Here is a 107,240-nt window from a genome sequence, read left to right on the forward strand (position 1 = left end):
AAAAATGTTTAAGGGTACTCTCATTTTCCTACTCATATTGAAATACTGCCCCTCAATGAGGCCAGATTCACAAAATGTTTAGGGGTATGCATACCCCCAGAAAAAAAGCACGGGGTACCTCACAATTGCACTCATTTCACACGCTAGCAAGGTTATGCTCAAAATTCTACAAGGCAGGATTAAGCAGTATGTGGACCGAGAACTCCCAGAAGTGCAAGCTGGATTTCGAAGGGGCAGAGGAACCAGAGACCAAATTGGAAACATGCGCTGGATTGTGGAGAAAGCCAGAGAATTCCAGAAAAACACCTACTTCTGCTTCATTGACTGTGCAAAACTATGGCAAGTTCTTAAAGAAATGGGAGTGCCTGATCGCCTCATCTGTCTCCTGAGAAATCTCTATGTTGGACAAGAAGCTACAGTTTGAACTGGATATGGAGCAACTGATTGGTTCAAAATTGTGAAAGGAATACGACAAGGCTGTATATTGTCTCCCTGTTTATTTAACTTATATGTAGAATTACTCATGCGAAAGGCTGGGCTGTATGAATCCCTAGCCAGAATTAAGATTGCCGGAATAAATATCAACAACCTCAGATATGCAGATGACACAACCTTGATGGCAGAAAGTGAAGAAGAATTAAAGAACCTTTTAATGAGGGTGAAAGAGGAGAGTGCAAAATATGGTCTGAAGCTCAACATCAAAAAAACGAAGATCATGGCCACTGGGCCCATCACCTCCTGGCAAATAGAAGGGGAAGAAATGGAGGCAGTGAGAGATTTTACTTTCTTGGGCTCCATGATCACTGCAGATGGTGACAGCAGTCACGAAATTAAAAGACGCCTGCTCCTTGGGAGAAAGGCGATGGCAAACCTAGACAGCATCTTAAAAAGCAGAGACATCACCTTGCCAACAAAGATCCGTATAGTTAAAGCCATGGTTTTCCCAGTAGTGATGTATGGAAGTGAGAGCTGGACTATAAAGAAGGCTGATCGCTGAAGAATTGATGCTTTTAAATTATGGTGCTGGAGGAGACTCTTGAAAGTCCCATGGACTGCAAGAAGATCAAACCTCTCCATTCTTAAGGAAATCAGCCCTGAGTGCTCACTGGAAGGACAGATCCTGAAGCTGAGACTCCAATACTTTGGCCACCTCATGAGAAGAGAAGACTCCCTGGAAAAGACCCTGATGTTGGGAAAGATGGAGGGCAGAAGGAGAAGGGGACGACAGAGGGCGAGATGGTTGGACAGTGTTCTCGAAACTACCAACATGAAGTTGACGAAACTGCGGGAGGCAGTGGAAGACAGGAGTGCCTGGCGTGCTCTGGTCCATGGGGTCACGAAGAGTCGGACACAACTAAACGATTAAACAACAACATGTTACTGGCTGTGATAACTAAATTTATGGATTTGTTGAAAGCTGCTTTGAGGAGCATGGTGGGAAAGTGGCAAAAAAATCTAATTAATCCATTCATTAGGTATAATGATTTGTGCCCAAACAGAGAGAGAGGAGATCCCATGGGAGCTTATAGAATGAAGAAATACAATAGAAAACATAAACCAACGGGAAACCAAATCATTCACCAACACCCAAAAACAGCATCATCTAAAAATGGCATAGTGTGCTTTCAGTAGAGTTATATAAGATTATAAAAGGCCTGGTGGGGAAGAGAGGGATTTTCTTAAGCTTTTGCCTAGCAATGAAAGGAGAAGTGTGTAGGTGCTTTCCCCACCAGGGTAGTAAAAAAACTGGGGCATCACCACTGAAAAGACCCTCCAGTAGCCGCCTAGTAGGGATTATCTTAATGGAATTAAATTTGTGAATTTAAATTTTTTAAAAAATAATTACAATACAGAACAACTTAGAAGAATTGAAAAGTAGAACAGAAAATGAAAGGTGTTCCTGAAGTGTAACTGTCAGGGGCTCAGGAGCAGAAGCACAGGGGAGAGAGGAAAGGGAGAGCGAAGGGGAGGAATCCGAGGGCAGCGTAGGGGAGTATGACGGTGACCCGAGAGATTCCATGAGCTTCTCCAGCGAATCAGAAGATTCCCAGAAGGGGGCGCCGATGGTCAGGGCAAGGGGGGTCCCAGGGGGGACGCACCAGAAACAAGGGGCCAGCGGGGACTCCCAAAGCAGCAGCAGGGGATCGGGACCAGCTTCCCCACCAGAGCGTAGTGGGGGGGAAGAGTCACATGTGTCAGGACCAGCGTCTCCTCCAGCGGGGAGAGAAGATGAGTCAGGGCTGACCACGCCTCCATCGGAAAGTGGGGAAACGGAGGGGAAGTCAGTTCCAGCTAGCCTCCCCGAAGGGGGGAGCAGTGACAGCAGCAGTGCAACGGTTAGGAGGAAGGTTGCAGGTTGGGCGTGCGCGCCAAGTTCAAATGTACAGGCGCGCAGGACAGCAGGAAACCCGGATTGGGAACCAGGTCCTAAAGCCCGCCGGAGGGAGGGGGAAGATTCAGGGGACTCAGCGTCAGAAGAGTCTAGGAAGGGCGAGACCCCGACGGACAGGCGGAACCAGAGGAGGAAAGAGCAGAGGAAGAGGTGGAGCAAGGCTAGAGTCTTAAACTGGTGTCTGGGGGGAGGAGATTCAGACGGAGCTTCAGCGGTCTAGAGTTTGAGATGTAGGGCTGCACGCTGCGGCTGTGAAAGTGAAACTGAACTTCAATAAAGACTTTTATACTTAACAACGAAGCGGCGTTGGTCCTTTGTGAGCTGGGACCTCGGGCAGCTCTGACAGTAACAAAGGCTTATTACAAAACTGAATTTCATACCCCAGCTAGAAGCAAAATAATATGGGGTGGCGCTGTGGGTTAAGCCACGGAGCCTGGGACTTGCCGATCAGAAGGTCGGCAGTTCAAATCCCCGTGACGGGGTGAGCTCCCATTGTTCAGTCCCTGCTCCTGCCAACCTAGCAGTTCGAAAGCATGTCAAAGTGCAAGTAGATAAATGGGTACCTCTCTGGGGGGAAGGTAAACGGCGTTTCCGTGTGCTGCTCTGGTTCACCAGAAGCAGCCTAGTCATGCTGGCCACATGGGCTGTACGCCGGCTCCCTCGGCCAATAAAGCGAGATGAGCGCTGGAACCCCAGAGTCAGCCACGACTGGACCTAATGGTCAGGGGTCCCTTTACCTTTACCTAGGAGGGTCTTTGGCCTTATATAGCAGGACTATTATAGCTATACCTACTGATCCAGTCCAGTATTAATGTAAAGCGAAAGGTGTTCTCAATGTACACCTTTCTTGTCCGCTATGCTTGGCTGTGTGTGTTTTCATCTCAGATGCTTCTGCTATTAGAAAGGTGACATGGGGTGAGGGTTGTACTGTTCATATTGTTCATTTTTTGTGACTGTTTTGAGTACCTGAATCCCTTTCATAAGCCTAGAAGGAAATTTTGTTCTAGAAAGAGAAACTGTTATGCACATATAGATCAAGAAAATGTTCAGTCAATAAATAATACAAACACCGAGATAATCCTTACTCCTTGGTTTGGTTTTTTAAAAAATAAATATATAATGATTGTGTTTTGTGTGATGAAGGGAATGTGTTTCACTTCTGGCAGTTTTCCTCGAGGAAAGTACCCCTAGCCAGGTGTGCATCTGGGCTTATTTTGATGCAATAATTATTGTGGAGTGAAGAACTATTTTGCATAGGTTTGTAGCTTTACATATTCATGTATTTTATGTAAATTGAAGCATGAACAATCAAACACATCTTGCATCCAAAATATCCAATGCAAAAAACATTCAACCAAACAAATGAAATTACAAATGTAAGATAAACTGTTTTAAATCTAGTTTTGTTTTGTTTTTGTTGTTAACATGCTGTGCAACCTTGTGCACATTTACTCAGAAGCACATCCCACTGTGTTCAATGGAGCTTCTTTCCAGGTAAGTGTGCATAGGATTGCATACCAACAGTGGAATCTTTAAACATGCCTGCTCAAATGTTAGATTGACTTCAGTGGGACTTATTCCAGGAAAATGTATACAAGACTGCTGCCTGAGTTGCTTATCTGCCAGATACTTGGAACAATCCACAACCAAACACATACAAAATGCAAAATAATAATACGTGGGAGTCTCTGTTTTTCCTTAGGTCACATATTTTACAAGCAACATTAATTGAGTTTTGTGTGAGCCCCATCTTCCATTGGCTTGCCTGCATCCAGTCCTCTTCCAAGACTGCTGGAATTCAGTTGGATGAAAAGTGGAGGTGTAGAGCCATATATCATCAGTGACAAAATGTGATATTGCATATCACATTGAACAGGAATGGGGGCAAATGATGAATGGCTACTTATTACTACCGCCCACGTCCTTTATCTCCCCAAAATGAACAGGTCCATTCCAGACCGATTCCACAAGCCCTTGCCAAAGTTTCACAGACTTGGTATCAAAGGTTGCAGAAGGATCTAAGGTGCTCAGTAGAGTGCAGTTACTTCTCAGTCTCTAAGCCAGTATTATAGACTAAAACCAGAAGGACAGTCCCAGTTCCTTGTTCAGAAGAGAAGCCAAACCAACAATAAAGAAAACCATTGTTTCCTCTTGTGTCAATAAAGGCCAATAAAGGGGGAAGGTTGGAATCAAGCTAGTAACTGACTTAGAAGTAGGGTATCCAGATTCAATTACAGTATTTCTTTTAAATATATGTGTGTGTGTGTGTGTGTGTGTGTGTATAGATAGATAGATAGATAGATAGATAGATATAGATATAGATATAGATATAGATATAGATAGATATAGATATATATATATTAAACAACCACAGATGCTGCTTTATTTTAAGGTGGCAGTGACTCCAACCAGTGCCGGAAGAAAATTCCCCTGGTTGGAGGATGGATGGTGGCTAACAGATTGAGGTTGAATCCTGACAAGACAGAAGTACTGTTTTGGGGGGAGAGGAGACAGGCGGCTGTGGAGGACTCCCTGGTCCTGAATGGGGTAACTGTGCCCCTGAAGGACCAGGTGCGCAGCCTGGGAGTCATTCTGGACTCACTGCTGTCCATGGAGGCGCAGGTCAATTCTGTGTCCAGGGCAGCTGTTTAGCAGCTCCATCTGGTACACAAGCTGAGACCCTACCTACCCGCAGATTGTCTCACCAGAGTGGTGCATGCTCTAGTTATCTCTTGCTTGGACTACTGCAATGTGCTCTATGTGGGGCTACCTTTGAAGGTGACCCAGAAACTACAACTAATCCAGAACGCGGCAGCTAGACCGGTGACTGGGAGCGGCCGCCGAGACCATATAACACCTGTCTTGAAAGACCTACACTGGCTCTCAGTATGTTTCCGAGCACAATTCAAAGTGTTGGTGCTGACCTTTAAAGCCCTAAACGGCCTCGGTCCAGTATACCTGAAGGAGCGTCTCCACCTCCATTGTTCTGCCCGTACACTGAGGTCTAGCACCGAGGGCCTTCTGGTGGTTCCCTCATTGCGAGAAGCCAAGTTACAGGGAACCAGGCAGAGGGTCTTCTCGGTAGTGGCGCCCACCCTGTGGAATGCCCTCCCACCAGATGTCAAAGAGAAAAATAACTACCAAACTTTTAGAAGACATCTGAAGGCAGCCCTGTTTAGGGAAGCTTTTAATGTTTAATAGGTTATTGTATTTTAGTGTTTTGTTGGAAGCTGCCCAGAGTGGCTAGGGAAAATAATATATATAAATAATATATTATTATTATTACTATTATTATTATTATTATTATTATTATTATTATTTTACTATATTGCTATATTATTATTATTATTATTATTATTATTATTATTATGGCTAGCTTTTATACAAACCACAGGTAACATATTTCTGGACATTTATTTTCCTTCCTGATGCCGACTATGAGGAGTGTGGCTAGGGCTAATAGATGCTCCATTTTAAATTTTAGCCATTAGAAAGCCGTTTCATGTATTACAGTAGCTACATTTGTTTCCTGCCCTTCCATCATAGAGCTCATTGCAGCATTTCATTCCCAGGGCAGCCCTGCAAGGCAGATCCAGCTGAGAGAGATTGGCTTGCTGAGGACCACCCCAGTGAGTCTCATATCTGAACAAAGATTTGTTTCCCAAAAATAAACCATTTCATGCTGGTTTCACTGAGAGCTGCACACATTCTCCAGGGACTTAAACATTAGTTAAGGGGTATGAGTATGAGGGGTATGGGACGCGGGTGGCGCTGTGGGTTAAACCACAGAGCCTAGGACTTGCCGATCAGAAGGTCAACGGTTCGAAGCCCCGCGACAGGGTGAGCTCCAGTTGCTCGGTCCCTGCTCCTGCCAACCTAGCAGTTCGAAAGCACGTCAAAGTGCAAGTAGATAAATAGGTACCGCTCTGGCAGGAAGGTAAACGGCGTTTCCGTGCGCTGCTCTGGTTCGCCAGAAGCGGCTTAGTCATGCTGGCCACATGACCCGGAAGCTGTACGCCGGCTCCCTCGGCCAATAAAGCGAGATGTGCGCCACAACCCCAGAGTCAGCCACGACTGGACCTAATGGTCAGGGGTCCCCTTTACCTTTATGAGACAACCAGTCTCATATACTGTAACCAACATGCTTAAGTCTAATTAATGCATGAAGAGGTTAATACAATAGAGTAAGCTGTCCTGCCAGGCCACTTTCCTCACCTTCGGAAGAACTAGGTAAGCCTTTGTTCTCCTCCAGTCTACGTGTGGATCTGGCATGTGAGGAGTTCTGAGCTGCTGCCTCAGACCACATGGCTCTCACAAGCCACTCTCGATTTTCTATTTATCAAAAATTTAGGGACTTTCACCACTTTGTAACTAAGCCAAGTTTTACTGCCTGTGCACATAAATTCTGAAGCACACAAATCTGACTTTGAGAGTTTATAAGTAAACCATTTTAAACTTACAAAACATGCTGTTTTTCCTATGCTGGAGGAAGAGGGAGACTCTGCAAAGAAACTTTTAAAGAAACATTTTTGGGATTCACTTTAAAGGGCTAACAGACTATATTTCCACATTTTATTTTGCTGCATGTTTCTTTTGGTTTTGGTTTCTTCTTTGGTTTTAAATGTCTGCTGGGGGGGTTTCACTAAAGAGTACTTGCTCCAAAACAGGATCTTTGCATCCAGGAATTTTATTCCCTTTCTCTCTCTCTCTCTCTCTCTCTCTATATATATATATATGCAACCAACAATGGGAACATCTTTTAATCTCCCAGGAGTTACTTTTCTCTGCTAAGGAGCTGCGGTTAGAAAAATAACTGATGTCCAAATTCATGCATAAGAGATCAGTAGAAGGAACAGATAACTTGCAAATATGTTTTAAGTTTAATTAAGCCTTAAGGCTGTTAAACTTGCACCAGTCAAAGAGCCCTGCTCATTAGCATCGAGCTAATGCTTTGTTAGTTATTTCAGCATCAGCTTTAGGTTATGTTAGTTATTTTAAAGCTTATCTTCTTGGATGTTGTCATAGCAAAGAAGAGAGTGTCGTATCCTTGTCTGCTTTCTTTTTTCCTTTTTCCCTAAGTGCAGGCTGGTGTATGTAGAAATTTCTATTTTGGTAGTTTCCTGTCTGCAAGATTTTCTTTCACATTTCTGACCCCATCTATCCATACTGTGGAAACCAGATTGCAAATCTTCAGTCTAACCCTCCTATTTCAGCCCTTTAAACCTGTTTTTGTTAAAAAATCTTTTTTTAAAAATCCAATTCATCTTAGCGAGGATTATTATTATTAGCCCCCATCATCCAGCAGATGGCTGTAACGAGTTTTCTTTCTGCCAGCATAAGCCTGGGTTTTGCATTTGTGACCCAGGCTCTCATTTCAGGGATCTGCAGTGATGAAATGAAGCAGCAATAGATGCAGACATTCGAAGACACCGTTTGAATTCTTGAAAAAACATGCAATCCGTTTTTACCGTCATGGATCAAGAGTATAGGTCAGTGGTGGGTTTATACAGGACCATCCATGCGTCATTCTGTGTAACTATGGCAAGGATCAAGCTGTATGTGTAAAGGCAGGCTGGCACATTGGCAGTCCGTATCAGAGCATGGTATCAAGGGCTAAACTCGATGTAATAAGAGCAAGCCAGTATGTTACTTTACTCACATGTAACTTCTGCACTCAAGGTGGGAGGAGTTCTGATTTTACAACAAAATATGAGTAAATGAAGGGGGAAAGCGTGAAGCTGATCCGAACACCAGAGCCGCTTCCCGCTGCTATCCCGGATTGTTAGATATCCCATAGACTGCCCCTGGGACAGGTGAGGCTGCTGATCCCTTATTTTCGAGGCTGCTGATCCCTTATTTTCAAATCTGAAAGTTGACAGCTATGGATCCGAACCTGAGCAGTTTGTGTCACAAGAGTGAGGTTGTCTGCCCCCTTGTATGCATCCCCATACAGTGGTACCTCGGGTTAAGTACTTAATTCGTTCTGGAAGTCCGTTTTTAACCTGAAACTGTTCTTAACCTGAAGCACCACTTTAGCTAATGGGGCCTCCTGCTGCCACCGCACCACCGGAGCACGATTTCTGTTCTCATCCTGAAGCAAAGTTCTTAACCTGAGGTACTATTTCTGGGTTAGCGGAGTCTGTAACCTGAAGCGTCTGTAACCTCAAGTGTATGTAACCCGAGGTACCACTGTAGTTGGAACTGAGTTTAGTGTAGTTTCACAGTTTGGAGAGTGCAGGTGTTTGCCTTTGACACAGCTAGAGGAATAACTCATCCTTGCCATTCCCTGAATTTTCCCATGAGGGCTGTATAAATGAACTTCTTCTTTTTTAATGAACTGCATTATTAATCAGATGTCTGCTGGGTTATACGATAAAGCAGACCCCAAACACCCTTCCCAAGCCAGACCAAATGTAAGATGCCTGGGAGAATACTGTACCTATTTCAGGAAGTGCGGTCCACACAAACCCCCACATGGTCGCCTTGTGCACAAACTTCCCTGGGTTTGAAGAAAGTCTCCATCAAGACTAAGTCCTTAAGCCATTTGAGCTACAGATCACATTTACTTGCTGTCCAAGTTTACTTCTCGTGTGCGCACAGGGTATTGCTGAATATGCATATCAGGCTATTATGCAGGCATGAAGCTTAAATAATTCATGGCCATAAAATATTCTTCATTTTCCTTGAACAAGGTTGAGAAAGAGGTCTGGATAAACTTAAGACTAAAGTCAGGATTGCAGGAGGTGGGGGAGTCTCTTAGGCTGTCCACATTAACAGTGTGAAAGCAGGAGCCAGGTTGCCAGAGACCCCTGTTGCTACAGAGCTGGCAGACTGGCAAAGGTGCCTGGAAATAACCAAGCTGAGCAATATATGAGAAATGTATGTATGAAGAGGGCCAATGGCAGCCCTCAGCACCCTTGGGCACCCTTGGACAGCCACTGGGGCCCAAGAACCCCAGCAAGGTCTCCCGGTGCCGATGTTCTGACCTATCTGGTTCCCCCAGGTCCCGGTTTCTGTGGTGTTGGTGGCAACAGAAAGGAAGCTGCCCACCATTTAAAACTTCTGCCGTTGTCCCAGAGAGACCTACCGTATTTTTCGATCCATAAGGGGCATCGGACCATAAGGCGGACCTACTTTTTAGAGCGGGAAATCAAGAAGCTTCTCCCAGAGCTTCTGGGGCTGCCAGGGGAAGCCCGGGTTCCCCCCCCCCCCAGCCCCAAAGAGCAAAGAAGCTAAGACGGAAGATTCATCCCGCTCGCTGTCTCGGCTTCTCCTATAGCCGCACGCAGCCTCTCCCGGCCGGAGGGGCTGCGCACAGCTATGGCAATACCCCCGCAAAAGCCCACAGGAGCCACGCACCCTTTAAGGAGCGCGCGGCTCCTGCGGGCTTTTCTACAAGGAGGGAGAAAGGACTGACTGGCCACATTAGTCCTTTCTCCCTCCTGGGGAAAAGCCCGCAAGAGCCGCGCGGAGCTTGTGTGCGGCTCTTGGGGGCTTTTCCTGCCTGCCCCCCTGCATTCGCTCCATAAGACGCACACACATTTCCCCTTACTTTTTAGGAGGGAAAACGTGCATCTTATGGAGCAAAAAATATGGTATATAGCATTGCTCCAGACACAATGGGAGCATAATGTTAAGTTGTGGGTGAACATCTCAGACAACACAGCGATTCTTCAGACAGCTCTTGTTTATTCACAGGCCAGAACAGAACTGAACTGAAGGGTTCAGCCAACCTGCTTATATAGAGCTCAACTACAAAGCAACAGTAACAACTTTCTGTAACTATCCTATCACTGAACGTCACTTTCAATTCCTAATTTGCATATGCGGACCTGAGTGAAAACTATCTACAGTGTCCCCCTGCTGGTCCAGGGTGAGAACTTCAGTACATAACACATAAGATAGGAGGTGGTGTCATGGACTGGCTGGACACAGAGAAGCGGTGAGAGCACCAGCTGGGGAACCACCAAGGAAAGAAGCTCCAAGCCCAGGGAGCGGTGGTGGGACAAGAACTGAGTGGTCAGAAGGAAAAGAGGGAGAAGATTGGGAAGATGAGGTGTCACAAACTGAAGAGGTGACAGGGTTTAGTGAGCAGGGAGAGTCTGTGGCAGAGAGCAGTCCAGAAGCAGGAGCTGGAGAGGAGGGAGGCCAAGGGAGAGAGATGAGTCAGGCTGGTGAAGAAGCAATCCTATTGCGATAAGCTCCCCTCCTCACTGGTCTCCCAGGACCAGGAGAGGTATGAAGTGGGAGAAGCAAAGGCAAGCAGGCCAATGTAGTCTCAGATTGCTTGGGAAAGACCTGGGAGAGGAGTAGACTTAGGCAGCTTTGGGAAGGTGGGGACCTTCAGTCTCCACAACTGCCTCATAAGGACAAGACCTACTGATGAAGAGTTGCTGTGCTCATTAGGCCTGGCACTCCTGAGCAGATCCTGCTTCCTCTAATAAAGAGTTAACTTCATTTACTCCATGTGATTTATTGCTGGCTCACTGCTGAGAGGTGTCTACCCGCACCCAAGCCACTGTAGCCAGGTAAACACATGGGAAAATGGGGAGGAGGGACACAGGAAGTTGCTTACACCGAGTCAGACCATTGGTCCATCCAGCTCAGGATTGTCTCTACAACAGCGTTCTTCAACTATAGGTTCCCAGATGATCTTAGATTACAACTCCCATCTTCCCCAACCAGTTTAGCCAATGGTCTGGAATGGTGGGAGTTGTAGTTCACCAACACCTGGGGACCCAAGACTGAAGAACAGTGGTCTACACAGGCAGTAGCTCTCCGAGATTTCAGATGGGGCTCTCTCCTAGGTGTACCTGAGAATGCCAGAGCTGAACCTGGGACGTTCTGCATGCAAAGCAGATGTCCCACCAGTGAGCTATGGCCCTTCCCTGGGCACACAGGTGGTGGAAGGTGAGGATCCCAGTGCCGGAGACTTCATTAGAGGGCCCTGTAACTTGGAGATGGCCCTCACACAAAACATACCCTGAGGTATCTTAACAATGTCATCCTTTTCTGAAGCAACACCCCTTCTGCACGCTCCGAAGTTTTGGTTATTTGACAACGCAGCTTCACCCAAGCGAAGGGGTGCCTGTGAAGTCTACCCTTTCTTTCAGAGAAACCCAGAGCCACTTAAATAAGTAAAGAGTAAATAAGTAAAGTGGGTGGCGCTGTGGTCTAAACCACTGAGCCTCTTGGGCTTGCTGATCAAAAGGTCAGTGGTTCGAATCCCCACAGTGGGGTGAGCTCCTGTTGCTCGGTCCCTGCTCCTGCCAACCTAGCAGTTTGAAGCCGGGGGGGGGGGGTTGTGTGGGAGGGTGGGGGGGAGAGAGGAAAAATGGGGAGGGGGAATAAGGATGTTATGTTTCTGGATAATATGTTTTGTTTTAATTTTGAATAAAAAAAGTAAAAAAAAAGAAGTTTCCTCAGGGAAGGGAAGTATCAGCTGCAGCTTATCAAATGACTGTCAGCTTAGAGATCCTCCTTTTTATTACTTATTACTTATTATTATTACTATATTATTTTTATTTCCATTAACAGCCCAACCTTCCTCCCAAAGCAGCCCAGGGCAGCAGAAACAGAAATGATAAAACTTTTTCTTTCTTTTTTAATGACAGATAAAAACAGTTTTAAACGATTCTTAAGAAACAGCTAAAACGTTGTAGAAACAGCTAAAAACATTACAGTATCAGCCAGCAATCTCAGGGTTGTCAGGGTCAGTGTTTTCCATTCCTGGGTAAACAGGAATGTTTTATTTTATTTTTTCCTGAAAGTCAGTAGTGAGGGGTCACAAATGCATCTCACTAGACAGGGCATTCCACAAACAGGGAGCCACCACTGAAAAGGCCCTGTTATGGGATCAAAGCAATCCTTTTCTTTCTTTCTTTTCATTCCCTTGCTTCTATTATGGACAAGGGCTGGGAGTTTCATGCTCTGGATGCTTGTGAGAAACCATTCATGCTGCTCAAGGTGAAAGCTTGAATGGATTGGAGACAGGGGCGGGGGGAAATTGACAGCAAGTAAATTGACTTTTCAAAACCCAGGAAAGCTGTACAATCCTTCTGTCCTTTCTGAGAGGTTTTGGCATGCAAAGCGACATATTGGGCAGGTGAGCCTATCTCTACAGTATCTTCAAACCTGCAATACTACTTTTCCAGTTTACCCATGAATTTAAATTTTTTAAAACCTGTTTTTTTATGTGTGCTTTTCTACACAAAATTATTAAAATTTTTGTGTAATAGTGCTTAAATGAAAATGTGTCTTAATGCAAATTGAGTTATGATCATAGAGGTTAGTGTGCATTTGCATGATGTGTGCGTTGATAATCGCATTAGGATGTTTTTAAAATGGGTGTTTGTACAGTATTATGTTTGAAAAACCGCTCCTGTAAAGAATGACATTTACAGCAGATAATGAAACAAATGTGGCTTTAACCCAGAGAAGGGAAATTAATTTCATGTGTGGAAAACAAAGAAGAAAGAGGAAATTTAAAAGTTGGAATATAGAGTAATCAACAACGGAATAATGAGGCACACAGAGGATTTATACAGAAAGTATCTGATAGCAATCACGTGGGGGGAGCTTCATTTCTTTCAGCTATTAATTTTAGTATAATTCCCCCCGCTTTCCCACCCCCTGAGCTATTTGCTAAGGAAGAAAAATTGAGTGGTGGCTGAAAAAGGAATTCTGCTGGTCTCTGAGATGAGTTAAAAATTAATGTGCTCTGTTTTCCTGAATCTATTATAATAATGGTATGCCAATGTATGTAAATGAGTCTGAAATCCAACAAGATGGAAGTATTTAAATATTCATAATCATCATATAGCATTAGCACATGCAAACTAGGTTCTCGGCCGAACAGCAATACGATGTCTCAGAAAACCAGCTGTACAAGTGCAAAGATATTTTATCATAATGGATGCAGTTGTTAATTAAAACGTTGACAGTGTTGACTCCAGTATTCTTCTTCTTCTTTAGCGATCACTCGTAGCCAAGAAAGATTGTCTTCCATAAACATGGTTTTAACAGTGAGTCCGTAAGTGACTGTGGAGGCCAATTCTGAATCCACAAGTCTTTCCACAGTGGGGACATTGGTTTCCAGGTGGGAGTTGATCACAGTGTAGATTTGCCAAGTGTGCCTTCCTCTTAGCACGTTTCCCCCTTGCGTCCTGAGTTCGAGTGACTTCAAAGCCCATGGCACCTTTGGTAAAGGCTGTTTTCCAACTGGAGCGCTCGCAGGCCAGTGTTTCCCAGTTGTCAGTGTTTATACTACATTTTTTTAGATTTGCCTTGAGACAGTCTTTAAACCTCTTTTGTTGACCACCAGCATTACGCTTTCCATTTTAAAGTTCTGAATAGAATAGTTCCTTTGGAAGACGATCATCAGGCATCCGCACAACATGACCAGTCCAACGAAGCTGATGTTGAAGAATCATTGACTCCAGTATATGCTAGCCTGCATCCATACAGTAAGACTACTTGCTTCTTGAAACCTGATTCAGACAAGAATTAACCAAGCAGGCATTGAAGCAGATGCTTAGGTGGGGAGCGTAAGTTCATCAGTTTCACACTTAAAACTACTAGTAGATATGCGTGGGGAGCCTGACTGCATTTCTGAAGGCCGTGGATTAAAATGTTTCACGCAATGACCATCCGGAGTGTCTCCATTCATGTACCTGGAGAAGCGCTTTGTGTTCTTCTCTAAATGTGACACAGGTTAATTGGGTTGAAGAAGTGGATGGTAATTGGCAATTCATTACATCCAAAAGTGTGCTATGAGTTATAGAGGTTGGGAAGGTGAATGTACATTGCGGATGTCGTTTGTGAAATATGACATGGAACGTGGGTGGTAGCTTGGGACGAAGCACATGTTTTGCATATACAAGGTTGCTGGTTCAATGGCTGCCATTTCCAGGCAGGCCTGGTGAAACCCCATCTGAAACCATGGAGAGCTGTTGCCAGTCAGGGCAGGGTATTTAGGTGATGCTGAGCTAGATGGCATTATGCTCAGTCAGACCACTAGCCTATTCCTTTTATATTCGGCTAGACCTCATGGAAATGGGACGCGGGTGGCGCTGTGGTCTAAACCACTGAGCCTAGGGCTTGCCGATCAGAAGGTCGGCGGTTCGAATCCCCGCGACGGGGTGAGCTCCCGTTGTTCGGTCCCTGCTCCTGCCACCCTAGCAGTTCGAAAGCACATCAAAGTGCAAGTAGAAAAATAGGTACCGCTCCGGCGGGAAGGTAAACAGCATTTCCGTGCGCTGCTCTGGTTCACCAGAAGTGGCTTAGTCATGCTGGCCACATGACCCGGAAGCTGTACGCCGGCTCCCTCGGCCAATAAAGCGAGATGAGCGCCACAACCCCAGAGTCGTCCGTGACTGGACCTAACAGTCACTGGACCTTTACCTTTACCTTTAGACCTCATGGGAAATGGCTCACTGGTCAAGCTTGCTTTCTATCTGTTATGTACTGAGTTGAATAGGATCCAAAATACAGCAGTCTGATTGGTCCTAGAACAATAGGATCCAGAATGCAGCAATGTGATTGGTCCACAAGAGCCACCCAATCCAGCTCCAGGTGGAAGTGAATCCGCAACCTGATTGGCCTACAGGTGAATCCCGGAATTAGCCAAACACGAGGGGCCCATTGTGTAAATAATGTATATAAAGCAGACATTCTGGGGGAACTTCAATTCCTCCTCACCACGGAGCTGAATAAAGAGCATGAAATCCACTCTCGGCTCCAAGTATATTTCACTATTGTACTGGGAATGGCTCGCTTAGGCAACACAAAGCACAACATCAAATACAAAATGAAAAGCACTCCCTCCTGTGGAGGTGCAGGGCCTTCCTTGCCATACTCCCAGGAACTCTTCCTCCTTGCAGTTTCCAGAAACTGGCATTCAGAAGCATCCTGCCTCTACCAAGGTCAGTACTTTATCCTCCAGAGCAAATTCTATAGCTTAACTATGTGCTGTGTGAAGAAGTATTTTAGTTTTTCTGTCCTGAAACTTCCAAACACTCAGCTTCATTGGATGGCACCAATCTAGTAGAGTGGTACCTCAGGTTACATACACTTCAGGTTGCATATGCTTCAGGTGACAGACTCTGCTAACCCAGAAATATTACCTCAGGTTAAGAACTTTGCTTCAGTACAAGAACAGAAATCGTGCTCTGGTGATGCGACGGTAGCAGGAGGCCCCATTAGCTAAAGTGGTGAACAGTTTCAGGTTAAGAACGGACCTCCAGAACGAATTAAGTACTTAACCCGAGGTACCACTGTATTATGAAAAGGGGGAGGGTGGGGAAACGCCTCCCTATGCACTTTCTCTAAACCAGGCAGATATTTTTACAACATTCTAAACCAGCCATCCCCAAACTCGGCCCTCCAGATGTTTTGGGACTACAGCTCCCATCATCCCTAGCTAACAGGACCAGTGGTCAGGGATAATGGGAGTTGTAGTCCCAAAACATCTGGAGGGCCGAGTTTGCCCATGTCTGCTCTAAACCATGCATAATCTTATACACCTTTGTGTTGTCCTCACTTACTTTCCTTTTTATGAAATCCGAATGTTGTAACCTATCCTCACAGGGAAGTTGCTCCAGCCCTTTGATATGTTTGGTTGCCCTTTCCTGAGCCTTTGTGTGCTCCACATTATATCATTTTTGAGTTGTGATGACCAGAACTGTAGACTGTATACCAAGTATGGTCACGCCATAAATTTGTATAGCAGCATTGTGATATTGGCAGTTTTATTTTCAGACCCCTTCCTACTGATCCCTAATGTGTTGTTTTAAAAAAATTGGTAGACCGTATTGATAAATATTTTGGAACCAATGAAAGATTGGAGAATTCCGCCCCCCACCAAAAAGCTGACATCCCAAGAATAAACACCCCAAGAGTAGAGTAGGCTGGCAATTTGTAGGGTTGGTTTGTTGTTGTTTTAAAAAAGTTAATCTGTTTCTTTGCTGACATTTGTTAAATTTTTATTTATGTATGAAGCACATCGTTCCACTGACCTTTCTGCTGAAGGAGCCACAAGTGCAGACTTTTGTTGCCCAGCTCCTCTCGGTGTCACAATCAAAATCTAGAGTGAAACTGCTGCAGTGAAATAAATACTTTCCTCCTTTCACAAGAGGAAACACAATTCTATGCATATCATAGGAGCCAACTCCTAGGGCCCATGGGGGCTTTCGGCCCCCACAATAAAACATTTGAGGGGGCCAAGCCACCCCCAGGTTGATAGGCATTCCCATTCAACTAGTATGTGCACTGCATCATCTGATCAATTATGAAGGGTGGGGCTTACCTGGGACCCCACAATATTTTATTCAAGTATATCTACTCAGAAGGAAGTCCTGTTTGTGCAATGGGGAGCACTTACTCCTAAGTCAATGTGTGCAGAATTCCCAGGCAATCACAGGCTGCCAAACTGCACTTCTCTCTCTCCCACCATCTGCTGGAATGCATTCGAACTTTTTTTAAAATAATAAAAATCCCCCAGACGTTTCTCCAGAACATAGCTGTCAACCGTCCCTTATTTGGCGGGAAACTCCCTTATCCTAGCGCCGTGTCCTGCTGCTGTCCCTTATTGATGATGTCCATTAAATTTCCCGGGTTTCATGCTCGCCCGGCTCGGGAGGGAAGCAGTGGCTTGGGGTCCTCTGCCGTGAGAGAGAGCACGCGCACAAGCTGCCACGTCTCCGTCTCTCCCTTTTCCCCCTCAGGGGCGCGTTGTGAGGAGACGGGTGGCGGCGGGCCGGCAGGCAGGCAGCCCCTCTCTTGTGAGACTTCCGCCACGCTGCCAGGGGAAGCTGGAGGCGGCGGCGGCTGAGGAGGCAGCCTGAGGGAGGAGGAAGAGGAGGAGATGGGGAGGGACGCAGAAGGGCGGCACTTCAGGGCTGCTGCAGCACCGCAACTGCCTCATGCCAGGCTCTCGGGCGGCGTGGGCAAGAGTCTCCCTCCCTCCCTCTCTCTCGGGCAGGAAAGGGCCTATGGAACTCCTCATGCCAGGACGATGGCAGCCCCAACATGCTGCTTAGCATACCCTCTAACCAGTGCAGCATCTTAATGTAGTGATTTCCCCCTCTGCATCCCTTTCATAACTCTATTTTTATAAATCATTTGTCCACCCATAGTTCAAATTTTTACTACAAGCTTTCTGTCAGTCCTACCAATGTATGTAACTCTTGACAACAGCTTTTCAAATAAATTATAAACTTTCCCCATTCTTTATTAAAGAGGTCCTCTTCCTGGTTTCTAATTCTGCCTGTGAGCTTTGCCATCTGGACGTCGTTCATCAGTTTTGTCTGCCCCTCTTCTTTGGTGGGAGTTGTAGACCCTTAGAATCATCTAGTCCAACCCCCTGCAAAACACAGTGGCAGCAAAAGCAGCATGGATCCATCAGTGCGGGATTTCTGCATAAGCTAAGCAAAATCCCTTATTTTGGCTGCTGATCCCTTATTTTCGAGGCTGCTGGTCCCTTATTTTCAAATCTGTAAATTGACAGCTATGCTCCAGAAGCATTTTGCAGGTCATGGGGAACTAAACCCGGCTGCGAAGGATGCTTCGACCCCGGCAAAGGAGTCGCTTCCCCACAGCTTGGGGCATTCCTCAGTTTCATCCCCTCCCACCGGTGCACGCACCTCCTCGTTTTTGCAACGAGAAAGCACTTCGGACCTTGTTGCAGGGGGGGGGGAACGGGGCGGGGCCTCGGGGAGGGGGCGGGCTCCCCTGCTCCCCCTAGCGTCCTCCCGCGGGCTGTGCAGGATGCGGCAAAGGCCTTTGCATAAATTATGTTCATGACGCAGCAGCTATAAAACCCCCATCTGCCCCCTGGTTCTCCCCCCAGGCGGGGCAGGGGCTCCGGCGGCTGCGGCGGGGGGGCCGGCCCGGTGCAAAACCTCGGGGGCTGCGCTTGCAGGAGGGCTTGAGCCCGGCTGGGCCCTGGGGGTGGGGGGCGCTGCCTCCCCCCTCCTCTTTTTGTGCGTGCGCGAGCAGCGCCTTTCGCTCCCGCTGCTGTGCGATGAATTTTTAATTATTCCCCGGGAAAAAAAGAAAGAGAGAGAGAGAGAGAGAAAAGAAGACGAGGAGGGGAAAAGATCGGCTCGGAGGAGCCCCGGCCCGGGCAGGGGGCGAGCGGGTCCCTCCCGGCTGCGCAGCGGTGAGTGGGGTGGGGGGCGGCGGCGGCGGCGGGGCCGGTGCTGGGGGTGGGGGGCGGGGGGGACCCGGTTCGGTGAATATGCAATGGTCTTAATTAGCATAATTTATATATTTATGATAAAGAGAGAGGAAAACAGGGGCCGGAGCGCGGGGGAGACGCCGGGGACGGCGAGGCAGCCCTGGGCGCGCAGAGGGCGGGGGGGGGGCGCAGGCAGGGCAGCCCCCCCAGTCTGCTTTGGGGGGGCCCTCCATCGAAAAGGATGTAGAGGGGTCGGTTTTTTGCGGCGGGGGGGGTGTCGGGGGTGGGGTGGGGGAGGATCCGGACCCCACGAGGAAGGCGAAAGGCTGGCTAGGAAACGGGCAGGGTGGCAGGGGGAATTGGTAGGGAAGAAAAAGCGGGGGGGGGGGAATAATAATAATAACAATAATAATAATAAGGCGGCTCTCCTGGAGGATTGGAGCCCGGCTCAGCAGAAGCCGGCGGCGAGGAGCGAAGGGGCCATTGCCGAGAAATGGGTTAGAGAGGGAGGCCGAGGGCAAAGGGGGTCTATTTGGAATTTGCGTGCTACGAAGCGCCCTGCTCGGGCGAAGGGCGGCATGCAAACTTAATGAACGGACAGCATCCTAAGTGAATGAGAGGCGGGCGCGAAGGGGGGCGAGGCCCCGCGGGGAAAGAGGGGGCCTGGGTTCGGGGGGCAGTGGGGTGCTGGGTCCCCACGCGGAGTGGGGGGAACACCCCTTGCTGTGTGGGGTGCGCGGTGAGTGGAGGGGAAGGGGGACTCGCGGAGGGTGCCGAGGGCGCCCCCTCTGAAGCTGGGGCTGGGCACGAGGAAAGGGGGTCCCGGGGGCGTGTGGGGCGGCCCGCGAGGAAGAGGCTCCAGGTGCGGGGCTGAACCCGGCACCCCGGGGAGACTTCGGAGGCCGTTGGGCGCCAGCGGGAAACGGAACAGAGAGCCCCCCGAGCGGCGGAAAGAGGGAGCCGGGCAGGGTTTGGCGTGAGCCCCGGAGCCTCTCGGCCCCGCCGGAGCTCGGCCCCCGATGCCCGAGGAATGCGAGGGCGCCGGGGGGAGCGGCTGGCGTCGAGTCCGGGGCGTCGCGAAGCCGGGCGGCACTTTCGGAGCTTCCTCAGGACTTCACGAAATGTCGCCCTCCGACGCGGCAGGTATCTAGGTGGGTCTTTCTAAGCAGGAAGGCGCACCTGGCGGGTGGCGGAGTTTGTCAACAGGGCGGCCAAAATAGGGTGAGGTGGGAAGGGCAGCGCATTTTTCTATGCAATGTCGGGCATGGCTTCCTTGCTACCTCAGGCCAAGCGGGTCTCTCCGTTGTTTTGTTGGGCTTCAAAAGAAGTGGATATTTCCCCTTTTAATCTGACCACTGGAAATGCAGAATTTGGCAGGCCAGGTGGCAGACAGTTTGAGCATATAATGCCCATCCCGCACCAACTGCCCTGGCTGCCAGTTTTGCGTCCCAATTCAAAGTACTGGTCCCAATTCAAAAAAAAAAAAAGTACTGGTCTTGACCTATAAAGACTCAAATGGCTGAGAATTGGAATACCTCACAGACCGCCAAATAAACCGACCTGCGGTCATCACCTGAGGCCCTTCTCCGTGTGCCTCCTCCATGAGAGGTCCGGAGGGTGGCAACACGAGAAGGGGCCTTTTCTGTGGTGGCTCCCCATTTGTGGGGTGCTCTCCCTTTGTTACATATCTGTAGGCGCCAGGCAAAAACATTTCTCTATAACCAGGCCTTTGGCTGATTAACATGCTATGGCTTTTTAAATGTGTGGAAGGGGAGTTATTGGTTTGGGTTTTTTTTTTTAATGTATTTTGTGTTCTCATTCTGTATTTTTCTGATGTAAACCACCCCGTGATGTTCCACTGAAAGGTAGTGTACAAATAATAATAATAATAATAATCATCATCATCATCATCTCCCCAACTTCCTCTCCCAGTTGAACGGCTAATAGCTGAATAGCTTCAGTGTAACTTGTTGAAACTGGAGAAATGAAGGCTTAGATCTCAACCCTCTCCCAACACGGGATTCCTTTCAATTTGGCCCCTTCCTCCATGGCTGCTTTTAAGTCTCTCTCACTCTTTTAAGTACAACAAGATCTGATCATGGATCTCTAACACACACCACATCTCTCTCACACACCCCTCATTTCAAGGAATAAGGGCTGGAGAGTGAAGGTCAGAGGACATTAAGGACAGCTTGACCTTTGGTACTTCCTCTCTCCTCCTCTTTCTCCACTTTTACAAATTTTACAAATTGAACATAAGAACAGCAGAAGAGCTCTGATGGGTCAGACCCAAAGGCTTATCTAGTCCAGCATCCTGTTCCCACGGTGGCTAACCAAAATCTCACAAGCAGGACTGGCCAAACCAAGGACTAGTTCACACTGAGGTTGCAAAGCTGTCTCTGAGCTGTACCATTTCAAACCACACAAGTGTGGGCCGTCTTTAATTAATGTTCCTTTGTACTTAAAAAGAGAAATAATCTCCGCATCGAAAACTAAATGCCAGAGGTGAGAATTATGACGGTGTTTTCAGACATGTCAGCCTCTGCTTGCAATGTGAAATGGGACACAGCTCTACCAACTGAGGTCTCAACACTGAGAGGAAGCGAGGGGGCCTTGTAAAAAGAAAGAAATAATTCCTATCTTTGCTGCGCAATGGGGCTGAATATGCCTCGAGGCTAATAAAACAGTTGGCTATGGCAACCGCTGCTTGTGTGTCTTTTTGTATAAAGGTTGATTCAACTGTGGCTCAAATATAACCTCCATGTAGGCAAAGATGTGTGCACTGTTAAAGTGTGCAGGCCACCGGTTGTATTTGACCTAGTGTTTGGTGGTTGTGGTTATTTTGGTCACGTGTACATGGATTTGGAAGTGACTACCAGATGAGCATATGCTTTACATGTAAGTATTATGACTGAAGTCACTGCTGGGGTTTAGCTCAAGACACTGCATAGATGGGAAAAGCTTTAAAAGGATGTTAGGTAATACAGCCGCAAGGGTCTGCTCTGTGAGACTTGGATAATCATTGCCCAGTGTATTCCTAAATAACATTTTCATCCTGCAGTTCCAAGGAGCTCAGGGAGGCACACATGTTCCTCTTGCCTAAAGCCAAAAGTTTAGGTTAAAAACTTAGGCTAGGAACTTCGACTGACTCAGGGTGTTTCATGACTGAGTAGCATCATTCCAATTATCTACAGACTTTACTGAGCTAAATGGATCAGTGTAAGGCAAAACCTCTAAACTGCCCACAGTTTGGTTTGTGCATGTAACAAATACTGAGAGGTGAGCAAAAACTTCTGCTTTTGGTGGGTAGGCAGTGCTGCAGCTTCCCTCAAGCCTATGTGCACAACCGTAGGTGTGGCTGTGTGTGTCTATGTCGCCTTTTAATTGCCCCATTTGCTGTGCAGGTGGCGCTGTGGTCTAAACCACTGAGCCTAGGGCTTGCCGATCAGAAGGTTGGTGGTTCAAATCCCCGCGACGGGGTGAGCTCCCGTTGCTCTGTCCCAGCTCCTGTCAACCTAGCAGTTCGAAAACACATCAAAGTGCAAGTAGATAAATAGGTTCCACTCCGGTGGGACGGTAAACGGTGTTTCCGTGTGCTACTCTGATTTCGCCAGAAGCGGCTTAGTCATGCTGGCCACATGACCCAGAAAAATTGCGGACAAACATCGGCTCCCTCGGCCAGTAAAGCGAGATGAGTGCCGCAACCCCAGAGTCGTTCGCGACTGGGCTTAACTCTTAGGGGTCCTTTACCTTTACAAGCCTCATTTGGCACCTTTGTGATGGTGTAGTGAAGGACTAAGTTTTGTGAGGTGCGTACTTTACTGCATGCCCAGCTCTTCCAGCAGCTATTCAGACTACATTCCATTACAATACTGTTGCTTGTCTGAATATAACTCTTTTAATGGAAGTGTTTGTGCCATGCAAACACATCACAGGGTGATGGAAGATGATTGTGCCCATCCCTGCCCAGGACACTTGGTGTTGTGATGCTGATGGCAGTGGAGACCTCAGTTCAGATCCCCAGAACAATGAAACTCACTGGTGACCTTAGGCCAGTCATTAGCCTACTTCACAGGATTGTTGTACGGATAAAATGGGGGGGGGGGGCGCGCGCGCTAGTATGTTAATTGACTTGAGCTCTGTGGAGAAAAGGCAGGATTCAAATGAAATAAATAAACATCCACTTCCAGTTTGGGGAGGTTCTGTGGATAATACGTAAAGACGTCTGGATTCATTTTTGAACTAACTGATCCAGCTGTCTCCCTTTCCACTAGTAGCAGCAGAAGCTCAAAAATAAACTCTTGCATCCTTTAAAATACGTTATTAGTGAGGCAAAGGGAGGAGTTGGGAGGGAAGAGGTCAGCTTTGAAGGGTGGGAAATGGCCCTTCTGCCTTGGGCTCTGGCACTGTAACTGTCTTTGGTGCCTTCTTCACAATGGGATGTTTATTCTCTGTTGGACAGGATCACACCCCTTTTATATTCTGCTCACTCCCGTGGGGCAAGATTGCTATCTAAAATCAACTGTGTCAGCAGGGTTAACTTTTAAAAGCTAGTTGTACAGAAAACTTAAGACTTAGCGTAGTTATTCTCTGATCTATATGCCTTTGTAAAGGAGAAGGGGTCCTGTGAGCCTTGTGTTTGTATGCCTTTGGAAAAATGCATATTCAAAACACCATTAAATGGAACAAGATTTCACTTCAGAAACATTTCGATCATTTACATGGGAGGAAATGAAAGTTGCAGCACATTTGCATACTGACATTCAAAACCTTTTAATCATTGATGGCACACTAAGCTCCACCTTCTCCCTCCTGTAGCCTGGAAAGTGAATATATTACCCTCATTTAATTTTATGATATATTAACATGTTGTCTTCCATTCTGTGCTGGGAGCATTATCTCTCTCCCCCACTCCACCCCCTCTGTTTCCCCTTGCCTCCAGAGATCAAGAAATAGCTTTTATCTCAACACTACTTTTTCACGTTTTGCTGCAAAAGTGAACTAACATTGTTGCGCCTGAAATAATCAGAACGAAACAGGTGCCTTTTCATAAAATTACCATTGCAAATGTGTCCCATTCCACTCTTTTAACCACTCTTGTGCAGTAGGCATCTGCTGAGAAGTGAAAAATAAATCTGTAAAGACACTTGAAATTTTATGCCAGTGCTTTCTGCCTTGCTGAAAGACAGAAGACGGGTAAATGACTACACTTTGCTCCCCCCCCCCCTTTTACATTATTTTACAATAGGAATAATGGAATTCTGCTTTTTTATTAAACAATACTACGCAAGAATCACAACAGGGAGGAGCGACTTGTGGCTCTCCGGGTGTTGTTTGATTTCAACCAGGGATCATGGGAGTTGTATTCCAACAACATCTGATTCCCAACCCCTATGTTACAGAATTATTTTAAGCTGGTTTGTATTCTTCCTCTGCCACCAGTTTCAGGGCGGTTAAGAACCGCATAGGACAGCTGTAATTCCCAGTTCATTGGAACCTATTTCCATATAATGTGTTCCAGTTTGGATTCATTATGTGCTGAGCACCATTAATTCATAGTCCAATTCTGAAGTTCATATGGCCCAAATAGGCACATCAACTCCACCGACTTTCTGAGAAAATGGCAATCTTTTGACAATCTCCATTGCATTGAGACCACCCTTTACACCAGAATCCTCCACAAAGATGGAACTACATGGCTACCAAAGTTGGCCGCTTTCTACTTACCCATAATTACTTCCGCTTTGAGGAGAACATGTGTATTCAGATTGATGGTGCTGGCATGAGTACCTGCTTGGCTCCACAGTGTGCTAGCATCTTGATGGCTCACTTAAAACAATGCTTTCTCAACTCCTATTCCCAGAAGCCTCTCTTCTACATGAAATACGCTGATGGCATCTTTGTCATACAGACTCATGGACAGTACGTACTTGTACTTCAGTGGGTTGTTCCAGTGTTCATTATCCTCAGAGTAGGCCTATTGAAATGAATGGACATAGAATAATAGAATTGTGTAACTTAGGTCCATTAATTTCCATGGGTTTGAGTAGAACTTAGTTGGATGCAGCCCAGTAACTTGCCAGCCCACTATCAACGTTAGCCTACAATCTATGCAAGAGGTATACTTTTGTATACTACTGTACAACTGCACAGTGGACACATTAGAACCATGCTTCATAGGAAGTGTTGGTTGCTAAATGTGCTTTCCTGCTTCCAGCTTCCACCCAGGATATACCATGAGTCCATTGTCTACAGTTAAGCCCTATGATACAACCATATCTGTTCAGGGTCATCAGACAGACTACTTAAGAATTTCATCAGACATTTGAGACTACGATACCTACACAATGAAGTAAAATAATGCATCAACAAGGCCAGAATGGTACCCAGGAACAATCTACAGGGCAGGCTTAGAAGAGAAAATGACAGGCCACCACTTTCTGCCACTTATTTCTCAGCTGAAACCACTCAGATATATCATCAGGATTCTAGAGTCCTGGACAATGGCACTTCCCTGTCACAGGCCTTGGAAGTCACTGGCTTGTAGTTGCTTCCAGACAGCACCCAACCTAAAACTCTGCATCAGCAACAACCAGCTAACAAAATTTTGGGCACAGGAAACAGATCCTGTGACAGAGCCAGGTACCTAATCTGCCCCACCCCATGTCCATTCTGGCATGCTTTTTACAAGACTTGATAATGTGATCCAAAGTATCATGGGTTCATTCATCTTCTATTCCAATGTGATTTATGCTATCATCTGTTAACAATGCCCTACTGCATTCTGCTTAGTGTTGTAAATTTTCCAGCATAAAATACCTTATGAGAATTAGGGGGAATTTTCAGTTTGCTTAGAGAAATTTGCTGATGACCTGGAGAGTGGCTTAATTATGCGTGTTTTAGTTGTATTTAGTAAGCAAAGTGAAAACTTTGAAAATGCCAAGCTTGCATAATATTTGTTTGCCATTGGCATCCATTCATTTTTCCTAACAAACTTATGAAACACACAAAAAAATCCATGGAAAATTAAAGCACTGGAGAGTTTCCTGCCCCATATTACTAACAGGTCTGAGAGATCAGTCTCTATTCTAGGCGAAATAATAGATAGGCACAAATCTGACATCAGAAAGTGACAATACCAATAAACCAGTGAGGATATTTCAGCCTCCCAGAACACACTGTTACTGACCTAAAGGTGGCCATTCTGAAACACAGGGATGTCAAAGGAAGAAACAGCTGAATCACAATTCAGCAGGAAGTTCAGTTCTATACCGTGTGGGCTAAATGAAGACAAAGGATGTTCATTAGCCCAGCCAGGGTACCTGTGCTGTCTGTGGCTGTTTCTGTCTCTACCTCTCTATAGGTGTTAATATAATTTCAGCAATTCCTACCAATCTGCTGATGCAAAAAGCGAAAGTTGTGCCTCTTTAGAATATATTCTGAAGCACTTAACTGACACCTTTGCATTTCATTGCCATTCAATCCCCACCTTATAATTGTCTCCTTTTTGGACCTGCCAGCTAAGATTTCAGTTCACGCATCTGATGCAGTGAACTTAAATCCACAAAAACCCACACCATAATAAATTTGTTAGTCTTTAAGCTGCCTCAAGACTCTCTGGTTGTTTTTGCTTCAAGAGGCAAATATGGCTCTCCCTCTGTCATTTTTCATTAATGGAGTGGTTTTCAACCAGTATGCTGTGGCACCCTGGGGTGCCTTGAATGATGGCCAGGGATGCTGCAGGCAATACTGGCCTCTCTCCCTCTTTCCTTCCCTCCCTCCTCTGATGCCCTCTCAGGTCTCTGCATCCCAAAAGGTTGCACAGCTGTTTGATGTTTTAATTTATTGGTACTAACTTGGACGCGGGTGGCGCTGTGGGTTAAACCACTGAGCCTAGGACTTGCTGATCAGAAGGTCGGTGGTTCGAATCCCTGCAACGGGGTGAGCTCCCGTTGCTTGGTCCCTGCTCCTGCCAACCTAGCAGTTCGAAAGCACGTCAAAGTGCAAGTAGATAAATAGGAACCGCTCTGGCGGGAAGGTAAACGGTGTTTCCGTGCGCTGCTCTGGTTCGCCAGAAGCGGCTTAGTCATGCTGGCCACATGACCCGGAAGCTCCCTCGGCCAATAAAGCGAGATGAGCACCGCAACCCCAGAGTCAGCCACGACTGGACCTAATGGTCAGGGTTCCCTTTACCTTTACCTTTACTAACTTGAGATGATGGTAAGCAAAACCAAAAAAGTCTTATGCCACCTTTAAAATTGCCATACCATTAGTTTTCATGTGCTCCAGGCAGGTTTACCAAATGCATGATGTACAGTTCTGCAAACCTATACTGTATACGCAAGACAGGAATGTCCAGGAGAATTTCAGAAGGAAATGAATAAAGCAACATAGTGCAGAAAAGAATCACAGTGTTGGTAGTAACACAAACATATCTTCATTGGTTAGCTAATTAATGGATGTAGCATTTTTTTTAAAAAAAACACAAAAACACCTGATGGCTAATTTGTTGAGAAATATTGGCCACCCTTGGACAATTAAAACTCAGCTTAATAAGCCAAGATATAAATGAGCCTTGTGGTTGCTCACTAGCGGAAAGGGGCTGTGTTTGCAAATGAAGACAGGAAGTCTTCAGTTAAGTGTATCTTCCTGTTTTGTCTAAACCAAGAAACTGTTTAATGGCATTGGAGCAAGACAGTATTAAGCCAACTTCAAAATGTGGCTTCATTAAATATAGTTTCCTAGTTTGGGACGCTAGAGTTAACTGACTTGTTTGTTAGCTTACATGAAGGGGCACTACACACCCACAGAGTTTGGTTTCCAGTGTGGAATCTGGAATGCTAAGAGCTTCAGCATGGATTGTTTTTTAAAACATCTGTAGTCCTCATCTTTATAGGAAGAAAAACTTGAGTGAGCGTGATATGTTTCTGCTATAAGCTTGGAACCCACTGAGGGTCAGAAGACAGTGCTGGAACAGGATCTTGGGAGATCCACGTTCAGATAGGATGGTCAAGTTGACTTTGTTAATTTTCTCATGGCCTTGTTGATTGTGCTTATTGCATATAGCAGGGAGCAAGAACCATGCTAAAATACGGGCTACTCTGGGAGGAAGGGCAGGATAGAAATGTAGTTAAATGACCACAGTTTTATGGATTGCTGGGTTTGGCATGGTGTAAGGGAAGGGACAAACCTAGACAGCATCTTAAAAAGCAGGGACATCACCTTGCTGACAAAGGTCCGTATAGTTAAAGCTGTGGTTTTCCCAGTAGTGATGTATGGAAGTGAGAGCTGGACCATAAAGAAGGCTGATCGCCGAAGAATTGATGCTTTTGAATTATGGTGCTGGAAGAGACTCTTGAGAGTCCCATGGACTGCAAGAAGATCAAACCTATCCATTCTGAAGGAAGTCAGCCCTGAGTGCTCACTGGAAGGACAGATCGTGAAGCTGAGGCTGCAATACTTTGGCCACCTCATGAGAAGAGAAGACTCCCTGGAAAAGACCCTGATGTTGGGAAAGATGGAGGGCACAAGGAGAAGGGGACGACAGAGGACGAGATGGTTGGACAGTGTTCTGGAAGCAACGAACATGAGTTTGACCAAACTGCGGGAGGCAGTGGAAGACAGGAGTGCCTTGCGTGCTCTGGTCCATGGGGTCACGAAGAGTTGGATACGACTAAACGACAACAACAAAGGGAAGGGTTCGAGCATCCGAAAGCCTAGCTGCTGATCGATGGATCCGTGCAGCCCACATGATGGACAACATTTGGGGGAGAAAGGCCCCATATGGTGTGGGTTGGCATCATGGGCAACTGTGAGGTGACATTCCATGGGCATTTTAGGGGTCCATACTGCGGAGTGAGGAGTCCCCTCCCCACCCACCCTGGCTATGGATCCTGCTCATTGTCCCCAGTACCATCCAGAATGGAGTGATGGCATCGTGAGACATAATTGATCCCCCTTCCAAAAGACCTCTGGGTTGTATCCAACTAAGCTCTCTTCAGCATAGACCCATTGAAATGAATGGACCTAAGTGAGTTGTGTCCATAAACTTCAATAGGTTTACTCTGAGTAGAAGTAACATTAGCTACAATGACCCGTTATGAGGAAGGCCAACATCCCATGATACTAAAGCCAGTTGTGAGTTGTAGGTAAGATTCCTTCCCAGCCCCAGTTGCAAGCTGCTAATTTCAATTTGGGACAGGGTGATAAATGCTGTGAAATAAGGGCAGGTGGGAGACATTAAGGGAATGGCTGTGCTGAAACCTGAGCTAGAACCTCTACTGATGGTGACAGGTCGACTGGAGGGGGAAAGTTCTCCCTCCCCCACAACCTACCAGCTCAGTTAATTGGCTCCTGGGAATGGCACTCAGGCCATAGCATGGGCAGGTAGTAGACCCACCAGACTGCCACCTGGCCAGTGCTAAGAAACATATTGTCCTCCTTCTCCCCACCCTCCACCCCCAAAAACACATACATGCTGAATGCAACTGGGGCTCCCTGGTAATCTGGGAACCGGTGATTAGTCAATAGCAGCTCTGTTTTCATTTCACGATTGTACCACCACCACCAGAAAAAATTAAATTCTGCAAAATGTATTTAAATGAATGGTGTGTGCAATCTTTTAAAGCTCTAATGAAAGAATGTGCGGCTGCAAAATCGAACATATTTAGGCCCAGGTTCCAAGCTCCTTAAAATGGGTAGGGTTCCTGAGTCCCAAGTATTATTCTCCAGGGTTGTCTCTCTAGGTGTGCTCATCTCATTCAAAGTTCAGCTCAGACCTGAACTTGTTTCCTCAGCAGCCATAAGTCGCTGAGTTATTTGGGTTGCTTCTCCCGTTCACATGATAAAGAGATGGAAAAATCATGCCTATAATGGAAAACAATGCCATTGAATAGATGTGGGATTTATTTATTTTTAATTACAACTCAAGGCCAGGAAGTAATGAGCAAGCTATGTTCCAGCACCATCATATAGCTCTGCAAGTAGAAATATATCAACTACTACCGTATTTTTCGCTCTATAAGACGCACCAGACCACAAGACACACCTAGTTTTGGGAGGAGGAAAACAAGAAAAAAAATATTCTGAATCTCAGAAGCCAGAACAGCAAGAGGGATCGCTGCGCAGTGAAAGCAGCAATCCCTCTTGCTGTTCTGGCTTCTGGGATAGCTACGCAGCCTGCATTCACTCCATAAGACGCACACACATTTCCCCTTACTTTTTAGGAGGGGAAAAGTGAGTCTTATAGAGCAAAAAATAAGGAACCTTTTCCTGGCAAAGCTTGCATTTATTTTTTTGCAAATACCTGTATGGACTATTGCTCCCGTAACTAATGCTCAGCTACAAGTCAAGCACCCTTCTGCCCGCAGCTTTCCTTCCTTCTACAGTATATATGTCGGGGTTCAGAGCAAGGCTATTATCAGCCACTCTGCTTTGTTTTAGGAACAGCCGGATAGTCAGCCAAACAGCCAGATCTGATGACAGATTACTTTATAGCTTTGGGCTGCAATTCCTTCCCCACTCCACTCCAACAGCTTTTAACAAATGCAGTGGTATCTGCCCTTATGTTTTGTCAATGTGTTTTAAGAAAATCAGCCAACAAAGGCCTTTGTTAGCTGGCCCATCCTGGCGCAGACTTTCCAGGAATGAGGATGAGTCATCTTGAATGAGATTAGAAATGGAAAATATTGGGGCCAGTAGCCAGATAGGATCGAAAGACTGCAGTCGGAGAACTCGCCAGGTTTCCAATCTGTTCTGATGGTTTTTACAGCCAGCCATAACATAGTTCTACCTTGAGCTTCCCCGCCCACCCTGCAAGCTGCGTTCTGGACTCCAATCATGTTAGTTTGCCAGGGTGTATAGTATACTTCTGCATTCTTTACCTCCCTCCAAGCCTACTCACAAGTAGCTGACAATGTTTGATAATTTGGAATTTGGGGCACTTGTAGATAGAGAGTTCCAGAAACTGACAAGTGCTCTCTTTTTTTGTCTCAGTCTCTCTGATTGAAAGGTTAACCCATAGCTGTCAACTGTCTCTTATTTGATGGGAAAGTCCCTTATCCCAGCACCGCGTCCCGCTGCTGTCCCTTATTGATGATGTCCCTTAAATTTCCCGGGTTTCAAAGGAAGCAGCTCCTCTCCCTCCCTCCCTGCCGGCCAGGGAGGAGGGAGGCTCCAACTGTGTTGCTTGGCTGCATTGCTCACCCAATAAGGAGTTTAAGAATGACTGGGGGGTGGAGCTTGCATGCCTTGTGCCAATCAAATTGGCTGCTTTGCCTGGGGACTCACCTTTGCTCAGCGCTTCCCAGCGGAGAAGTGACGGTGATTTTCCTTGCTGCATCCCCTTTGTCGGATTGCTGCGCTGTGGGAACCACCGCTTGAGGCTTCATTTGGCTGCTGGCTGGGCTTTCTGCCTTTGGCTTGGAGGGGCTCAGAAGTTGAACATACCTGTGCTTGGAAAATCCCTAATTTAGGCTGCTGATCCCTTATTTTTGTGGCTGCTGGTCGTTTATTTTCAAATCTGTAAGTTGACAGCTATGGGTTAACCCAATAGTTAATCAGCTGAAACCAACCTAAAATTTTGAGACAGCAATGCCCAGCCCATGTCAGCCGTAAATCAAAGTCCTGAAGTCACCTGCCATTGTAAGCAAAGGCTAGAAAGGGCAAGAATTCGGGAAAAAGAAAGAGACAAGATGAGTCTACTTGTTGCTTAAATCAAAGTGAGCATGCTCAGGGAACTTGTATTTATTATTATTATTTTATCATTATATATTTATTTATACCCCAGCTTTTTCCCTAATGAGACTCAAGGTACGTTACAAGAACCACTAAAATCATAGAAAAATCCATCGTTAGAATACAATGAAACATGGATAGAATTAAAACGATATACATATATAAAATCTGTTGATGGTGCCTTATCACATGAACCAGATTGACTTATTCCTGGCTAGTGATCTTTTTTTATAATTTTATTTATGCATTTTTACAACTTATATATACTTCATACAATATTCATCATTATCGCTTATCCTTAGACTTCCCAGTTCATCTCTCCATGGCATTCTAGGTAATCTTTCGCTGGCTGCATATTCTATTATTCCAATCCATTTTTATCTCAAATCTTCCTTTATTTAATGTTATCTGCTGCTCATATGTTCATTCCTACTTGTAGGTTAAATGGAGTATTATACCCTCTAAGATACTCTTCAAAGCACTTCCATGTCGGTTTGCATTTCTTGGTACAGAAAGTATTGATTTGGTGTGTAATTAATTCAAGAGGGTTCTGGAAGCTCTGTGTGAAAGACACAAGCAGAAGGTCCATGATGTTTGGGTTATACCTTCAGAGAAGCTGGGTACAGCTGACTTAAACTGGTTCTCTTATCTCTTCAGTCAAGGTCATGCTGACTATAAAAGTAAGGCCAGAAGTAGCCTGGGTTTCACTTTCTCTGTCTCTTTTCCTTCTGGTGTGATGTTTTCTACCTAGTATACTTAGTGTTAAAGTTTAGACTTATTATAAGTTATTGTAAGTTTAAACTTGCTGCAACTGGATTTCTTATGGACAGTGCCAATCCTGAATGTATTGGATTTGTGACCATTATGCTCATTTGCTTTCAGTAGCAGAAAAACTCTGCTGAATGAAATAGGCCTCTGGTCTATTTTTTGGGAATCCTGCAACGTGTTTAAGTTTTTACTCTGCTAGCTATACATTGGAATCTGCTCTGGATCAATACTGAGTAGAATTTCATGACATTCCACTCATTCCTGGCTAGTGATCTTGTATTGGCCAGAGCAGCGTAGTGGCGAATGCGTTGAATCCCACCTGATACCAATGAGTTAAAGACTTCTGGCATGCTTGAACCCCAATAATCAGTTGCTGTGGGGGACTCTGCTTCTACATGCTGTCAACTAAGAATGGCTTCAGGTGTTACGCAGAAAACACAAGAAAGGAGGGGCAAGGGACATCCTTGCAGTGCATTCCTGTGTATTGTGCAAAGAGAAAACTTTTTCACTCCTTCGTGGGGAGCACCTAGAGTTCTTATTTTCACACATCAGTGTCATACGTTGTCATACGTTTGGAGGAAAACCTTAAACACATTGCAGAGTTCCCAAAAATAGACAAGAGGCAATAGTACAGTGGTACCTCGGGTTAAGTACTTAATTCGTTCCAGAGGTCTGTTCTTAACCTGAAGCACCACTTTAGCTCATGGGGCCTCCTGCTGCTGCCGCACCACCACCGCACGATTTCTGTTCTCATCCTGAAGCAAAGTTCTTAACCCGAGGTACTATTTCTAGGTTAGTGGAGTCTGTAACCTGAAACGTCTGTAACCTGAAGCGTATGTAACCCAAGGTACCACTGTACTTCATTCAGCAGAGCTATACTTGTGCTGAAGGCAAATGTTGCGTAATGGTTATCAAATCCAATACAATCAGGATTGGCTCAGTCCATACAAAATCCAGTTGCAGCATTTATAAACTTAACTCGTAATAAGACTAAACCTTAGCACTAAGAAACACCACACCAGAAGGAAGACAGAGAAAGAAAAAAGTAAGACCCAGGCTCCTTTTGGCCTATATTTCTAGTCAGCATGACTGCAGAATAGAGATAAGAGAACTAGTTCAAAGCAGCTTCCCAGAAGGTATAACCCAAACAATCATTAACACTGCTGCCTCTGCTTCTCTCACACAGAGATGCTTCTAGTAGTTTCTAGAATTAATCAGAATAGGAAAGATCTTTACACAAGAGATCAATACTTTCTGCACTAAGAAATGCAAACTGACAACCAGAACTTCAGAAGCACAAGCTTATTTGCACTTCCAACTTTTATCACCCGCTCTTCTACCCCCGCCCCCAACTCCCAGCTAGGTACACGATTTGCAATAATGTGACCCATCAGCTGGAGAGTGTGTTCGAGGTGGCCTGAAAGAGAGAACTGTGTTTGTTTCATGTGTAGTCATTCTGTAGTAGTCAACTCTGCTAGACAGGCGTTGTGGGTTTTTGCATTGCTTCCATGAACAAAAGGAGAGGGGGAGGCAATGATAGGGAGCTATGCTTTTGTCAAACCACTTTCATCTGCCTCTTGTCTTAAGAAACATCCCTACACAGCAGCAGACGCAGGCCTACAGTCTGCCTACAGAAGTTGGCCAGTTCTCTTGGGATTTAAATGAGAGATCTAGGGCGCTGGTTAAATCCTGACAGTTTTCTGATGGTAAGTGAGGGCATCTCTGCAGGCTCTGTGCTTCTTACCTGTGGTGTGTTCAGGATAAGATTCCCTCTGGAATAGTATCTGGGACAGTTATATTTCTGACTCATCGGCATTTGTAATTAAACATGGTAATTCTATTCACTGTGGGGCTCGGGGTGTTGCAAATCGCCCTCTTCCCTCCCCCCCCCCATTTTTGCGCATTTCATTTCTTTGTCACCATCTGCTGCGAAATGGCTGTTTCTCTTTCGGTGTGCACTTTGCATTGCCATCTGGGCAAAATTATTTGTCCCATTAATTGCGAAAATGTGTGAAGAAGCAAAACAAAAATGCTACTACAAGCCAGCGGAATGTGTGCTAAATGAGATCCAGCCCACTCGCGAGAACATGCACACAGAGCTTGACATTATGAAATGCCTATTTTAATAGCCTCTCTTGCTAATTGGTCTTTGCACAGTGTCGAAAAATAGCTCTCCACTTGACTCTGTCCCACGGGGAGGGCCTGAAAAGATCTGAGACTTTTTTACAAGATTATAAATATCTTAGCATGAGCGCTGTCGTACTGTGGCTATCTTCAGGCTCCCACAATCGCTTTCATGATCAGGAATCTGAGGTTCTAAAAGTGGCTCTCTGAAGGCCTTTGTTACCAAAGCTCCGTGTAGAGAAAAGCTTCCCCAAGGGGGAACAGGTGTATCTTTTTATATCCGCACACCTCCCCCAGGCATATATACATCATTAGACCATTTAAGTCTAAACCTGGGAGCTGTAGTTTGTGCAGGGCTATGGGTTGCTTCTCAAATTATCAGCACCAAACTACAGTTCCCAGTGTTCCATCTTGTCCATTTGAAGGCATAGAGTGGTTAGTAAGTACAGAGGTCTGTGCTAGAGTTGGCAGAGGCAGCAAGCAGCAGAGAAAAGGAAGACCTGGCAGTCAGACAAGGCCTGCAGGACTTGGACAGCTCCCAGGACTTGGACAACTTGCTCCAACCACCTTGTAGAACAAAAACCAGAAACACTATAACCAGACACTGGAGAGACCTGTCAGGAGTAAGCATGGACCAATGGTACCAAATAGTATGGGAAACAGCCCTACTAGAAAAATTAACCAATAAACTGAGACTGACACGGGGACAAACAGAAGAAGACGCCTTTACCCCGGTATGGCTCCCCTTTATCACATACACAGCCCAACAAGACAACGACAATAATCCACCAACAGCATACAAATCAATATGGCTAACCTGATCCAAAACACCCACCCACCCCACTCACATACGAAAACAAAGATCACCACAGCCAATCACAAGCAAACAACCACACCCTAGGCCAACCCCAACCTCTCTCACCACCAAAGGAACACAAGTGAACAGCACAAGCAACGCTGACACCAAACCCTACATACATTAAGCATAACAGAAACATTGCCACCCGACCCCACCTCCACCCCTTCTTTTTTCTCTCTCCCCCTAATGTTTCAACAAATGAAACGGATTTGTAAAAATGTTACATGGAAAAAATATGAGAGACATTACACTTACTTCTGTAAAACAAGAACATTTTAATTAAAAAAACCAACAACAAAATGATCCTTATGTCATGGTTAAGGCCTTGAAGATTGTCTCCAGCCCTACCTTCTCAGTGAGTTTCTTTTAAAATACAGCCTTCTGAAACCTGGTGCTCTGCAGATGTTCTAGACGAGTCCCATCATCCCCGGCCTGGGATGGAGAGCTGTAGTTCCAAACATCTGGAGAGCACAAGGTTGGAAAAGACTGCTTTAGGAGATTGCAGTGTGGCACTCCTCTGACACCATGTTCTCTTTGTGGACTGGTTATCCTCCCAGTTTGATCCCCCACAACAACCTTGTGAGGTAGATTAGGCTGAGAAGCAGTGACTGGCCCTAGGGCACCCAGTGAGCTTCACGGCTGATTGGGGATTTGAACCCTTGTCTCCCAAGTCCTCGTCTGTAACGGCTACACTACACTGTGTGCTTTGCAACAGCATGCACATGCAGGCATAAATGCATAATGGAAGAGTTATGCAAACGATTCTCTAATTAATTAAAACAGAATAATGATGTATTGTCCTGAGCTAACTAAGATTGACACGGGACACGGGTGGCGCTGTGGGTAAAAGCCTCAGCGCCTAGGGCTTGCCGATCAAAAGGTCGGCGGTTCGAATCCCCGCGGCGGGGTGCGCTCCCGCTGCTCGGTCCCAGCGCCTGCCAACCTAGCAGTTCGAAAGCACCCCCGGGTGCAAGTAGATAAATAGGGACCGCTTACTAGCGGGAAGGTAAACGGCGTTCCATGTGCTGCGCTGGCTCGCCAGATGCAGCTTGTCACGCTGGCCACGTGACCCGGAAGTGTCTGCGGACAGCGCTGGCCCCCGGCCTCTTGAGTGAGATGGGCGCACAACCCCAGAGTCTGTCAAGACTGGCCCGTACGGGCAGGGGTACCTTTACCTTTTTAATATACTACTCCCTTCAGTCCAAAGGGAAAGAGCAGTGAAGTCTTTCAGGAAATGCAATTAAAGCACATTTTCCTGCTTTCGCATTCCAGCTTGGTTGGATATACACTTTATGCAAACACACACACACACACACACACACACACACACACACACACGTAGAGAGCACATTGTTAACAGTTCATCTCAAGTGGTTGAAGGGTGAACCTTGAGGGGCACTGAAGTTTTATAGATGTATGTTAAGTTGCATGTTTGGATTGTGGTTCCTGCAAATTAGCAGATGAGGGGGGAGATGGGTTTCTTCATTAGATCACTTCCAACTGCAGCTGCAGTTCTTGTACATAGAAAAGCAAGCATGCCTGGGAAACAACTAGATTAGAGGAACCTTGTCCCTGGCATCTCATTTAAGAAGCATCATTATGTAGTTTGTGCCCCACGGTCTGAAATTTAACAGCCCAGATAATGTTTCATTTATCTCCTCATTTGCTTTGTGTGAGAATGAGGTTTAGGAAGAAAGAATTTTAGCTATGTGCATAACAGGAAATTGTATACTGAGAGCATCATAGTTGACAAAGGCTATCTGACCTTGAGATGCCAGAGAAGGAATGGACAATGTGAGCAGAGAACAGAGTAGCCATGTGGAGAACGATAACAAACGACTTTGGAAAAACTTGGAGAAAAGGCTCTCAAACCCATTCTGGTTTGGAAGACAGGAAAAACTCAGACCTTAGTGACTGCTAGCTCTGCCCATGGGAACCCCTAAGTAAAACCAGGCAGAGGTTCTGCTAGCAACCAAGCGGCATATAAATTTTGTTAAATAAAGAATAATAAAATAATTGTTGTGACTCCCACTCAAGAACAACAGCAAGAGGTGTGCTTCCTTGGGGGTTAAGAAGCTATTCTTTATTCTGACAGTATAAACTCAGGAACGGGAGAAGAGCATAAATTAATCAAGATGGCCCTGGGTACCAGTGGTAAGGCAAACCAACTCAAGCTTCATAGTCCGCTAAAGGCAGTTCATGATTCCAGGATCAGGAGTTGCAGTCTGTGACTGCACAGGTTACACAACACTGTCAAACCGATAGTTACGTAAATTGAACTAACAAATATACCCACAATGTAACTGGCTGTGTTTAACTGTATAAATTCTTTATACATCATATAAACATAACTCTTTTCACATGATCTAATTGAGTAGAAGCAATTAAGGACCAACATTTAGAACAGGAAATACAAATAGATCAGTTCTTCTATACGTAATGTCCAAATAGAAGCTTTTGTGTTCCACATATGTACAAAAGAATCAGTTTTTTAAACGTAATGTCCAAATAAAAGCTTTTTGTGTTCCACGTATGTCTTAGCGAATACAAGTGTCAAACGTAACAACTTCAAGGAGCAGTACTTGCAAAAGATTTACTTTTGTTTGTAATGTTCCACATCTGCGTTTGCAAAGTATGATTGTTGTATGCAGGTATCAGATGAAGAATACGAAAGATCTTAACATGTGCCTTTGCAAAATATAAGTAGTTGTTGTATGCCGGTGTCAGACGAAAGAACTTAAACGTGACAAGGATTCCCAGAATAATACCTTGTTTCGCCCTGCTGGGCTTTGTCGGCCAAGCATACTCATATTTTGTGTATCAGAGACACGGAACAAGTGACATGGCGGTGCTTCAGAGGCAACACCTGACTTTCCTCTTCCCGACTGCTGAGTCTCCCTCCCTCTGTCTGGCATTGAAGGGGGCCTCCCTGGCATTGCCTTGGCCTGCCTCCTACCCCGGAGCCAAGAAGGAGAGGGCCTGTGAGTCTTCCAGAAGGAGAATCTGAACGGAAAGATCTGGCTCTGAGCGGGAGGACTCTGAGTCACGACCTCTCTCCCCCCACTCGTTGCCCTCACCAGTCCTTGGCTATGGCCATGGCAGAAGGGTCTTTAGGTTTTTTCAGGTGCACACCATTTCTGGCCAGTTCAGTGGTTGTAATTTGTGGGCTCCTGCATGTGTCTGCATAAGTAAAGAACTCCTTCCTGCATGCATCAAGTAGATTTGAATGTCACCCAGGAAAGCCAAGTGCGTCACAGAGACACTCCTTATAAAAAATGCACGAGACTCTTATAAAGGCAATTACCTTTCCGCAAGGCAGTGGAGGGACAATACGTGACCCAACGAAGTAATGAAAAACGTGTAAGAGTGGAACACTGTTTTGTCCTGTCAACAAGTGAGGCTACCACCGCCACACACACACACACGCAAATCCAGTAATTGAGCATGGCAAGGAAAAATAATCCAAAATAGGAAATATAAGACGAAATGTGGATGATTTCTTCTTCCTCTTCTTCTTCTTCTTCTTCTTCTTCTTCTTCTTCTTCTTCTTCTTCTTTAGATAAGTTCACATGATCTGTTTTGCCTGCTTTGGCCCCTATGGGGTAATGAGCCGTTGTCACAGGATCACCTTCCCTTTCATGACAAAACCCGTAAGGTGTTCGACAAACACAGCTTGGGAACATGCAGCTCAAGGGTTTTTTGCTCCCAGTTCCTGCAAAGATGCCCATGGGAGCAAACCCCCCTTCAGCTGCCCTCCAAGGACTCAACCAGAAATAGCAGGGTTGGGTTAGGGTCGGGTAGAGTCAAAGGAAGAATTGGTGAAAGTGAGATTTGGGTGGGTGAAGCAAGGCTTCTATAGTGCCTTGAAGAAAATAGGCTAAACTAGATACTGCTGTGCAAAGGGCTGTAGCTCAGTGCAAAGGGCTGTAGCTCATCTGTTTGGCATTCACAAGGTCCCAGGTTCAATCCCAGTAGGGCTGGGAGAGGCCTCTGACCCTGGAGAGATGTTGTTCATCAGGTGAATCAATGGCCTGAGTCATTCAAAGGCGGCATGCTGTGTGGCTCCCAGGCTTGGACCAATGAATGCTCCCATAACCTTTGTGTCTTCCTTTTGCAGTATGTGACCCGCCGAAGGCTGCCACCAGCTCTTCCAGCGTCCAATCATGGACACCGACACCGTGCCCCCACATGAAGCCTCGTTGACAGTGAATGAGCAGGTATGTGCCTCTCGCAGACCCCTTATAATAATAATAAAAAATTTTATTTATATCCCGCCCTCCCCAGCCGAAGCCGGGCTCAGGGCGGCTAACAACAATAAAATAATACAACATTCTAAAATAATTTCATTATAAAATTAATTCAAATCAAATTGATGGCAACCATTGGGCTAGAGTTCTGTGAAGAATTACCAAAGGAGGGGGTCAGGCTGTGCCCTGACCAAAGGCCTGGCGGAACAGCTCTGTCTTGCAGGCCCTGCGGAAAGATGTCAAGTCCCGCAGGGCCCTAGTCTCTTGTGACAGAGCGTTCCACCAGGTTGGAGCCACAGCTGAAAAAGCCCTGGTTCTAGTTGAGGCCAGCCTAACCTCTCTGTGGCCTGGGACCTTCAAGATGTTTTTATTCGAAGACCGTAATTTCCTCTGTGGGACATACCAGGAGAGGCGGTCCCGTAGGTACCACTTTGTCAAAGGGGTGCTGGAGTGGCGGGGGAGAGGAGCTGCCGCTGCCCCAGCGGAGCCTTAGACAAGGTTATCCTTTGTTGTCTCTTTTCTTTTCTTTTTTTAAAGAATATTTATTAAATTTTCCAATTTTTTAAACAACAAACAAAAACAGAACAAACAGAAACATTAAACAAAAGCATAAAATTCATAAACCATACTTTTAAATAACAAATTTCTCAGACCTCCTCATACTTCTCCTTCTTGTATCCCAATTAAAGTTATTTGTTCAGCAAATCCTTCATTTAAAGCATTACAGCTTGTACCATTACCTTATTTTTCAAACCCTTTTTCCCCCATCTATGTTCTTTTATATCATTACAGCTAGAAACCTCTCAATTTCAATCCAGCACCATCTAACTTTCTTTAATTTTACAATATTTCTGTAAATAGTCCTTAAATTTTTTCCAATCTTCTTCAGCCGACTCTTCTCCCTTGTCACGGATTCTGCTCGTCAATTCTGCCAGTCCCATACAGTCAATCAGTTTCATCTGCCATTCTTCCAGAGTGGGTAGATCTTGCGTCTTCCAATACTTTGCGATGAGTATTCTTGCTGCTGTTGTAGCATACATAAAAAAAGTTCTGTCCTTCTTTGGCACCACTTGGCCAACCATGCCCAAGAGAAAGGCCTCTGGTTTCTTCAAGAAGGTATATTTAAATACCTTTTTCAATTCGTTATATATCATTTCCCAGAAAGCCTTAATCCTGGGACACGTCCACCAAAGGTGAAAGAATGTACCTTCATTTTCCTTACATTTCCAACATTTGTTGTCGGGCAAATGATAGATTTTTGCAAGCTTGACTGGGGTCCCTTTGTTGTCTCTTTTCAGGTGATTGTGATGTCGGGTCATGAGACCATTCGGGTGCTGGAGGTGGGCGTGGATGCTCCAATACCTGTGGAGAACGAAGGGAAAACTCTGAAAACTGCAGCAGCAACCAGAGAAGAGGCTCCTGTGAGCTGCCCTCCAGAGCCCAGTGAAATGGGAAGGGAAGGGGCAGAGCAAAACCCAGCAAAGGAATCGGGAGAGTCAGGTGGTAAGAGGCACTTTGTTCGTTCATTCTTTCCGTCCGCCCTGCTGCCCAAGAGGCCGCGCCGTAAAATAAATTGTAGGTTAAATGGGTCAACAAGGGAGCAACCTACAGACCTCTTAGTCTTCTTTTTGTGGTATATTCTGCATTAGGAAAAAGTCCAACTTTATAAAAAGTTAAGGACCCTACAATCTTCATCAGAGGCCCTTCTCTGTGTGCCTCAATCAAGGGCCCAAGTGAATCGATCTTCTTGGTGGTGACTCTCCATCTGTGGAATGTTTTCCCCAGGGAAACACGTCTGGCACACATCTTGTCAGTTTTTATGAGGCACAATAACACATTTTTTTTAATTTGTCAAGGCCTTTGGTACTTAAGTTTGTATCTACTTCATCTTTTAGTGAGGTGGGGTAGGACTTGTCCTTATTATGTTTCTGGGTGAGCATTTTAGGAATTTTGTATTGTAAAGGTAAAGGGACCCCTGACCATTAGGTCCAGTCGTGGCCGACTCTGGGGTTGCGGCACTCATCTCGCTTCACTGGCCAAGGGAGCCGGCGTATAGCTTCCAGGTCATGTGGCCAGCATGACTAAGCCACTTCTGGTGAACCAGAGCAGCGCACGGAAACGCCGTTTACCTTCCCGCCGGAGCGGTCCCTATTTATCTACTTGCACTTTGACGTGCTTTCGAACTGCTAGGTTGGCAGGAGCAGGGACTGAGCAACGGGAGCTCACCCTATTGCGGGGATTCAAACCGCCGACCTTCTGATCGGCAAGCCCTAGGCTCTGTGGTTTAACCCACAGCGCCACCCGCGTCCCTACAATTTTGCATTGTACTCTGTTTTAAATGATCTGCTTTTTCATCCTGCCAGTTTGTATTCTGTCATGTTAAGTCACTTGGAGACTTTTTAATGTAAAATGACTCAAATGTAAGTAATCATTATAAGCAATGCTTCCCTAGCTGGTGAGGAAACATGGATCACGTGAAAACATGAGGGACATTCTGCCAGCAAGGAGCACTTGAGAGGAGTGGAAACCCAGCTATTAACTCCCAGCTTCCAGAGGTTAGGCCAAAGGATGAGTAGTTTCTCCAGCCGAAATCTCTTGCCAGTGAGCTTTCACACTGCCTGTTGCCAGTTGGTCCATCTCTCGGCCTTGGCCCACCATGTGGGAGTGGAGGGTTCAGGCAGCAGAGATGGATAGAAGCAAGCGGTTGCAAAGTGTGTGGGCTGGGCAAGATGCCAAAGCCAGGAACAGAGAAGTGGGCAAATGCAGAAGGCATCTGGGTAATAGGGATAGTCTGGAAGACATGGAGGACCAAGTGCTTTCTCTAGGCAGTGCATTGTTCAGACTGGAGAACAGCAGTGGAGCCCTGCAGGTTATCTAGGCAAAAGTGGAAGGTAATTTGTTTCCTCCTGAGTTTCTTGCTAGAACAATTCTACCAAGATTCTTCACCTAAGAGGCCTAAGGTGCCTGCTGTTCCTTTCTTGGGGGCCTGATTTAAATGGGTGGACCTATCCACACGCTGTTCCCACTGGGCTTCCTGGTTAAATGGGGCCCTCACCTGGTATGTTGGCAGTGTTAGCATGGGTCTTCTGATGGATACCACAATCACCGTACAGTTAGCACAGGTTTGACTCAAATAACTATCATTAAGAAAAATGAGTCACTTTGCAAATTCTCTAATCATTTGTCCTTTGCATGTAAAGCAGGTGCCCCCAAATTAAAGAAGAAGAAGAAGAAGTACAGAACATTTTAAATAGGATCCCTTACAACGAGGCCCAAAAAAATCTATGGTCCTCCAAACATTTTTAATCAACTTATGGTTTACTTTTTTAATTGACTGCCCCATTGATACCCCACTGTGATGCCAAAAGGTTTATGTGGCTTCTGCTCAAGCCCTCCCCCTCCCAAATTTGTCAATTTTAAAAAAAAATATTAAATGTGTTTTTTCTTTTTCTTTTAACTGAGAGACCTGCAGGTCCCATGCTATAGTTTTCCACTTCCAGATTGGGTCCTTTTTTTAAAAAACGACAACACCCATTTTTATGCTTTGGTGATGCCCAAGTTTACATTTTGGCCGCATGCACTTTAAAGGACAATTGGAATTGGAGGCACATGGGCTACACCCCCCCTTCTCTGCCTGCCATTATCCTGTTTCCAAGTCCCTTCCCTGAATGGCTCTTCCTTTACGGTTTCATGCCATGCTCACGAGTGCTACCTCCCTCTCCACTTGGCCCAGCATTCTGTGGGCATCACCCGAACGGGTAAACAAAATGAACTGTTTCCTCTTTTCTCCAGGTGAAGTAAAGGCATTACCTGAAATAACCCCTGCACCTATCCCAGGAATCGTCCCCTTCAGCCAAGTGACAAGCCAGCAAACACAAACTCTAACGCCCGTCACACTGCAAGCTGCACCGCAGGTAACTTACCTTACAGTTCTTTTGTCGGGCACGCGGGAGGAAGAAGTCTATTGGCCACTGAACAGAGGAAATGGTGCATTTCAATTTCTGCAACAGTGTGGGAGTTTCCACCTGTGCCTTGGAAGAGCCAGGTGTGGACACATCCTACTTATGTAGAAGCTGAGTTGCCAGAAGTCCCTTGGCTTGGGGGGTTGGAGAGCAGACTTCCAAAACTGTCTGTGAAGTTGGCATTTGGTGTGCACTGAGCACTCTGGGGCCCAGGTGTTCTGGGATCAAGAATGCCACATTCTGTTCTATGGGGCTTTGATGCTCTCAAATGGGTTCCTGTTTTCAAAGTGTTCCATCTGGCCAGACTTTGTAGAAATCAAATGCACTCTTCCAGTGTTTACTGGCAGGGATCTGTTTCTTAGCTTGTGCGAAGCGTTGTGGGGCATATGCAATGCAGCTCTGGGTCATGGGTCTGTTCAGGGTCTCACACAGTAAAGAACTTATCGCTGTTAAGGGGGATCTCCTCCTTGTCCTGGAAAACCTGGGTTCCAAAGCACATAGGCATTTTGTTCACTGCAAGCTTATATGGAGCAACAATTTTTGTGAATAAATTGTTCTCTCCCCCAGCCCCCCCCCACCATAATCAAAGGGGGCTTACCATCTCCAAGCCGGAGAAAACTAAAGGCATATACTGAGGGCCATTCCACACAATCAGCTTTTTTTGCTGAATAAATGAGCATTTGTTACCGAATTTGATGCACACAGTCCTCCTCCAAGGTTGCATTTTTTGTTGTGGGCATATCACATTTTCCCAGCATTTAATCTGCAGTATTACCAGGGGGTGGGGTGGGGGAATGGGGTTGTGCAAGAGTCAGCTGTTAGGCGTTCTGTGCTATTATTAGTGACGCAATTCCCTCCAGCACAAGAACCACCGCTCTGGCTCACATCATTTTGTAAATGTCTATTTATTTTAGAAAAATCTAATTCCTCCTGGTAGTTGTCCGCTCCTTCATTATTCAATGCAAAACATGCCCTCAAGCCTACAAGCCGCTTTTCCCTGGGCCATTTTTTGAAATTTAAATTGTTGGTTTTAAATTATCTATATTGTTGTTGTTATTATATTTCAAACAGGTCCCTATGGGTCTTGGGTTCTTATGCACCTCACAGTTTGCAAACAAGAGTTTGTAGCAAACCAGAATTTATTTATTTGTTTTTTAAAAATAAAATACTATAATACTAGTTTTATTCTCAATAGTCATATGCATTTAAAGTTTTAAACATTCTTTTTCTGGTGAAAGTAGATTTCCTTTTCCCCACTTATTACGGCCTCTTGAAGGAAAAGAAAAATATCCTTGAAAAAGGATTTAAAAATTCAAAATACCTTGGGCCATTTATAAAAGCATAAAACTGATCTTCTGCGTTTTTTTAATCTTTTCCTGTGTTTTTGTCCTCCATCGCACACACATGCAGCAAGACAAGGCAATGCAGTCCTTCCATCTACTATATTGGAATGAGATATCATACTTATTTGCATTGGGACTTGGGGAGCTATCACCTACTTCATAAAATGCAATTGAATCGTGCTTCATTTGATTGTGTGGAAAGGCCTTTAGTGCTGATGTCAGCAGGAGAGATTCAATGCTCAATCATCTTCTTCCCTGCTCTGGGCATTAGCCACTTAGAGCAAGAGTTCCCAGCCGCTGCACATTTTGTGCATGCTGTAATGTCCACAGAGAGGCAAAAGACTGAGGCAGAGGTACCTGAGACTGAGATGCTTTTCTAGGCAGGAGGCTTTGTATTCAGGTGTGCTCACACCACCCAGCTCTTTTCTAAGATGAGTACAGAGGAGCTCTCCTTCCTTGCTCCTCTTCTCTTCTGAACCCTCTACAGTGCTGTTTGCAGCGGGTGGCGCTGTGGGTTAAACCACAGAGCCTAGGACTTGCCGATCAGAAGGTCGGCGGTTGAATCCCAGCGACGGGGTGAGCTCCCGTTGCTCGGTCCCTGCTCCTGCCAACCTAGCAGTTCAAAAGCATGTCAAAGTGCAAGTAGATAAATAGGTACCGCTCCTGCAGGAAGGTAAACGGCGTTTCCGTGTGCTGCTCTGGTTCGCCAGAAGCGGCTTAGTCATGCTGGCCACACGACCTGGAAGCTGTACGCCGGCTCCCTCGGCCAATAAAGCAAGATGAGCGCCGCAACCCCAGAGTCGGTCACAACTGGACCTAATGGTCAGGGGTCCCTTTACCTTAAAGCAGCAAGCCGGAGTACTTAAAGCGATTAGATTTAATTATTTATCTTTATTAATTTTTTATATTGCCATTCATCCAAGGATCACAGGGCAGTTTACAATATAAAATCACAAAAATACATACCACAGTAACAAACAGTAAACCCCACCCACCCCGTTTAAAAGGCCGTAGATTGTTTAATTCGCCAAAGGCCTGGGAGAAGAGGAATGTCTTTGCCTGGAGCCCAAAGATATCTAGCAAAGGTGCTAGGCAATCCTCCCTGGAGAGAGCATTCCACAAGCAGGGAGCCACCACAGAAAAGGCCCGTTCTTGTATGTCTGCCCTCCAGACCTCTTGCGGAGGATGCACACAAAGAAGGACTTCAGATTATGATCGCTGGGCCTGGGGCGGCTTGTATGCAGAGAGATGTTCCTTGAGGTGTTGTGATCCTGAGCCCTTCAGGGCTTTATAGGTCAAAACCAGCATACTGAATTGGGCCTGCAAACTAACTGGCAACCAGTGCAGTCAGGCCAGGATTTGCATTATATGCTTAAACTGTTTTGCCCCTGTGAGCAACCTGGCCGCTGAATTCTGCACCCGCTGAAGTTCCCGAACTTTCTTCAAAGGCAGACCCACATAAAACATACTGCAGTAATCTAACCTAGAGGTTACCAGAGCATAGACGACAGTAGTTAGGCTACCCCTGTCCAAATAAGAGCACAGATGGGCCACCAGCCGAAGTTGATAGATGACACTCCACGCCACTGAGGCCGCCTGAGCCTCAAGCAACAGCCATGGCTCCAGAAGTACCCCCAAGGTATATCTTTATCAAGAGCAGGCGATTTTCCAGCCGGCCGGTCTAGGGAACCACTCGCTAACAGTGCCTCAGTCTGCAGCTAAGTAGATCTGTAGATAGCGGATCCCAAGATCTGCTACAGAGCTTCATGGGGAGCAAATCCAATATTGCTTGCAGTGAATATTTCCTTGTGGAACATTGCAGGGAGTGTTCTCTTAAGGAAGAACTGTCACACCTACAGGTGGAGCAGCATTCAGTGACTCCGCCGAGGATGTGGTACAACCGTGGCAACTTTCCCCAGGACATATCCCGGGAGAAATAATTGGCGCCAACGCATCCTTAAAATGGCTGCACTTTACTGTGATTGCTACAAGGCATTGTGCTTTGGGTGGGTGGGGGAGGGCAGGGGAGCCGATAAAAGATGCAGCCTAGAGCAATTTGTCAGGGCTGTGAAAATGTCCCCATCTCGCTTGAACGTTGACTTTGCAACCAGCCCCCACCTGAGTGCCACAGAGCTGGGTCTGCCCAGCTGCTGGCACGGGGCAGAAAGCCGCACACAGCACAACTCAGGCAGGCGTCTCCTGGCTGGGCTGGGCCTCCTGTGGGCTTGCTAACGTGGCTGCTGCTGCGCTGATGCTGTCTGCAGTGGCGTTGATTTCTTTTTTCCCTTTTCTTTTTTAAATCTTGTTTACTTTTGCAGGTCTTGACTCAGGAAAACTTAGCAACAGTTGTGACAGGCGTTATGGTTCCAGCAGGGGCAGTTACTCAACCTCTTCTTATCCCCATCAGTATTGCAGGTCAAGTGGCAAGTCAGCAGGGGCTGGCTGTGTGGACATTTCCTGCAGCAACGGTTGCTGCCCTCCCAGGACTGACGGCTGCCTCTACTACTGGGGGAATTTTCAAATCACCTATAGCCAATTTGCAAGGTAACAACAGCTTCTTAGAGGTCTCTCCTTGTGACAGTGACCATTCAGTGCTTGTGCAGAACCAGAAGCCCCCTTGCTCTGCGGAGGCCCAGAAATACTTCGCGTTCTTTAAGGAACGCAGTATTGCTCTAGGAGTAAACAGAAGGTGGAGGAGCAGGGGGTTAGTTTAAAATAACACAATGTGGAAGGGGGGTAGTTTAAAAAGCAATATTTCCATTTCCATTATCTTAGAAGGAAGGGTGTGAAGCATGTTTTTCATCAGGGGCAACCAAAGTCATGCCCTTCCAGATGTTGTTTGACTACTGCTCCCATCATCCTTTCTCATTAGCTATACTGGTAGGGGCTGATGGGAGTTGTAGTCTATGGGCTAGTGCTTTTTTTACTGTATATTAGTGACCATTGCTCTGATCCATGTTCTGGAGCATCCTGTTGAGTTCATCTGCTAGTTTTAGTTGAGCAAACTAGATAACATTTTCATATCTGTTACCTCTTCTGAAATGAATGAGGGATCCCCTGGGAGCTGAGGGCTTCCATCAAAGCGGCCCCCAGCCAGGTACGCAGCAAATTCAGTAGCAGTCCCTGAGCATGTTCAGTAGATTACAGTGCAGTGTGTCTAGTCAGTTTCAGAGCAGCCGATTCCATGCTTGTCTCCCAACCCCCAATGTCATTTAAGAGAGGCTGTTGTTACAGTCAGTGGTTTTGTCTATTTATTTAACCAATTTACAGACTGCTTCATAGCTTAAAGCCATCAAAATGGGCAGAATGAAAAGAAATGATCAAACCTGTAATTCTAGCACATGGGGGGGGGCACCAAAATTATACATTTGGAAAGTTGATGAATTGATATCTGATTTGGTATTGTGATTTGATACGGATAAAATGAGGCTTATTTTGGTTTCTTGTAATTGAAAGCTAATAAAAATTATTATTTTTGAAAAGCCATCAGAATGGCGTACAAGGTAAAAATGGGATAAAACACACAAACATGGGTTCTAAAAACAATAAAACTGTTTTAGAAAATTATAAGGTCAATAACGCAATTTATTCCGAAAGCCTTCTTAAACAAAAACCTCTTCACTGAGCACCTAAACATCATGATGCTGGGTCCCTGTCTCATTTTGATTCCAGAGTAATTGATTCCAGAGAGCTGAAGCTGCAACACTAAAAGCCTGGTTTCTAGTACAGGCTAGGTGTACCTCTGGGCACATGGTGCTCTCAGCAGTCCCCCTTCTGATGAGTGCAATTGCCTGCGCAGATAAATGGCCAAGGTGGTCTCTTAGATACCCTGGTCCCAAGTTGTATGTATGAGACTAACAATTAATGAGAAGAGGGTACTTAAGGCAGGGACGCTTAATGAAGAAAATATGGTCACGGCAGTATTACTTCTGCAGGCACATCTTGTCACCGGTGGCCTGTTCACACAGGAGCCTGTGATCTGAAGCCTCCTGGTGGCTGTAGAAGCTATCGATTGTGACAGCTGCTACAGCAACTGTGGGACTTCCAGAAAGCCCTGGCTTTATCTTGCAGTAGGGGAGATCAAGGAAGATGCAGTGATACAGATTTCTGTGTAACACACAAACTTTCATGTCCTTAATTTGGATATGATAAAAGATGCTACCTCATCTTTTATCTCAATCCTGTGCAGCTGCAGCAACAACAACAGTCTGGATATAAAACACCTGCTCTTTCCTTGAGCTTTACCGCTTGCTTGCCTGCTTTACAGCACAATCCTATACGTGCGTACTCAAAAGTAAGCCCCACTGTGTTCAATGGGACTTACTTCCAGGTAAGTGTGTATAGGACCGTGGCCTTAGATGTAGAGATGTAACTTCACAGATTGAAGCAACCAGCAATGTGACCATTTGGATTTACAGGGCAGGAGAAAGAATGGCAAAGCATAGCGGCGATATTGAGTGTTCTTGTCTTGCTCCCACAGCTGCCGCAGTGCTGAACACGGCAATACAAGCCCCTTTGCAGCCAGCCCAGCCTCTCCAGGCGCAGCAAACAGTCCAGCCGCGGCCACCAGCCCAAACACAGACTGTGTTCCAGCCTCAGGCTCAGCCAGCCATTTTGCCGCAGCCGGCCGCAGCATCCACACCACCTGTCGCCAAGCCCTTGGAAACGCCAACCCAGATCACAGTTCAGCCAGCAGGATTTGCCTTTAACCCTGGAATAGTAAGGAGCTGGAAGCATCGCGGAAGAGCTAGCTCAGAAGATTGGGGATGGGGGCAGGAGGGACAAGTTGTCAGTGGGTCCACAGATCCTTCTGATCTCCCCTGAGGTCTGCAAGGAGCGGGGAGAGGTCAAGTGTAGTTTGGCGCTAAGGCTACCTGTCTTCTGATGTTTACAGAGAGGAAGTTCTTTCATTATATGCTTCCGTTATAAATGTGAGCAGCAACTTTTGGGGGGGTTCCTTTACATACTGAACAAATACCATGGGATTGTATCTAATGGTTTTTTATATTATGATTCTATGTTGTGAACCACCCTGAGATCTACGGGTATAGGGTGGTATACAATCAATCAATCAAGGCTTTGTGTTAGCAGAAAACACTCTTGTGCAAGTTGCTGCAGCATCCACAGTTGCTTCTGGGTCTTGGGGGAGCCACTGGAGCAGTGTGAGATGTAGCACAGAGGGCTTCAGTGGAGGAGGGTGGGGGTTGGTGAAAACTGGTTGCACTACTGTGCCGGGACAGGCACTTTCCACTAGTGCAGGGGTCAGCAACCTAAGGCCCATGGGCCGGAAGCGGCCCGCGGAGGTCCTTTGACCGGCCCACAAGCCGCCACCGAACCGAGCCGCCCGCTCACGCACTGTGCTTAACCAGCACAGGGACTTGCTTCCGTGGTGCCGGAAATCACATCAACACAGATGCCAGAAAATCGCATCTGCGCACGTGCAGACGCTGAAAATCGTGGGTGCACACACACACAACTTGACCCATGGAGAGAACTCCATGGGACTGATCTGGCCCAGGCAAGATAAACCTTGCCGACCCCTGCACTAGCACAAAGCCATCCTTGGAATCAACCCATGAATCCATGTTGATAATAAAGACTGACCCACCTAGACCAGCGTCCTGGTCTCACAGTGGCCAGCCAGCTGCCTGTCAGCATCTCTGACATAAACTGCCCATCACAACCCGTCTTTGGTCTTAATTCAGAGTGGGTGACTTAATGCATGACTAGCTGCTTCAGCACCCAGAAAACATCTTTGCCCTTGAACAAAGCACATTGGAAATAGTGGTGTGGCAACACTTTAAAGTTGTTTTGTTCTTTCAGTGCGGTAGTACTACTAATGCTACTAATGGATAGAGCAGCTACTCTGGTCAGCCAGCAGGCTAGGGGCTGATTGCAATACAAACAGACCTCTTCATGAATGCGCAGTGTTCTTGATAAGGGCTTCATAATAATGGATTGTTTAGACTGGGGCATCACATGCACAATACTGAAAAAGGAGGGGAGGCAGCTGAGGCAGAGAGATAAGTCTCACTGTTAATGAGAATGCAGAGAAATTCAATCCTTGGCTTCTGTTTTCTCCTGCAGATCAGTGCGGCTTCTCTGGGAGCCCAAACTCAGCTCCTCAGCTCCCTGGCTGCTACACCAGTAATTGCAAACACCATTCCTAGTGTGCAAGGGATAACTGGACAAATCCTGACCAATGCTCAGGGACAAGTAAGTGCCATTTGACTCCGGAACCCAATCAAAGCCACAGGAGACCTGCACCTCTTGCACTACTAAGCGGCACAGGAATGGGTGTTAAGTGAACTCCTATTTAAAGAAAATACGGTGTTTTCTTAAATGTTTTATTTGTTTATGTAACTTTTAGTTTCACTATTCTTTGATCAAGGCAGCTTACAAGCAGTGAAAAACTGGCAGAAGTGAAAAGGCTGCTGGGGTGCAGTTTTAATTGTTGGTATTCTCTGCTTTTTGGGAGGGGTGGCGCTGTGGTCTAAACCACTGAGCCTCCTGGGCTTGCCGATCGGAAGGTCGGCGGTTCGAATCCCTGCAACGGGGTGAGCTCCCATTTCTCGGTCCCAGCTCCTGCCAACCTAGCAGTTCAAAAGCACGCCCCCCCAAGTGCAAGTAGATAAATAGGTACCACTCCGGGGGAAGGTAAATGGCGTTTCCGTGCGCTGCTCTGGTTCGCCGGAAGCAGCTTAATCATGCTGGCCACATGACCCAGAAAAACTGTCTGCGGACAAACGCCGGCTCCCTCGGCCTATAGAGTGGGATGAGCACCGCAACCCCAGAGTCATTCGCGACTGGACTTAACTGTCAGGGGTCCTTTACCTTTACCTTTTTATTCTCTGTTTTAAACCACGCTGAACTATTTTTGGCTGTTAACACACATTTAAAGCATCACAATAAGGGGGGAAATATGATGTGTAAATATGCACAAGTTTGACTCAGCCCACGAGTAGTTGAAAGTCTCCCTATTCTGCAAACTCTTCCCCCCCTCCTTTTGTTTCTCATAGCACTGTCACTTTTGTCCTGCCGTCCTCCAACCCTGCAAAGGCGAGGGGGAGAGATTTGAGAACCTTTGCACTGCATCCCTGATGCATCTTTCCTTCTCCTCTCTTCCAGGTCATTGGGACTCTTCCGTGGGTGGTGAACCCAGCTGGAATTGCCACAGCCAACGCCGCCCCTGCTACATTGCCGGCACAGAACCTACAGCTGCAGGCAGTGACGCCGCAGCTGCTTTTGAATGCCCAAGGCCAGGTCATTGCCACCTTGGCTAGCAGCACCATCCAGACAGCGACAGCGGCAGCTGTTAGAAAACCTAGCACGCCAGAAACTCCAGCAAAGAGTGAGGTGAGCTTCAGTTAGCAAGGACAGCTGATTCTTAGGGAAACCACTGGCGGACTCTGCAGCAGAAGGATAGCAAGCCGGCATGCATGGGGCACCCATATAAAGGGGGGAGGAAATGAAAGTGGTCCTAAAAACCACTTACAGGAGTTAAAAAGCCTTTCAGGAGGTTAGAGGACCCTCCTGAGTGAAGCGGGTTATGGTGTGGATAATTAAATAATGACGCATGAGATTCTGGTGACCTGTACCCTTGTGGGCTTGGCGGTTGAAATGTATGAAACGACTCCATTGTAAAGTGTCATCTGAGGCAGTACAAATTTCAAGGCACTACAAATAAATGTTTGTGTCAATCTGTGACGACTCATATGTACACGTCAGTCAATGGTGTTAGCCATCACTGGGTGTTGCAGTTATTCATTGATGTAACGTGTGAGCATGAGGCAGGTTCACATAACCTCATCCTGAGCGAGGGTGAAGACAGACATGTCATTTTTTTAGAACCAGTGGGTCACTTTAGCAACACCCTCACTGCATTCAAACTGAGTGTGCCTTTTCTTCGCAAAACCAAGCACTGGAAAACAGACTCTACTAGTTTTGCAGCTGAAGGCAGATGTGCATGGCACTGATTGGCTGCTGCCTGTGATGTCACTAAAAAGCACATATCCACCGCCACCCCAAGGTCCCTTGAACAGATTTTCAGTTTCTAAATAATGTTTCTTTTTTAATAATAATAAAAAAAAACACTGCTAGGACAGAACAGTAAAAGAAAGATGGTTATCCATATATATATATAGCTTTTGCTCAAGCAGTATGCATTGGGCAAAATTAGCAACCGACAGGCATATTAGTTTGCATGATTCCAATTGTGTGTTTGATCTTCCTTGAGTCACCAGGACTGCACACAGTCCTTGCTAACTACCATATTTTTCGCTCTATAAGACGCACCAGACCACAAGACGCACCTAGTTTTTGGAGGAGGAAAACAAGAAAAAAAATATTCTGAATCTCAGAAGCCAGAACAGCAAGAGGGATCGCTGCGCAGTGAAAGCAGCGATCCCTCTTGCTGTTCTGGCTTCTGTGATAGCTGCGCAGCCTGCATTCGCTCCATAAGACGCACACACATTTTCCCTTACTTTTTAGGAGGGAAAAAGTGAGTCTTATAGAGCAAAAAATACGGTAGGTTTGTTCATCAAGCCATGCCCCACAGTTCATGAAAACCCCCAGTCTCTGATAAAAAAACAAAAACCACTTTCTTAACGTCACTCTCTTTTGCTGCCTTGCCAGGTCCAGCCAATTCAACCCGCCCCAACTCTGCCACAGCCAACCATAGTCATTGCAAGCCCACCCCCTGCATCCAAGCTAGCTTCTGCTCCTGTCCCCATCACCTGCTCAGAGACTCCGACTGTCAGCCAGCTGGTTTCCAGTAAGCATCTCTGCGATCCCTTTGGCTTTGGAGGCAGGTGGAGGGGTGGCTGGTACTGGGAAGTGGTTCACGGTCCAGTGCCCAATTTGTGTGGCGAGAAAGCATTGCAACCCATGATGCTGAAGCTAGGCCAGTCTGCGTCTGGTCAGTGTCCACCTGGGGACCACAGGGACGTTGCCTTGGGTTCCATGATGCAAGAAAGGTGGGATAGGAATGTAATAAAAATTAAGACACCTGCACAACTCTCTTAGCCTGAAGAAGAGGCTGCTTAGCCTGAAGAGGCCTGTTGTCAGCATTAGCCTTTAGGTGCTGCAACACAGCAGCACCAGCACCATTCTCAGGCTCTTCTCCTGGGTTCCTGCTTTGTGGTGTAAGGTGTCCAAGTGTTTGTGTTCCACTCCTCCGCCAACAGCAGTGGACAGCATTTGTCGTGTGCTTGGCTGCAGGAGCCGCAACTGCATAGGGTTAGGATTTCCCCATGCACCGTGACAAGGGCATAAATTGCATCTCCTTACTGGTCCTTTTTTTTCTTTTTTACTTCTTCACTCCCTTTAGAGCCTCAGCCTCCAAACAGCGGAAGCGACGAAGACGGGATCAACCTGGAGGAGATTAGAGAGTTTGCCAAGAACTTCAAGATCCGACGCCTATCTCTGGGTCTAACGCAGACGCAGGTGGGGCAGGCGTTGACTGCTACCGAAGGACCCGCGTACAGCCAGTCAGCTATATGCAGGTGAGATGGATGTTGCTGTTCCCCAGGGCTCCTTCATCCATTACATCTCCACTGAGTCTGTGTGGTTGCCGCACAGTTATGGGATCCAGTATTGGGCATTTGAAATAAATGCTGTGCCTGCCTATTTCCCAGTCCCTTTGAATCCACCCTTAAAATATAACAGTGGGATCTCCAGGTAATCTGCTTGCAACCCATCAAATAATGGCCAGTCATCAGATGGCCATGTATCTCCACGAACACTGAGAATGCTGAATCATCCTCTGTCTCCAGCCTCATTGGCTTCCACCAGCCTTAAAAGTACAGTAGTACCTTGGTTCTCAAACTTAATCCGTTCCAAAACCAAAGCGTTCCAAAACCAAGGCGCGCTTTCCCATAGAGAGTAATGCAAAATGGATTAATCCGTTCCAGACTTTTAAAAACAACCCCTGAAACAGCAATTTAAATTGAATTTTACTATCTAACAAGACCACTGATCCTTAAAATGAAAGCAATAAACCATGAGCTACAGTCACACAATCAATCAATCAATCAATCAGTAGCTGAACTATTGTAGGTTCCACCCAGGCACAAAAACCAAACAAAAAAGCTGCAAAAACAAAAACGCAAAATAAATAGCAAAAACAGACCTCAGCGTAACAATCAAATCGGAAGTGTAACACTCAAAGCGGAGCACACACAGCTTCCGGAAAAACTTCACACACTTACTTCCGGGTTTGCAGTGTTTGGGTTCCAAGTTGTTTAATTACCAAGGCGTTTGAGAACCAAGGTACCACTGTATTTGAAAGTATTTAAGAAAATATATATAGAGAGAAAGAGTTTTCATTTATACGTTATTTATACTGGTTTATTGAATATTTACAGATAAATTGCAAACAGATAAAATCATTAGCAGGATTATTGTAGTAACCTGCAGTTTCATAAGAGTATATATTTAAAGTAGATGAGCAAATTAAATTAATTTGGGTATGCAGAAGATATTTAAAAAATTAAGGAACTGCAGAAAGGGAGGAAAGGAAGTCTAACTTTGAAAAGTTAAATTGATTGTAAAACTAATGAAATGTATAAACCTGAAAAGTATTTAAGAATATTTTAAAGGATTTGGGGAGTTGAAAGGTTAAAATTTATAAAGATTGAATAGGTTAAGAAATATTAAAAAGTCCTTAAAATGAGTTTTATAAGCCTGTAGGTAACTACCAAGGATGCCGCGGTGGGGGTTGCTGCAAGGCTCCCTTAAAACTGATTTACAGTGCTGGCTCCTGGGGGTTGAGGGGGCACATAAAAGGGCCTTACCCCTAATAAAAGAGAAACCAAGAAACCAAACAGTCCCAGTCAAACCACTAAAAAAAGCCTGTAGAACTCAGCTGAGCACACCCTACCTTGCCACCATCTTGATGGGAAGTCCTCGAATGGTACTGGCAAGACCATCAGATGACCATAACGTTCCCCCCTCCCCACTTTAACAAAATATTCCCATTTTGAGTTTTGCTCTGGGCTAAAGGGTTGGTGCCCCATAATGGAGGGGAAGAGCAGTCTAGCCAGTTGCATAGGAAGCTGCCTTCTACTGAGTCAGACCATTTGGCCCACCAAACTCAGTACTGTCTACACGGACTGGCAGCAGCCCTGCAGGATTTCAGGCAGGGGACATTCCCAGCCCTATTTCTGAGACGCCAGGGGGACTCGAAAGTTGGGACCTTTAGCATGGAAAGCGCATGTGCTGTGCCGTTCAGGTTTCAGTGGGAACTCTCAGTGCTCCTCAATGGTCGTTTGCTGGCTTTTCAGGTTCGAAAAGTTGGACATCACTCCCAAGAGCGCCCAGAAGCTGAAGCCTGTGCTGGAGAAGTGGCTGAGCGAGGCCGAGCTGCGGAACCAGGAGGGCCAGCAGAACCTGATGGAGTTTGTGGGCGGCGAGCCGTCCAAGAAGCGCAAGCGCCGCACATCTTTCACACCGCAGGCCATCGAGGCCCTCAACGCCTACTTTGAGAAGAACGCTCTGCCCACGGGCCAGGAGATCACGGAGATCGCCAAGGAGCTCAACTACGACCGGGAGGTGGTCCGGGTCTGGTTCTGCAACCGGCGACAGACTCTCAAAAACACCAGCAAACTCAACGTCTTCCAGATCCCTTGAAGGCCGGGGCTGGCGTCAAGCCTCTTGCGTACCCTGTGTGTTGCTGCTGTGAGCACTTTGTGGTGAATATTTCCCTGCACCTCCTGACCCTTTTGACAGTAAGGACTGGAGCGGAAGGAGTGAGATACGGGGTTTCCTCTGGTTTCAATGTGTCCCGGCCTTTCCCCACCCCTCACATGACCCAAATCGTGTAAATGTCAGCCATGTCCTTCCTTCCTGAGTGTTGTACTGGAGCTGTGAAGGGTTTTAGGAATACATACGCATTTAGCTTCTTTCTGTGTCAGACAAAACATTATCAGGGTTTTGGTTTTCTGAAGGACTTCCTGTGTTTTTTGTTTTTTTTTAAAGATAGCGTTAGGGATGGCAGCAGAATAGCACCCACCAGAAATTCCTGTTTCATTTCAAGGAGAATGTGTGAAACCCTATTTCACTTCAACCTATTTTCATGGACACTTTTATCTCTTCATATCTGGTAACAGGCCCAGTTTAACAACATCTACGCAGAATAGTGGCATAATTTATATCTCCTTTTTCTTGTGAATATTATTATTATTATTATACAGAGCACTATTAAACTAAAAGACTTTTTATTCACTGAAGAAAAATATTATTATTATTATTAGTCCTCTTTAAGACCCCTAGGTCTGCTGCTGTTGTTGCTAACGTTGTTTTAAAAAGTGACAGTTTTGGCGATTGCAGACGTGATTTGCTGAACGGGTTCATATCAGCTCCTCCAAAGTCATGCTGGGAAGGGAGAGGGGGGCAGGGTTCAGGGACCTTTCTCCTGCCCTTGTGTTCTGTGGGAACCACACTTCAGCACTGGGGTGGTGACAAATGCCAGTAGCATCAAACACAGGTGCCTTTTGGAATTTCAAGGAGACTCTAGGCGAGGAAAGGCAGACCTTTGTAGAGCATGACTTCCCAAACTGGGACACTTCTAGGCTGTCTAACTTCCTGGGCAGATGATCTTGGTTCTAAATCCTTGTCAAGTGGGATCTGGGACTGGCTGAGGCTGCCTTGTCTTCCTCTAGCACTGCAAGCCCAGCAGCAGAGAGGACGCATAAACCAAGGGATGTGCATGAGGGCTTGTTTGGCATACACAGTGCGCTGCAAAGTATGGTGTCAAATGCCATCTTCCACACAGAAGTGATCATGGCTGTTGGGGTAAGGCTGAATCCCTGATTTGGAATGTGGCTCATACACAAATGATAATACAGTGGTACCTCGGGTTAAGTACTTAATTCGTTCCGGAGGTCCGTTCTTAACCTGAAACTGTTCTTAACCTGAAGCACCACTTTAGCTAATGGGGCCTCCTGCTGCCGCTGCACCGCCGGAGCACGCTTTCTGTTCTTTTTTTTTTTTTAATAAATGTTTATTAAAGTTTTACAAAACATAAAAACATAAAACACCGAAAATCACACCACATATAACAAAACAATAACAACAGACAAAAAATACACACTTAACAAGAATGAAAGAAAAAAGAAAATAAAGTTCCACTTTAAAGTTTCAACATTCCATATCCCTCTTTCCTGACCTCCTCTCATCTCCCTTTTTTGTGTTCCTCTTTATTCCGTCAAATTCAGCAAAATCTAACCCTTTTTCCAACCTCATTTATAATTATATATTTCAACTTATTATGTCTCTAATTTCCCTTATCTTGATCCTTTACTCCACCTTATATACTTTGACATAATATTATTCTAGTCATACCCCCCTTCTCTTTTTTTAAAATTCTTCTTTTCATAGCTCTTTTAACCATATCCCAAATGCCATGTTACCTTCACATCCCACATCATTTTAACACTCAAACATTTTACAATATTTTTGTAGATAGTTCTTGAACTTTTTCCAATTCTCTTCCATCAATTCTTCTCCCTGGTCACGGATTCTGCCAGTCATTTCCGCCATCTCCATGTAGTCAATCACTTGCATCTGCCACTCTTCCACGGTGGGTAGATCTTGTGTCTTCCCACGCTTTCTGTTCTTATCCTGAAGCAAAGTTCTTAACCTGAAGCACTATTTCTGGCTTAGCGGCGTGTGTAACCTGAAGCGTATGTAACCCGAGGTACCACTGTAATCAAAACTTTGAAGCAAAGTTAATCTTCACATGTTGGATCACTAATCCCTTTTTTTCTTCCCACCTCCCCCTGAACCAGGAGTTTTCAAGATGGTCCTCCTTCGCTCACCTTCTGCTTTTAAAAGTAAAGGGTGGCTTCAATTGCTCAGTATAAGAAGGGGCTTGTGGGCTGGCTGCACGGGTTTCTCTTAGATGAGAGGCTGAATCAGCAATCAGGAAACCACTGAGGGCCATCTCCCAGGATGAGGCCCTGCTCAATGCCAGCAGGTTGCATGCTGCGGCACTGCCAGTGCCGACATTTGTGTTTTGACCATTTGCCAACGTGTGTAGCATTCAGTCTGCATGTGGCAGCTGCGCATGGTTGGCAGGGAATTGATATATGCAGGCATGTCATCAATCAAGATTTGACCCTGGACCCAGCGCTCATTGACACAGACGCTGAGTTAGAGAATATGATTTCAAGCATGCCTCGGTCATTCTTCATCCCTTCTCAAATGGAAGCAAGCCATTATTCAGTTGTGTCTCCTGGAACTGAACCCGAAACCTGTAGAGTGGGCAAACTGGGAAGATGAATGGGTTGGAGCTAGAGAAGGTGGATTCATTCAGGAATGGTGCCCACGGTGTGCACCTTTCCCAAGAACTGGCCCTGCCTCTGAACACCTGGAGGCATGAAGAGCGGTCATAAATATTCCATGCTTGTAAGTTTCCCAGAGACTTGAATGCTGACATTTTGGCCTGATCTTATGCTGTATGTTCTGCTTTTCCATTGCCAGGACTGTATTCAGTCCTGTACACGCAGGGGCTGCTTGTGGCGAATAGCTGTGCTTTACATGAGTCAAGGTTTTATATGCCTGTTGTCTTTGTCCATGGAGTTTTCTTGGCAGGGATATTGGAGTGGCTTGCTGGTTCCTGCTCCAGAGGGATCACGTTTCGTCAAAACTCTCCACTATGACTTGTCCATCTTGGGTGGCCCTGCACGGCATAGCTCATAGCTTCTCTGAGTTATTCAAGTCCCTTCGCCACGACAAGGCAGTGATCCATGAAGGGGAAAAAACCTTGACCCATGTAAAGCACAGCTATTCGCAGTCCCATGGACTGCAAGAAGATAAAACCTATCAATTCTGAAGGAAATCTGCCCTGAGTGCTCACTGGAAGGACAGATCCTGAAGCTGAGGCTCCAATACTTTGGCCACCTCTTGAGAAGAGAAGACTCCCTGGAAAAGACCTTGATGTTGGGAAAGATGGAGGGCACAAGGAGAAGGGGATGACAGAGGACGAGATAGTTGAACAGTGTTCTCGAAGCTACCAGCATGAGTTTGACCAAACTGCGGGAGGCAGTGGAAGACAGGAGTGCCTGGCGTGCTCTGGTCCAGGGGGTCACGAAGAGTCGGGACACCACTAAACGACTAAACAACAACATGAGTTGAGGTTGGTAGGATGTGAGAGCCTGTCTTCAAAGCACATTGTGTCCTTGTAACTGAAGAAGAGCTGAAGAACACAACTGCTACATCCATAGCACACTCTTGAAACTGTGTTTTTGGAAGCTTTCTGTGAATCTCAGTATTTAATGCATTTGTTCTTCATAACAAACTAGTTCTCTCCCTGCCGCTGCTGCCTTTTCTTCCCTGTGGGAAGTGGAGACAAGGCAGCTACAATCAGTAGGTGGCAGCATCAGGCAGTAATAGATAACAAGCTGACAAGATCTACACTTATTCAATGAGGTGCCCAATCATTAAAATACTTTCAAGGGAGCAGAGAAACAGGCTAAATTAGCTAGTCCTCTATGGTGGGGACGTTCCTGTGTGCCAATAAAAGGCTTTTCTCTTACTTCCCTGGCAGAGGCTCTCTTGAGGCTGTTCCTCTGAAGTCCATTAGTGTGGGGCCAAAGGGAACAGCCAAGTCTACTCAGCCCCCTTACTCCACAGGAAGACATAGGAGTCCTGGACTTAAACCTGCTGAGATCAATAGCACAGAAGGCATCCTAGGAGACGAGGCCTACAGAAGGAAGGTTCATATAGTTGAGAGTAATGTAGGACATAGTAGGAGGAGGCCTGCGAAGGAACAGGCCTGAAATAAAGCAATCCTCTCGCCAGACCAGATGCCTTCTTTGATCCCTTAGTTAGGTGTGGGAAGATACTTTTGTTTTGCATGCCACCCCAACCTGCAAGCAGTGTGAGATTCCAGGGGTTCCAGGCACTCACCCAGGGTTCATGTTTCCTTTTGCAGAGGAGGCACAGCAGAGACTGGTGTCTTTATTAAATATGGTTTATTTACATATATGTATGCCTAGAACGGACGCGGGTGGCGCTGTGGGTTAAAGCCTCAGCGCCTAGGACTTGCCGATCGAAAGGTCGGCGGTTCGAATCCCCGCGGCGGGGTGCGCTCCCGTCGTTCGGTCCCAGCGCCTGCCAACCTAGCAGTTCGAAAGCACCCTAGGGTGCAAGTAGATAAATAGGGACCGCTTACTGGCGGGAAGGTAAACGGCATTCCGTGTGCTGCACTGGTTCGCCAGATGCAGCTTGTCACGCTGGCCACGTGACCCGGAAGTGTCTGCGGACAGCGCTGGCTCCCGGCCTATAGAGTGATATGAGTGCACAACCCTAGAGTCTGGCAAGACTGGCCCGAACGGGCGGGGTACCTTTACCTTTATGCCTAGAACTGAGCTTCCGTGAGCTCTGGTTGGAAAAAAAGCCTGATAATAACTAAACTGCTGAATTTGGATGGTGCACGTTCCCAGCTAAGTGGGGTCAAGGTTGCGGATTTAGGTGTACCTTGGGAAGTAATTAGTGGTGCAGCAATAAAACTGCTAGTGCATTTGCAAAGCTAAGCAGGGTCTGATATGGTTTCAACTTGGATGAGAGATCCATGTATTCCTGCACTGCAGGGGGTTGGCCCAGGTGACTTCCGGGATCCCTTCCAACTTTACAATTCTGTTATTCTAATTTAAAAAAAAACAAAAACCCCGCAACGCACACCATGGGGCTGTCTTCCGAGTAAGTGCGCAAGCAGGTTCAGGCCCTGCGCATCCCGGACTCGGGACAGCACAACCGCGCCGCACCTCGGCCGCCCCAGCATTTAAAGGGTGCCACGAGGGGGGAGCGGGAACCCAACGCGCACGCGCGCACCTAGGCCCCCTCTCTCACTCCCAACGCACGCAAGCGCGGACTAAGCCCCGCTCCTCTCACCCACGCTTCTGCGCCGGGCACCCAAATAACCACCTTCGAGGCCCCGCCCCTTTCTGCGACTCGGCCTATGGGTCGAGAGAGGCCTCCTCGCTCCCGCCCTGCGATTGGCTGAGTGGAGGAGTGGGCGGGGAGGAGGGCCGTGGTTGGCTGCGGGGCGGGGCGCTCGCCCGGCCGGGCTTCTGCGTGTGTAGCGGAGTTGTCTGCCTTTCTCTCTCTCTCTGTCTGTCTCTTTATCTCCCTCCTGCCGCCTCCATGTTGGAGGAGGCCTCGGGGCTGGCGGCGGCGGCGGCGGGAGCGAGCGCGGCTCGGCTGGGCAGCTTCCTCGCGCGCGCGGGTTAGGCGGCGGGGGCGGAGAGGGCGGCGGCGAGCGAGCGAGCGAGGGCGGCGTGTGGGGCTAAGGGGGCGCTTGCCTGACGGGAAAGCGCCGGCTGAGGGAGCCGCTTGGGCTTCTCCCGCGTCCTCGGGCGGCGGGAGCCGGAGGGCGTGTTTGGCTCCACGTGGTGGCGGCGGCGGTGGGGAGAGAGACCCTCTTCTGGAAGGGGGTCGTGAGGCGACACGGAGCAGGTGCCCACAGTTTAGGTCGCTGAGGGGGGTCGAGTTTGGGGGGCCCAAGACTTCTCCCTCACTCGCGCTCCCTGAAAGCTGCTTGCCTGCCTCTGTCCTTCCCACGTGAGGAAACGTAGCTGGGGGGGGTCCCTAGCAGCCCAAAGGGGTGCAGGCTTGGGGGTTGTTTTGCAAAGGCGGCGGCGGGGGGGTGCTAAGCGGGGCTGCCCCCCACCCCTCAAGAAGATGGGCGTTTGGCCGTTGGGGTTCCCCTTCACGTGGCCGGTGTCCGTCTGAAGGGGAGGCTCTCTGGGATAGGTAATGGTGCCTGGAAAGCTGCCCGGGGCCATCCTGGCGTGCATGTGAGTCTTCCTGGAGCAGCCCCCCCGCCCCCCCACTTTCTCTCTCTGCCCGAGGCTAGTCAGCCCCCCCAGGTGCTGTGCAAAGATGGCTTGGGCTCTGAAGCTGCCCCTCGCGGACGAAGTTATCGAGTCCGGCCTCGTTCAGGACTTCGATGCCAGCCTCTCCGGAATCGGCCAGGAGCTGGGCGCTGGTGCCTACAGCATGAGGTAAGGAAGGGAAATTGCTCTGACTTTTTGGAAGGATATCCATCTGACTGATGGAGCTCCTCGAAGGGCTGAGTTCTGAAATATTTATTTGGGAAGGCTGAACTGGCATGTGTCACTTTTCGTCTCTGTGTCTGGTGCACAGAGTATAATTGAACCAAATGGCATCTCATGTTACTTTTGGTCCAGTATCCTATGAACCGCTGCTTCCTGCTTGCACCATGTGATGTCCTTTTGTAAGGAGGGTGTATTATAAAAATGCTGTATGTTGTCATGTCTTCCTCTAAAATTGTGGGGGGACATTAATCTGTCACGCAAGCTACACATCCCCTTAACTTGCTGTAGCTTGCTGAATGAAACTGGGGTGTGCAGACTTCCGGGTTAGCGCCATCGGCTAATGGCGGATTCCCTCCGAGCTCCGGAGGGAATCGGCTCCGCAGGATTGGGTCTTGCCGCTGCGGCAACACGGGGACCCTCAAAAATCACAGGCGGTGAAGCCTGTGAACCTGGTGACTCGGCGGGCACCATTTGCGCCCCCCCCCCGATCTGCGAAGGAGCCTTTTTAAAGGCTTCGGAACGGGGGACGGGGTGAGCGGCGCGGTGCGGAGAGTCAACTGCTTCTCCTGCGGAGTGAAGCCACATTGCCATGGTCGGAGAGCGCTGACTTCTTCTTGTGAACAATTGGACTTTAAAGCAACAACCCGCGAGTAGTACGGAAATTGGAATTGTAAAGAAAAATTTTTTTTTGAATTAGGCACGATCGGGGAAGGCGCAAACAGGAAGTCCGTCTCCCCGTCTTGTAAATAATCTAAAGCAAGGACCTGCTAACTAAGGTCGAGAGAACCCCTTCTTTTTTTACTTGGTAAAAGACATTAATTTCACGATTTGGCAGTATAAGAAATCTTACTGGAGGATAAAGAGCTAATCTTGGGAGCTGAAGTGCCACCCCCCCCCCGGACCCGGGAGTGCTCCGCGAGAGAGCCTGTTGATGAGGTATTGAAGAGTTTGACAGCTGTCAAATTAGCTGTCAAGATGGGAAAAGAGAACTTTGTTTCTGTTGCTTCTGCTGGTTATATTTGTTACAATTTGGTTACAATTTGTTGAAAACCAGGAAGAACTGATACAAACTAACTTGATTTTTGGATTTGAACTGGAAGGAATATTAAGTTACCAAAATCCCTCTAGAGGGGGATTTGGGACATTACAAGAATGGCTGGAGGAGGGAAAATTCAAGCTGAATTGGACAGAGTTTTTGTTCTCTTGGGAAAGTTACAAGGCCAAATTGATGTTTTGGCTACAAATGTTGCAACTCTGAACTTAACAGTAAACAACATCACTGAATTTGATAAGGATTTGATTCAGGAAGTCCATGCAGCTGGACAAAAAGAGAAAATTGAGAGCTTTGAGAGTGTGGAGAAGGAGATATATGTTGTTCTTGAGGAAAAGGAAGGAGGAGCTGTAATTTTGCAGATGACAAAGGAGAGCCAGAGGCCTGACATGATGGCTACAAAGGAAAATAAGAACTTGATGTCGAAAATCTGGTCCAAATTGGAGATTGAAGAATGGAGAGATCTCCTTATGTGGAGATCTGAAGACCCAAGGATTACAAATTTGTTTAAGGTGGAAGTTGGAGCTTTGGGGACATTTGGACTTGAAAGGAGTAAGAAACAAGATTCGGGCTCCACTTTTAAGTCTGGAGGTCTGGCTGGAAGAAACATGGATCCCGTTGGGCCAGAGCTTCTCCGAGATCTGGTGTTTAATATTAAGGACTATCAAAAAAACCGGCAGAGAGGAATTGAGAGAGAATTAAGAGCCTCGGACGTGAGATCTCCAGGCTGATAGTAGACTAAGACTGATGGACATTTGTTGGGGATTGAAACCGGGAGGGGGGGTGGAGTTTGGGAATCCAAAGGGTGCATAATTACAATCTGTTTTGTTTTTACTTTGCTTTGTTATTTGTATGAAAATTGGGGAATTCGTGGAAGGGAATTTGGGTCGACTTTAGAAAAATGTTTTAAGAATGAGTACTGATGTATAAGTATTGATGTTTAAGTTTGGATAAGGTAAAATTGATCATACTTTTATCCTGAATAGTTTGATTCCTAACATGTTGCTCTTGCATTAATCAGTACTGTAAGAATTAAAACTTGGTAATGAACATCAAATTTGCACCTTATTTAGAGTGATTATCTAGTACAGCTTTGCCCAGGATTTTTCTTCATAGCAATAGGATTGTTTAAAACAAATGCTTTTTAGGAAGCGGTAAAGTAGAGCCTACTATTACTTCCCGAAGTAACTGTTCACATTCACGTCATCAAAATGTAACTTTCTTGCTTTCACTGCATAACTTGTTGGACACCTAGTTGGATTTCAGAATGCATCTAACCATACTGTATTGATGGCCAACTTTCTGAATCTAACTTCCACAATTTTTTTTTCTTGCAAGTAAGATGCAGCCATTCAGGCTGCCGTCTTGGATAGACTCCTTCATAAAAGGAAGGATAGGGCAGATCACATGTTTTTGTGTTGGTCACCTGCTGCTATTTGATAATGGATGGAGGAAGCAGACATAGACATCATAGGAACATTGCTGGATCAGATGAAAGGCCTATCTAGTTGAACATGGTGTCATCACAGCGGCCAGCCAGATGCCTCTGGGAAACCCATGAGCAGCACCTGAGGGAAATGGTAATCTGTTTGAGATCGGCAGCTGCTGGTACTGGAGGCAAACCTCTTAATACTGGAGCTAAATAACCATAATGACTATAATAATAATAATAAAAATTATTTATACCCCGCCCTCCCCAGCCAAGACCGGGCTCAGGGCGGCTAACACCAAATATAAAAACAATTGATTAGAATACAGCTTAAAAAACAAAATTAAAATAAAACATTAAAATGCAGCCTCATTTCAGTGGAACGCAATCAAAAACTTTTGGGGGGATAAAAGCATCAAGTCTTCACCAAGGCTAACTATCCAGAATGGTCCTACATGGGCCAGAAAAAAGCCAGGGAAGTCCCCAAATAGGAGTTCCATCACAGAAGGAGAAAGGAAAAAAGAAAGAGAGGGAAGGAATCAAATTGATTCCAAGCCAAAGGCCAGGCGGAACAACTCTGTCTTACAGGCCCTGCGGAAAGAAATCAGATCCTGCAGGGCCCTGGTCTCATGAGACAGAGTGTTCCACCAGGCTGGAGCCAGTGTTGAAAAGACCCTGGCTCTGGTTGAGGCTAATTGACTTCCTTAGGGCCCGGGACCTCTAGGCTGTTGCTATTTATGGACCTTGAGGTCCTCCGTGGGGCATACCGGGAGATATGACTAGTAGACATTGATAGACTTATCCTTCGTGATCTCCTTTTAAAGCTATCCAGTGTAGTCGCCACCACTGTATTTTATGATAGCAAATGCCACAGTTTAGCTAGTTTCCACGTGAATAAATCTGTCCTCGCATCTGTCTTGAAACCAAGTGTCCCCAACTTGTATTATTATGAGAGAAGTCCTGCCTATCCACTTTCCTTATGCCATGCATAATTTTAAACACTCCTCTAATGTTCTTGATACCCTCCCACTTGCTTTTTTTCTGAACTAAAAATTAGCTCCAAACATTAGAACCTTCCTTCCCCGGGATAGTCCCTCCATCCCTTGGGTTGCTTTTTTTGCATTTTTTGAGTTCTGTACACTAGTGCCCTGGATCTGCTGTTCACTGAGAATGAATCCAATGCCACTTTTATGTGGTGTACAGACCAAGGATTATTGAAGCTTTAAGCTTGTTTTCAATAACTACCTCTGTGTGGGTGGGAAGAAGTAGTCAGGTGTAGCTATTAGATGTAAGGGCAGCTGGCCTCATTCTAACTGAGCACATTTGGGACTTTCCTGAAGTGCTTTTTTTACCTTTTTTTACTGGGGCCCATTAGTGTACCAAGAGAATTGAGTCCCCAAAGCCCACACATGGTGAAGGCTGCTTTTTAGATTCCCCGGAAGCTAAGTACCGTATTTTTCGCTCCATAAGATGCACCTAGTTTTTGGAGGAGGAAAACAAGGGGAAAAAATATTCTGAATCTCAGAAGCCAGAACAACAAGAGGGATCGCTGCGCAGCAAAAGCAGCGATCCCTCTTGCTGTTCTGGGATAGCTGCGCAGCCTGCATTCGCTCCATAAGACGCACACACATTTCCCCTTACTTTTTAGGAGGGAAAAAGTGAGTCTATAAAGTGAGCAAAAAATACGGTAATTCATGTCCTGTGTCTGCCTTATGCGATTCCTCTTATTCAGTCACTCTAGATGCAGAACTACCTCCCCTCAGTGGAGTATGTTCTGATAGTTAGCTACATAGAAACAGGGGGTGATCTTCACAATCTGCATCTGATTGATTGATTGATGTCAGCAATTTTAGAATGGTTACATGTATGCTGGCTTAACTTCATAAATAAAGCTGCCTCATAGGTTGGGTAGGTATCCTTTTACAGCTCTTTCCTGACTGCTGCTTACTGAAGGAGGCAGAATACGGAAACTGCTTTACTGAAAATGTCTTTAAAAACGCCTTCTGATACTAAGCCTGTTCAAACATAATGGGCCAGATTCAGCTAATTAGTCCCACTAGCGGAAGCCTGCACAACAACTTCTGCTAGTGCAACGGGGCTTCCCCCCCTCCGCTTGCTCCCTGAAGTTGGCTCAGAGGGGGAGAAGAGAACCCCTAGAGCAGTCTTTCTCAACCTTGGGTTCCCAGATGCGGTTGGACTACCACTCCCATCATTCCTGATTGCTGCCCCTGCTGGCTATGAATGATGAGCGTTGTAGTTCATCAACATCTGGGAACCCAAGGTTGAGAAAGGCTGCTCTAGAGCATCACATGGGGTGAGAAGGGAGAATGTTTCAGTGCAATTGATTGCACTGACAGAACATCTGCCTCAGTGTGGTGTTGAATTCCTCCCATTTTGGTCCTGGGTTCCAAGAAGGAGCCCTGAGGAGTCCTTAACTCAGACACTGTCTCTTCCCCATTGAGCAGTGGTTCCAGACTTCCAATCATGATTTAGTGTCAAACCACAATTTGCCTCTTTGAATGAACAGCCAGGCTGAGGTCCGTGCCTGCTACAAGCCCGGATCCCAGAACATAGTCAAATTCTAGCTTCCAGAAAGTTGCTGCTAAGCCATATTTTGAAGTCCAAGACTGGAGAGTGTAGGGGTAGATGAGGCAGTGTGTGAGCCTGAGGCTTATCAGGGATTGCTTCCATGAAAGTAAACCTTGGTTTGGCATTATTTGACTCGGGGTCTTTCGACACATTGATTACAGTGTGCTGTCACATTGTAAGGGTGGTGTTGTGATGAATCCTTAATGTGAACTGGGCAAGCCAAATCTTTCTGAAAGTTACTGCTCTGGTTTAGTTTCAGCAGAAAGCTAAGTAAGTGTTCAGATTCTCTTCCATCTTGGTTGGGGATGGGGAGCAATCAACTTTTCAGCTGATTGTTTTGGCGAGGGTTAATTTTTTGCATTCCCTTGAAATTGCAGAGATCAGTTGGCTGATGGGTAGACAATTCTATCCCATAACATGGGGTTACACTAGACAGCTTTTAGGTTCTTTCCAGTGCTGATCTTCAGTGACATAGGCACTTTTATTTAGATTTGCCCGAAGGAGAAAGAAACATTGTAGAAAGGAAATTAAAAATAACAACACTGTGAGCACTAATTTCCCGATGTGACATTTCCTCTTGGTGATGCTGATGCAATCATATAATCCAGCGGTACAACGCAATTAATTGTGTTGCTTTACCTGCTGACACACTCAGGAGGGACTGAGCCTTCAAGAACCTGGAATTTCACTTACAGCACAGTTACCGTTTCTAAAGGTACATTGGCAGGTTGTGGTGCATGCCATCTGCCACTTGGTAATTATTCCTTAAAATCAGGCATTTTGGAGTTTGCTTTTATTAACTGAGTAATAAAAGAGGTGAAAGCCCAGGGACTAGCTTTCAGTAACTTAGCACTTAATGAATTCTGGAAATCTGCTTGTGACTCTTGAGTTGTTGTTAAAAGTGATGCTTGAGGTAGTAAAATTAGAATTTGTGTGGATGTAGGAGTACTGTACATATGTGGAGGTGGCTGAAACTTCTCCAGCTGCCTTCAAAAGTCTGCACTGTATCATTACTGCTTTTCTTTTTCTGGCATGGGTGGCAGGGAAGCATTTCTGTTTGCTCCCCCCCCCCAAAAAAAAAACAACTTGCAAAATGACCTTGTGAAATGACTTTCTCCTTGTACCTATGACAGCCCAACTATGCAGTCAATGAAAGTAGACAAATTGGTGTGTGTGTGAATATTGGATGGGTTGAATGACATTCCCCCGTAGAAACATTTAGATATACAACACTTTGGTTTTCTGCACTCTCGGAACAGTGAAAAACAGAACTATTTCTCAAATACTGCCTGTATTCCTTTTGCAAATGATGTATGCTATTTATCAGTTGCTTGTGCAATCTGCTGTGCTTCTTAAGTAAAATGTTCTATATTCTGAGGGTTGTTCCCAGTTTTGCACAACACTTGTGCAAGCTGCTTTTTAACAGCAATTCATTCTGCGTGCTGTGATGAGAGCTGAGGAGCTTGACACAAAGTGAATTTTGTTGTTGTCTGTAGGATGAGTCATGTGTTGGGTTTTCTTAAGGGCACAAATGCCTGACAGGTTTGCATTTGGGGCAGGTAAACCTGTGTTTGCAAGGCTTTGTTTTGCTGGAAGAAAGCAATACATTTCTCTGATGTACAATCTGTTAATCTAGCTGGTTTTGAGTCTTAAAAGGGGCAATAGGTGACATTGAACATATAAATACTAGCATCTTCATGGTAGTTATCTACACTCTCTCCCCTTTATCTGCATTTTACTTCATGTTCTGGGATTACATTGTGCCCCATTTAATGCCAATCTCCTTGTGTAAGAACATAAAAGCCCTTCTAGATACATTTATCTTTCAACACACCCTGGTTATGAAACACTGCCTGGGAGATTTGTCTGGCACCCTCTTCAATGATCTTTCATTGTCTCTTTACTCATCTTTTTCTGCAGGCATTTGTTAATCTGGCTGGCTAGTGTTCTTGTGCTTAACTACTGCTGCTCTCTACTCTTGGAAGTTTTAATTTTCTTCCTTTCCTTAGACTTTGGGTACTGCAATGAAGCGTTGCAGTTTGAAATGATTCTGTTGAGTGTTCTACCCACTTAATTCCACACCCACTTGTCATTTCCCTCCCCCACTCACTCAGCACTGAGTTGTTGCACCATTTTGGATTTTTCAAATCCAAATCATTATTAGAATAAAATATATCTGCCTAAGTGGGGATATAAAGTCTGTGTAATCCTGCATACCATTTTCCTCAGACACCATCCAGTTGCTTCATGCCCTTTTTGTGGGTTTCCCAGATGTAACAGCCATTCCCTTCTCTTCCTCCCCGCTCCCCTCTTCAGCTCTGCTACAGTGGCTCCCATGCAAGCAATCATAACAAGAGAAATTGAGAAATCAGGGGTGTGGAAGGGGATATGACAAGTACACCAGAGGTCATTCTATGGCAAATGTCTTGCAGCATGGACAGGACTTCAAATTAAGAGCATCAGGTTGAAGCTTTATTGATTAAACAAATACCTAAACCATTTCACAGCATAAAGGCATTGAGGCAGCCTGTGTGCACATTAAAAACAGACTAAAACACAAGCTTTATAAACGACAAAATGATACATACAAACAACATCAGATACAAAATTGATATTCTATAGATGACTGGGTTACACTCAGTGAAAGCCTTCCTAATCAAAAATGTCTTCAGGTAGGCACCTAAACAGGATTGCGCCAGGCACCTATCTGATTTCAGCTGTTAATTGATTCCACAGAGCTAGAGCTCTATGTCTAACATTGCTCCATGTGCTCCTGATGTAGTTTGAATTGATTGTTCTGTGTAATTGAGCGTTTTGCTCTGGGGCTCATTGCCCTGTGGATATGGCATGTTGTGAGTCTGTCCTATATATATTTATCTCTAGGGCAGGGGTTGCCAGACTCTGGGCTCGGGGCCAGAATGTGTTTCTTCAGACCTTTTAGTTCAATCTGTGGGACTTTTCCCCAGGCCACACTACTCACTAGTCCTGCTCTGCACCTTCTTTCAAGTGATTTTTCCTAACTGGAATGCCTCATTGAACTGTGATAATGCATTTTGCTTGCCTAGGTAGAGGGGTGAAATGTCTGACTTTTCATTTGCTGAAATGTAGCCTATTGTATAAAGGTGAGTCACTTTCAAAACGCTACCTACTGCCTGCTTCTGACCCTGCCCACCATTGGTATTCATCCTCTCCCCCCCTCCCCCCCCCCACAAAGAATTTGTGACCCTCAGGTTGAAAATGTTTCCCTTCTCTTTTACTAGGGGACAGACGTGTGGATGGTCCTGTTTCGCCTCTTGTTCCCTTCTTATTCTGGCTTTAAATTTTGTGTATTGGGGACAGGCAGTTATATGATGGTGGAAGATCAGATAAGTTTGTGGTGATAGCAAGCAGAAAAAAAAGGTGACTGGATACTGTGAAGAACAGGCAGGCTATTATAAAAAGTGTACAAGCGCCTTCCTCTGAAAAACTATCTGCCTTGTGCTGGTGTTTGAAAAACGAGGAATTATGAGAGGTTAAAACATGGTGCTTTCTTTAAAAAATCAAAGCTGAGAATCTTGATTCCTGCATTTGATATCTGAACCTGAGCAAACAAACCCCTCTGTGCAGAATCTCTGTAAAAGATTCAGAAAAGTATGGGAGTACTGAAGGTCTTCTAACTTCTTCTGGTCACAAACCGGATATGGTGACAGGCAGAATTCCAGTGTGAAGAAATGGGTAGTTCAATGCTCTAGCCTCAATGAGGCTAGAGTTAACTGTGTTAGGGTCAAAGGGCCTTCTTTAATAAGTAATTTCCACTGAGAGTGCTAATTCTGGGTGGTGGATTGTAGGGGTGTGTGTTTTGAGCTGCTTAACTTGGTTTCCTTTATCATCTTCCCTACAAATGGTTAACCTTTTTATTACACATGGGTGACATGGGAAGCTGACCTTATGGGAATTGTATAGAACTGAACCACAGTAGTACTGATAACTTAAAACTGCTTTATTTCCTAGCTTAGGTGCTCTTATCACAGTTCTGTTTTTAAAAAGACTATTCCTACTTAACATGGTTGTTAAGAGTCTCTTTGTTGAGTTGTCATCTCTGTGTGGATTTACTGGTATCCTTAATCTAGTACCAAGGTCATTTTCGTAACTTGAAGTTAGGCTTACACATGAACATATGAAAGCTAGTAGCACACCTAAGAGGAGAGAAAAACACCCAGCTAGTTCTTTTTCAACGTAAAGGAACATCCTCGTTTGCTTCCCTGGAGCCATATTTACTATAGACAACCAATCTAGTGACTGAGGTTGTTTTGTATGTGTGTGTGCAACCAGAGACTGCTGAACAGTCACGGTGCTAGATCAGGCTTCTGAGTCATGTCCATTGGGTGCACGACTGCCTGATGGTGCTTCTAACAGGAATCAGGTCTGCACTTACCTCCGCTTTCAGGCCGAGGGAGCCAATGTTTGACCACAGAGAGCTTTTCTGGGTCATGTGGCCAGCATGACTAAACCGCTTCTGGTGTAACGGATCTGGGTCGAAAATAACAGGTCACCAGTCATTTTTTTGTGACTCAGGAGCACCACCCAGTGACACAAGTTGAGATTTCCAGTTGCTTTGTGACTCCTGTCACACCCTAATACAGTGGTACCTCGGGTTACATACGCTTCAGGTTACAGACTCCGCTAACCCAGAAATAGTACCTCGGGTTAAGAACTTTGCTTCAGGATGAGAACAGAAATTGTGCTCCAGTGGCGCGGCGGCAGCAGGAGGCCCCATTAGCTAAAGTGGTGCTTCAGGTTAAGAACGGACCTCCAGAACGAATTAAGTACTTAACCCGAGGTACCACTGTAAAGGTGAAATAGCAACTGTTTCTGTACTCTCCAAAGCTGATAGAATTTGAAGGTAGCTGTGTTTATTGTTTCTATATGGATAACTGAAGTACATTGGTACTTCGCAAGACGAAATTAATTCGTTCCGCGAGTTTTTTCTTCTTGCGAGTTTTTTGTCTTGCGAAGCACGGTTTCCCATAGGAATGCATTGAAAATCAATCAATGCGTTCCTATGGAAACCGCCTTCAGACCAGGTCCGGGGACAGTCTGTCCCCCAACCTCTTCTGAAGGCTGGGGGGGGGGACAAGGGCTTTTCTTCCCACCGCCAGCCTTCAGAAGGCTGGCGGTGGGAAGAAAAGCCCTTCTCCCCACCTCCCGCCCCGCAAGCTCCCCGCCTGCCTTCAAAAGCCGTCCGGGATAGCGGAGAAACGCGCTGCGCTTCTCCGCTATCCCGGGAAGGCAGGCGGTCGGGAGCAAAGACTTTTGCCCCCCGCCGGCCTTCAGAAGAGGTCCAGGACCTCTTCTGAAGGCCGGTGGTGGGCGAAAGTCTTTGCTCCCGACCGCCGGCATTTTAAAAGAGGTCCCCGGAGATTTCCCTATGGGCTTTCTTCTTGCGAAGCAAGCCCATAGGGAAATTTGTCTGGCGAAGCACCTCGAAAAACGGAAAACTCTTTCTTCTTGCGAGTTTTCCGTCTTGCGAGGCATTCGTCTTGCGAGGTACCACTGTAATCCCACATTTGCCTTCAAATTAAGCATTGTGGTATGCTGTGTTGGAACTGGCTGTTTTGTGACTTCATTTAGGAAACACAGTTGGAACTAAGTATTCACCAGCTGAATTTGCAAACCTCTGATATCATAGCATTGCCCACTTCCAATTACGATCTGCGGCTAATAGACACGCTAATCTTCTGGAACAGAGCATTTTAACCAGATGCTGAATTTGAATATTTATGTAAGCCCCAGACAAGATTGCTGTTGGTTCTGTATTCATTGTTCGTGTATTGGAGTTGACTTCCTCAAAATAATGTTATTGAGGCACAGAAAAAATGAGCTATAAGGAAAAGGGGGGTATTGCTGTATTAAATGGAAAGTTTTAATCTAATGTAAAACCAGTGTTCCTTCTCCAGTGTCTCGCAGGTTGTTTCGCTGAATTACATACTTTTGTGGTCTGTTCTGTGCTTTGATGCAGAGATGTTCTGTTTCTGACATTTGGGCAACTGATCACACATGGGAGCTCTCCCTTTTGATAACTGCTGAGGTGGTAAAACACCGTGGATCAAAAATAATTTTTTGTTCCTCTGTATTTCATTGGCTTGTAGAAACCTTAAACAGTATATCCTGCTTGCAAATTGTGGGCAAAATTTGGTGTGGCAAGCAAAACTGGCAGCCTGATATACCAATGTTTGTTGTTTACTCACCAACTCAGAACATAATATCCCACCATAAACTGCCAAAATCATTGGGCATAAATTAAAATAACTTCCCCTGGGGTTAATACATTCTGGTAGTTGGTGCTAGCCCAGGCTTGAGGGGGTTATTGAACCACCACCCCAAATTTCTCCTGTCGTGTCCTCAGCACTAGACAGGGATGTCTCAAGGCTATATTTTGGCCCATGCTGCTCAGATTCCTATGGAAAATCTCAGAAGTGGCTTGGAGCTGAAATGATATGGACATTTTCGTATCCCTTGGGCGGTATGCTTAGATGAGTGGGACCTACTGATGGACTAGAAGCAAGGGTCTTGAACTGCTTGTGAGTTGACTCAAGGCAACATTTTTTTCAATGACTGCCTTATTTATTAAAAAATTGTCCAGGAGCACCTTAGAGACCAACTAAGTTTGTTCTGGGTATAAGCTTTCGTGTGCACGAAAGCTTATACCCAGAACAAACTTAGTTGGTCTCTAAGGTGCTACTGCACATTTATTATTATTATTATTCATTTCGACTATGTCAAGCCAACACTGCTACCTACCTAAATCTGCCTTTTTTATGTTCCTGAATTCTTTCCCTACCAGCCCATGGACTAATTGTACTAGATGTACCTTGGTTGTTCTGACGTCTGCATTTGTGCAAGCATATTTTTAAAGCTAACATTCATGTCATATTTTGGATGTGCTGTAGGTAGAGATAGAGGCAAGTTGTTTATGAATGGAGCCCATCCCTCTCCTGCCTTGAAAACAATTCTGTACCAGCTTCTTGTCCTCACCTGTAGTCTCCCTGCTGCCCTTATTGACCCACTTTTTTGGTGAACCATGGGAGAGTGCTGGAGAAACACCAACACACCACCTTGATGACTACCTGCACATGTTCTCTGTTGGCCTTGAATGGCATGGAAGGGAAAGCAATTCAGTGCTCTGGTTATGGCACATGCTATTTGTCCTGCAGTAAGGCGATACATATCCATTACTTCTGGTGGAAGCGGGAGCGTTTGTGTGTCAAGCTCCCCAGAGTCCAGTATTTTTCTCAAGCCTCCTGACTGCAAGACCATTTTATTTAGTCTGTGTTTTGGCAACTGAGCTTATTCATAGGAATGTTGGTTTCTTAGCCTGTTTGTGGCAGTAGGTATACAGGATTTCAGTGGGTAGCAGAAATACTAAAGTTGCAGCATAGGGCATTTGGATTTGAATGTCTTTAAAACCAACACGTTTGCAGGTACATAATCAGAACATGATAAATAAACATGAGGAACTAGGAAAGAGGAATTTTTTAAAAGAAAGGGACCATGACCCAATATACCATTATAGGTAAAGGTAAAGGTATCCCTGACTGTTAGGTCCAGTTGTGGACGACTCTGGGGTTGCGGCGCTCATCTCGCTTTATTGGCCGAGGGAGCCGACATACAGCTTCCGGGTCATGTGGCCAGCATGACTGAGCTGCTTCTGGCGAACCAGAGCAGCACACGGAAACGTCATTTACCTTCCCGCCGGAGTGGTACCTATTTATCTACTTGCACTTTGGCGTGCTTTTGAACTGCTAGGTTGGCAGGAGCAGGGACCGAGCAATGGGAGCTCACCCCGTCGCGGGGATTCGAACCGCCAACCGTCTGATCGGCAAGCCCTAGGCTCTGTGATTTAACCCACAGCACCACCCGCATCCCTCTATTTCATTGTAAGCTTGCATAAATAAATCAGCCTAAGAATGTACCGTATTTTTCCATGTATAAGACAATGCTTTTTGCTAAAAAAAAGAATTAGGCAAAAATTGGGTGTCGTCTTACACATGGATAGTGAATGCAGAGCAGGGATATGTGATTAATGGCAGCAGCAAACAGGAGATTGGCAGCGGCGATTGGGTGGGTGATTGGTGGCTGCGGCAAGGCCTGCTGGCGATTGGCTGTGGCTGCAGCAATTGGTCAGGCGATTGGCAGCTGTGGCAAGGCGGGCAGGTGATTGGTGGCTGTGGCAAGTGAGTGGGTGGGGTGTTGGTGGCAGCAAGCAGGCAGGCAATTGGTGCCTGCAGCGAGGTGTGTGATCGGCAGTGGTGGGCAGGCGGGTGAGCGATTGGCAGAAGTGACTCCCCCCCCCAAAAGCTGAACAACTTACTGTATTTTTTGCTCTATAAGACTCACTTTTTCCCTCCTAAAAAGTAAGGGGAAATGTGTATGCGTCTTATGGAGCAAATGCAGGCTGCGCAGCTATCCCAGAAGCCAGAACAGCAAGAGGAATTGCTGCTTTCACTGTGCAGCGATCCCTCTTGCTGTTCTGGCTTCTGAGATTCAGAATATTTTTTTTGTTGTTTTCCTCCTCCAAAAACTAGGTGTGTCTTGTGGTCTGGTGCGTCTTATAGAGCGAAAAATACGGTAATTTCTTAATTTGGGATTTAAAAAAATAGGGGTCGTCTTATATATGGGGGGCTCACTTACACGGAAAAATACGGTAATTCTACACACACTTACTCTAGGAGTAAGTACAGTGGTACCTCGTGTTACATACTTAATCTGTTCTGGAGGTCCGTTCATAACAGGAAACTGCTTGTAACATGAGGTGTGCTTTCGCTAATGGCGCTGCCCACTGCTGCCGCGCCGCCGGAACGCAACTTCCGCACGCATCCTGGGGCAAAGTTCGCAACAAGGGGCATCTGCTTCCGGGTTAGCGGAGCACATAACCCGAAGCATTCATAAGGGGGATAGTACGTAACGCGAGGTACCACTGCACCTCTGAACTTCATGTATAGAACGGTTGCCTGATGAACAGCTAATTGGGGTAATAGACTTTGGTTTTGATGACATGGGACCTGATAGAGTAGGGATTGGGAAGCTTTTTGGCTCCGGGGGCCAGGTCCCTATTGGGGTTGGTCTTGCAGGCCCAATTTCACAGGTGGGAGGGCAGGCAGCTACTTGTCAATTGCATGACATCATTTTGATGGCATACGATTGGTAGGTGAGCAGGGCTGCCCACCTTACAAAATATCTCACGTGACGTTGAAAGTCTTCCCACACTTCCCCTTAAAACTTAAATGTTGGAGGAACATGGGAGACCTGCAAAAGTAAGTGCTTTAACAGTGTGTCTTAAAGCTGCAAATCACCTTTTGAAGTAGTCTCTACCCCAGTGTTTGTTTGAGAGACGCCTTTTCATGATGCTGATTTAGGGTGTTGGTGTGCATCACCTCCAACTTGTGTTTGGCAGTGAATCCAAAATGTGTGTCAAAGGTAGCTGTTATGTGGCATATAAATGTATTTCTCTTGTCCTCTGCTAACTCCATTATTCACAAAGATCTGTAAGGTAAAAATTACAGTTCTGCTATGTTTTGGTTCATGCTGTCCAATATAAATTCAGCTACATCCAATAATAAGCATCTTGCTTCATGACTTGAAGACTCTCAGATTATGTGTGTGTTGGATTTGTCAATTCATTCTTTTAAGAGTCAATATTCCATTTCAAAATAGCATTCCTCCTACGTTTGTAAGAGCTGATGGATCTCTTTCTCACTGCTTTATGGGAGTTTGGGGTGGGGTACAGATGGCAGCCAGGGTTCAATCCACCAAGACCTGCATGAGTAGTGCATCGTCAACTGTGGGATGTCAGAGATCCTTGAAAAAAGGTTTCAGGGACCCATTCATTAGAAATTGGGGCGGGGTGTCTGTCTGCTAGTCTAGTTCTTTCCTGTAGGATGGCAAGGGGGTATGTGAGAGATTCAGAGACAGTGCATCTTGGGCGTGGTGTGCTCAAAGTCTTTTAAACCAGGACCCAGATACTGGAAACAGTGGCCTGCACTGGGTCTTAATACAAAAAACCCTTAATTCCTACAAGAAGCAATTGAAATATTAGGTCTTTCTAATGCTATTAGGACGCGGGTGGCGCTGTGGGTTAAAGCCTCAGCGCCTAGGACTTGCCGATCGAAAGGTCGGCGGTTCGAATCCCCGCGGCGGGGTGCGCTCCTGTCGCTCGGTCCCAGCGCCTGCCAACCTAGCAGTTCGAAAGCACCCTCGGGTGCAAGTAGATAAATAGGGACCGCTTACTAGCGGGAAGGTAAACGGTGTTCCGTGTGCTGCGCTGGCTCGCCAGATGCAGCTTGTCACGCTGGCCACGTGACCCGGAAGTGTCTCCGGACAGCGCTGGCTCCCGGCCTCTTGAGTGAGATGAGCGCACAACCCTAGAGTCTGGCAAGACTGGCCCGTACGGGCAGGGGTACCTTTACCTTTACCTTTACTAATGCTATTAGGTCTTTCTAATGATAAACTTAAAGCAACCTTTCTCATTTTTCATCATTCACCTCATCAAACATATGTTGTCTGGGTCAATAAAATAGTGAATGTGAAGGTCACCAATGAGGGGTGTATCCCACAGCTGTGTGTGTACTTTAGTCTCACATGGCTATTGGGAGAGGCAGGTCCTGAATTCTAACCCATTTGACTTTTTTCTCACCATCCTGCCCTCTCAAAACCTCTCAGTGGTGTGAAGAGTCCGAGTAGTGCAACTTGGGTTTGGATGCTGGTCGCAGGCTTGTGAGAGAAATGGGAATATTACTTCATCACTGTTTCCCTAGAAGTCTTTGCACTAAGCTAAACCCAATCTGCACTTAATCTTTTACCAGTTTACTGTATATGTAATTCATGGGCGTACTTGCCCATGCAACTTCTCCTGAGTACAAATTCTATACATATACAAAATGGAATGGAGGAGGGGCAGTGCTTTCTTAAGCTTCCCTTTTTAGAGCTGGGGTGGGGGTGGAATTGTTGCTAGTCCCTCTGAATGGAACAGTTTTCCAATTTCCTTTGGTTGAATAAACTGATGTTTTGCTAGTATTCTGGGTCAGCTCCTCAACACGACAAATTCTGGAAAATGTGGCAAGATATTTTTTGTACCACTATAGATCGTGTGGCAGGAGTGTTCCAAAGTATGTTCTGAACATTGATGTAAAAAAACATAGTTACCATGGTGTAGAAATCTGCTGTGTTAATGAATTCCTAGTAATCTTAACTAATCTTCCTGATGGAAGGAAGGATTTAAATCCCTACTTCCTAGTAGCATAAGCATTGTAGCACCAATCTTTAAATAACAGAAGCTGCTATGGGTTTTGTAGGGCAAGAGGCTGAACTGTGCCTTGCTTTTACATAAAAGATCGTTTGGGCATCAGTTTTTATGTGTCACTGGTAAACAATAGCTGGTGATATTGGCTTGGATGTACACTCCTGTGCAATTGTGACAAGCATGTTTCACTATACACAGGAAGGATTGTGTGCTTGTTAATGGTTGTGATTTACTAGACAAATCCTGGCTGAGATATTTTATGTTTTTATGGTTTTTATGTTTTTAGTCAGCAGAATGAGTGCTTAAGCATAAAGGGTTCTATGTCAGATGTAAAGAAAGCTGAGGGTTACAGCTTATAGCTAAATTTTGTAAATGTGCTTCTTCTATCCTCCTATCTATCATCTATCTTACCTATCTATCTATCTATCTATCTATCATGCTAAAGCTGATTGCACTTCATACAACCCAAATTCTAAAATGTTAAGTTTTGGAGTGTGGACAGAAACTTTAGTGAGCCCTTTATGCAAAAACAATACAAGAGCTAGAAACTTTCCCCCCAGTAAAATACAGGATTCTCAATATTGTAACAGGAACCTGAAGGCCATACCAGTATTTTAGGGACCTCTTCTTTCAGGTATTGTTGTATCTGCATTCAGTCCCGTGAATTGTTATTTCCATTTTACATACAATAGAAGGAGCTTCTTGCCAGAGATCATCCTCTCCAGGAAATGGTAACTTAGTGAAGCTGTTGCAAATATCTAGCCCCTCACTCCAGAAATGCATTCTCCAGAGAAGCAAATAAAAAAAAAGACTATACAGTCATACCTCATGTTCCGGACACTTCAGGTTACGGACCACGGGAAACCTGGAAGTACCAGAATGGGTTACTTCTGGGTTTCTACACAGAAGCTCCAAATCGCGCCAGCTCCTGTGCAGATGTGGCGCTTCAGGATGCGAACCCTGCGGGTTGCGGATGTGCCTCCATCACAGATTACATCCGCAACCTGAGGTTCCACTGTACCCTTAAACTGGTTTTATCATGTATGTACCCAGAGACTCCCTTGTGGAGTTAATATTTCTTTCTAGATCTAGTTCAAAGCCTAAACTTCATAGTAGGAATAGACAAATCATTCTGTTTCCAGTCCAGGTCACTTTCACCTCTATAAATCTGCACCTGGACGTGCACATATTACACCTCTGCTGGGGGAACTGCACTGGCTGCCAAACAGCTACCAGACCATAGTCAAGGTTTTGTTGTTAGCCCTGAACAATTTGGAACCAGGTTACCTGAAAGACTGTACAGTGTATGCCCCTGTGTAGACATGTAAGATCATGTGGATCATCTGGGGAAATTCTACTTGTGGCACTGCACCCTACAGAGTATCGTAGGACAATGACCCCCAAAATGCTTTTCTGCTGTTGCACCTGTTCTGTCAAATGCCTTTTCCTCTGCTGTAAATGAAACTGTAAACCTCACTTGCCTCAGAAACCTTTTAAAGGCTTATATTTTTGCCCATGCTGTCCTTGGCCCATAAGATTAGATCCTGATTTTTGTGCATGAATCACCTGGATTTCTGATTTACTTTTTTATGTTTTGTATTGTTTTATTGCTATTGGGGGTGTATTTTTGTTGAAATGGATAAAGTTTTTATATTGTGCATAGTGTAGACTACTTAAAATTTGTAAAGATATTAATCTATTAATGCTTCAAAAAAATACATATTTTTGAGTACATATTTTTAAACTTTTTCTTTCAAAATACACATTTCTACAAGCTTTTAGAAATACACCCACACATATATATAGCACTGAAAGATTCAGAGACATGCAAAATCCAAGTGATAGCTATGTCCTCAATCACGCATTAGTCTAGAACAGAGGTTGGCAACCTAAGGCCCATGGACTGGAAGCGACCCATGAAGGTCACTTAACTGGCCCACGAGCCATCACCGAGCCACCCGCTCGGCAAGCCCCCTCCCGCTGTGCTAAACCGGCGCGGGGACTCTCTTCCGCAGTTCCGGAAATTGCTTCTGCACAGGTGTAATTTTCAGCGTCTGGGCATGCACAGAAGCAATTTCCAGCGCTGCGGACATGCGCAGACGCGATTTCCAGCATTGCACTGCACCAGTCCGGCCTGATCCAGCCCATCCCCAGTAAGCCATGCTGACCCTTGGTCTAGGAAGTGTGGATTGGGTCTGTTTGTATTGGAATTCTCAACTGCTGAATTCTTCAAGCATCCTGGCTTCACAGGCTCCAGGATTTAAGGCCTTATTTTTACAAGACTTTATCCAAACTTATTCAAAGGTAGACCCTTGCTGTAAACATTTAGTTTGGAATACAACTGACCACTCCGTCTTGCTGCTGGCTCCCTTTTTCTTTTATTAAACTCATCATTGCTGAATCTTGATTTGAAGGGGATCAGTATCACAGAGTTTCCAGAAAAGGCCAGTTGCAGTCTGGGAATAAGCCATACAGACTCTTCAGTCAGCTCTCTTCATTTGATATCACGAGGCAGTCTAAATTTCTGTGTCACTTTTTGAGGGGCTTCAAAGGGTAGTTCCCCAAGCACACGTAACTGAGGAGAACATATCCAGAATAAGATCATGGTTGTTTGATGTTGGATATGGTCCCTACAGAATTTAAATGGATTAGTTGTGGACCTCTGGCTGATAAGACTTCTCAGAGGATTTTGGTGCCGAACTAATTGTGAATCTGAAGTGGAATCTCAGCAGACCCATTGTTTTTAAAAGGCAAATCCTGGAGAGGGAGAGTGGGTTTTCCCCTAGTTATCTTCTCCCCATCTACAGTTTTAGGTCTTACACTTCAGTGAGTTGAAGCTGTTTCAGACTCTTGTTAGTAAAGTTAGCCTTCATTGGGTAGGGAGAGGCTTACAGCTTATGTAAAGGATATTGTGATGACTCAGACCCCTCTCCTAGAGTGGCGTTTCTGTGAGGCATGTGATCCTGTGCAGATTCCCACCCCCACCCCCCAGAAAAGGACTACCCAGTCTGAGCTATAACCAATGATGTAGTATTGCTTCAGATCAGTAGCTGTTTGAGGACAGGAGCATAGTTCTCTTTCGATTTGTGAAAGTCCTTATCTAAACTTTAGAGGCAGGTGGCATTCACTCTCTGGGGTCAAAAGCAACAGGCTGGCTGACCTGCTGTTAGGACAACAGCTAGTTTGCCTCTTCAGACCTAGAGAGATGTTGTTCAGTGATTATAATTGTTTACACTTCCTTTAAATCCAAATTGTTGTTACTGCAAGAGCTGTGGGTGGAAGTAGAACAATTCTTAATATAAACCTAAATGCCAGACTTCTCCAAACTGGTACCCTGTTGGACTCGGGAACACCCATCAGCCACAATCAGCATGGCCAATGGTTATAGATGATGCATTAGTGAAGTCTGCCATACGGCCTGATCAAATACCTCTTATAAGGATCGCTGGCTAGACTGAGGATTATACATGAAGAGTAGGTACACACACACGCACTCTTTCTCATATTTTGTCTCTCTCAGTTAAGATCCTGGAAATAATTTTTGGTTTTAATGTCCTGATATGCTCTATGGATTTGTTCAGTCGCCAAATACGGATAATCATAACAACTCTTGACGAAAACCATTTTCTTGTAGTGATGTCCTTGCCCTGCCCATCTTTAAGCAAGAAGAATCCAGCTTGCCTCCTGACAATGAGAACAAAATCCTACCTTTTCAGTATGTCTTATGTGCTGCCACTTCCCCTGCTGTGAAACTCCATGATGAAACTCTCACTTATCTCAATCAAGGTAAGCCACATTTCTGTTGCCAGAACATCAGGTGGGGAGTAGGTGCTTTCCCAGTCGTGGCATTTATGTTGCTTCCTTGCTGCGTGCCTCTTTTAGCTCACTTTCCAGAGTGCACACTCAAGGCCGCAGCACAAATTATTTTAGACTTTCTTGTCTTTTAACCTATCTGCTGTGTGCTCTCTGTGGGGGCCGTGAATAGCTTTCTTCTGAACTCTTGGTTGGAAATTAGTGTTCTAGTTTTTGCTTAGTGATTGAAAGTCTGAAACCAAAGCTGGAAAAGATGCAGACAGAAGTCCAAATTATTTATCTAATTAAAATACTTGTATGCCACGCTTCAGTAAACCTATAATCCATGGACCAGGATTCGTATCATGGGAATAAACTATGTAGGTTTTGTCAATTTAGCACATTTGAATTTTTGGGCTGTGTTAGCACAAATTAAGACCCTGAATGGAAACAGCTGAAATGTTGTGGAAGATGAAATGCTACCTGCCTAGCAAGTCCTTGTTTCTTTCAGCAGAGATTAAGTTCTTAAAAAAAATAAATAATACGCTTTAGGTTACAGACTCCGCTAACCCAGAAATATTACCTCGGGTTAAGAACTTTGCTTCAGGATGAGAACAGAAATCGTGCAGCAGCAGGAAGCCCCATTAGCTAAAGTGGTGCTTCAGGTTAAGAACGGACCTCCAGAACAAATTTAAGTTCTTAACACGAGGTACCACTGTAAATAGTGTTCCTAACAGAAGCCAGGGCAACAGGGTTTCCCTGTGAGAACCTTCCTGTCCTTGTTGCACCACGGCGGAAAGGTTTATGGTGAAGGGATGAAGGGGGAGCGATACAACTCTTTGCCTAGGGCGTAAGGGTCCCTAAGTCTGGGGCTACATGAAAGTGGACTTTGACAAGCACACATCCTTTCACCCAAAATCCCTCCCCTCACACTGGATAGGGGTGTGTGTAAGTTACCACGTTGCTTTCTTTTCAGTCAAACGTGTTATACTATGACCTCAAGAAAAGTAGATTTTTTTTTGTAGCAACTTCAGAGATCCTTTCTTCCTCAGGTCAGTCCTATGAAATCAGAATGCTGGACAACAGGAAAATGGGGGAATTGCCTGAGTTAAATGGAAAACTTGTAAAGGTGAGTGCCCATAAGAATCCATCCTCTCCTAAAAGCTCTGGGTTGGTGACAAGGTTAAACATGCTTATCAGGTAACTAGTGACACCTATGAACGTAATTCAATCAATCTCTGGTGTCAGCAGTTGGGTAGAGCCACTGTCTATCCAAGCAGGCTCCAGTAGTGTTGGGTTCATGCCCCTCTAGCTGTGAAATGAACCTTGAATGTAAACTGCCTACACATGTAAATGCCAACCTGTGTGTGCTCCATTCGCACCATCCATCAGTTTCATGGTGGAGAGATGGTGAAAGGTTACACTTTAGGAAAGCTAAAATCTTCCAGCTGGCCACACCAGTTTGCCTAAGCTCGTCTAAACGTTCCAAGTTCCAGCAAACACTGTTTACTCAATGAGAAAATCTCCTTATTAACCTAGAGTATATTCAGAGTGGTGTTCCATGATCGGCGACTTCAGTATACAGAGCATCAGCAGCTGGAAGGCTGGCGGTGGAACAGGCCAGGTGATAGGATACTGGATATTGGTGAGTGACTTCTGCAAACGTGGACTAATTTGGCATTGTAGCTTTTTGTAGCATGGACCTTGGAAGGCATTGGAAACTGCCACCACTAGAGGTATAGAGCTCTTGGTTGATTCTGAGAGTGGTTTCAATCTCTGCTCAGAGCGTAATCGTTTGCCATAGTTTGACTTAGGTGGCTCCGATTTTTTTTAAATGTTGCCTTCCGATGTGAACATAGCTCAGTTCACTTGCTTATACCACCTTGCGCCTATTTCTCTGTAAGCACTTTCCTGCAGTACACCTGCACGCTGCTTGGGATACATGATAAGGATTATGTAGTTAAAAGCCCCCACATTTGGGTAGGCGGTTTTCTGGTCCCTTCTGGCTTCCTACACCTATGTCAAATGACTTAGCACTTCTGTTCTTGCCAGGAGAGAATGAGCCTCTTACTGTTGGTACAGTGGTACCTCGGGTTACATACGCTTCAGGTTGCATATGCTTCAGGTTACAGACTCCACTAACCCAGGAATATTACCTCGGGTTAAGAACTTTGCTTCAGGATAAGAACAGAAATCGTGCTCTGGCAGCGCGGCAGTAGCAGGAGGCCCCATTAGCTAAAGTGGTCTTCAGGTTAAGAACAGTATCAGGTTAAGAACGGACCTCCGGAACGAATTAAGTACGTAACCAGAGGTACCACTGTACATTCACTTACTGCCATAAATTCAGTAGATTATTGTAGTTGACTCAGAGGTGAAACTTTTGTCCCTTTAGAGGTAAAAGTAAAGGACCCCTGACAGTTAAGTCCACTCACAAACGACTCTGGGGTTGCGGTGCTCATCTCGCTTTACAGGCCAAGGGAGGCAACGTTTGTCCACAGACAGTTTTACCGGGTCATGTGGCCAGCATGACTAAGCCGCTTCTGGCGAACCAGAGCAGTGCACGGAAACGCCGTTTACCTTCCCGCCAGAGTGGTACCTATTTATCTACTTGCACTTTGATGTGCTTTTGAACTGCTAGGTTGGCAGGAGCAGGGACCAAGCAACGGGAGCTCACCCCCTCACGGGGATTCGAACTGTCGACCTTCTGATCGGCAAGCCCTAGGCTCAGTGGTTTAGACACAGCACCACCCGCTTCCGTAAATTCCAAGTATGACTGCTATTGTGTTGACGTTTGCTGTCTTTTTTACTATGTTTTTACTATGTTCTATTTTTTTTCATATGGGCACATGATGTATAATTTTATTATTATTCAGGTAACTTTTTTCTGAGCCACTCGAGAGAAGCTCCCTTAATAAAAGTATCCGGAGCAACATCTTTTTCTTGTCAATTCATGCAGATTATGAGGTTTTTTCTAATCCCTGCAAGTGTGGAATTGGGTATGCAGAGCCTGAGCTAGCTCTCTCTTTTGACAGAAAGAAATTGTTGTTCTTTATAGCTGGAAACATAGGTTTGAAAGTATGTGGATCTCAAAAGCAGGCAGATATTAGGTGGCACTTCCAGTGCTCAATACAAGAGGTTTTAATACCCTGAATCTCCTCGCAACTAAACAAAGTGAATAACAAAAATTTGCATAATTTATAGGTTTCAGAATTCTGCTTTTCTTGGTATATAATATTGGTTTCTGCTTAGAATCAAAGAATTTTAGAGTTGGTAGGTTCCTAGAGGGTCTTCTAATCCAACCCTTATACAATGCAGGAATATGCTTCATCAGTTCATAAGTTTATTGTTCTAGCCGAAGGCCATGACAAACATGTAGCAATAATATTCAAAAAATAATACAGATCATACATCCTTAATATAAACCAGCATCCATGATGCGTGAGAGAGAAGATACCAGCAAAGTATGCATAAGCCTGTCGTTCTGAATTCCTAAATTTTCCTTAGCAGGGCAGTCCAGAAGCAGCTTACATACCGTATTTTTTGCTCTATAAGACTCACTTTTTCCCTCCTAAAAAGTAAGGGGAAATGTGTGTGCGTCTTACGGAGCGAATGCAGGGTGCGCAGCTATCACAGAAGCCAGAACAGCAAGAGGGATTGCTGCTTTCACTGCTGAGATTAAGAATATTTTTTTTCTTGTTTTCCTCCTCCAAAAACTAGGTGCGTCTTGTGGTCTGGTGCGTCTTATAGGGCGAAAAATACGGTAGATAGTGCCTCAGTTTTATACTGTAACAGGCATGCTGGTACCTAGATTTTTGCCTTAATTAATTAATTAACATCCTGTCTTCCATCCTGGAACTCAAGGTAGAATACATGGGATTCACAGTTGGTCTCCCACATAGGGACTGACCGGACCAAAGCTTGCTTAGATTCAGTGATGTCGGTGCATCGTGTGCCTTCAGACTGTACCCTAAATTACCCAGTCTTCTAAGCTCTTGGTGCATTATTTACTACATAAGTCCCTTAAAATTTTGGTGGACTTGCCATGCCTCTCCTAGCCTCATTCTAAAGGGTTGGGCTTTTGTCTTCTGCAGATATTCCAATGTCCGTGGGTATAATCGATCCCAGGGCAAACCCCACGCAATTGAATACTGTAGAGTTTCTGTGGGATCCTTCAAAGAGGACTTCTGTATTTATTCAGGTAAATCAATACTACATGGGAGGTGTTTCTTAACTGTTCTCTCTGGTTAGGACTGTAGCAAGCAAGATAGCTTTGAGATTTGCTGCCATCAGTTTTGATGGATCTCTACCGTCATATACCTGATACAATCACCCTGTCACTCTTCCAAATTCATATATTAGAGGAATAAAAGAGCGGTCCTATTCTTCTGCAGGGTCTAGCTCTGAAGAGTACTTGGGTCTCCTTCTGCCTTTCTTACTTGGATCTGCTTCAATTGACATTGTTTTAAGTGTCAGCACTGTGCAGCAGAGACAGTGGAAAAAAGTCAGTTCATGGGTACCTGGAGATTCTTTCAGCTCTGGTGAATGCTGATGAGAAGCTGTCTGTCTTAGTTACAACTGAGATGGCTCAACAAATTGTAATCTCTACTTGGGAGGCTCACTATAATGAACTTTGAGAACCCTTGAACTAAAGAGTAATGCTAATTGCCCTTGACAAGAACAAAGTGGAATTCTGGCTGGCAAAACCGACGGGGAAAGCTACCATTCATTTCACTGCTGTGAGGGTGTTGAACGCTGAGGTGCCGGGGAAGGATTCTGATTACTCGCTTTAATTTGGTTTCTGTTCCCGTCAACTGTGGTGGGGGCAGGACAAATGCTGGCAAAGGGAGCAGACCCCTTCAGAAGCCCTCCCATCTAGGACGATGACTCAACCAGAATGAGGCCACACTTTCAAGATTTATTTCTAGGGATTTTTTAAATTTGATCTCCTATCTGCCTGCTGGAGGATTAGGTCAATATTACGATTTCACTAATCCTTGTGGCTTGTTGAGGTAGGTCACTTTTAGAGGCATGGTGCCAAACCTGTGAAGTGCTGAAGGTCACCTGCAAAGTCCATGAGGAATAAATGGTGTGTATTCAGTCCATTCTGGACAGCGCTGCCTGGTTTTGATTTTGAAAAATAATGTTTGCTGGTAATCCAGGGGTGCACAGTGTAATGTCCTCTGGATGTTGTTGGGACTACAGCTCCCTTGACCATTGGCCATTCTGGCTGGGACTGATGGCAGTTGGAGTTCAACAGCATAATGGAGTGTATTGGCTACCTCTTACGTTAAGCCATATTTTCTCCCTTCAGAATAAGACTTTCAGTTGTACTGAGTGGAAGCATTAGCCTATTCAGGTATTAAGGGCATCTAGGAAAAGGAAAATAACCCAGGCTGTTTTCCTTGGACCCCACAACATGCCTTTTCAGCTCTGTGGGCTTGGTGCAGGTTTAACTATGATTACAAGATCAAAAAACATTATGATACTGGGAGAATATCCTTCCTCCTTGGGCTTGCTGCTCTTCACTTCTGATCAAATTTTCTTCCCTTTTCACTGTAAGCTGCGGTTAGCAGGTAGCTTCTCACTGCAGTTAGTTCAACTTGAGAGCCAGTGTGGTGTAGTGGTTAAGAGCGGTAGTCACGTAATCTGGGTAACCGGGTTCGCGTCTCCGCTCCTCCACATGCAGCTACTGGGTGACCTTGGGCCAGTCACACTTCTCTGAAGTCTCTCAGCCCCACTCACCTCACAGAGTGTTTGTTGTGGGGGAGGAAGGGAAAGGGGAATGTTAGCCGCTTTGAGACTCCTTAAAGGGAGTGAAAGGCGGGATATCAAATCCAAACTCTTCTTCTTCTTCTTCTTGGTGCTCAGAAGAGGAGAGCATACACCCAAGGGGGGGAGAGGGAGGGGCTCTGCCATGTGCTCCCCTTCTAAGAGATCAGCCCTGAGTAGGAAATGCCTGCTGGGTGTGATTGCAGTTTACAGATCTTGCTGAGAGATAACTTGGGAGCAAACAGAAACCTTGGAATATAATTTGAAAAGCCATCAGTAACTTTGGTTTTCTCCATATTCTAGGGTCCCACAGACCAATCCATAATCCCTATTCTCCTCTGCTAGCATTTTCCATTGACAAGTTACCTCTTTCTTGCATGCATACTTCTGTAGAGAAATTATAGATTTCAATTGCGCTGAACTGCAGAACACAATATCGTTTTGTTGCTTCTTCTGGCCTGGCTGCTGATGCCCCCTGCCCCCGGTTTGATTAAAAGCCAGAGAGCAGGATGTACTCCTTCCTGTGCTCAAGAGGAAATGGAATTGCTATTGGAAATGGAGCCCCCAGACTAGCTGGTATCCTACGCTATCACTTTCCTGGAGTAATGGTTAAACTATTCATGTGCACCTTTGTTGTACAAGCAGCAAGCCTGCAGCCTGGAGCATCTGTGTCTGTTTTTCTTCACAGGTGCACTGCATCAGTACAGAGTTCACTATGAGGAAGCATGGCGGCGAGAAGGGTGTGCCATTCCGAGTCCAGATTGACACTTTTAAGGAGAATGAGAATGGGGAATACACTGAGCACTTGCATTCTGCCAGCTGCCAGATCAAAGTCTTCAAGGTATGTGTGTCTTTTAATCCATCCAGTGCATACCACCCACCGTTTTTACTCAATTTGAACTAAAACCTGACTTTCTTAGAAGAACCTTAATGTTGGTGAATGTATTAGTATCCTTACCACCTGCAGCCCTTCACTAGCTGGTCCCAGGCAGGTTATAACCATTTAAAATTCAGTATTAAACACAGTTAAGACACATTATAATTGACACATGTAACATTATGATGAGACATCTCCATTTGGTTGCCTGTACTGGAATATCTTAATACTACAACCATCAGCTGATATTTTCCTTTCCTTTCTGAACAGCTACTAAGCTCTGTATTTCCTTCATGGGTATGTTTTGTTACTTGATTTTAAAAAACCAAAAACCAATAAAAATATTGATTTGAAAGACAAAGTATAGTCCCCAGAATAGGGTGGGTCCTGAAAACCGATCAGAATTAAGAGGTGCCTTTATAGCATTCACCGAAAGTTGTATCATGAAGCTGCCAGATACACCTCTGTGGGAGGGAAACCCACAACCTAGGGGCTGCCACAGAGAATGTACTCTCTAAGTAGGACTCTGGGGAGGACATAGTCTTGTCTTCATAGGCAACAAGCATATCCTCCTTTTTTGTTCAATGGGCCCATTGTGAAACCTAGCATTAAGCTATGGGTGATATACACCAGTTATATTATTGTGCTTACCCGAGGCAAAATAGCACTGGATCTTTCTGAAGGGAGCTATTCAGGAATAAACAGGCCTTGATGAGGACTTAGTAGTAGAGGAATGTTTGGGGAAACTAAAACCGCAGTTTATGCCTGCATATGCACAGTGCACAGTATTAGGAGTAGCTGCACTTAAAAACTGTTTAGTACACTGCTTTTCCTTAAAGCATGTGAAACTGCATTGGAGCCAATATTAATGTGTTGGATTGGAGCCGTTGCTTATGTGGATGTTTTAGGGCCTAGCTGATTGGCCAGGTCATCCTGTAGAAAACTTATTTACTCCAGGAAAAGCTGAGCCAAAAATCACTGTAGAGGCAGGAGAACTCTTGCCAACATCAACCTTTTATCTCCTCTCCCTCAAAAGTTCCCATTGGCATGAGATACAAGAGCTCTAACTTACAGATAATAAATGTGTGGAATGAGCCTAAAACGTGTGCAGTATGTGATTATTTCCTACAAGAGAAGTTGCCATGCTTCCTTGTTTGAGAAACTCTGGAAAGGGCTTCAGTCCATTTTGAAATTCCAATCTTCTGAACATGATTTCTGAGAGCCAAACGAGACATGAAAGTGGCAAATGCATTTTCCTTTAAATCCAAGTCTGTCTCTCATTCAGTCACACAGAAACAATTTTTGTGGGGGCAGGGGGACATGTTGTTTCAGAGCAAAAGCTTTATGTGCATATTAGGGGAGGTGAACTCCACACCGTGTCAACTATTTTTTGTAGCCTCTTCCCCCACTCCCCTCACCAAAGCTTCTCTCTGTCCATTCACTTCTAATATTGGAGCTTAGGTGAAGATACAATTTCTTGAAGGTGGGCTGCCCTTCATTTTCTTACATGTTTTTATACGTAACTGAACAGAGGCCACAATGAGACTACAGCCATAACATCTAGTTTGGCCCAGAGTCCCTCAGTACAGCACAAGTAACTTTGAGGATACAGGAAAGTGAGGCTTTTGTATATAATCCCTGCCCAAAGTGAGCACTTCTGATTACTGCTACCTATAGGTATTCAGGCAGATTTATAGGTGTTTTAGCTAGATAAAAATCTGCAGGGCTTCAGCAAGAGAATTCAAAGTGCAAGAGGAGCAGCAGAACAGGTTTTTCATGTTTGCATGAATTTCCAGAATGAACTTTTAAGCTCTTGTAGGGGAAATGAGTCTCTCCCATCCACCAGCTCACTTTTCTCTTTAGGGGTCTGTTGCCAGTCTAGTTCCCTTGCCAGGATCACTGAGAAACATTTGTATACATAAATGTATTACTATGTGTGCATGTATGTATTGCACACTCACACATCAACCTAGTGCTGTCCTTATCAGCTGAGAAGAACTTTGGCTTAGTGCTTCCTTTCCCTATATCCCATGTTCTGGTTTCACTAACATGTTGGTTTCCAGCCCAAAGGAGCTGACAGAAAGCAAAAGACAGACAGAGAGAAAATGGAGAAGCGAACACCTCATGAGAAGGAAAAGTATCAGCCTTCATATGAGACTACAATACTTACAGAGGTAAGGCATGCAATGTGAGTCGTAGTATCTAGAACCTCTGTTTTTGAACAAAGCCATTTAAAAGGCTGGTGCGGGTGGGTGGGTGGGCTGGCTTGCTTACAGGTAATATGCTTGCAAAAGTTCACTCGGAAACCCAAGTGTTAGAATGTTTGCACCAAGGTACAAGACATGGCAAAGGTGTGATTGAATGGCGTTGTCTGGCCAAAGTAATGGACACTTGCTCAGAGCCATTGTTGTCCAGCAAGTGCCAAACGACGCAAGAGTACGCTCTAATACCTTGGAATAGTTTCTATTCCTGGTCCTGTGGCCTCTGGCACATGATTCTTGGGCACGTTTGTTTAAACAGCAACGAAACCAAAGCTGCAGCTCTATGGGTTTCTGTGTGGTCGATGTCACAAATAAGTAAAAGTGGGTGGCAGCTGTGCATGTAGTGTTGACGCTGCTACAACATGCTCCAGGCCATCAATCCCTGATGTGCAGGTGTTACATGTATAAATACCAGCAATTCACCTTTAACCTGGCAAGTACCGTATTTTTCGCTCTATAAGACACACTTTTTCCCTCCTAAAAAGTAAGGGGAAATGTGTGTGCGTCTTATGGAGCGAATGCAGGCTGCATGGCTAAGCCAGAAACTAGAACAGCTAGAGGGAGAGCTGCGCAGCGCTCCCTGTAGCTGTTCTAGTTTCTGGCTTAGCCGCGCGAAGCCTCTGCAGGGCACAGGGAGCCTTCATTCTCCCTGCGGGGCTATCCCAAAGCCAGAACAGCTAGAGGGAGCGCTCCTTCTAGCTGTTCTAGCTTCGCGCGAAGCCTCCGCAGGGAGAAAAGCCTGCAGGAGCCGCGCGCCCTTTAAAGAGCGCGCAGCTCTTGGGGGCTTTTGTGGGAGGTGGGGGAAGGGACAGAGGGCAGCCCCTCAGTCCTTTCCCCCACCTCCTGGAAAAGCCCCAAAGAGCCACACTCCCTTTCACTAGCCGCGTGGAGCATGTGTGCGGCTCTTGGGGGCTTTTCCCCCGAGGAGAGAGAAGCCTGCAAGCGCCGCACACATGCTCCACACGGCTCGTGAAAGGGAGCGCTGAGCAGAGCCTGGGATGCATACAGGCTCTGCTCAGCGCTCCCTTTAAAAAAAAAGTTTTTTCTTGCATTCCCCTTCTAAAAACTAGGTGCATCTAATGGAGGGGAAAATATGGTATATGAAGCACCACATGAGTAAGGTTTTTATTACACACCTGACCTCATGGCTCCAAGTCACTAATGGATATGAATCCACGCACCATGAGTAAGGATGAGTTGAAAGTGTGTTGGGAAAATACCACTTTTAAATTATCCCAACTCATACAGTATGTGACTCTAGCTGCAAAGGTTGTTCTTCCAAATACAGCAGCTTCAAATGTATGATCTTCATACAAACAAAACAAATTCAGTTGGGTTCTTCTTAATCCCTCACAAATGGCTAGGATTATAGAGGAGCAGTGAGTTTTAACATTTGACTAATTTTCTGAATAAACATTGTCTCCTGTAGCATTCAAGAAACGATCATTTTAGTCAGGGCTGTGTGTGTGTTGTGGCTTCAACCTAGAATAAACAACTATACTATGTAAACACAGGTGCTCAAAGAAACAAGGTGTGCTTTTTTTTTTGCTTATCAAGGACTGCAGCAGTAAAGGAAATGGAGGTTTTACTTTATTTGACACATGGAGAAAGAAAGAAGGATGGATTTCTTGTGTCCTACCCACTCACTACTGAAAGATTTGCACTAGTGTATTTTAGCTGCCTGAGACATCTCTTCCACATGTTCTTACATGTTTCCAGGTGATTGTCCACACGCACAGAGGCTAAAATCCTTGACATGCTACAGGAAATACATGGCATGCATGCTTTCTTCCACAGGAAGCAGTTTTGAGGTTCAGGACCACAATGCTTGTGAATATCTCACCATTGGATTTTCTCTTCCAGTGTTCTCCATGGCCTGAGATCACATATGTCAATAATGTGCCATCCCCAGGCTTCAGCAGCTCGCACAGCAGTTTCTCCATTAGCGAAGGGTAAGTCTGGGCATTGAATTTTTTTCTGGCTTTTGCCCATTTACCTTTCCTAATACATTTTTGGTCACTTACCTGCATCAGTAGCCTGTAGGATTGCAAGCTGACAGAGCAAATTAATGACATGTTTTCATCTTGTGCCTTTTCATGTTAAAATAGGGGGAAAGTGGCTTCTGACAAAACTGTGACGAGAAAGGGAGGTTGCTAATTCTCTCTCTCTCCTGCTGTACTGCTTTGTAGAAAGGCAAAGAGCTTCAACCCCTCTGCTGAACCCCTTCTTCCTCTTGAGTATTCCCTTTCTCCATTCGCTGGCCAGCAAAGGCTGAGCATGCTATAGCTATAGATCAGCTTTGGGAAACCCTTGGCCCTCTAGATGCTGCAAATGTTTGATGTTTTATTATGTTTTATATATGCTGTAAGCTGCCTGGAGTGGCTGGGGAAACCCAACCAGTGGGCAGAGTATAAATAAAATCATCATCATCATCTCGCATCGGCCCCAGTAAGCATGGCCAGTGGCAACATCTGGAGGGCCAAAGGTTCCCAATTGCATGCTGTAGCTATTATGAACTAAGCAGGGGGTTGGATTACATTACCTACAAGGTCTCTTTCCAAATCTATGAAAAACCAAAGCAAACCACCCTGATTTAAGGGTTGCAGCTCCATCACCTTCAACTATTTACAACCCTAATATGGCTTCCATCTTAAAAGTGGATCCAAAGTTAATTTAGTGTTGCTCTAACACTGTTCAAGCCAGTGGAAAACTTTGGGCTCAAGGGAAGAAATGGAGGAGAACTGCAGGGTCCCTTGGCCTGTCTCTGCTCCCCTTCACCATGGTTAAAAGAGAGGCTTTGCCGAGTCCGCAAAAGCCCTTTGATGAAATATGCGAGAGCCGGGGTGGCCAGCTCCCAAGAGACTGCGATCTACTCACAGAGTTAAAAACTGGCAGTGATCTACCCCCTTTTTTGGGGTTGAGCTTTTTTTTAGGAAGGAGGGGGGCCCATTTTGGGGGGTTCGGGTCAAAGTTGTTGAGTTTTTTCAGGGAGGAGGTAAAGTTGGCTTTTTTTAGGGGAGCCACAGTTGTTCAGCTTCTTTGGGGGGAGCCAGTGATCTACCGCAGACGTCCAGTGATCTGCCGGTAGATCACGATCTACCTGTTGGACACACCTGTGCTAGAGGAACAATTCAAATCACAGCTGATTTGAAGACAAGCAGAGGAAAGCAAATACCAACTTCCTTCTTCATTTCTTATTTTAAAAATAGAAATGGGTCTCCAAATCACCAGCCTGAACCTCCTGCTCCCATTACAGATGTAAGTCTCATTCGTATTTTGTGTTTCATTCCTCTAATGTCAGGCGGTGGGGCTGTCTCTGAGTTACCGTAGCTGGCTAACACTTCAGGGGACTGAATGTGTGGCTAGCTTTGAGAAGGTAGTTCTTTCAGTCTGTTGTATTAGGTCATCTTGTATATTTGCATTGTGTTACTTTTTATTTTATTCTGTTTGTCTTACACTGTTGACCTGATATCGTAAGGTGCCTTAGGATCAGGAAACTGATGAGGGCTGGGCCAGAAACTGAATTAATAAGGAGTAACGAATGACCTACTGTGGGTGCAAAAGACTGTAGGTCACACTCTGCAAGTCGTGTAAGTTATCTGTGCTGCTCTTGCAAGGGTGCATCAGGTTTCCCTCCCTCTATCATAGAACCTCCTGCAGACATCCACACCTCAGGAAGCTCAGCAGTGGCTGATCCGGAACCGCTTCTCAACTTTCACACGGCTTTTCACCAACTTCTCAGGTACTGGCAAAAACCTCTCCCTGCTCTGCGATGATCACAAGGGGGCTTCAGCATTTGGAATCCATCAACATGTTGATTCCTCAGACAATTTATTCTGCTCTCAAGCAAGCTTCTTAGAAGCATCTTCTGGGGGTTGTGAGCTCTTTGACCTGTGGATCTTCAATTCTGTCCATTTCCCCCTGCCACCGTGACCATAGGAACACCTCTTTGCAGTTTGCCACTGCTAATTGAAGCCAAAACCATCTCTAGCCTCTTTGAACGGACTAAAGTGTCCATTTAAGTTGTGTGTGTGTGTTGCCTTAATGAAATCCACCACCATGTAAACCTCACTAGATTTATCTAAATCATGCACCTCCTTTATCCTTTAAAAAACAATGTGGGCTGTCTAGGGCCTCTTTCCTTCCTCAGTGATGAGAGCCCTGCTTAAAAGCAGCAGCAGACACTCTAGATATGTGTTCACTGAATTTGAAACTCAGACGTCTCTTTCATTAGGTGGTATTATGTAGAAGGATTTGTGTGGAAATAGGAAGTCTTCTATGTTGAAATATATATTTACTACCTCCCAACTGTCTTTCTTTTTTTCAATCCTAGGGGCAGATTTATTGAAATTAACCAGGGAAGATGTCATCCAGATATGTGGCCCTGCAGATGGCATCAGACTTTTCAATGCTTTGAAGGGACGGTATGTATCATCTAGACTTCCTTTTAAATGGTTTGGGCTTTTAATGTGCTGTACAGCGGAATTTCTGCTTTTCCAGTTTAGGATTTCCATATTTTGTATTTTGTTTTGGCACTTGAAAACCAGGTGGCATGTAGTGCTTCCTTTGGTCTGCCCTGAATATCCCACTTTTCAGCTTTATTAAATGATCCTGGGTTCTAGTACTACAAGACAGAGAAAGGCTTCTCTGTATACATACAGTGCAGTTTTAGACATTTAAATCATGTTCCCTCCTTACTCACCTTTTTTCTAAACCAAAAAAGCCCCCTACGTTTCCTGTTAGGAGAACTGCTCTGGTCACCTGACCATATTAGTTGCTCTTATCTGTACATTCCCTTCCCTGGCAGTCCCGTTTGTTCTTCTTAGACGTGGGACAGGCACCGTGCTGTATCCCTCCTCTCAACCCACCCCCTTTCATGCTTGCAATTTCTTGCTGCCTATGGCTACCAGGCCCATCCTTAATATACAGCTTATGCCTCAGTAAGACAGATGGGAACTTCGGACACTGTAGGGGTATCCTGTAATAAGATCAGATGCCTTAAGGACAGACTGACACAAAGCAGATACCTGGTTTCTTGGGCACCTAGGAATATGAAGTATATATTGCACATAGTACAAGACTGGAACTCTACTAGAAACATCTTTGCTTCCTTTTAAGGTGGTTTGGATATGGATGGTTGAGAGCACTTCTGTGGCTCCTTCATTAAATAAGTCTCGCTTCATTATTTCCTTTGTGAAATAGATATGCAATTGTTTGATTCTGATCTTTCCTCCTGCCCCCTTTGAGCTGGAGAGGGCTTAATATGCTCTGCTGTTTCCTGAGTGATTGTTAGCTGGTCCCTCAAGTTAAGAAAGCAAATGTTGGCCAGTTCCCAAATCCACAAGAGTTAGGCTCCTGGCAAAGGTCAGCAAAAGGTGCTGTGCTAATAGCAAATCATACCACGGAGTTAATGGACCAATTCTGATTGTTCAGATAGTAGTGTTTGGGGGTGGGATGCAGTGGGTGAGATGTAGAGTTGCCCTGCTAAGGCAAAAGCTCCCCTTTCTGCAAACATTTTGTATATTTTTAAGGTGTTCTCTGGCTCCCTTTTCTTTCTGTACCATGTAGCCTGTGTGGAACCTTCTTTCCCCTTTTCTGTCCTCTCTTAGTGCACATGCTCTTTCCTGTTCGCCAGCACCCCATCTCTTTTTACTTCTCCACCTCCACTCTTTCTTTCTACCCAATTGAAGAGAATGCTATCTGCACTGCAACAGGCCTCTCTGCACGACAGCTCAGTGCCTATCCGTCCTCAGCCACCCTTCTGCAGCAGCATACATGGGTTTCACTTCCCTAAGCAAAGTCCCTCTGGATTGGGCAGTCTGGCTGGTTGCAACAGACTGGAAAAAATGGTGCCATCTCCACTGCACATCTCCAATTCCAGTGAGGAGCAGTGCAGAATATAGATGAAATTGTCTTCTTCCTCCCTGCCCGCTTTTGTGGGTTTTTGTACGGTCCTATGCTTTTTGATGGGACGCAGGTGGCGCTGTGGGTTAAACCACAGAGCCTAGGACTTGCTGATCAGAAGGTCAGTGGTTCGAATCCCCACAATGGGGTGAGCTCCCGTTGCTTGGTCCCAGCTCCTACCAACCTAGCAGTTCGCCAGAAGCGGCTTTGTCATGCTGTCCACATGACCCGGAAGCTGTACGCCGGCTCCCTCGGCCAATAAAGCGAGATGAGCGCCGCTACCCCAGAGTCGGTCACGACCGGACCTAATGGTCAGGGGTCCTTTATGCTTTTTGATGGGAGTGGAGCAGGCATGCATTCTCCACCAGTGGGAAGTTGGAACAGACCTAGAAGGTCTGTAACATGGCCTTTCCCCCACTGCATGTCCAAATTGGCCAGGCACAGTTGTGAAATGTTTTACCAACTTCTGCAGACTGTTGAAGTGCTTCTTAATCAAATTATTCCTCTCTTTCCTTTACTATTTGTGGCCCTGTCCTTAAAACATTCCCTGTTAACTCTGGAGTGCTCATGTCTTATTTTCTCCCAAGGATGGTACGGCCAAGACTGACCATCTACGTCTGCCAGGAGTCGCAGCAACTGAGGGAGCAGCAGAAGCATGAAGATGGGGATGCAGCCAATAATACTTTCTATGGTGAGAACTTCAGGAAAGAAGCCTAAGTGCCTCTTTTGACTAATGGACCCACAGGCTCTTGCAATGGCAGTACTTACTTCCGTTCCAGGAAATGCTGCAGTAGCTCCAAATAAGTAGGGGTACAATCTTCAGTCCAGCCTTCCCCATTCTGGTGCCCTCCTGATGATGATAAACTTGTAGGCCTCGTGGAAATGTCCATGACGTGTTTCTTAGACGGCAGATTCTGCTGGAAGAAGTGGATTATGAGACTTGCTCAAGCAAGCTTTAGTGGCCAGAAAAGAGTGTAGATTTATTTTTAATCTTACCGAGAATACTGTATAGCTGAATATGTTGTTGATTGCCTCAGAGTCTTAGGAGGATGAGGTAGGTTAATATAAATATATAAAGGGAAAACAGCACTACTCTAAATATAGGTTACTCTACGGCTAATTCCTGCTGAACTTGTTGCCTGACAGAATGTGCTCCTTGCCAACAACTGTTCTTACTTCTTCAGTGTACCATGCCATCTACTTGGAAGAACTGACAGCTGTGGAACTGACAGAGAAAATTGCCCAGCTCTTCAGCATTTCCTCTCAACAGATCAGCCAGATCTACAAGCAGGGTCCCACAGGGATACACGTGCTCATCAGTGATGAGGTAAGAGGGACCCAGTAGTCTGCTGAAACACTGGGAACGGATTTGGGAGTTTAAGGTATCATTGCAGGCTCAGCTCAGCTTCCAAAAGTGTCTCCACTTTTGATGTCTTTTCTCATCACCATACAGTGTGAGGTCTGTCACCTGTAGTTTCAGAGTAGACTGAGCAAGCAAGAAGTTGCACTTTTATACATTGACTTACTGAAAAACACAACAGCAAATAGCATGCTTAAATGGGGAAAATAAACCCCCGCTGAGTAAATACTCTGTGTGTTTGTGTGTGTGTTAAATACTGTTAAACCAAAGTAGGTACTAGTGGGGTAGGAGAGCTGGAAATAATGCCAAGATATTTCACACCTGGCAACCAATGCGCCCCTTTGGTTTGAGATAGTACATGGGTAGATGAGTCTAAAAAGCCCTGGACACAAATTTTCATGGTCCTCTAGCGGCTATGGTGGCTCATTTAACCAAAGTAATGTATTTAGCATTAACTCTGGAAGTGTATACTCAATTCTGACCAAACTAAGCCTCCTAGGAGCCGGAGGAGACAACATTATTGTGCTCTAGGAGGCTTGCTTTTCTCAATGAAGTCCCTATTGCTAAAAGGAAGGAGAAATATTCAGATGGTCATATTGCTTGAACTCGCAGTTATTTTTGAGTAATGCCTGGAGCCCTAAAAACTTCGGTTTTTCATTTCTATTTTAGATGATACAGAACTTTCAGGATGAATCATGTTTTGTCTTGGATACAATGAAAGGTACCAATTTTTTAAAGTGCACATTATTATCCCAATCCCCTAGTCTTTTTACTTTTCTCTGGAAAACTTAAGCACTCCATTCTTTCCCGCCATAATAGTCGTGCATTGTATTTATTAAATTTTTGGTCACTTTATCCTGCCCAAGGCAACCCAGAGCGACTTACAACCAAGCAAATTATGAATTGTCGTGGGGTGGCAGACAGGGGATTGTACTCCTTGTTTTCATCCAGTCTCATGGTGCTTTGCTTTCTTTGCAGCTGAAACCAATGATAGTTATCACATCATCTTAAAATAGAGGGACTTGGACTTGTTGCATCTTCTCTCATGCACACAGCTTCATTTGCCTGTTTGGCACCTGGACACACTGACAGAAATCCACAAGAGCAACAGAAACTCATCTTGCTTCCACAGCATGTTGCCTTCTGTTAGGTGAACCATCTGTACCATTGCTGGCATGCTGTAGGCACCAGTTTGCAAGCACGGGGCTGCTTCTTCAGAGTTCAGTGCCATGGCTGCACCCACTGCCTTTTGAAACAGCCAGACTGGCCAGTGATGGATTTGCAATTATGTACATTGGGGGTGGGGTGGGCAACTGCAACATTTTTGATATGCGACAGCTTGGCCGGTTGTGATGGATGCTCTGGGAATCCCTGGACAAATGAGCATCTATTCTGAGGGTCCTCTTTCAAAGCCGGTCCCAGCTATTCAGGCCTCTCAGAGGCATATTTGGCTGGTAGAGCCAAGGAGACTTTCAGGTTTGCTGGCCGGTTGGGTAGGGACTTTGTTCCGATTCTGACTTTTGGACCATGTTACAGGTTTGTGGGCGTGCAGCTGTCCATGTGTGAGTGATACGTGGCTGTCTTATCTGCCAGTGTAAGTTAGGAATAACGCCTATCTCGTGAGATCCATAGGGTTGCCTATGGCTTTGCTATACACTGCAACTGAAGAGACTTCAAATGCAAAAGAAGGTATTGCTATCCTGAGCTGTTAAGGAACACAACGAACTGAGACAGAGGCAAAAAGATTGTGTTTTTTAAAAAAATGTGTTGGCTTTTTTTGGGGGGGGGGGAATATGTAGAAATGATGGCTGCCTTTGAATGAAATCCCACAGGAGGGCCATAATAACATTATCCCAGAAACAGCTCATGCAGTAATAGTCCATAGTGCTTATTTGAATAGCCTGTGGAAGCTCCATGGTGACAGAAGGGCCTGCATGTCCGTTTCCCAGGCAGCAGCCAGCCTCTTGGGTAAAGGCTTCAGCCTTCTGACATGGATGGGATGCCAAGATGCATTTTTTGAGCTTCGGAGAAAAATATGGGAAACTGTTACAACTGTAGTGATGATGCTGTGAAAATCACAGGCGAACAACTTGTCTGAAGGGGAAAAGACCACTTCTCCTTTAGCCTTCCAGTCCCCCTAGAAAGCAGCAATTCTCTGGAAGCTGCAACCTTGTGCGTCACAATGTCAGTTGCACAATCAAATCTTGATAGACACTGCATCGGCTGTAGAGCTGGCAGCTGATGTAAGCTGTGCTTAAGCTAAGTTGGAGAGGTGGGAAAAATAACTTTCATTTCATTAAATGAAACCTAGTTACATATTTTTCTCAGTACCAGATTATTGGAGGGTTTTTAAAATCATTTTGACTTGGTATTTTTACCAAAAAGTGCTGAACTTTTATTTAAATCAATTAGGTTTAGTAGGTTGCTTCTTAAGGAGGCAAGAAACTGGGTCCGGTCAAGGTCAAGTGAAATAAAGTCAATGAAGAAGAAGAAAAACCTTGGCAGTTGCGGCTCCACAGCTTTTAAGTAGAAATGTTATGTCTCATCATATATATGCCAATAAAGATCAATTCTGTTTTCAGTCAGTCTCTGGCTCAGTTGTCTTCGGAGCTGGGAGTTTACAACTATGACATAGCGCCCCCTCCAGGATCGTAGGCGGCCAAAGTTGAGGTTTCGTTTGTTTTCAGAAATACCAAGACTTCACAATCAACAGTTTGTATGGTTCAGCAGAATGCTTATTCAAGACTGGAAACAGTGATGGAACCAAATCTGAAGTGACCCAGAGAAGTTCACATTTTGGTAGCCTCTGTTTTGATGAAAGCCAGATCTACTTGTTCCAGCTCAAGGTGATGATCAGCTGGCTGGTTGGAATGCAGGCAGACACACACAGAGCCAGAGTTGGACTAGCAGTAACCGTATTTTTCGCTCTATAGGACACACTTTTTCCCCTCCAAAAATTAAGGGGAAATATGTGTGCGTCCTATAGAGCTAATGCAGGCGGCGTGGCTAAGCCCAAAGCCAGAACAGGGAGACGGAGCGCTGCGCAGTGCTCCGTCTCGCTGTTCTAGCTTGCGGACGGCTGCGCAAAGCCTCCGCAGGGCAGCGGGGTGCCTTCACCCTGCTGCCCTGCGGAGGCTACGAAGGCTGTACAAAAGTGGGGGGGTAGGCTGCAACACTTCCCCCCACCGCCAGCCCCACAAGCTCAGAGGGCAGCAGGAAGGCGGAGCACCGCCTTCGCGCTGCTCCCCGACCTGGTCTTTGGGGCTGACGGTGGGGGAAAGCAGCGCTTCCCCCCCGCCAGCCCCAAAGAGCAAGTCGAAAGGAACCCAAAGCCTCCGGAGCCCAGCATGAACTCCCGCTGGGCTAGAGGCTTCGGGTGAACGCACAGAACGCACCTTGTTTTAGAGGGGGAGAACAAGAAAAAAAAAATTCCCCTGTTCTCCTTCTATGGTCTATGTCCTATAGAACGAACAATACAGTAGCTACCAGAGATCTCCCTGCTGCCCTTGAATAATAAAGCTGTGATTTAGCGTCTTCCCAGCAATAATCCAAGATGGTGCAAACCAAATGGCAGAGCATGGTTTTGTGGTACCTGTTGAGAAGGTAGTGGCCTCGTTCTGCCACCATGATTTCGCAGTCCACTTGTCCTTTGCCTTTTGTTTTCCCCTTGCTCACTAGCTCCTGTGATGATATCCTGGTTTCTTAAACCACAGTTTCCGGTCATGTTTTGAACTGGGAAACTATGGTTTAAAGGGCTCCCTTCAAACCTGAATATGAAACTTGGTCAGAGAGCAATCATAACTTCTGAATTGGCCGTTGTCATGCTCCCTCATTACAGTCTGTCAGCAGGATGCAATTTTCAGTGCACAAGTGGCAGCATATTTTTTTTTACTTCCCTCCTCCCCAAATCTGTGTTTGAACACTTGGAGGATGATCATGGGTCCCCCGTGCCACAAGCTCAAAAAATTGCCATTCTTCCTGGTGTTGTAACCGTCTTTCATAATGTGTGTGTATTGCTAAAACAGAATGAAACCTACAAACTCTAAAACATGACGTTGGGTTGTGTTCCTTTTTATATTCTGGGACCTTTAATAATGTGGGAGTCATTAGCCATCATAGACCATGCAGCATCACTTAGTGATGGTGTAGAAGATAAGAACTGAATATAATATTTGGGGTCTTTTTTGCTGCAGAATAATCTCTGCCACTAGGAACTCAGAATAATATTAGCTGTACATAATGAAGCTTTTAATGTTTAACAGACCACTGTATTTTAATATTTTGTTGGAAGCCGCCCAGAGTGGCTGGGGAACTCCAGCCAGATGGGTGGGGTATAAATAATAAATTATGATTATGATTATATAGAGAAGTGTCAAATGTTGGGCCAGTACATATTTTTTTTGCACATACAGTGGTTTAGGACTGAGAATTTACATTCTAATTAGTTTCTCTGATCATGTGTGACAGGTATAATGAGACAAATGTACAAGTGTCATGCTTGCTTAAGCTTTGTATCATTTTTGCTTTTGCTTTCAGGTGTGTAAATGCATCAGTAAATTCATCCACTATGTGCGTCCACAGTCAGGTGTGTGGACATGGTATCCATGTTCAAATGGAGCTGTCGAGTAGACCAGGACAATAATTAATACGAAGTGTTGAACACCAATTATGTGGGGTTCAGAAAGAAGTGCAAAGCAGGAGAGCTTCTGCATTTTATATTAGTTTGCTTCTATTCTGCCTTGGCAACTTTGGTAAAGGAATGATTCAATTTTTGCTTGCTTAGGAGTAATTTGGCTAGTTATAATCAACAACGGCATTGCTGACGCAGCAAAAGATTGCCTGGAGCTTGCATTAATTGGTGTATGGAACATAAATTATCATTGTAAGCACAAAACCGTTGTTAAATTTAAAAAAATAACTCCAGCATGCTTGCTTCTCCTGCTTTTATGCTCTTCATAAATATATCAGCTTTCTTCCATGTGTCTGGCTAATGTGTTTCGAACACATTATTTTGTGTGTAGGAGATACCAACCTGGCTAAGATATCTGATCTCTTTATTTAAACAGCAAATTTACACCACTATGGCACAACTGCATCAGCGCAACCGGATGTCTTCATCTGCCCCAATTGCAGTTAAACATGGCTCTCCAGTATCAGTTTCTATAACCACAGCAGGCGCTGTAACTCTCCAATGGTTTGACTTTACCCCGCAATGGAGCACTCATCCATTGGCTCTCAAGACACACTAGTGCCAGACAGGAAAACTGGCTTTCAGGTGGAGAGATCAAAATTAGAAACAGAATTGTTAGAACCCAATACTAAGAATTTGTCAAGAATGTATAACTTGCTGTTGAAATGGAATACACAAGATGAAACGGTTAAATCAGCTATGATTAAATGGGCACAAGACATTGGTCATGACATCATGTTTGCTGACTGGGAACAGTTATGGACCACCGGTATAAAGTTTACGGCATGTAATGCCTTATTATGAAAATGATTTATAGGTGGTACATGACCCCAGTCAAGCTTGCAAAAATCTATCATCTGCCCAATAATAAATGCTGGAAATGCAATGAAACTGAAGGTACTTTCTACCACCTTTGGTGGACGTGCCCAAGGATTAAGGTCTTCTGGGAAATGATCTATAATGAAATTAAGAAGGTTCTTAAGTGCACCTTTCATAAGAAACCAGAGGCTTTTCTCCTGGGCATGGTGGGCCAATTGGTGTCAAGGAAAGATAGGATGTTCTTTATGTATGCTACAACAGCAGCAAGAGTTCTTTTAGCAAAGTATTGGAAGACACAAGAACTACCCACACTGGAAGAATGGCAGACGAAGGTGATAGACTACATGGGACTGGCTGAGATGACTGGCAGAATCCGTGACCAAGGAAAAGAGACGGTGGAAGAAGATTGGAAGAAATATAAAGTTTATCTTAAGAACTCTTATAAAATTAATGAGTGCTAAAATGTCATGGGTAATGTAAAACAGAATTGCAGCGGTAAATGATTGGGTAAGAGAAGAAGGATTAAAGAAAGTGAATGTCAACTGAAATGAGGGGTTGCTGAAGAAAATTTTAAAATAGGGATGCAGAAAAGGGAGGCATGGGGAAGTTGGTGAAATAAGGTTTATGAAAAAGAGGTTATGAAATTATACATGTTTATATGTTTGTTTGTCTATGTATTGTGAATTGTAATGTGTTTAATTTATGTTGGAAAACCAATAAAAATTTATTTAAAAAACAACAACAACAAGACACACTAGTGCCAACAAGAAGAAGTGTGGCAAAAATCAGTTTCTGGATCAGATACCATTGCGCTGAATACAGAGCGACTCCTGTCTCACTCTTGAACCCTTGTGAGTTAGAGTAAGCATTGCAGTTGTTCGGCGTTTGTGCCACTGGCTCTGGTAGCCCAAAACATTTCTTTCCCTGCTGCTCCAAGCTACTAGTTGGTAGCAACAGCAACAAAGTGCTATTGTTCATGTGTGTCATTAAAGCATAATGGCCTTTAGCATGGATGTCGTGTGTGGCCTGGCTTGCATGTAAAGGTAGCCCATGGTTTAGATTGCATTTTTTAACCCATAGTGGTATTTTCGTCACCTGCCTCTACGCAGTTTTGCATAGGTTACAAGTAGATAGGAATAGGATTGCACGCCTAAGTTCCATGAGACTTACCTGGGAGTAAAGTGTATTACAATTACTGTATTGCAATTGGAGTAGGTAATTTGTGCACTTGAGGCCAACCACATTTTGTTGTCGTTTAGTCGTGTCCGACTCTTCGTGACCCCATGGACCAGAGCACACCAGGCACTCCTGTCTTCCACTGCCTCCCGCAGTTACAAGCCTCTAATAGGATGGAGAGAGGAGGATTCTGTTCAAATAGGTCCAGCTTTGAGACACAAAATGAAATAAAGCAGCATGGCCACCAATGAAATATTAAGTCTGCATCTGAATTTAGAGGTGTGTGTGTTCAAATAGTGAAACTACTTTGGGCTGGTTAGGTGCAGGGGCCGTGTCGCCCCAGGTCTGAGCTATAATTTTGTTTTTCTCCTTTTTCTAATTTGTTGTGGCACAGCAATTACACTTGCATTAACTGAAAACCAAAATGAAGTGGCCTGGACTTGTTTAGCCTCAGGGTTAAGGCTGCAATCTTCATACTTGAAAGCAGTGGCTCTATGTATCCTGTGTGCAGCATATAGGATTATGCTTACAGTGAGAAACTTCAGTGCCCTTCAAAGTATTTCTTCACCTCTATAGTGAAGAGAAGGACTGTACTAAATTATGACAAGTTTCCCCCTGTTTCAAAGTCATCCCATCTAGTAATAGGGCTGTAAAGGTAAAGGACCCCTGACAGTTAAGTTCAGTTGTGAACGACTCTGGGGTTGCGGCGCTTATCTCGCTTTACTGGCCGAGGGAACCAACGTTTGTCTGCAGACAGTTTTTCCTGGTCACGTAGCCAGCATGACTAAGCCGCTTCTGGCGAAACCAGAGCAGCGCACGGAAACGCCATTTACCTTCCTGTCAGAGCCAGATTATCTACTTGCACTTTGACGTGCTTTTGAACTGCTAGGTTGGCAGGAGCTGGGACCGAGCAACGGGAGCTCACCCCGTCGTGGGGATTTGAACCGCGACCTTCCGATTGGCAAGCCCTAGGCTCCGTGGTTTAGACCACAGCACCACCAGCGTCCCAATAGGGCTATAAAGTAAAGGTAAAGGGACCCCTGACCATTAGGTCCAGTCGTGACCAACTGGGGTTGCAGCGTTCATCTCGCTTTCTTGGCCGAGGGAGCCGGCGTACAGCTTCCGGGTCATGTGGCCAGCATGACTAAGCCACTTCTGGCGAACCAGAGCAGCGCACAGAAACGCCGTTTACCTTCCCGCCAGAGAGGTACCTATTTATCTACTTGCACTTTGGCGTGCTTTTGAACTGCTAGGTTGGCAGGAGCAGGGACCGAGCAAGGGGAGCTCACTCCGTTGCGGGGATTCGAACCGCTGACCTTCTGATCAGCAAATCCTAGGCTCTGTGGTTTAACCCACAGCGCCACCCGCATCCCAATAGGGCTATAGCCAGTGCTATTTTTCTAGGAAAAGAGTTGCCAAAACTCACCATGAACACCTCCCTTGTTCTCTTCTAATGGCACTGGCACCTACCTGGAGAGGTGCCAGAACTGAGTTCCAGCAAGTTCCACCTGGAAAAAAAAACCCTGGCTCTTTCGCCATTGAGAATGCCAATGCAAAGTTGACACATGCGTCTCATTAT

At 45.6% G+C, this 107,240-nt stretch overlaps 2 protein-coding genes across 4 annotated transcripts; both read left to right on the forward strand.

Moving 5' to 3' along the window:
- Positions 1-18,207: 18,207 nt before the first annotated feature.
- On the forward strand, positions 18,208-56,829 carry POU6F1 (POU class 6 homeobox 1). 2 transcript variants are annotated; one of them, XM_053372497.1, is made up of 11 exons: positions 18,208-18,551; positions 39,173-39,272; positions 40,601-40,805; positions 43,095-43,216; positions 46,926-47,151; positions 49,088-49,326; positions 50,695-50,823; positions 51,736-51,963; positions 53,242-53,380; positions 53,936-54,110; positions 55,890-56,829. In XM_053372497.1, the coding sequence occupies exons 2-11, from the start codon at positions 39,219-39,221 to the stop codon at positions 56,233-56,235; spliced, it is 1,863 nt and encodes a 620-aa protein (XP_053228472.1). In that variant the 5' UTR covers positions 18,208-18,551; positions 39,173-39,218; the 3' UTR covers positions 56,236-56,829. The 2 variants fall into 2 exon arrangements, with proteins under 2 accessions (XP_053228472.1, XP_053228480.1); XM_053372505.1 differs by lacking the exon at positions 18,208-18,551 and adding an exon at positions 19,510-19,720.
- A 5,403-nt stretch (positions 56,830-62,232) lies between these two features.
- TFCP2 (transcription factor CP2) lies at positions 62,233-101,557 on the forward strand. Of its 2 annotated transcripts, XM_053372519.1 has the most exons (15): positions 62,234-62,612; positions 82,648-82,799; positions 83,858-83,934; positions 84,345-84,450; positions 86,897-87,003; positions 89,263-89,415; positions 91,515-91,625; positions 93,576-93,664; positions 94,922-94,970; positions 95,361-95,454; positions 96,046-96,136; positions 98,204-98,307; positions 98,801-98,943; positions 99,646-99,697; positions 99,955-101,557. In XM_053372519.1, the coding sequence occupies exons 1-15, from the start codon at positions 62,491-62,493 to the stop codon at positions 99,990-99,992; spliced, it is 1,488 nt and encodes a 495-aa protein (XP_053228494.1). In that variant the 5' UTR covers positions 62,234-62,490; the 3' UTR covers positions 99,993-101,557. The 2 variants fall into 2 exon arrangements, with proteins under 2 accessions (XP_053228503.1, XP_053228494.1); XM_053372528.1 differs by lacking the exon at positions 99,646-99,697 and having other exon boundaries at positions 62,233-62,612.
- The last annotated feature ends 5,683 nt before the right edge of the window (positions 101,558-107,240 follow it).

This window comes from Podarcis raffonei, chromosome 2 (assembly GCF_027172205.1).
Source record: "Podarcis raffonei isolate rPodRaf1 chromosome 2, rPodRaf1.pri, whole genome shotgun sequence".
Taxonomy (NCBI): domain Eukaryota; kingdom Metazoa; phylum Chordata; class Lepidosauria; order Squamata; family Lacertidae; genus Podarcis; species Podarcis raffonei.

Excerpts from the sequence above, each read along its gene's own strand:
- POU6F1 (XM_053372497.1), top strand. The coding sequence starts at position 39,219 with ATGGACACCGACACCGTGCCCCCACATGAAGCCTCGTTGACAGTGAAT. Across the intron at positions 47,152-49,087 it reads ACCTATAGCCAATTTGCAAG|CTGCCGCAGTGCTGAACACG; the intron begins GTAACAACAGCT and ends TTGCTCCCACAG. Across the intron at positions 51,964-53,241 it reads AAACTCCAGCAAAGAGTGAG|GTCCAGCCAATTCAACCCGC; the intron begins GTGAGCTTCAGT and ends CTGCCTTGCCAG.
- TFCP2 (XM_053372519.1), top strand. The coding sequence starts at position 62,491 with ATGGCTTGGGCTCTGAAGCTGCCCCTCGCGGACGAAGTTATCGAGTCC. Across the intron at positions 62,613-82,647 it reads GCTGGTGCCTACAGCATGAG|TGATGTCCTTGCCCTGCCCA; the intron begins GTAAGGAAGGGA and ends ATTTTCTTGTAG. Across the intron at positions 98,308-98,800 it reads AGCCAATAATACTTTCTATG|TGTACCATGCCATCTACTTG; the intron begins GTGAGAACTTCA and ends TTACTTCTTCAG.